Source organism: Clinocottus analis, unplaced genomic scaffold, assembly GCF_023055335.1.
Source record: "Clinocottus analis isolate CAN_PGR_092001 unplaced genomic scaffold, fCliAna1.0.p SCAF_9, whole genome shotgun sequence".
Taxonomy (NCBI): Eukaryota; Metazoa; Chordata; class Actinopteri; order Perciformes; family Cottidae; genus Clinocottus; species Clinocottus analis.
In genome coordinates, this window is record NW_027176251.1 from 6,903,374 (window position 1) to 7,041,407 (window position 138,034).

Genomic DNA, 138,034 nt, shown 5'->3' on the forward strand with positions numbered 1-138,034 from the left:
TTCACAATCTATAACCAGTCTTTCTCAGTTGGATGTTTTTGATGTCATCGCCGTTAAGAAACTGGGGAGACAGAACTGAAGGCAGACTGAAGTGGTGATGTAAGCAGAGGGTCTCTCACGGGACTTTTGGCTTTTTACTGTAAAGGAATAATTGTGTGAGGCTGACCGGAAGAAAGGAAGCCTTTTGGTCAGGCGCCAAAGAGGCAGCATGATAAGTCTCTCTGAGACGTCATAGAGCTTCACTCTCAAAACAAAGAAAGCAGTAAAAATGTTTTCCAATAAGGTCTGGCTGACTAGACGGGGAAATTGACTGGATATTAGCAAATTGTGAAAGTTCTTGTTCAGTTGTTACTCACTCCTGTTCATGATATCACCTGTCTGCTGTCTGCTACTGTCAGCCACATGCTAATTCAGGCTTATGAATTAGGCTGGTTTAATAGGGCCAGGGATTGCACCACAATAACGAAACAGGAAACCCTACCAATCAGACCACTTGTGTATGTAACACCAACAAAGGAAAATGGAAATCTCCCCCGCTCAAGTTCACAGCTTTGACCTTTACGACAGCTCACCTTGGTAAAGGTAACCTTTGTGTGTGGTCGTCTCTCCTTTACTCTCTTGAGTCATGGCTCCTTCGTAAAATGCTACCCTGATTACAGGAAATGAGAGTGAGCCTTTGGAGCAGACTTTAATTTAGTTGTATGATTGCCTCCTTAGTCAAGCAACTCTACCTGCAGACTCATCACTTAACGTCAAAGGGGAATGAGTCCTGCATCGCCACCTTGTGGAATATTCCTCTGGTGTTAAGGTTGAGGCGAATGCCAAACCCAAGGGGCCCGCTGTGGGAAACAAGCTTGTCAAAGATCACACGGAAACTGTAAGTCTTTAAGACTAGAATTCAGCGTTTTATTAAAAACAAGTAGTTTAAAAACATACATTGGAGCCAAGTAAAACTGTCATGTGTAATGCATAACACTGCACAATCCAACAGACATGGTTTTACACCCTGCTTTAAAATTAAACCTATTAAGACCAAAGCCAATACATTTCTTTTACTTGAAAATATCTAACCGGATAACTGAATTGATATGGAAATTTCATAAAAAAAACAACAACCAGACAACAAAATACAGAAAACAAGTCCAGTTTGCATTTTCTTTTTGTGTGTGTGTGCTGTTTCTGGTGATTTAATTTTTCATTTCCGAGACATCCACAGAGAGACAAATATGGGCTTTCTCAAAGCCGAGTCCTCTGATTGGCAGGGAGCTCATCCTGGTCGAGTCCCCACAAGAAGGTGCGGAGACGTGTCACTTCCTTTTGAAGCTCAGGGCCTGGGATTGGCTGGGAGAGGTCAAGGCGTGGAGTTTCATTTGGCAGGATGAGAGGAGGATGGTCCAGGAAGCTCTCAAAGATGTCTAAAAGATAGGAAAGAAAAAATAACAATTGATGAAATGGATAATTTCACTGGTTGGATTCTTACCTTAGTTAGTTGTATCAATATATGTATCACCTCCACTCAGCTCTGTGCCTGGCAGAGGGGCCCACGATGCTGGTGGGGCTCTGGTTGGACCCAGCTTGTAATGGGTGAGCAGGTGGTGCAACTGGGAAGGGCTTAATAAGACATGGTCCTCCTGTAAACTGGTCCAGGATGACTGGAAGACAAGAGGTCATAGTCAGTCAATACGGATAATTCCTAATCTTGAGCTGAGAACCTTTCTTCACATGTAGCTGTGTCACCTGGATAAGTCGAGTCTTGGGAATACACAAGAAGTTGACTGTGACTGACAATTTCTTCATGAACTCAGAGGCTATATCTCCCAATCCCGCCCCCTGCAGCCAGTCCAGAACAAGGTCCAAGTTTGTACGGATCTGGACCGCTCTGGACCACGAAAACAGTCCATCTACAGAGAGAGAAAGAACAGAAAGACAGAGAAATTAAAGAGCTTTGACCTTGAAAGCAAGACTATCAAACTTTTGAAAGAATAACACAATACTCCTTCTTAAAAAAGAAAAGTTTAATTCGCAAACAACAGAAGACTATTGCTCAATGTAATACACAACAGGGTTTTCATGCTCCAACCTTCATTGGTCTGAAAAGACAAGTAGCTTATTGTTCAAAACTAAAAATTGTAGTATGACTGGCATTGCTGATTAATATCATTAACCTGACTCTTGTCACTTGTGGCCACTCTGGCACTGTTCAGCAAACGTTACACACTTAGCCCGTGCTCTCTCACCTCTCTCCAGCAACGTATTGAGCAGGGAGGTGTTGGTGAAGAAGAAGAGATAGCCAAAGGTTTGGGAGGTGAGCGGTGGGGACAGACATGCCTCCCGTGACAGCGTCAGAGAACAACGGTACACTTCCACCAGTCCGGCAACTGTGGGTGGTAAGGCGGACACATCATCCACCTCTCCTTCACCCCCTTCTTTCTCCTCTGCCTCTGCACTCTGAGCTGCATCCTTCTTCTCTTCTCTGGAGAATGGGTTGGAGTCCAAGAGAGCCGGAAGGAGTGAGTACAGAGTCTTTGTGGACAGAAAGATGGGAAACATGAGTTAATTTGTTCAGTAAATGGAGTGAAGAAAAAGCATGTATTGCTGGAATGATGGTGGAGAGGTGGGGAGACATATTGAATTGGGATGGATTAACATGAAGATGATAGTTGTTTTCCGTTTGTCTGATTGTTGGTCAGTCTAACATTTTTATCCACATCAAAGTATTTTAACAAATACTGGGTTGGACTGCCACAAAACTTTGTACACACATTCATGGTCTATAGAGGATGGATCCTCCTGGCTTTGGTGATCCTCTTACATATCCTCCAGCTACACCATGACATTCATATTTCTGAATTTACTATTGATAGATTTGTATAAAATTTGGTGCAGATAATCACTTCTGTGTTCCTCTTACTTTTTTATAACGCTATCATCGGTCAAATGTCTTATTTGATGTTCATGACCAAATACATGCCAAACTAATTACCTCCCATAACCCCCAGGCGCACAGTGTCTCTACTTAGTAACTATTACTAAGTGTTAGCAAGCTAGCACGCTAAACTAAGACATTGACCATGATAAAAATATCTGATATCTGAAAATGCTGATAAAAAATTATAACTGCACGTTAGCATTTTTATTGTGAGCTTATTATCCCTTAGTGTGGCTGTGTGAATGTAGCCTCAGATCCATCAAAGTTTTTTAGTATGTAGTGTGTTTACAATGGAAAAGTGACAAAATTAAGTACACTGAAGTTTTACTCTGTTTACTAAATACAGTCAATTTTCAAGTGTGCTGTTGCTGCACACTATTCTCCCAGGGTGCAAAGCACAAAGGGAATTGAGGAGTTCCCGCAGCTGGAAAATATTAGAATGGGTGGTTAGACAGCTTCAGAAACATCTTGGAAAACAAAAAAAAATCTTGAGAAAGACATTTTGCTCTGTCTGTGATGTTTAGTTAGCCGTGGTATTCAAAAGTATTCCTGACGTCACACATATAAAACAGTAAAGTTGACTTTTTGTGTATATAAACTGCTAAAAGATTGTAGTGAAGATTAAAAGTAGTATTTGTATACTGCACCTTAGTGAGGTGATACACACACTGTTGGAAGGTGTGCATGATGACATCATCCAGCTGAGCCAGAGCTTCGGAGCAGGTGTCCATGTCAGCTGTCAAAACTGGATCCCCTAGGGCTTTAAAGAAAACATCAGAAAGAGACGTTAAAGATGTTGTACCCACTTTAATTTCTATTTCATTTGATTAAACTCTCATAGCTTCGAAAAGGTTCTTTTTTACTTGAATTAGTACTAGCCATCTTTTTTTAAATCACTCTCACCTTCAAACTCCCACTCTTTCTCCATGGTTTCAACTTTGACCTGGAAGAAGTTAAGGAGCTCTGTGGCATTTGACATCCAGAACATCAGGGGTCGAAGGTCAGAGGACAGTTTCTGGACATTCGGCGTGCTTATCTCACCTTCTTGCTCTGTGGAACTGGAGACATTAACGTAATCCCAAAGTTATGCTCGCTGTAAAATAGTTGCGAACACTTTCCTGTCAGTATTTTGTTTATGCTTTATCGAGAAACACAACATACTGTGAGTAAAAATAGACTTAAGTTATTATTACTAAACTATATTTGAGCCATTTTTCAACATCACTGTGTTACAATGCTTTCATCATACCACAAAAATGTACTGAAGACATAACAGCACAAGCACAAATGTATCATGAATCACTCAGCAGGAGATCTCTAAACAGAGGAAACAGGACGGAGAACAAAAATGTTCTTACTTTTGCGTGGGATGCTTATCCCCAAATTCCTTAATGTTATCCTGTAAAGAGAGTTGGAGACAGAAGAGAGGAGAGACATCTTGGGTTAGTGTGGGGGTGGAGGAGGGGGAGTGTAGTCTCGCCCTGCAGCCAGGACAATTACAGCACATTTTCCAGCAGGAGGGCAGTGACATCAGCTCATCCTTGCTTCTGTCCACAACGTAGCAGGCCACAACGAAGGGCTCATGTCTGTCTGCTGGTTTTTCTGTCTGACTGAATGCGACAATCTCAATCTGCCTTCCTGATGTTTTTCTGCCAAGTTTAAGTAAGAACTTGGTCATATTGTCATGCATTACTATTTCAAAAAACGAGTTGTACATGTTAGTTCAGTTGTTATGTGTTCAACACAATGAACTACCACTAAACCCCTGAGGTATTTTTTTCATTTTTCATAGATACCTCAACATGTAGCACATTTTGCATGCTGAGCTGTTCTTTCTTAGCCAAGCTCAGCGTGCTTCTATAAATGGCAAGGTCAGTCGGTTCACTACAGAAATATTTCAACTCTCAGATGAAGTGATGTTCATGGTTTGGAAAATGCCCAACCTTTAATCTCCACTAAGGTCAAAATTATAATGTGTGCAATACTTGCGTTTATGACCAAACACCTGCATAACTGTCTTTCCCATCGGTGTTTAGTATCAATTACCAAATGTTAAACTACGATGATGAAAATGACAAACATTATATCTGCTAACTCAGCATGTTAGCGTTGCCATTGTGAGCATTTATCAAGTCAAAGTTTAGTTTAAAGCACAGATGGGAAAAGACATGCAAGACAAGTGAATTGTTGTTGTCCTCGCAGTTCATGGTTGTCACCTATAACTCCCAGGCCACCAGGGTTCCCAACATATCATGTTTTTATTTTAGATATTGAGCTGTTGTTGTTTTTTACTTACCCAGACAATTTCTTTTATGTGATTGGCTGACTTGAGTAATATCTGTGGTGTGAGAGCAGGGTCCAAGTGTTTTGAGGCATGATCTATCATGATTGACAGGAGATAAGCAGGAGCCAAAGGCCCGCCTCCAGAGTCTGGAGAGGAATTTTTGGAGATTATCTCCTAAGAAATAATGAGGGATAAACATAACATATGTTAGCAAGCCCGTTTTTTATACCAGACAAATGGATAGTGAGTAAGAGCTTCTTCCTGCCTCACCTGTAAGAGAGCATCTGCGTGACGGGGATGAAACTTCAGAACTGCCTCCGTAGATCCAAGGTATTGCCTCAGAGCCTCTTGTCTGTCTACTAACCCTGAGGGGCAGCAGGGGGTGGAGGCATCAGCCTGCCATGGCAGAGTCAATGCCAGCGGTGGAGCTGGAGTCACGCGGGGGTCGCGATACAGGAAAAGGAAGTGGTTCCCCAAACCAATCACATCCCCAGGCTTTAGGACCGTCTCCCTGTAAAGGGCCACTCCGTTGTGTGTGACTGCACCTCCTCTGAAGGGTCGCATCAGAGCTACTGCAAAATAAAATCATATTAAGGGAGACAGCAATCGCACCATGAATGTATGTATGATATGAGTTAGTGACTCCTTGTACCTTGTCTGGTGGGCGCGTCGGGAACAGCTGAGTCTCTCCTGACCAACAAGTGTCTGGCCAAGAGGTCAGGAGCAGAGAGGAACGTGTCGACCTTCAGAGGTCTCTTCCCCTTCCTCTCTCGCTCTCTATCCTTCTCTCGCTCCCTCATTGTGGACTTTCTTCCAAACATATGTGTATGTCCCGCCATGATGTACAAAACAAAATCCTAAACAAAGTAAGCAAAGTCAGGGAGGTCTGTTGTCTGCTATCTTTTAAGTGTTACGGTTCATATCAATTTTTCATCTCCGAGATGTTAAGTTGAACAGAAGACAGTTGATAAGGTATGAAGTGTGTCACAGTTTGCTACAATGGAGACCAGTATGAGGTCATTGTGTGAGATGGAGTGATGTACACAGAGGAGTTTTACTTCGTTGGATACATTGTTGAGACATTGTGCTGCTCTGAGGGTGTTTTGTGAAGGATGCTGAATGGGAGCGGCTTGTAGAGGGATGGAAACCCTGATGGTATGTGGCGATTACGAACATGCAGGTATGATGTCATGAGCAGGGTGTGTGCACGTGTGTACGTCTGCACAAGTCCTCTTAAAAAATGCCTGTTAGCGTGCATCTGTGCACATCGGTGTGTATGCACCTTGCTATTAGGTAGACCACATAAATGTCTGTCTGTATGCCTGTGTTTACAAAACTTGTGTGTGTGTGGGTGTTGTTTGTGAGTGTTTGTGAGTGTTTGTGTGTGTGTGTGTGTGTGTGTGATATCATCTGTCGGCGTGTCTCGCCTTGCTCTGATCGTAACCCTGCAGCAACAGGAAGTAGGGTCGATCTGTGGGTGGAAGGATCAAACTTTGTGACATCACTTCCAGGTCACAGCTGGAATAATCCTTCTCATCCTCCGCAAGCTGGTTCGTCCATCCAACCTTTGCTTCCACTTTTGAGGCTCTGATCTGAAAAAAGGTTCAGACATGATGGTTAAAAACGCCACATGCACAATCTGAGTAATTCAGTTTTTTCATCACAACATCATCCTCGTTACCTCTCCTTGCTGTGGGTTGATCATGCTCACAATGTTCTTCCTGTCCTGCACTCCTCCATTGTTGTTGGTCCGGTTGCCTGACCCACGTGGGTCGTTACTGACATGGTTGCCTTGGCGACGGCGCAGACTCAGGTTCATGTCGCTGATGCTTCTCCTGAGCTCTGAGTTTCTTCCCCGGTGACCACGCTCGCTGTCCTCTGGGCCACCCCCGGATGACATCCTGCTCCGCCGCCAGCGCACACCTGTTGCCAAGACAATCAGAGGATCGGTCAGTCTGAGCTTGTGTCATGAACAAAGAAACCCGCCAATTGAGTCTCAAACATACCTTGACAGTTTTCTCCCTCTCTTTCACGCTCCTTCTCCCTCTCTTCTCTCTCATAGTCGTCCTTTCTTTGGATTTCAAAGCGCCGCTCAAATCCTTCCTTAGGCCGCCACATGTCTACTAACAACAAGGGACATTCCCATGGGGCAACGCTTCTCCGGCACTCTGTCTCCCATTTGATAGCTCCATCTGGCTGCTGGATGGGCTTTCCAATGACATCACACAACAGGAAGTCCTCTGGGCTGTGTTTCTGGAGAACTAGAAGGTAATGGAGGGAGGAAGAAGAGGGGGGTGATTTTTTTTCCATAAAACCACTGTTTATGTTTATATTAAGTAATTCCCTATTGGTTAAAAATATTTGAGCAAACAATTCCAAGTAATGAGTCGCAGCAGAGGTCCACATGAGAGAAAATTTCCCTCTATCATACCTGCGTCATCTGTCTCCTCCCTCTCCCTCTCAGTGTACCGGGTGATGACCTGGGCAATGAGCTGTCTGGCTGTAGAGTTAATGTTGGCCAGAAGCGAGCGATAGTTGGCCCCACTGGAAAGGGCATCCCCATAGATTTTGACCAGGCCCGGGGCAGAGGAAGAGGCAGGGGGTAAGTAGTGGTGGGAGGACGGGGCAGCTGAATGAGCCCAAACCTCTCTCTCCCTCTCCCCTACCGCCCGGTCCCGGTCACTGTTGGAGCGCCCTCGCAGGAAGAGATGGGAAAGGCGCTTTGTGCGGGACTGAGACACAGCAGGACGGGGCCTTAGGAAGGCTGGGGAAGGAGATGGGGATGGGGTAGGGGACGCCAGTGAGGAGGTGGAGTTATAAAGGGAAGAGGAAGGAGCAGAGGGCGCCTCGTGGAGGGAGGCTGCGTCAGAGCTGGTGGTCGACCTGGGAACAACAGAGGAGGGGAAGACAGATGGAGGAGAGAGGAAGGAGAAAGGAAGGGACAAGTCAGCTGTGAATTATGACGGACTAAACATGGACAAACAACAAGGACTAAAATAAAACAGGGAAGGGATACAGGGGTCAGAGGACAGTGGAAGTAAGATAAGATGACATCAACACATTAACTGTTAATTCAACAATCATGCAATGAACTAAGCAATAACTGGCATGAAAGTTGCAAAACACAGGAGATAAAAAAAGAGACTTCAGACTGACTTGACAGAGATAGCGCTCGGCCAACGACCCCCGAGCTTGGCAAAGTGTTTCCTGGGCGAGTTGATCCACAGACCCACTGGGAAATGAAGCTTTCTGAAGCGAGGACTGCCAGACCCCTCCATCTGACAGCGTGATAGATAAAATAAAGATATTAAGAACAAATATAGCATTTTTAACTCAATAATCTGACAATAAATAATACAAATAATGACAGAAAATGATAATGTACTGCAAAGGTCCCGTTTCCTCTTATCTACTTAATCTACCTCCACACTGTGAAGAATGTATCAGCAATGCCAGCATTGAAACAATATAACAATGGAATGATGTCACCATCAACAAATATCAACAGGATACCTCCAGCTGGATGTCAACATGGTGAAAAAAACAAGAGAAAGAAATTAACCAAGAACACTCCAATCAGCCGCTGAAAAGCATAGCGTGACTTTCCCATTCTCAAACAGGAAGCATCTTTAGTAGGACTCAGATCCAGCTGTCGTACTGACAGGGAAATACCCACTCCAAAGGTCATTCTTAGTGTTACTTCTATGTACATTAAAAAAACTAAATTAAGGATCACGTGATTGTTTTCAGCTCATGGTGGAATTTAGAGGCCTAAACAAAATCATTGGATCTTGCTGGAAAACTACTTTGAGGTGAATTTCTGAGAAGACTATTTGTTATATCTTGACTAGACAAGACACATGTGTCCACACCTACAATCTGCTGTTATACTCTCTTCAATGGTCTGGTGAAATATTTAGAAAGACATCAAATAAAAATGCTCAAAGAAGAAAACAGCAATAATTTAGTTGTTGGTTTTGTAATGCACTTACCCGCAGTTACTGCTGATCCTTCTATCGTGTCTTATGATGAATTTTCGCCACCAAAATGCAAATATACAGCTTAAAATAATGTAATAACCTTGTACGTTTTCCTTTCTCTGCGTTGAAATTCCATTTTCAAAAGGCGTTAACCTGTTACACATCTACATACACATTGCTACTTCTTAATAACCTTCAGTTAAATAATTTCTTGACTAAAATAACTGTTTTCTTTTGTTTTTCTCACTGGCGGGACACAATCTGCTCCCTCTCTCCCTCTGGCTCTCAGGCTTTCTGGGTCTATAGATAGAGAAACAGGCCCATTGTTCTAAGTGACAGAATTTCCTTCCTCAGCAGTGGACAACACCTATATCCTGAGAGAGAGAGAGAGAGAGAGAGAGAGAGAGAGAGAGAAATTGGTGGAGAGTGGGAGAAGGGTGAATTTGCACACACAAATATGAGCCTTTGAGACCATTGTTGGGATTAGTATACACTGCATTATACACCACAAAGCAATCTAGATATCTATCTTTTAGTTTGTCTGGATTAAACACAAAAATGGTGTCACTGAGTCAGCCTAAAAAAAGTTTAACGAATTTAAAGTGATTCTTAAAACCACAACAGATTCCCAAAAACGTGGCCATTTAAATCGGGTACTACTTTGTGATGTTTATGATTAGAACAAATATTGGGATGCATCACAGGAAGCGTTAGAGACACCTGTGATCTTTGACCTCCTCTTCAACAGGAAAATGGTGAAGAAAAGAGAAAGGAGACTGTCACTGTCTCCCACTTCAGGAGATAGATCCACAGAAATCTGTATCTCCACTGAATATCTTGTCGGTACAGGTCAACAACCTGTGTCCCATTTCAAAGGTTTTTCCGTTGTTTTGATGTTTTGAAGCGTCATTAAAGGAGAAGAGAATAGATTGCTTCAAGTTAAATGTGGAAAACATAAAGTGGCTGTAATATCAATACAACACAATACATTAGGTCAAACTGTAATCGGCCCCTTTGATATTACACGTGAAACCGGTTAAAGGGATACAATACTGTGAGTGATATTTTCAATCATGAAAAATACATACTTTAGCAATATAATTCAAAATTAAGACAGTAATGTAAGCTACATATTATCATAAAACATGGACTTTTACTAGAATCTGATTACTTTAATTGACTTTGACACAAAAATATGAAAGTTGCTGTACACATTTTGATATTTACACTTCAAAACCTTGTGAAATACTGCAAGCAACTCAAATTCAAACTGACCACAGCTGGAGTCCTCTTTAGAAAATAATTGTACTAATCTTAAATTCAGTACTCAATTTTGTCAGCCACCATCCAAATCTACAAGCCTATTCAATACTAAAAGTGGTGGGTAGAGTATTGGTTTTAGCTGATTTTAACTTGAACTCAGTAGGGTGAGGTCTATGTATCCAAAACCTACTGTATTTGTTTCAAAACATTTAACCATGAACAATGACTAAGATTATCCTACAACCATCAACATTATTAGTAGTTGTAGTTTTGAGTAGATTAATCTAACTGCTGAGGTGAGCCAGATCCATAGGAAATATCAAAAAGGCAACATTATATATTCCACTGCGCTTTGTGTGCGTTGCACTACATTTTTAAACCAAACTAATCTATTCACTATAAGTCAGGCTATTGATCGTTATTATGGTCATCATACGGCAATACAGTTTGATAAAACCCAATACTAGGAACCTGAAAACTGAAGTGACCGGTCGGCGTGCTAATGAGCTCATATCCCAGCATCCTTTGCGCGTCGACGAGGCAGGATTTCCGGAGTGCACCGAGGACACATCAAGAAACGGTCCAAGGTTAGCTGTTGTTAAATCCAAACCTTTGCGTGCTATTTGCAACTTTTACGTTTATATTTATCGGGCTGTCTGATGTATTACGCTCCTAAAACTCTTGAAACAACCTGCTGTTCTCAAATGGGTTGGCGAACAATAACCAGATAACCTATATTAACATGTTAGCAACGAGCTGTTAGCTAGCACTAGCTAACTGTCAATACTCTGTCACACTATGTTATACTTGTTTTATCAGTATCTGGTCGCTTCACGTGTCAAGGTTAGATGGTTATCCTTCGGTTTGGTGAACACATTGGCATCGATAAGAGCCGTAAATCAAGCTAAGCTAACCTAAACTTAACTTTGATCACAAAGCTATATTTAACCCAGCTAGCTAACATTGACCCTCGAGTTGAGGTGATACACTGATCTGAGATGAGGTCATATAACGTGTATTCTAAATCTGTGTTAGCTGTTAGTTAATCCTCCCTGCGCCTTGTTTCAGTATCATCTAGACGTGCAACTGCAGCTAACAAAGATGTCTGACACTATCGAGGAAAAGATCAAGAACTACAGGACGGCTCCCTTTGACGCCCGGTTCCCCAACACCAACCAGACCCGCAACTGTTTTCAGAACTACCTGGGTGAGGACAGATCGATACGTTGTGATCACTCTTTAGGAGACCTTGGATAGTGTGTCATCCGTTACATCTGTGATGGTTATTCCTGATTGTTTAGTTAAATATTTGATGTAGTGTACAGTAAACAGCTTCGTCTAAATTCGTCATTCTGTCGTTAATAATATTAAAGGTACAATTTAAATATGACCTCTACATGACATTCATAGTAGTAAAAAACAAACAAACCAGGAACCAATGCTCTGATAAAAATCCATCAATACAATATTTTCAAACCACATAATACAATTCATCCTTAAGGTTTGCAGTTAAAATATTGGCTAATTATATTCATTGCAATTAAGAAAAACATACAACATTGATTGCATTGTTTGTGCTCCTAATACTTTGTTAAAATTGTAATTGTCTGAAATGTATAACCGTGTCAGGGTATAATTGCAACTATAAAAACAGCTCCACAGTGTTGGGGTGGGATTACTTTCTGGCTCACATTGAAGCTTAAACATCTTGTTTATAAGATGAATGAAACCAAGACAAGCTTTGTCTGTCAGACTGGACATTTCCATGATGGTACTGACTTTCCTTCAATCTCAGTGGCTTCTTTTTTTTATGTTGTTTTTAGTGTCTGATAGAAACCTTGAAAACTTTGTTTTTGTTTTTTTGCCCCCAGACTTCCACAGGTGCAATAAGGCCCTGTCAGCCAAAGACCAGGATGTGGCGCCCTGTGACTGGTACCAGAGGGTCTACAAGAGCCTCTGTCCTATCAGCTGGGTAAGTTATAGGATTACAGTTATTATAGTTTTGTTGGTAATGTTTCCATGCACACACTTAATGTTGATGGTGCTGGATAGACAAAATTATTTCATGTAACTTGGATAGACTTATTGTTTTACTGCTTTGTGATGTTCTGTGCTGTGTGGTTGCCTTTTTCTGTCTGTGATTAACTGGTAATTGATTATTTGTTGGAGTTTGAGGTTCTTTGCGACATCTATTGAACTGCATGTGATATAGAATGCCTCCTCCTTTTTATATATTATAGTTATGACATGTTCTCACAGCTGTTGCATTAAAAAACTCTAAGGTAATCACCAAACCAGGTTTCTACCGAAGATTTTAGTTGCAATATCTGAGACTAATTTGATACAAACAGCATTCCCAAAACCAGGGCATCTCAAATCTCTGTTGGTGCTATATTCTAGGGATTGATCTGAAACTACTGGAGGTGTAAAAAGCCACAGTTCTGCTGATGCTTCAACTAATGTTAGAATGTTGTCGAATAAGGCTAATGGTTTCTCTAACATCTCCTGCAGGTTTCCAAATGGGACGACCAGATAGAGAATGGCAGTTTCCCAGGGAAGATCTGAAATCGGCACCCGTCATGGATCAGGACAGTCCCATCCTGGCCATTCTATTACCTGCAGCTCAGTAGTGTGCCGAAGGACGTCGTTGTTAATGATGCTACTGTTATTAACTTTAAATTGAAACATGCACATCTTTACATGTTGGGGTCTAAAGTTCTTCCCGCAATTGTAAACTATTCTTCAGTTTGTTTAATCAATAAATACTTAAATAATGAAAATGATGTGGTTCATAATAGTGTTTCAGTACTTTGTTATATTGAATTTATTTAATGAGTTTTTCTCCAAACCAGAAACCCTATTTCTGGAATTGGAAAAAGCCAGCCCTGTACCCGTAATGGCTGCTATTAAGTTTTTCAGTTTAACTGTGGTCACGCTGCATTACCCAACATATATGTCAGCTGTCTTGATTTTGTGGCCTCATCCTCTCTTCATCAAAGTATTCCAGATCATATTTACACTCACGATAAAGTGTCTATTTTGTCATCTCTGAATCACCTCCTCCCCATCACATCAGGTCTTTCAGCTCTAAAAAACTCAACACAACTGCAATGTTTTCCCAGTGGGTGGCAGTAGTGATAAAACCAGGTGGTTGTTTTGATGTAGTATTTAATTTTCACCACACTGTGGCGCAGTTCAACTGTGTCTGACCAAAACTGTTGTCTCTAACAGAAGAAGAAGAATTCAATTAATTTCATGGCACAAATAGTCTGAAAATGTACAAAATATTTACTACATGAATGGTGTGTATCATGATCAATGATTATTAGAAACAAAGGTTTAAACATATTTAACATGGTATTAAGGATTTTTATACAGCAGAAGCTTCTATAAAGTCATAAAAGATGCAGGAAACCATGACTTCTGAAAACAATAAAAACAATGCTAGGTTTTGCTGAATTACCAAAAATCACAAGATTCTGGTCGTTTTAGTTTATCATTCAGTACCTTGATTCAAAGTAGTAATATTACTAATAAAATCAGACAAACATCAAGTAATATTCAATATATTCATTAAGGTGGAGGGTTTAACACACTGCTGTCTGTTACATTTTCGGTCTCTGTGTATCTTTTACACATCTGTCAGACAAATAAATGTCAACTTGCTGCTTTGATCTTTACCAGAATTTCACAGTTTACTTCACGTCGCTAGAAGTGACAAGCAGAGGCTTGCTTTAATTGTGTTGTGTTAGAGTTTTGTATTACAGTCACAATATTGACACTTCCGTCTTCACGGCACAGTAATCTTCTTTTGATTATCGTCAGCAGTTCCCCTCAGCTATGCTGTAATACGTCCTGACACGCCGGAGAAGGTGTGTTCGTGTCGACTGAGTTCGTTTGGTCGAACTAATTCCCCTTTGGCCTCTGCTCGGTGCTGTTAGACTGTCATGGTGGCAACGTTTTATACACATATTACAAGTCAATGAAACACTGCACAATACGTAAAGCTATTTATGTAACTGAGGGAATTGTGAATGTCTCTCCAGAAATCAAAAGAAATTCATAATCAAATAATCACAGCTGTGTCGATGATGAAAAATGATGGCACCTCAAAAGCAGAAGGTGGCACTGCTGCACTAATGTACACGAGTATTTCCAGTAAACTGTGCTCACAGCGCTTCGTCTCCATGTCGACCCGGAACCAACACATTGTTATAAATACATGTTCAGAATGTGTAATCCGTCCCAAATTTACCAATTATACTTTGAATGTTTCATTGAACTAATAGGAAATGTGTAAACAGAGATAGAAACATTTAAAATATGTATATAATAATCAGACTCACCGCTTATTGCCATGTATGCTTTCACATATAAGAAGTAGTCCTGGTGGAAGGTGCATATGTTTGATGCATATTATTTGATGCATGTGCACAGCCATTTTGAACATGATGGTTTGAATATTTTGACTTAGGGAATACCATTTTCAAAATATATGTAGTGAAGTGTGAGAAAAGAAGGGTTTTCTTTCCTTAAATTTGAAGATACAAAACAGGAAATGTGTGAGGACTTTCTGGCTTTTGTCACTACTTCTTGTTTTTTTTAATCTTCAAAGAATAAACAAACACATTTAAACCTTTAGTGTGGTGCACTATAAGGAAAGAAAGGAGGAAACAGACTCTACTTATTGAGTACACGTTAAGTCTTTACAAACTTGAACAATACACATTTATATGATGGATTATATTGCCATATTTGACATGTTTTGCTTTTTTAGTGAAACCCTGGTGTCAATGACAGGCAACGGTGTTTTTTTTTAGCTCAGACTACAGGATGTGGTTTGTAATGGACTGTGTGTGTGTGTGTGTGTGTGTGTGTGTGTGTGTGTGTGTGTGTGTGTGTGTGTGTGTGTGTGTGTGTGTGTGTGCATGTGTGTGTGTGTGTAGGAGAGAGAAAGAAAGGATCTATCCATGTCCCCCTGTATCTGTGTTTGCTCTTTGCAGATGTCTTATAATTTGATTTGCTCAATCAGGCGAGGTCACTTAAGGGGATGCTGCGGGATCGGTTTCCCTGGCAATGGCTCACGAGATGCAGATGGGATGCTGAGACAGAGAGGTGGACTTTCAGAGGAATGAATGAGTACTGTTGCAAACTCTTGGTGCATTGAACCTGGCCATGGGCACCATGTGTCTCCCTCTGTGTTAGTTCCTCTTTTTTTGGGTTCTGCCGAGAGTGAATGACAGAAGTGTGGTTGCACAGAAGAGTATTACACACGGAAAGGGGAGGAGCCACACATACTTAATATATAACTTATCTTGTCAGAACTTCATATCGAGGCAGTATGTCAGTCTCCATGGTCAGTCATGTCAGTGCTGGAAAGTACAATTTTGAGCTACTTGTCGTTCCATTTTCTTCTTCATCAAACTTCTACTTTACTACAATTTAAAAAAAACAACACTATTATGCTTTTTCACTCCACTACATGAATGTGATGACTTTAGTTGTTTTGCAGAATCAGATTGAAAACACAAATTATAATGAACAAATAGATTATTCTTTCTTATTATGGATAAATATAATATTTTACTGCTTCAATAGGGAAATTCACAAACTGCCAGATAGTATATAAAAAAAGAAAGTAACTTCACTTTTACCAACTACAACATTAAGTATTGTACATCGGAAATATAAATAATTTGTATAATATTAATTATTGTGAAAAGACTATTCTGCTTGAGTACTTTTACGTGTACATTATGATGCTGAGAATTGAAAATAATGCATGACTTACTTTTAACAGAATACTTTTCTGTGGTATTACTGGTTCTACTTAAGTATAAGATGTGAGAACTTCTGCAACCACTGGTCATAGTTTAGTTATCTGTACCACAGTTTACATAATCAAAATGGTGAAATGTTAGAAAACATTCTCTAAGTGTTGCCCGACACCATCAGTGAGCTGCTATTGAGGCCGACTTGTGACTTTTTTCCCAACACACATAATTACTTCATAATTTATTCCTGCATATTTTCGAAGGTTTATGAATAATACTAGTCTGGGCTGAGAACACAGAGGTCATGTCCTCAACCTGGGAGCTAATTCCAGTTTTTGAACTCTACATTTCCACTGATACTTTGAGGCCAACTAAAAAAAAATGTTGTATCAATCTAAATCTTTATTTAATCTTTAGAAACCATAACACTATATTTTGGCTCAGTAGGAGCTTGGTAACATTGATAAAACAGTAAGAAAATTAAAAAATGTTTCAACCCGAAAACTTAGCCAGATGTTGCCAACTGGTTTCCAATGAAAGCAGCGGCTCCACACATCGAAACATCGGGCAAGTAAGTTAAGAGTCTGCAACACTGAAAGTTAGTCCCTTCAGGCCTCCCCAGAGCCACTCTCCTAAAAATCCTCACTATATATATATATATATATATATATATATATATATATATATATATATATATATATATATATAGTCACAATCTCCAGGGGTGTGTAGGGGCAGTAAGAAAACACAGAAAGATGTGTTCATATTTAACAATGTGTCACCAAAATCCAAGACCAAACTTAAGCGCTGAGCCTCTAATTAAAACTGTCAATGACGGTACATCTAAAAAAAAAACCAACAACAATTAAATAGGAACCCAACCTGCTCACCAAGTGAAGTGGATTTAAAAATGTCCCTGCTCACTGTGGACAACTTGTCGAATTCCAGCCCAGGATTTAGGTGGGCTGTGGAGATTAGACATACTTGATGGAGAATTATGAGGGCTCCCCATTTGTTTGCCACCCACTGAGCCGGTCTCATGATTTCTGCATGACAGGGCTTTGTATCTGGACTCCGTGCACATTGGCTTTTGTTCTCGCGCCCCGGTGGGCAGCCGACGGGTCAGCAGCAGCACAGAGACTTCTTTCACCGGCACCGTTTGTTCTCGCTCTCTACTCCGTACTGTAGGCTTACGCTCGCCCGAGCACGTCCCCCCTACTTCAGCTCAGAGGAAATGCATCCGCGCTGATGCCACAGACATTACGACACGACACGAGTAATAGCGAAGTGACTCGACTGCGTGGAACATTTTTTTGCATGCCCTTTTTTACGCACAGGGAAGCTTTCCTGTGCGTAAAGAGCGTATGGGGGAAAACCCATTAACGCTGAAACGTGCTGGTAAACTAGTACCACTTTCTATAAAAACACACAGATGGGAGGGAGGGCTGAACATCTGCGTGAGCATACACCATCTTCACAGGATTGATTTACTGGATACAAACGCTGACACAAATCCCACATAACGGTAAAAAAACAACAACAACATATTCTTAACGCCGATTAACTAATGCAGATTATTAATTTACCCCCAAAACATTCAAATGTTAGTATTGTCATTATAACATGACTAATTGGTAAAGTATAGCCTTCTGTACGTAATACAGCATGTTTTGAATAAAACCCCGTAGAGCATCATCGCAGCTCCATCGCTCATGTGGGTTATTGAAGTCTCTGCAGCTCATTGATTTGACATTTCATGTTCGTAAAAAAAAAAAATGTCAAAGCAAAATTCATTTAATTTAATGAGACAGAGGCGACGAACTGTTAAAACCAAGTAACTCCATGTGGTTGAGAGTAATTTGGTCATCTTTTTTTTTCTCGTTTGAGTTCATGATTAGAGAGAGCCGAAGAGGAGGGTGAATACGGAAGCAAAGGGAGGGGTTACTGTCACTTTGGGCACTGGCTCCTGTTGAATTCAGTGAGAGCAGAAAAGTTCTCCACTCTACCTGGCTTTCTATTAGGTCTGTGGTTTATGATCCTTACTGGTAGGAGCTATAGGACAGCTGCATAGATTCTTAACACATGTATTCATTATTGATGATCACATTGTTCTTGTGTTTGTTTGTATTCAGGTTTCTTTGAGACTGTTTGCACAGAGGTGTGTGCCTAAGGAAACCGAGAACGCTCTGTGTAAGTGCTTCTTCTGCAAACTGAAGAGTTCCTGTAGTCTTTCTTCATAATATCTTCTATCAAAGCAGCAAAGATGGAGCGAATGGAGGACGATAAGGTATATCACTGTTTCCTAATTCTATTGCATGTGTTGCTTATGTTGGTTCTGTTATTTTTCCCCAACTTATTTTAATATTTAAAACCTAAATGTGTGATACTGCTGTACAGTTTCTGCACATTACTATCAACTTCTCAGATACAAACACATTACTTTAAGCTGTATGTTATTATTCCCGTGGTCCCTGAGGAAGAGCGCCGGCTATTTCGCCATTGTTTGTTTCATTCTGAGTTCTTGTGAAAACAGTAACACCTCCTAATGAATAAGAGTGTGGTGTTACGAGTCACAGACTGACAACTCTGTATTTTTCCGTTCTGGCAAGAGCAGGAGATTGGGCGAGAGTACTGCAGGAGATGAGTAAGAGACAAGGAGGGAGACCAGTGGGTGGCAAGTTTGAACATGTGTGTTTTTAGTTTCGTGCTTTTATTTGTGGAGTCCAAAAAGTGGGACCAGGGAATAGGGACAACCAAAGGAGCTCTGAAAGAAGGGAAGCAAGGATTTACAACTTGCAAATGCACAAATATAGGACACACAATAGGTTGTAGTTTTGGTACACAGAGGATTTAAAGTCATTTAAAAGCATTAACTCTTTGGCATCATAACAAATATCTACAGTGACTTTGCCTGCTATCATGTGTCTTTGCAAACCATCCTTGTGGTTTATCTTTTGAAACATGCAGTCATTTCATTTTCATGGCTGTTACATGTGTGTTAATGTCTGTTAACTCACCAAACCACAATGAATACTATCCTATGTACTCCAAAAGGCCTCCAGCAAAACATAAGCACAACGTTATGCAAAAACTAATATCTTTCCTTTTGAATGTAACACATTGATAAAGAGAAAGGAAAGGTTCAACCAAATATAGTCAAACAAAGAGAGAAAGCCCTTTTATTTTCTAAAACAGGTGGAAAAAATATGTTTGGAGTAAAAGAGAGAGGAAGTGGCAAAGATTGCAAGATAGCGTGTCAAAGAAAAGATGTGTCAAGAGTCTTTCTCCTGAGTATTGAGAGAGGCGACAAACTGTTGAAACCAAGTGACTCCATGTGGTTTAGAGTACTTCGGTCAAATTTATATTTACTGTTAAAGGACAAATTGACCAAATATCAGTAAAGGAATAAGGAGAATAATTTCATGACGAGATCCATTAAGTAGCTGTTCTTGAGCTTTCTATCATACCACATGCTCTTCACAAGCAGAGTTTGAGTTGTGCACTTTCAAACATCCATATTTAAGGACTTTAAGTTCATTTGAGTAAATCTGAGTTGTTAGTATTGGTCTTATTGTTTGTTTGCGGTTACATATTGATCATAACTATTTTAGCAGAATTTAATAGAGTATGTTATAATTTAAACCAAAATGTGCAGTATCTTGTAGTGTGCAGCTGCACATATTGAGCAGGATTAATGTATATGCTTGGCTGCTGCTAGCAATTATGAAACATACATCACTAGTATTATGTTATTGTGCAACTATAATGCCTCACAACATCAGCAACCTCAGAGTCTGACGCATTAAATAATAAAGTGCACTCAGTCGGCCACTCCTTCGTTATAGTTGCTCTCGCAAGAGGGTTATCAATGCAATCGCTGTCTCTAAATCTTTTTCAACATAAGCACGTCTCTACTACAAGCACACACACACACACACACACACACACACACACACACACACACACACACACACAACCACGCACCCACATGCAGTTTCTCTTCATCAGATCCTCCCTAGTGCACCGCAGACAAACCTGGCATGTGAAACCCAGCAGGTTATCTGAGGTGGTCTTGTGCCAAATGTCAAACATGGCTTGCAATTAATTTGTAGTTACATGTTATTGATGTAAATGTTGGCTTCCGTTTTTTCTTCTTCAGAATTTCTATTTTAATCTTCATCATGCATTTGTATTATTTCCAGAACTTTACATTTCTCTTTCGCTGTCACTTTATCGTGTTGGCAGCACTTCCTGTGTGCCAAACTGTCAAGACACTCTGTCCGCCACATGAAGTTCACGAGACTGTAACAGCAGAACATTCAGCTAGTTTTAGTCCTTATTATGAGACAAGGCCATAATGTCCCTGAGAAACACACTGTGGCTTAATTTCAACTGATTATCACTATCTTACTATGGTGAAATATCTTCAAGTTACTCCTAACTTCCTCTTGTGTGTTGTATCATTCTGACCTGTGTTGGTAACCTGATGAAAGAACAGACAGTTTGTTTCAGGAGACTCCTTGACCTTCCCTTTGATCTTGGTTTTAGGTGGTTTTATGTGCTTTCATGACGTTGAGAGGAGTTTTATGTATATATCTGTATTTTATCTGTGCAGATGGTGATACCATGTCTGGTAAAACATTGGGACAAAGCACATTGTGCTTGTCTTTGTGTCTGCTTTCTAAATTGAGTGAGACTATAAATTGTGCAAAACAACTAATTATCTCGCAACATGAAGTTTGTGTTGAAACGGAGGGCGGGTTTTGAAAAGACAGGGTGATGACAAATGGATTCATTTTTTATTAATGAGTCAATTTGGACTTTGAGACTCAGGATTCAAACGTTCTCAGAAGGTTGGTGTATTAAAGTAAATGTAAAAGAGATGTATTTTGGTTTGTTGTTGAATCAGAGTGAAACTTCAACGGGGATTTAAACATAGAAAAGATTTGAAAGTGTGTTTCTCTCCTGTACACAACAACTTCAATGAATCAATTACTCTGTTCAATTGTGCTTGGTTGTATACTTTTACATTTTGCAAATTTTACTCCCCAGCATGCCCTGCTATGTTAGAGATTATATTGGCAGGTGTACTAGCTTGTTATTATGAGTTAAACCCACTTTAATTCCGAAACCAGCAGGGGGAAAAACACTCACAATAGGATTCAGTCTTATTCTCTCAGGGTGTCTTTAGCTACTTAGCTGAGAAATACCTCAGAGCTGTGCTGTGTTGTAACACCTAGCTTTTACAGCAGTGATGCGAGCTGCTAATGCAGAAAGCTGAAAACAAGGAGGGAGAGCAGAATTATAAAGGCTCATTGTGTGTGTTTTACCAGTGTCACTGTAAAACAACAAGAGCTTTGTAGAGCCAAGGGCAGGCCATGTGCACACACACACTGAGGGGTGATTGTCCATAAACTCCTTTCGCTCATTGTTTTAATCTTCCATATCTCTTGTGTCTTTTTCTCTCCCAACAGCCAAAGAAGAAGTTGACCTTTTACCTTCTCTACAGTGTTTCAACAGCAGTCATTGGCTCACTACAGTTTGGCTACAACACCGGGGTCATCAATGCACCCGAGCAGGTGTGTGTGTGTGTGTGTGTGTGTGTGTTTTTGATGAGACTTGTCATGGGTGTCGTTTTGTGTTAAAAGAGAGGGATCAATAATAGATCACTCATTTTTCAATATTGTAATAACCAAAACAACCATTTTGTTTGGCATCATTTTGAATACTTTTTAAATCTTTTTGTTCTGTATCTGTGGTTGTGCTAGGAGGCAGACATTAAATGTACGGTCCTTGAGATGTCTGCTGGTCTCATTTGTAACCACAGCGTTGCACGTTGGCAATGCTAAAAGCGACACTGCCCCCGTGTGGATTTGTCAGGAACTCAGGCATCAAGCACAAGCTCTGTCACATCTGTTAGACCTTAACATCAATTCAAAGAAGCAGTCACTTCTAATCCCACCATTCTTTTTTCCTGGTTTGACAGAAACTGCGCAGGTTTTTCCAAAATGTGTCGATGGAGCGGTACGGGGAGCCGTTCAGCCCGGGAGCCAACACCATGGTGTGGAGTTTTGCTGTTGCTATCTTCAGTGTTGGAGGCATGGCGGGGTCTTTCTCTGTTGGGGTGTTGGTCACCAAATTTGGCAGGTGAGAACATCAGGAATAGACACTGTGGTGCAGGACATAGTTTCATGTAAAATGACAGACCGCAAATCAGTCTGTTTAAGATTATTAATACATTTTTACAATGTGTGACTATTCAATTGGCAAAAACAATATTTGGCAACTTTGACAATTAATTCATTGTTTTAGTCATTTATCTATGTAGAATGTCAAATATGGGGATTTCAGTCGTTCAAATTTGAGGATTTTCTGCTTCTTTCTTTGGGAAATCTGATAGAAAATTGAATGAGAATGTTGTAAAAGCAGATTAATTAGTAATAAAAGTAATACATACTATTTAGACATGCCTTTTATAGTTGCTTCATTTTACTCACTCATGACCCTTCCTCCTGGTCTCTATTCAACAGGCGTAAGTCCATGTTGCTCTCCAATATCTTGGCTATAATCGGTGGGAGTCTCATGGGACTGTCGGCTTTGTGTGGATCTTTTGAGATGATTATTATCGGTCGCTTGATCATCGGAATGTTCTGCGGTCTGTGCACGGGACTGACGCCCATGTACGTGGGCGAGATCTCTCCCACTGCTGTCCGAGGAGCCTTCGGCACGCTGCACCAGCTGGGTGTTGTTATTGGCATCCTGGTGGCACAGGTATGATGATGTGATAATACAGCTGTGATTATATGATTGATGCTTTTTTTTTATATTCCATTGTGCAGAAGCTGTGGATTTCTGTAGAATAATGTGGACAAAAGATGTCAGCTAAGAATTTCATGCCCATTAAAATATAAACATTGCAACGCTCTAGTACAAGATGCTTTACTCACCTCACCAAATCTTTTTGGACATCTTGCCATCAATACAGCGGCATCAGTGACTGTTATTTTCTAATATAAAGTCCATTAATCAGCCAGTTGACCTACAGATCATCAGTAGACGAAACAGAATCATCATTCCTTTTTTTTTGTGAAAATATTTACAATATATCCTGTGGGGAAGAATATATACCTGACCATGAAAATACAAAACATATAACATGAGCATCCTTTCAGAATATCTTTTTAGCAAATAGAACATTTAATTGTAAGCAATCAAGTGGTAATAAGGTGAATATTCCATTTTCAATACAAACTAACACATGTTGCTTTGTTTCAACCTAATTTTTCAAAAGCACAGTAAAGTCAAATCTCTTACAAAGTTACATGACCGATCAATCAACTGCATATAAGGAAACTAGGAACAGACATATACTCTGCTAAAGACAAGATAACTGGAACAGTTAGCGAGGAGAACAAAGCATGAAGAAGAGCTCTGTCACTTGTTTTAGTTTCATTAAACTGAAACTCACCTGAGTCCATCATAAGTCTTTCCGTCCCTGTTATCTATTTGTTTTAGATCTTTGGTCTGGAGTCTATTCTGGGCTCTGACACCCTGTGGCCTGTGCTGCTGGCTCTCACCATCCTGCCGGCCATCCTGCAGTGCATCCTGCTGCCTTTCTGCCCTGAAAGCCCTCGCTACCTGTTCATTGTCCTCAACCAGGAAGAGGAGGCAAGAAAAGGTACGTTTTGAGACACTATACCAACAAGATGGCAACATTAGGTTTTAATGAGTCTGCCTCTAGAATTACTCTTGCATTTTTAATGATCTGTGGATTGAAGCATGGCCCTGTGATTTATAAAAGTTTTACCACATGATGTCCCCAGACCATTCCAGGTTTTCCTTACATAATTTTTGCACAATAATGTTCTTGCTTGCTCTCCATTCATCCATCTCTTCTTCTCTCTGTAGCGCTGGTGCGTCTGCGTGGCTGCGAGGACGTGAGCGATGATATTCAGGAGATGAAGGAAGAAGGGATGAAGATGGCTTTGGAGAAGAAAGTGTCCATACTCGAACTCTTCCGCTCCCCAAACTACCGTCAGCCAATCATCATCGCTATAATCCTCCAGCTCTCTCAGCAGCTGTCTGGCATCAACGCTGTGAGTAAACAGAGTCTCAAAATGAAGCTGACTGTTAGTGATATGATCATCAAGTGTCAGTCCATGTCATCTCATACATTAATATTTAATGGCGCATTCTCTGAAATTATAAAAATGTGTATGACAAGCACATGACGAGAGATGCTTCTTGGCTCCAGGCAGTGTTAGATTGAGTGGAATAATCTAAGCCACAAAGGGTCGACGGGAGTGGCAAATACAATTGAATTTGATAGGTATTTTGTTAATAAGGTCATTTCACCAGGCTAAATTTGTTAGAGTTCCCTCGGCTGACCTGTCAATCACAGTCAAGCTGCAGCAGCCTGCGGCTAAAAGCTGCAACATTGATTGAACTGACAGATATATTAACACTCATGACCTATCTCACCCACCACCCGATACTGTATTTCTGTCAGGTTGATGTTGACGGAGACCAAAGAGAGTGAATATTGGACTTACATTGCAAGGTGGATGTTAGGACAGATAAAATAAATGTTGCTCTGTGTCTTCTGGAGCAACTGTTTGCTAACACGTTAGCTTTATCAACCTGTGTTAAACAGTGTTGTGTTTAAAGCTTGTTAATTAATGCAGGTTGTAATGTAATTTAAGAATACACAATTTGTATTCACTAAAATGACTAGTTACTGATAAAAGTCTTCCTCTCCCTCCAGGTGTTTTACTACTCGACAGGTATATTTGACACAGCTGGTGTTACTCAACCCATTTACGCCACCATCGGAGCCGGAGTTGTCAACACTGTGTTTACTGTTATCTCTGTAAGTTTTTGACCCATTTGGCTTCTCAATACAAGGATTGATGCATATTTATTGGGTTATTAATTGCTATCTGTCTTGTTTTGACCCCAGCTCTTCCTGGTTGAACGGGCGGGGCGAAGGACGTTGCACCTGATTGGTCTGGCTGGAATGGCTTTCTTTGCCCTCATCATGACGATCTCCCTGTCTTTGGTGGTGAGTGATGTGATGTTTTTAAAAAAGGTCCCCTATTGCTCCTGTGTTACATATTGTCCTAACTCTCTTTATTTCTCTCTCTGAGCAGAAGACAACCCCGTCTCTAAGCTACCTGGCCATTGTGGCTGTGTTTGGCTTTGTTGCCAGTTTTGAGATGGGTCCAGGTCCAATCCCCTGGTTTATCGTGGCTGAGCTCTTCTCCCAGGGGCCCCGACCTGCTGCCATGGCCGTCTCTGGTCTCTCCAACTGGACCGCCAACTTCCTGGTGGGGCTGGGTTTCCCTAAACTGGAGGTATGGTCAACATTTACTTTACTCAAATCTTCAGCCGTGCGAGTAGCTTTGTCTCTAACAGACATGTCTCTCTCGTCTTCTCTCAGGAACTGTGTGGTCCTTACGTCTTCATCATCTTCATGATCTTCCTCATCCTGTTCTTCATCTTCACCTTCCTGAAAGTGCCCGAGACCAGAGGAAGGACCTTTGATGATATTGCTCAGGGATTCGCTTCCAGTGCAGGGAAATCCTCCATGGAGCCTGAGATGGGGACCGCTGGCCTCACAGAAGGCAAAGAACCGGCTCCCATGTCTCCCACAGACAAGGTTCCCATGGTGAATCTTCCTTAGAGAAGAGAAGAAAAACTCAGGGAACAATACAGACAACAGGTTTCAAACACATTGGCATTGTGAGGAGCTATATTTCATAACACACAAATGGGGAGAGAGCAGCTGTGTGTGTTTATAAAAACCAACTAAATACAGTGTTAAAGATTCCCCATTTACCAGTGATAAATTAATTGACAGAATTCCCTCTAATCCTGCTTTGAACAGGGGGCCAAACTTAACTGAATTACTAGTACTTAATATTTGTTGACATGCCCGCTGCCAGGTCAACGTATACTGCCAAATAAGAGGATCAACATATGTTGAGTGTTAAATCCCAGGTCTTCGGCTACCCCCAGTGTTAAAAGGTTGTGGGATTTGGAGGGGTTTATATATTAAGGTCAAGCTTAAAAGCTGGTTTTGGAGCCCAGTAGTTTGACCTAAAAAAAACTTGCTGACCAGTCTGCCTGCCTGCTATGCCTTGCTGCCAGGGCCAAGGAGCCATGTTTTCTTGAGAAGACAGAATATATATAGAGGTGTGACAGTAAGTACCTCTCCCTTTCAGGTGCACAACAAAGTGCTGACTATGGACTTAGAATACATATATTTAATCATGTAGAAGATAATAAATATGTCTTCTCATCCTGTAGCATTCCCTAAAAGAACAGGATGTTTGTGTGTTGTTTGAAGTCATATAAAAAATAGGGCAGTTGTGTAAATTAGTACTGTCTGCTTTAAGTATTTTGTTTGTATGATAACAAGATGTAGTTTGCACTACCAGGCCCTAAAAAGTCTCCTGTAGGCTTTCTGATCTAAAAAACACAACGTAATCTCTTGTGTTTTGTGATTTCATTGAAGAGTGCAGTCAGGATGTCGTAGTGCAGTCGTTTATGCAATTCAGCAGTTGGGTACAAAAACTCGGTTGGCTACTGGTTTTCTACTCAGCGTCTAACTGTGGCGTAGAAAACACAAAAACACATACATTACCACCACTTTTTGTGCATCAGTACAAAGCAGTAACTTCTGTCAATAAGAAGTTCTGTCAGTAACAATAAGTCATCATCTAAAATAGTGTTGCATCAAATCTAAAGTGCTTGTCAGTGTTAAAACAGACGTTTAAGACAGTGTTTCTCAACCTTTTTTCAAGGATGTATCCCCTGACCAGTGCAAAGCATGCTTGGTTAAAAAAAGAAGATAATAATAGATCGTAATACACAGTGCTGTGCCATCAGTGTCTGATTTAATATACAATATATAAAATTCAGCTCATGAACTTACACTTATGTTTTATTGAATATTTATTAAGTAACTATCCTGAAGGATTTTTAGATGGATGCTCATTTCAAATATGTTCAAACAAAATCTCCCGTACCTCCTGGAGTGCCTTCACGTACCGCCATTCGAGAACCACCGGTTCAAGAGATTCATTGAAACACAATCAAGTGTTCTGATAAATAACATTTATGTCAGTCTAAACAAGATATTAGCCATGGGATGTAACATAAAAACACTAAATGAATTGTATTTTAACGCACAAAAAAATTGTCTGAAATCATATGTATATATCGTAGAATCTCCAGTTACTGCTCATATACATGCTCATAAATGTTGTGTCAGTGTTTGTACAGTTGCATCTCCGTCTTGGCACACACTTTTAAGGAAGCACTTTTTAACGTTTGAATTTAGCAGCTTTTAACTTGCACTTTGGCAGTTGAAAACTTCTTCCCAATGTTTATTTTGTGTGTGGCTCTCTGTAAATATACTGGATGTGTTCGGATGTGTACGGTGTTTGGTTGTTATTCGTGCCTTATAGTACTATTTCATCTATGTTATATCCACAGATTTTCTTACACTGTTACTCTGCTGAATGTCACGAAGTTGCTCAACGGTTAGTGAGAAGGAGAGTGTTGAATGTGTGTGCGAGTCACTTAAGAGATAATAACCTTTACTGTTTTTCTATCGTCCAGTCCTCTGTTCCCCTGCGGTTAAAGTACGAATGACACTTGCTTTGAGAAACTAAAAAGGAAATAAAGTTGTCCATCTTTTAAGGGAATGATCGACTTGAATTATGAGCATAAACGGTCCGTAATGCTATGAGTCAAAGCAATGGATGTTTAATGTAATTGCGTGTGTGAGTGAAGGTGCGAGAGGTTTGTCTGATATTGTGTCTGGTTTCTACATCTGCACTGTGGCGACTCTGATCCCTTTTCTGCACCGCGGCAACTCCTCAGTCCGCTGTGCAGTTATACACTGTAGAGCTAACAAACCGTCTGAAACACTGAAATAAAGCCATGAGTTACAAAACAGACTTCAGTTCATCTCTTTGTCTGCTTCTGCTGAACATGTGAGTTTAAAAAGATGTTTTTATGGGTGTGATGACGTTTCAGGAGTGCCTGCTGAGGAGGAGTTATGAGGTCAGATTTCCTCTTTGGTCACACAGTTTCAAAAGCCAAACGAGAGGAACACACATGTAGAGACGCGAGAGAAATTTGACCTCAAAGAGGAATTCCCCTGAAAATGTACTTTAACATTGCCGCTCTAAAGAAAACATTCTTCTAAAATTACAGGTCTTTGCTTTTGTTTTACGAGTGCAGTCCTACGTGATCCATTTTTTTTAAAGTAAGATGGCTAAAAAGACCTTAGGGCTGCAATGAACAATTAGTTTGTTGTTGCTTTCTCCAACGATGTAAAATGTGGTCACAAGTTGTCAGAGTACATGATCACCTCTTTTTTAAATGTTTTTTTACTGTCACTGAAGACTGAAATAAGGAGAACATAATATAATTTGAGAAGCTGACACCAGGGATTTCTTTTGCCATTTTTGCTTAAAGATTTAAATAAGTTTATCAATTGACCAAAAGTTAACAATTAACTGATTAATCAATGAATGGTTACAGGTATTAAAAACACATTATATAAATAACACAGGGAAAAGGTTTTTGCTGAACAAACTGAAAACAAATTAAGAAGTTTTAATTCCCTGCTTAATGACTGCAGGGCCGCGATCCACCTCGCTGTGTCCTTTACCTCTCGGAGCAAAGAGCCCTGGGCACAGGGCCCCCGGCTGGCTGGGAATGGGGCCATCTAACTGTGTCAAGCCAATCGGCAACATCTCCCTGCAAGAGTCGACTGAAGTCTTCCTCAATGCAGTGAACTGGGGCATGAAAGCCCATCAACAAGCTGCAGTACTGAAGTCTGACCAGCGAGCGGCGTGCGTGAGCCGGAGGGGTCTTTGGCTACATCTGTTTGCCTGTGTGTGTGTGTGTGTGTGTGTGTGTGTGTGTCTGGATGAGCAATCATGTTAGGAGTGTGCCTGAGAGACAGAGAGGAGAGGAGGGGTGTGTAAAGGAAGAGGGAGGATGAAAAGCATCCATAAATGTGTCTAAATTATATTAATTTTCTATAAAAGGTAGAACTAAGAGAGATCAAGAGAAAAAAAAAGGAAAAAGAAGTTGGGCAATCTCACATGCCACAGCTTGAAAAATGCAAGTTAGCACAGCGTCCAGACGTGTGAGTGATGCCACAGTCTGCCAGCCGGCCTCGCTGAAATTTTGTGCTCGGCATTTTGAAGAGAGCTGGAACTGCTGTTGCTCGACGTGTCGAGACAGTTGTTTTAGAAACCAGACAAACTTGTTTATTCATTTTTCAACCTCCTTTTCCTTCTGTCACTCTCTCTTGTTGACTCTCTTTTGCTTTGTCTCTCTGTCTTTGTTTCTCTCAAATATATTAATAAAAAAAAAACCTCTCACACTTTCCTCCTCTCACCCCGTCTCTCTGACAACGGTGTTTTGTTTACTTCCTCTATTGGCAGTGTACTTATTGTATGGGCTGCTCTGTAAATATTTCCTTTCCTCAGCCATCCATCCCTCTAGCCTCCCTCTCTCTCTCCCTCTCTCTCTCCCTCTCTCAGATAAAGGGAGCAAACAGACTCCACCCCCTCTCTCACCCCCTCTCCCTCTCTCTCCCTAGCTCTGTCACACATACTCACTCTATCTCCTTCTTTCATGCTCTCTCCCTCCCTCTCTCTCTGTGTCAGTGTCATTTTGTAGTGGAGATGTGGAGTGTCTTTCTTTCTCTCTGTCTGTTTTTTCAGCCCAATTCAGCTGAGGAAGGTAGGAACTAAACTTTTACTTGCTTTTGAATTCATTGTTGCATTGCGTGTGTTTATGTGAGTCTAGCGGGACGCAGAGTTGCCACAGCGCGCCCATCATGTGCTCGTAAAGAGCCCACAAGTGAAGGATGGAGACTTGGTATGCGTCTGTAATAGCTCTCTAAGAATGTGGCTCTCTGGGAATGTTGGCCACTTTGAAAATGTGCGAAACTGTGGCAAGTAAGGGAAAGGCCGCAACAACACAAGAAAGCCTGATTAATCCTCAATTTTTGGGGCCTCACCTCCGGCTTAGGACCCCCTGAATAATTTCCATGTCCCCTCCTGCTCACACAGTCCTGTGTTCGTTCATGTGTTGTGTCTGAGTGCATCTGTATGTGTATATATGTATGAATATGCTCGTGAGGGCCACTGGCAGCAAATTAGATAATACTTTGTTGGCATGGATGTGCCAGGTGCGTGCTGTGGCCTATCAAGCTCCCACAACAAAAGAATATGGAAATGAGATGGGAGACAAATGCATATTAAGTTGCATAACCCATTTCTCTTTCACCAATAACCCCTGTGTCACTCATGAGGATGTGACAGCCAGAGACCCCTGCACTCTCTAATGCATTCTTATCAGTGCCGCTTGTCTCCAGTCTCCTCAATGAATGTGCTCTGCTCTTAACTCCACACTCTGTATAGGCCACATGGACATTGTGATGATCGTAAAAAGTGAAAAAGTGAGTGAAGCAGTCAGTCAGTAATCAAGCGAGAGAGACTAAGTGGCTGTCTGGAAAATCCAGTTAACCTGCTTTTAATTTGATTACTCAAACTGCCTTTGAATGTATGTGTGTGTATTCTGCTTCCTACATATAGCTTCCTGAGTTACAGCAGGCAGCACACAAATTACTTTCCAAGGGTTTCGCATGTTGGAAAGAGCTGCACCTGTTCACGCTCATCTCCCACCGACGCTAGTTTACTGCGAGGTGTGCGTCAGTAATAGACTATAACAGAGGTAACTTATATGTCAGCCTCACGTCACAGATTTGAGCTGCGTTTGTAACAGATGGCCTGGACTAAGATGAGACAGAATGATAGAGGGAGAGAGGCTGCAGCGTTACTGGCCTACTGACTCTGTTTGTGTAATTGAAATAGAGCTCTTCGTAATACAGTATTAACCCAATAGCATGGATGTCCATATAAATCCACATAAATTGAACCATCGAGTTATGTCACGAAGGTAGGATTTGACGTCCGCCCCGGGTTTGAGCACAGTAAATGACGTGTCTGTCTGGACTGACTAATATTAATGTCTGCTTTTCTCTTGTTTACTGTCTGTCTAATGCTTGTATACACTATACCAACCCATATTATTGTCTGCTTTCACACCACACACCATAAGGAAGTGTAATGTTAGGCCTTAATTCATTGCTGTGAAGAGAATGAAAGCTAGTTTTCTGCCTCTCTGCATGCAAACAAACAGCAGTGTGAGTGACAGGGTGTTTGATTTATCACTCTCAGTAGCTGACTGTGTAAGTGTTGACACGTTCGCCCACATGCATTGTTGATGTGAGGTACTGATGAGAAGCCACATGGCTGGCCTCTTAAATTATTGGATCTGTGTCGAGGATTGACTGTTCACTGTTCACATTGGATTAACACACCACAGTGAAGGGGGAGGTCTGTGCAGGAGGCACACCTGATGCCCCTCCAGCTCTTCCCCTCATGGATGAGTGGTAATGCTCACTCAGCTATATGCCTGTCCTGAAATTTACCTTCTATCACTAATGGAACTTACACTGAAACGGTTGTTGAATCTGCATTTGCCAAAAGGCAACAGGCTGCACAAACTGCAGACTAAAGGTTTGCCAGGGACAAAACTGATTAAAATGTGAATCACTTTCTCTGAGGAAAAAATAATAAATCCAATCCAGTGGAATGTAAATACTTTTTTAATATATATATATATATATATATATATATATATATATATATATATATATATATATATATATATATATATATATATATATATATATATATTAACATATTACATATTACTCATTGTAAAAGTGATTATCACCAAAGTGTACATTACACGTGACCTAGCTTTCATTAATCCGCCCAGCACCGCCAAGGGTGCCTGAGCCACATCAACTCTTTTGTGTTTAATGGGTGTAAAACCAGGAAGACTCACTGACCCCAGCAGTCAGCTCACACCCGGTGTTTCGGTTTAACGGGCGACCCTTTTGACTGGAGACCGAGGACCGCAAACAACCCGAGCGGTCGCGACCTCAGCCTCAGCTGGTTAACAGTTCAACATAAAAAAAAGAAGCAGTATTTAACATTCAGAACATTAATACAGCAGCAGACAACTACTATGCATGTAGAGATGTCGTGGAGTAATGTCGCAGAGGAGGAAGTCGCTGCGCGTGTCGTTATTAACCGAGCGTCTCCACAGCCGGGCCGCCGCGCGTGCTCTTCGTGCATGTCAGCGCACGTGAGCGAGCTTCACTGGTTGGCCAATGGCCCAACCACCGCGTTGCACCGCCAACCCTCTGGTTACCCCCAGGTAAGCCCTGCTTGGACGGTCGGCACTTTCCTCCTCTTTAGTTTAACAACTAAACAAAATAGTTCACATTCATATTTAAGAGAGGCACTCAAAATGCTCCCAAACTCGGATTTACACCTTTTCCACTGAATTACTGAAGGCTGGGAGACTAACATGGAATTAACTCGCCATCTGACCTCCATGGAAAGACAGCAAACAAGCCAACAAAAAGTTAAAATAACAAGGTAGAGGTAATAGATTACTGGGGCATCATTTTATTTTAACGATAATTTTACTGCCCAACACTGGTGGTGTCTTGAGGGCCCCTTGACATGTGTCAGATATCTATGAGTTATTAGCATTTCCCCTCTCACTAAACTTCGCAGATGGTTTCTCTGAAATATAAGTTTTTGTCCGAAAAATGTGAAAATTATCCAAAAGTGTAAGAAAATAACTACTATGCATAGATGCATCAGTTGTAATTATATAAGATTAACCATAGTCCAACTAAAACTGGCAGATAATTAGATAAATATTTGGAAGTTTAATAAAATCAGATATGGGTAGCATATATATATATATATATATATATATATATATATATATATATATATATATATATATATATATATATAGTATTTATAGATATAATGTAAACAAATAAACTGGCATAGTAAGCTGTGTATTTTACAGTTGAACTAAACCTATCAGCTCTTTCTGGTGGTCGTACTATATAATGGAGGAAATGACCTAAAATCAAGTTTTATTGGCTGACTGATCCTAATATATCTGCAGAAAAACTGAGAATGGTCAAAACATTGACTTGGCTAACTGTTCTAGTTATTATTAAGGATCTAATTAAAAATACCATTTTCTTCACATTGATTACTTTTACTTTGATAGCCGTAGTCCATTTAGTTAGATTTTTGAATGCCACTAATTACACGTATCACTTCAAAACCACCCGGCTGTGTACTTTCAGCCATGTTGACGTTCTCACTTTAAGGTCAAGTGGGACATCTTTCATGCCGTCACTTTATTCTGTTTTAAACCAGACATTAATTAGGCAGATTACTCTCCTTTATCCTGGCTGAAGTAAGCCATTTTTTCAGGACATGATGAATTAGAGATAAGCAAATAAATGGCATGCTTGTCACAGTGGGAGTGCAGCAGCGCGGATGCCACTAACAGCCCTAAAAAGCTTTCGTTTTTTGTCACTCTTGCCTGCATGTGTACCGAACTGCAGAAAGAGAGAATTAACATGATGGCGTGAAGTGGAGGAAGAAGCCTCCCCATCATTGACACTGCAACACTATACTGTGACCAGGCTTTATTTGTAGCTGTGTTTCTGCATGTCATTTTTAAAAGCAACATGATTTTCTGTCGCTGTTAAGAGCTTCTTAATTCCTCAAATGAATCACACAACTGCCATTTGAGTTACGGGAGGTTGAATCTGTCAGGCGTCTGCAAGCCAAGACTCTCTGCTTTGTCAGTGTCGACGCACACGGTGTCATCAATAACACGTCTGTGTTGACGAGCAACGAATTAAAGCCAAAATGTAATTGAAAGATGAACGTGTGGTATGGACCGTTGTGACAGAGGAATGTAGTTTGGCGTTTTGAATTTCACATTAGAGGCTGCACTTGGCAGTTTGCATGTTGGCTTCAACGAGACGGCATGAGAGCAAACTTTGATTGCTGAAGGCTTCACGACTCTGAAATGACACAATGAGAGTATAGTAAACCGATCTTCTCTCAGATTCACATTCCTTCTCCTTGGTGGCTGTTGAGGGTGGTGATGGGGATGAAAATATGTCTGTAGCAGGTTCTGTTTCTGATACATAAGAACTCAGTGCTGTGAAGGAGGCACTTTTCAAGGAATATACCTGAACAAGTTTAAACAATGGTTTGACAGTATTTTGGAAAGTATGCATGGTGTATATCATTTGTCCAATCAAGAAGTACTTAGGCACACAACGAGCTACAAAACAAACAAATGGTTGTTATGTTTATTTATTGTATGGATTAAACAAACAATACTGAGTTTTGGAGGGTGCCCCTTTCTATGACTTTTGAGGCGTAGCCTTTTGAAACAATGAGGTCAGACAACACGTCACGTGAGCTCGTTCTTTTCTAATATAACTCTGCCCAAACTTATGGTACGATGGCAAATAAGCATATTTCCAAAATTGTACAGTATGAATTATTCCTCTAAGATGCAGTTCCTCAGATGGTGACCGCAGTCAGAACGTCTTGTAATCAAGCATGAGAGTCAGTTGAGGTGTAACATCCTCCTACCTGTGCCTGTTGCTGCCTGTTCAGCGGCTCATTGCCGGTATTTGCTCTGTCATCTAACCGGGCTTAAGTGCTGTTTGTTGCAGCTGCACTTTCATTCAGCACCGCCAGACACTTTTTGATAACTCCCTTTGGCATGTGCATGCTTATTTCTGGAATCGCGTTAATCCCCCTCTTTCCTCACTCCTCCTCACTCCACCCTCCTGCTCCCTCTCCGTCTTGGCGTATCACTCTCCCGTTGTGGTTGTTTGTAATGATGGTTTGGTGTAGGCCTTGTCCTTGACTGACTGTCTGTGGGTGGGAGCATCTGGAGCGTATAAAGAATGGGTGGAGACGGGTGGATGAGTGGACAAAAGACAAAACTCGATCTGACCGCTGCTGAGAACGCTCTCAGTCCCTGTGGGAATTTCTGGTGGGAATGTGTGTGCGCATGTGTGTGTTCCTGTGAGCTCAGTGACACATGTGCACACTTTGCAGGTGCATTTACTTTGGTGTTAAGGTATTTCACACCCTCACACCCCTCTAACCTATGTTAATATTTACACCGAAACTTTTTGCTGGATTTCAGGGGGGCTCTATTGCCTGGAAAGTGTGCGGTAATGTAGCAGACATCCACCGTCAGAGAGGCGTGACATGAACAGCAGCACTACACTTGGCGCTGGAGAGTGTCGGTGCATGCATGACCACACAGAGAGGCAAAGTGTTGGCCAAAGAGAGGTGGATGGAGAGAGGGTCACTTAGCTGAAGTGAACACTCCAGCGGCAGGGGGGGACAGTCATAAACTAATGGAGGACACCTTTGCACAATAGAAAAGAGCATTTACACCCACACCACACACAGACAGAGAGGTAACGCATGAAAGAAGCACATTCAAATGCACAAACACAATCCTCTCATGCTCTTCTCATTCCTGTTTCATAATCCAGCCTTTTTTTATTCTTTTGTCTCCTCTTTTTTCTCTTCGGGTATCAAAGCATTCTGAAACAAAACAGCAGATTTGGCATCAATAATGGAGCATAGTGTATCTCCTTATTACGTACAGAGAAGCCTACCCTGCTGTCACTTTTTAGATGAATAATACACACATGCCGAGAGGGGGGAGATGAAAGGGACAAGGGACAAGATGGAGGTAGAAAAAGGGGGAAAGGTATGAAGTGGAGTGAATAAAAGACCAGAGTGGAGCAGGAAGACGTGAGAGACGGCGTGCATTAACACAGCACTCAGGTCCAGATTGTAGAGTCAGCACTTCTCCAAACTGTCAGGGACAAACTTTGAGTGTCTCGGCCCTCAGATGGACCAATAACAGAGATGCTGTCGCGCAGTTCTCTGAGAGTTAAATAAAGGGGCTTTTACTGCCGAGTGGACCTGCTCGCAAATGTCCCTCTCTTTTGTTCAACTTGGTCTCGCACACACACAAGAGCCGGTCGTGATGCCGAGCTCAAGCTAATCCTTAAAAGGTGTGTTACACAGCACTCAACGCTTATCTTAGGATGTCGAGGTGAATTATTCAACATACTAATGTCATGCAATGAGACACGCATGAAGCTCTTTGAACGTTGCTCCATATAATCCTCATGTACATGTCAGGTGTGTCATGGAAAAGAGCAACAACGTGAGGACCTGGGGTCCCCGAGGCCTCACGACAAGAAGCTAAATAGTAGAGGCATAAATATTAATGTCAAAATAGTTAGCTGTATATTATGTATGCATGACTCTGCCCCGAAGCTCGGGGTTAATTGAATTTGGAATGACACGTTCGCAGCATTTGTGTATCTGTGTGTGTGTGTGTGTGTGTGTGTGTGTGTGAGTGTTTCTTATCTGATATAAATAGGATTGTGCTTAATGAGGTCAGACTGTATGATGTATGTGTGTGTGAGTTTTTGTTTGTATATGTGAAGAGTATTTGCTATTTTTGACAAACGAAAGATTATTCATGACAAGAGACAGAGAACTTGGAAAGCTAGTCAATATGCCATTTCCATGTCATCACACACACACACACACTGACAGGTGTTGTTAATACACATAATTTATATTACTGGCTGGAGGCTAAATACCAGAAACACCTCTCTGTACAATGCATTGCAACTCCCTCCAAACTACATCCTCCAAAATGATCATGACGTTGAATCATCGCCTCTCCAGCAGGAGGACTGTTGTATTCGACAGCATTGGTTTCAGCGTGTTGTAGCTGATAAACTGGCAACCAAGTGTAATATTCTGTTTCAGATGTATCAAACAAAGCAGGATAAGTTGTGAAAACATTTAAACATCCTGTCTTGAATGGTGGAGTTAGTCTTCTCCCTGTTGCTGTTTTTATCCTAATCGTCTCCCCGCATCCAGCCGCCAAGTCCAGACAGACACTAAGTACTATAAACTATGTATTCCGATGCCTGTGGCTGCATGTAATCCTTACCTGTCACAGTCTTTTTGTATACTTTTCTGGATACAATTCAGATCACTCAAAAATCCTGTAGCGGAATTTAATAAGATTGACATTTAAGACAAGCTAGTGGGTGAAAACAGATAGACAGACTGGAGGGGAGGGGAGCTTGTCAAAGGAAAAAAAGAGAAGGGAAATGAAGGATGGAGGACAGATTTGCCGGATCTCCATCTGCGAGTATAATCCTTGAAAAAAAAATGTTTTACAGCATAGTCAGAGAACAGAGAGGTGGGGTGAATTTGTCAAAAACCACAAAATATATCAGTTTCTTGTTTTTTTGTTTGATTTATCAAGAAGACTGAGGGATTCAGTCTGAGTGCACAAGCCTGCACACCTGAGAAATAAGAAATTGAGCTCTCAGTGAATCACTGCTGTGGCGAGACAGAGTGCCTTTTCAAATCCCAGCCTGTGTGTGTGTGTGATGATGATTACGCAGATAATACTTTACTGTCGCTCTTTGTCTGCTTTTCACAGAGAGAAATAAAGCCTCCTTCCTCTTTGCTGATAGATTGTGTGACGCAAAAAGGAAACGAGAGCATAAAAATTGTATGACAACAATGAGAAGAATTATTTATTTGTAAACAGAGGCAGCTGCCTTCCTCAATTCTACGTGTACGTGTGTGTCAACAGCCCTTTACATGATTAGTGTTGTGCTTAATGAAATCAGGCGCTGCATACTTTCTCCCATTAACTCCATCTGTGCGAGCATCCAAACCTGAAGCCGGATGTATTTGCCACCTCTGTGTGCAAGAGAAGCTTTGGCCTGCGTTCAATCGGCAGCTCCTCAACAGAGAACCGGGCGCAGACTTTGCCAGACTGAAGGAACAGCAGCCACCACGGTTTTGGAATACTAATGGAAAATTCAAGGGCTTCAGTTTTGTGTGGGAAGCTGCCATGTGTCAGCACGCAGCACTCAGCATTAAAGTCACTTGGTTTGTGTGTGTGTGTGTGTGTGTGTGTGTGTGTGTGTGTGTGTGTGTGTGTGTGTGTGTGTGTGATCTTCTTGCCAGCTTGCTTTTTTAAAGCACTTAAACCTAAAAGCAAATTATGGGAAAATACACTCCAACGTGAAAGTCTATGCTCGTGCTTTCACTCTAAATCACTGGGAATGAGCAAATGTCTGTTAGTACCTGAAACAAAAGTGAAACCAACACTGAACGATGAAGCCCACCACAAATCGATGGAGGTCCCTTTGGGCCGAGCCACAATAAGCATCAGCTTGCTAAGTTTCAACAAAAAGTGACAGTAACCGTTATGGCCTTTTAAAGTTGGAAAATGTGACCTTTAATCACCGTGCCCCATCAGGTCAATCAGTTACATTTTTTAAACACCAGAACATTGTGCCAAACTGCATCATCACTCTGAATCAGTTATTAGGTTTGACAGATGCACACAGCTGGAGCACTCCCGGATTTTATTGCACAGGGGGGGGGAAATCAACCTGGACTTGTTCCTGAGCCAGTAAAAGGTTAAACGGCTGTTAACCCTAAAAACAGATCTTCACAAAGTGTGTCTCAACTTCAGCAGGACTGGAGCAGATCCAGGTTTTAGCTCTTGATAGCGTCACAGAATCACAGTCTGTGATTTAAGCCTGAAGAGAATATATCCGGATTTAACACTCTGTTCAGGTTTAAACTCTTGTAGCAGCGATCAACAGCATCACATTGAAAGCTGCAAATCTCGTTTGTCTGTTTTCTCACACTTTGTCCTTGTCTCTGCTTCCTTTCCTGTCAGTGATGCTGCTGGACACAACAGAGTCTACCTCAGAGCTGGGCTGGACCACCTATCCAGACACGGGGGTAAGCAGAGACCCCGTGCTCCCCAGCTGTCGGAGCATTAAAGCCGTCATGTCGGGGGCCAATCCAATGTGCTGCGCACATGTTACACATGGCTACGTTTTATGTGTTAGACTCACATTCCTTGTTGGGCTTTGTGGTGTAACTCTAATGAGGGATTGAACACAATAATGCATTTCATAGTATTTGACAAAAACTGTTGTATTACTGATGCAAAGGTAAACACACATTCAACATAATCTGATGATTAATCAATAAAATAATCAATTCATTGTGTCTGAAATATGGAGAATCCTATTGGACTGGAAGTCACCTCCCAGTTCCTCCATGTGGTTTAAGGACCTGGTGTTATTCCTGAAATTGGAGAAAATCAGGTTCTCGCTGCCGGGACACCCTGAGAAATAAAAATCCACTCGGGGTTCGATCATACGATACTTTAATGAATTGAAGACTCTCTCATTGGGTTCATGAACCAGTTCTGTGGCCTTGGACGATTTGATTTATTTATCTTGACGCTGGTGTGGCTCTCTCCCCTCCCTGAGTCTGGGGGAGAAGAGGAAGTAATAATAGCAATAATTTACAATTTCTAAAACTCACTACTTGTTTCTGTTTGTCTGTAATACCATCCCACCCCATATTTACTTACTTTGTCTAGACTTGAATTATTAATACTGTAATATTGGTTTGACTGGAGAGGCAGTGTGTTTTGTTCTGTGTTTGGGAATTTGGGGGCAGAACTTGAGTGGGGAACTTGCTTTTGAGAATAAACATTTTTTTTTTTTTTTTTAAAGGGAGAAGAAGGTGATATAGTACTGACATTGTAATTATTTTTTACTTAATTCCAGTCAGAAATATTCAGTTTAAAATAATTATGTTTTATAGATCAAAAATCAATGTTGAAAATAATTATTTAAAATTTCTTGGTAAAGTTTTGGTAGGGATTTAGTAAATAAAAAATATATGATGTTTGTTTATTAGTAGAGCTGCTTACTCTTAGTAGATGTTAGTCATTTTTTCATGGTCGTTCAAAGAAAATCTCTCACATCTCTGCTTGTAGATTCAAAGTGGTGCTTTGTGGAGGAACTCAGTTTTAAATATCTGTCGACAAAATCGTTTGACTTTTAGTTTCTGAATAATTTTGTGATCCGAGGACAGCCCTGTTTATTATGTTAGTCATGATGTAATATAATACAATGATGATGATGATGACAATTTAGTGTGCTTGGTATAATCAGAAAAAAGACTTGTAGATTAGGAATAACTATGTCTTTGTTTCTCAATCAATCATATTCATAATTGCTAGTATAACTAAATTACATATTTCCAAGCTGGGTTTTTTCAAAATAACATTTACCTTCATACTCTGCTCTGTAGATAGGTTGATTAGGCATACACATTCAAACTCTTAAAAGTCTGTTTAATAGAGACAGACGTTCACACAAAATCAAACATGACTTTCTGTCATTCCATTGATTGCAAAATCAATCAATCAAAAATAAACAGCAGGAATAAACAGCGGGCCTCCACTAAACAGTCTGCTTTTTTGTTGACATGTCAATTCTGCAGACAATTACGTTGCAGAAAGTTATAGCTCTCATATGAGGGATAAATGTTTCATTATGGGTTAAGGACAGGGTTATTATCTTGCAGGATGGCTGGCATCTGACATTGATTGGTGGAGCTTTTGGCACACACAGCCTGAGAATGAGCAAGGTCTCACCTTGCCTTCAAGACGCCCTTGAGGGATTAAATGCTTTTTCTTCTATTGGTCTCTTCTGTGTGTTTTCATCTGGGATGAGATTGCAGTGATTGAACCATAGATCTCCCAATCTTGAGCTGCTTTTTATTTAAGGTTGTCACAGCGCCTTGAGCTGTGTAAATATGTGCGTGTGTGTGTGTGTGTGTGCGTGTGTGTGTTAGTGTGTCTGTGTGTGTGTGTCTGTGTGTGCTTGCGTGACTGTGCTAGGGTCAGCTCCTGGGTCAGTTAAATCCGTTCATCTGTGAGTGATTGTGGCTCAGTTCTAATATGGCTCATAATTACACACACACACACACACACACACACACACACACGCACACACACACACACACACACACACACATCGGCTTCATTGTCCTCATCTCTGAGATTATCAGTCAAACTACATGTGAGAAAATGGGGCACAGAACTTGTACTTGTTACTGTGGAAGAAATTCCTAAGCCATTTACTCTACCAGTACAGAACAATATTATTCTTATCCAAAGTCCATCATGGACAATATGAGCAAAACATCTGATGTATAAATTTAGAGTATTATACAGTGCATTAAAATAAATCAAGTCATAACTCTTAACGCTACATTTATGAACGCTAGTCTTGGCAAACAAGTGAGCCGACAATTACAAACAGCTACCACCAGAATGTTGGCAGCTCCAAAAATACCAGATGAAAATACAGGAGTTTCAAAGCAACATCTGGCGAGCATACACTCTCTCACATGGAGCCTTTTATCACTTACATTAAAGTTTATCTGTCATTATCGCCCCAGTCTGGCCTCCATAATTGTACATGATGTTTGATTAATTAGGACCCTATGTGTGTTAGGACTCTGTGAACCACGATGGCAGTTGCTAATAGGAGCCCATCCATTTGTGTGTGTGTGTGTGTGCGTGTGTGTGTGTGCGTGTGTGTGTGTGTGTGGGAAGGGGGAGGGGGGTAAGTGGTAAGTGTGTGTGTGTGTGTGTGTATGCGCGTCAAGCATTTGCATGAGTTCTTTTTTTATGGTCTCTGGATGAGAAGTGGTTCTGAGATGGAGATATGGTTATTTGACCTGAGGCATCAAGCTGAGAGAAGTAGAAAGACAGACCAAAAGAGGGGGGAGAAACATGGAGTGTGTGTGTGTGTGTGTGTGTGTGTGTGTGTGTGTGTGTGTGTGTGTGTGTGTGTGTGTGTGTGTGTGTGTGTGTGTGCTTTTTTAACCCTTTCCTCACTTTTCTTTTCACATCCCATCTTTTCTTTTGCTGGAGGCTCTGTGGATATCCTTTTCTGTGCTCTCCTCCTGCTTCTTCTTGCTGTCTTTCCATTCTTTTAATGTACCGACAGACAGCCCCTCTGCTTCTTTGTCTCTGCCTCTCTCTCCCTCCTTTAATCTTTCCTCCCTTTGCCCTTCACAGTCCCAGAGCCACTGGGTCTCTGCTTCATATTCTTCCTTTTATCCCCCAACTCTCCACTCTGCCGCATATTTACCCTCAGTGTCAAACCAGCGGGCTCTCGACTTCTTACTCTGGTCTTTTTGCCCTCCCCGTATTTCACACACTATTCCTCTTGTGTGTGTTTGCTTTGCTTTGTGTGCGTGGGTGTGTGTGCGCAAATGCATATGTTGGGTGTCTGTGCGTGCCTTTCTCTGCTTCTACGTGTGTGTGTGTGTGTGTGTGTGTGTATTTGTATGTGTGTGTGTGTCTGAGGCCTCGCTCCTCCTAGTGCTCTGTCACCGGAGAGATTGCGTGGCTCTCTGGCATTTCGGTTCAAATTAAATCACCAAGATGAGTCGTTCCTATTTTTTTCTTCTTTCCAACGCTTCATCCACCCCTCCTCCCCAATCTGCCCCCTTTTTTTTCTTCATAAGGGAGGGAGAAAATAAGACTAGAATAGAGATGGGAGGGAAGATGTGGGGTGGGAGGGTGGAGGAGGTTGAGGTCAGGAAACAAATGAAAGCTGTGTTCTTTCACCAAGGTACGGAAGCAAACTGCACGCACACAGATACCAGCGGCTGCTCTCTCTACCTGAAAGTCTAAGACTTTTGCCACATGGCCGGGCTTTTGCAGCAGCCACCTCACACACATACACTCTGTTTACTACTCACCCACTTTTCTCTCCCCATCTGCATCCCTTCATTCCACCATGTGCTCTCTTGTCCCCTCTATTCCCCTCATCCCCATGCCTGACAGAGAGTGAATCACAGCCCGGGAGAAAGAAAACTGTCCTTTCACTCCATTAGACTGACAGCGCCTCAGACGCTTTCTATCTGCTCACTGATCTTATCATTATTCCAATTGGACCAAATATGAATGCACTCCCGCATGTGCGATGCTACAAAGGTTTTTGTTCATACTGGCTGTCAGAACCACAGAGAGAATAGACATGAGCATGCAGAGATACACGAACACGCACAAACACCGAAGCACACATACCAAATGTGCCCTGATAGGGTGTCAGGACCTTTTGTCCATTGCCATTGTTGCATTGAGAATACTGATGATGAGGCCTAATGCATAATTCCTCTGTGTTACAACAGAAAAGGCCCTGCTTGTCACTTAGGGCTACACAAGCTCAAAGCCGAGCCTTTTCATCCTTGGAGGCACAGTACTGTATAATTGGTGAAACTAAACCCCTCGCCTACATTTGCATTTTGACTCAGCTGACAGAGTCTCGTTCAGAGACGTGTCCCTGCACTGCTCGTGTTTTCTTTTTGAAGCTGCAAAACTCATGTCCCAATCCATTCGCACATCTACAAGTATTCAGATTCCCTGAAATATGACAAAAGCTGCCTGTTTTATTACACAACAGCTGCCACATGTCAGACACACGAGTCTGCCACCTGTCACATGTGAACAGTGATACACATGCAAATGCAGAATTATTGCAGGAGAAAAACAAACCACCTGTCACATTATGAAACTATGTTATTATAATACAGTATTATACTACTGTAACATATACCCTGTAGCACAGATGTGGACTCTCGCACCATAAACAGTAGACACATATAACCCAAATGATCTAAATGGTTAGATTCCAGTAGAAGAGAGGAAATATCTTTGTTTTTTGGTGGAAATATAATTATATTGATTATTGCAGTTTTGTCTGCAACACTTAAAAAGTTGTTTTGCTCTAAGTGAATGTTTTTAAGGGATTAAATTAACCAGTGGTTTTATAACCATTGATTACCTCATTAGACATAACGTCTATAAATAGGACATAGAGATGACCTAGTTCATTGGGGACAGTAAAAGAACAGCCTTACATTCACACATTCAATAACACTGTGTGTGTTATATCATAACAAATCAAATACTCTATTATACTTATCTCACGAAGAATAAAGATGTCAAACATCAGTGTGTGATGTTGGTAAAGGACAGGACCCACATGTCAGCAACACCGGCAGTATGTTCAATATTTATCCTGTGATCTTAAAGCTATAAGGACAACTCTTAAACGGGAACAATCCATAAACACAGCAATGTTTTTAAAGTTTACACAGGCTGGTACAGAGCTCTCTGCCTCAGATCATGTTTCTCTTTTACAAGGTTGGGTTTACACAAGCTCATAACATTGTTTCTGTCTCTCTCAGTGGGATGAGGTCAGTATCCTGGACGATCGGGGGAAGCTCATACGAACCTTCGAGGTCTGTAATGTCAACCAAAATCCCCGTATTCAAGACAACTGGTTGGCGACGCCATTCCTGCTCCGCCACTCTGCTCCACGGGTGTTTGTCACGCTGCGTTTCTCGGTGCGTGACTGCGCCAGCCTTCGATCACCGTCACCCACCTGCCGAGAGACACTCACCCTGTACTACAAGCAGGCCGACTCTCAGAGAGAGCTGGAGAGGACCTGGGCAGCTGAGGTGAGGCAAAATTGTTATTAGGAGCAAGTGGCACTTGTACACTAATAGCTTTATTTATGTAACAGATTCCCAGACAGAAGTTTGGATCACGTGCCATTAAATAGAAGCCGTGGACACGCTGTTATTTGCTTTACATGTCTTCAGCTATTTTACAGATGTTTTGCAAAACAGCTGCAGTTTGAATACAGATTATTGCAGTTCAGCAGACCCTCTTTCCCAGCTATGCACTTCACCAGAAAGACTCATAAAACAAAGTAAAATGCAATTTCTATTGATGTTGTGCTCATGTTACTCTAAAACTGCAAAACCCCCCATTATCTCTTGACAAGGAGTAATTGTATAATCATCCTGATTATTGTCGGGCTTGTCAAGAAAAGCTGTTGAGAATGAAACACTGGTGTGAAGCACATACTTGTTGAGAACTGTGGTTTACAAAATGCTAAAATGTGCCACTGTGGTCTCTTGAAATGTCACTTCAGTGCCACTAATTACATCTTTGAGGCATAAAATATACAACTGTGACCATTTTACACTCATTGCAGGAAGCTCGCTGAACCTCATGCGTTGTCAATGAAGAATGTCTTGAAGTGACTCACACTGACTGTCCAAAGATGTTTTATTTATTTATGCATTTAGTTGTTGTTTTTTCTGAGACATTTTGAGCTACCGAATCTGAATTGCCCGAGCTTCATGTGCAGTCGCAGTCACAGTGGGAGGGATGCAGTATTTGAATGCATTGCTACTTAGGGAAGTCAGATGCCTTTTCAAAATGTAAATCAAGGCCTGATGAGGAATCAGACGAGAGTCACAGAAGAGTCAGGAAGCACTGCAGCGCTGAAAGTCATCACAGGGACTTGAGCACGGACCCCCACTGGGAGCTGCATACATACAAGTCAACGTTTACTCTTCTCACCAAACCACTTCATATTATTCATGTGCCTGGGAAAAATGCAGCAAACTCTGAGCTTGACTTCCATCTTGTCATTTTACCTCTTCTTCAATTTGTTTCTTCTGATTTTACGGGTGCATTGCACGTTCAAAATGGGCCTGCTTGGACCGGGCTGCCGTTCAGTGTTGTAACATTTATTAGTGGTCCCCTCAATACACTACGCGGTGTACTCGTAACACGCTTTGATTAAATATGTCCCGTAAACATTTGTCCGTAGATCTCCGGTCTCTCTTTCTTTACCTGTTCTTGAATGTACTGTAATGACCGACAAAGAGCGAGATGAACACAGCATGCTGGTCAGCGGTGTAACAGTTAATATTATAACAAGCGACGAAGGCCGAGATTTACCCAGCATGCTGTTTGGTTAATTAACAGTTAATAGGGGTCCCCACTTAATACACTACACAGTGTGTACATAACGCACTACTAATAAATATGTCTTATGGCTCTAAAGAGGTCCACTCAACACTGCAATCCTCAGCAATATACCCGCCAAGTGTGACGAAGGGCTGTTGAGTAAATCGATAGACTTAAATGCAGAGACTGCTTCCACTTTAGTTAGATGCACTGTATATTTCCTCCTCCTGTTAACCAGCTCCTTTTAACGTCCATCATTTTCTTTTTGTTGACCTCTGACCTCTGTCCTTCACAGCCGTCCAACGGAGAGAAGGAGACCAGGGAGGGTTGGGTGAAGATCGACACCATCGCGGCTGATAAGAGTTTCTCTAAAGTGGAGCCCAGCTCACCTCACCAGTATCAACCCAACAGATACAGCCGAATCAACATCAAGACACGCAGCTTTGCCCCATTGACACGCAATGGGTAACCATCACTGTGCTTCACTTTGTTGCTCACGTTTTACTAACGTTATCACTCCCAAGGGACCAAATGTTTCCCATCTTAACATGTGGCCCTTGTTTTTAGATTCGTCCTGGCTGTCGTCGACAGTGGAGCTTGTGTTTCCCTCATGGGTGTGTCCATCTTCTATCGGCGCTGTCCGGCCACCAGCGTGCACTTGGCATCCTACCCGGCAACTCCCTCGGGGGCTGAGCCGACCGCCTTAGTTCCCCTGGGCGGGACATGTGTCCCCCACAGTAAAGCGCAGGGAGGCACGCCCCCTCGAATGCACTGCAATGCTGAAGGGGAGTGGATGGTTCCTGTGGGGGGATGCGTCTGTGATGAAGGCTATGAGCAGAACCTCAATGGATCTGCCTGCTTAGGTAAGTCAAAGAATACTGATACGCCTGATTCCTCTTCATGTTCATTTCGCTTTTCATGTAAAGTAGCTACATCAGCCTTCTTATAATGGTTTAAAAAGTATTCCAGGAATTTAGTAATGTGCCTCCATTAAGTTAGGTAACTCATGAGAGACACATCAATTACAAAATTATAAATATATTCAGTAGAAGCCAAGATATCAGTTACATTATAAAGACATTGGCTCCTACATTTCCCACCGTGCAACAAGGTTAACGCTCTGGTTTGTTAAAAGTTGTTCGTCTCTAAAGTCAACTGAGATTATTTTTTGAGACTTGACGAAGCTCAAAGTTAAAAGACATACAACCGTTTCAACAGGTGGAGTAGAGCTGGCACATTCTTTCAAAAACTTAAAGTATTAAATTTGTCCAAATAGTTTTTCCATCTTTGACGTTGAATCCAAAAGAAGAAGAATAGCTAGTGAGCTAGTGATGTTCTAAAGGAGTTTGACTTTCTGAATTGAAACTGTGACAGCCCTAATTAAAGTTTCCTGATCCTTTATTAGTGGCGTTCCCCTTTAATTGCATAATATAGTGACTCTGTTCCAGCTCATTCAAACTCAAATATCGTAACCTTCCTAAAATAATGGCCCAAGTATTTCTTTTTTTTTTTTTTTTTTACTCAGTCAAAATAAAATGACCTCAGTCAGACTCTTGACATCGGCCATTATACTACAGGGGTAGAATCGCATGATCTGTTCAACTGATGATGTCGTTTACCAGAAGTGGCCAGCATTGTGAGGAAATCGTTTAGGCAACAACATATTTTTAGGAAAGCGACGATATCCAAAAAATAAAAACTGGTTATCAACTTTTCGGCCACTCTTGACTTCCTGTCAGCTCTCTTCTTGGCATTTACTAAGATATGAAGCGTCTGGATCAATATTAGGAGGACCTGCTGTCATTCTGATACACAACCGTGTTTGATGTAGAGACCGGAGGGAAGCCAGGTTCGGGTTGAGATGAGAATAGGAGAGGCCGTATTGTATCCATGCAGTGAATTTTTTAGTGACGTAACATTTGCACATATTCTGTAATAAATTGAAAATAGTGAGTAAAATAGTGCTTTACAGGCATACCTTCAGGAATACAAAGCTGTTACATTGGTGATTTACTCCTAACTTTACTGCAGAGTAGAAGAGAGGAGAGGTTTTTGTTAGCAATTGCAAACGTGGTTAAAAACATTTTAACTTCTCAAAGTGTGTGAGTGAGTGGGAAAAGACTTTGAGAGATGTCCAGACGGACAGGAAGGAATATCAGGAGAGAGCAGGAGGAGGAGGGACAGGAAGAGAGGGAGAGAGCCACAGTGAGAGGGATGTGACACATTTAGGTCATGGCGATGTAAAGGCCACTCGTCTGTGAACAAGTGACAGAAACCGCAGGGGGAGAGAGGGGGAGTGGAGGGAAAACAGGGAGAGGTGGAGGGAGAGTGAAAGATAGGAGGATGCAAGTTAATGACTTAAAGAACTGAGCGGGCAAGAAACGTTGAGGTTGTGAAAACGAAAGAGTGGATGATTGTCTCTTTGTGTGAATAAGTAATTATGCTCAAGTGAATCTTGCTGCATTGCTCCGATGTGCTTTCCACATACGTCTGTGAAGGATTACACTTTACAACTGAAGCCCACCAGGAATTTCAATGGCCATAATTGCTCATCTCCTTTTGCACAGGGGCCCTCAAAGTCTAACTACCTCCAGCACAATTAATCCTCCAATCCTGCCAAGTCAGCTGTGAAATTTGTTCATGCTTACATCTGCCCTCGGTCCGCCACTTGTATTTGTCTGCATTTGATTGATATTTACTGACAAATCACCCCTCGACACAGCTCAGCTGCCGGAGCAAAGGCTCCCAGTGACCGTCTATGAATGATCTAACACATTGCTGCCCACGCTGCCCCGGCTTTTTGTTCCTACTCTGATTTGATTATGTTTTGTTGATCACTTCACTGACTAATGATGTGGACTGGCATCATTACATTGTTGTCCGCTCCGGCTCCCTGGGAATGTTGAGAAAAGGGGCAGATGGTTAACTGGCGACGCAGTCGTGAAGAATTATTAACAGTAGCCGATCCCTGTTCTCACCAGAAAGTGGAGCACTGAACTTTCTTAACTATCCAAACTTGTACATTTTGTTCTAGTTTGAATTAAGCACCAAGGACATTTAATAATAGCTCAAGGTGAGCAAAGGAAAGCACTGGACGTATGTATTGGTTGGATGCTGTAATTAAAGGCACAAAATGGTATTTTTTCTTCTGGCACCAGCATTATTAACACTTTTAAGAGAAAAATGAAACACGTTTGAGAGAAAAATTCAACCCTTTATCAAGAAGGAAACTGACACTGTTTTCCCCAACACGTGTGTCATTTTAACCTACATGGATTTAATTTAAGACATTACTGACCAAATACCCTGGAAAGATGTATTGTCTTGATTTTTCACTTATTTCATTAGGTTGTATTGGCTTTCTTGCTATTTCAGTAAATCACTAAAGGAAGAATTAATGTTTGATATCCATGTGAGAATAACACACCCAGCACATTGTGCTCCCTCAAGCAGAACAACTTTAAGGGACAAAATGTCTGAAGTCTGAAAACATCCAACTGAACTGAACCGAAAACATAAGAAATACACCAGTGCAGAAATGAACCATCATGTTTTTGTCTTCGCAAAACATTTTACATCATATTCGTAAAGCAATAACATTTGACGTGTTTGTCCAAAGAGACTTATGCTCAGCAGTGACGTAGCTCCAGAAATGACAGACAGTTTTTTTGGGGGCTTGGTTGCCTCAACAGAAACGTCTCACCAACTATCGGATTGGATTGTCATTCAGGATATTCATGGTCCCATGAGGATGAACCCTCATGACTTAGTTAATTCTCTGACTTTTCCTGTAGCGCCACCAGCAGGTCAAAGCTTTCCCTTATCAGAAAATTAAATATCTTAAATCTTACTGCATGAATTTGCACAAAAGACTTTACAAACGCTGACATTCTTGAACCATCAACTATACGATTGATGGGTTGTGATAAACTGACTTTGTACATTGGAGAAATAATCCCTGCATATTATTTATTGAGAAGAACACTCAATATCTTAAATGTACCTGAATCCTGATTGTTGTATGCTTATACTCAACGTCATGTTTTTGCAATGAAGCCCCGCCCACTTTGACCACTGAAAAGAACGCTGAAAAATTCCCATCGCTCATCGTAAGAAACTAATGGAGAAGGTTTTCAGAAATTTTATAACATGTAATTACAACTGTATTTTTTATTATGAGTTGTTTTATTATTTGTTTGCATTTTTAACTACACATTTTCATTGTATCTGTTTTGAAATGAAATTAATCATAAGAGCATAGGAGTCTTTTTTTGTTTAATCTATTACATGTGTGATCTATTACATGTGTGATGCCTGATTATTCAGATTATTCAGACTCGCCAAAACAAAACTACACCATATAGACTCATGATCAATTTAATAATCAACTGAAACATCAAACGCTTACTAAAACACAGCTGGCATGTTGGCAGACAGACATTTAAAAATCTTTCCTCAACCACTTATAAAGCTGTTTATCAGAAGCGAGTCTCGAAGAACATCTGGCTTCTATACAATCTCTGTGACATTCAAAGCTCAGTTTTTGGATAAAAATGCATCTTCAGTCTTCTGAATAATGATAAGGACAGCGGCAGACGACAAGCAGCAGCTGTCCGATGATTTCATCCTTTGACATTTGTATCCCACGAGGGAGACGGAGAGGCAGAGAAAACAAGCGGAAACACGACCGAGCATGAGACACAATTACACCTGTTCATCCAAACATGAAACCGTCCTTTAGTTTTGGGCTCGCCGAGTTGGCCTGAGCTGGCGGTACATCGTCCTCAGACAAGCTCCTTCCCTCTGTGCGATTCCTCTCGAACATTAAGCCACTGTCGAGGATTTGGGACAAGGATTAGTGCCGGATGCTCGAATGGGCTGCGAGTTTATTTGGACCCATGTTGATATTTTCCGTGGCATGCGACTGAAATATTCAACACGTCAGATTGTCATAATTTGTCACCCACAACGTTCGCTCTTAGCACGGACACATTCGCGCACTATCCTGAGGCTTGTTATGATGGAAAACAAGAACATTTGGCCAGGGGAGGAAGTACAAGTAAGAGCGCAAGCGTGATATTATTTTGTGTGTGATGACTGACTCTTCTCAAGTCCCAATAAGAAACGTTTCACCAAACAGCATGGAGATACTCCTCAAAGCAGACAGACGAGACCTTTATTACTTTTTCCTTTCAGAATACACAATTTTCAGCGTTTCTTTAATTGTTATCCACCACGATATATCAAGTAGATACTTATGAGCCATGTTGACATTCAGTTGCTTTTCCAGTCTATATCAATGAAGATCAAGCATCGAGCCAGACTTAGTTGAGAGAAAATATCAATGAGATGAAGTATGGACCGTTGGCTGGACGCTGTGGGAGAGTAACTCGATGATGACGACTGTCACAACAGTCAATTATTTTGTATGTTAGATAATAAGACCAAGTAGTGTAATGATGAGATTTTTTTAACGCATTTTTTTAATCATCCTTGTTTTAGCCAAAATGTCTTTGAATCCATGGCGAGCCAGGATGTTAGAAGAGCTTCAGGCTTGACTAGCACCACGTCTATTCACATTATATTTAACAATCTCTGTCATTTTTATTTCCAATATTGAATGCTGCAGGAATTACGTTTTATTGTAGGCCAATCCAGTAGTCCCTTGACAAAAAAACATTGGATTTTCTTCCACTGGATTTTGGTTCATTGCAGACATGATACTTAGACATATTGTTCAGGTAATCTTCACAAATGAACACCAGTTTTATGATTTGTTTCCCTGGGTAAATGAAGTCACTGGAAGTAAAAAGCTAATACACTAATTAGACATAAAAATAACTTTACCACAATTGCATAGCTTCACGTCACAAACACTAAGCTGAAGGTGGACTCGTGTTAATATTGTCTCATTGAGCCACTTGTTAGCTCACTTCCTTTTTTGAGACACTTAAAAGCTTCAAAATTCACAACTGTGGTATTTACTGGTGTATTTATGTTGTAAAATTCAACGTTAAAATGTCTTCAGCTTGTTTACACCACAGACCTTATTTGGGGCATTTCACCAAAAAATCTATCTTTGCAGAGATTTATAACGAGTTCAGCAATTTGTTTAGCTTAACTGTCGATTTCAGCAGAAAACTCTCTTAAAAAAAACACTGTCCATTATTTGCACAGCACCAAACAACAGACAGACACCATTAGAGATGAGTGCAGCATTTAGCAGCTAAATAGTCAAATATTTCCCTCATGAGACCAAAAACAGCTAAAAGAGAGGAAATATTGGATTTACAGAACACTAATCCTAATGATTAATAATGTTACTCCATACCTGCTAGACATGAGAATAAGCAATTTATTTATTAAAAACGAGAATAATGTCAAACCAGCCAGGAGCAGGACAAACACATGAAAGAAAAAGAAAGTCAATACACTGAAAATAAGCTCGCAAATGTGTATTGAGGCATAAGGTCTATATATACGCATACAATTACTGCTCCACTTCCAGTTTGTATTATTTGTGTCATTTTGTCCACATAGAGTTTCTTTCACATGGATGTTCGCCTTTCAAATACTTGTTGCCTCATTAAATTCAAGGGAACTTGCAATATCCAGTGTTGGAAATAACAAAATGTCTCTTTTTTTTTGTTGGGTTTGTAGGATATGTGCTGTGGAATTTATTATGATGCAGTATTGTTTTAATATGTGCAGGGCAGGGACTTGCTTTCTGTTTCAATAAAGCCCATCTACTGTTTTTAGCTACAGGATGGTTCATGATCTGTTAAGAGCTGCTTGTATATTGCTTGCTTTTACATATGCATGTGTGCTGATTGAGCTTTTATGGAAATCTAATCAAGTATTACAGCACATACTGAACAACAGAATGTAGAGAAACTAAAGGATGGAGAGGCGCAGAGGAGACATTTACAGTTGGAACCATGTGGGCTCATCTCTCCTGTTGTGTGGTCGCATCTGTGACCGAGCTTATGTGTGTTTGTGAGTCCGAGAGAGGGAGGGAGACGGAGATAGAGGAAGGGAGATGGAGGGAGTTAGAAGGAGAGAGAGAGAGAGAGATTATGCTGCGAGCCAAACGAGGGAATGAGCGCATGAAAGAGGGAGAAAAAGAGAAATTGGGTCAGCGATCTACGAACCAAAGTATTATGTTAACCTCAAATTACTCACCTCATTGCTTTTTCCTATTTCTGTTTATCTTCTCCGAAATTAATTTCAGTTTTCAATTGTACTCGTTTCTCTTAACAGGATTTAATTTAGTTTGCATGTAGCCTTTGCTAAAATAATCATTTCCCCCAAATCACTCTTTATCCATTTATCTATCTATCTCTTTTTTTGTGATTGTATTTTTATTATTTTTTTCATTTTGTTCTTTAATCGCCATGTCATCATCAAAAAATGTAGCTCTCAGTAGCTCTCCCAGTAGCTCTACAAATATGAAGTAGAGTAGCAAATTATGATTATTTTCATATCTATAGTTCTCAGAGCTGAGCATGACATCTTCAAAGTGCTTGTTTTTGCCCCAAACTCAAGCATATTTAGTTTAAGATGATATAAAACATAAAAAGGGGCAAAACCTCACATATGAGAAGCTGGAGCTAGTAGCTATAGATTTTGGCAAAAATAATTACTCAGTTTCATGTAGTTGCATGTTACATTTCTGTCAATGGAGAAATCTATTTAAATGACTGATCAGTTCAGTGAGGTGATTCATAAAAAATCTATTACTCATATATGTTATTGTGACTTTCATACACTACAATATTCATGGGTCAGTGGATCTTTATCACCAAACCTGGCTGTAACTGTACTTTCCAGAGTGTACTGATGGATGATGTAAAGGAATCTGTGTCTCTGCCATGGCCATGAATTGTCTACTTTCAGCTGGGCGATGGATGGCTGGGGCCGGCAGTGGGGGGATGGGGGTCGCACATCAGGCAAGAGGGCAGAGGACTTACACTCTCATTGGCTGCTGTAATCAGGTGGATGAAGATTGGGGGGGAGGGTTGTTGCCGGAGCTCGTAACGCCGATGAGAGGCTTTGTAGCAAAGTCATGTTTCGTGTCAGAGCTGTAAGAGAACACGTTTGGTAATGTGCCGCCGGGACATAAAAGATTGAAGAAGCAGGATTTTTCTCTCAACCTCTTTTCCTCTCTCTTTCCTCGTTTTTCAACCCATCATCTGTCGCTTATATACATAATCCCCTTGTTCATCCTACAACCGTCTTGGGCACATCCTTCTCTCTGTTCACTTCTTCCCCTCTTCTAGTTCCTTCTCCCTCTGTGATCTCTCAACATCCTTTTACTTCTCTCCATCTCCCTTTTTTTTTTTATCCTTTTCACACCTGTTTGAAAGTGAAGTCAGCTCTTTGAGACAAGTGAGAACACAGAAAGCCTTTTATCTGTTTATTCTTCACCCTCTTTCACTTCTTACCGTCTTATCTTCTTCTCCCACACACCATCTAGGATACACACGTGCATCCACTGACACATACAGTGTGTCAAATTGATAAATCTTCTTGACAAGGTTATGTAAACAAGGTGAGGGGTTCATTCCTGCTGACCATACAGAGCACACACTCACCCCTGCTATTCCACCCCCCTGTTTAAAATGATATATGGTATCTTTCTTACAGGCCGTTGCTCGGGTGTTATCAGCTGGGCCATTTACACACTCAAAGATACAACAAGGCACGGCTGTCTGTGAACACAAGCACTCTCTACATTTAGCTCACAGACAAAGGGAGCTCTTTTTGAACGATGCAACCTGTAGTTGACTCTGCTTTCGGCGTTCACACGGTGAAAATGGCAGCAGACCAACCTGGAGGCACAACCCTCAACGTTCTCCTGGTTCTGCCAGGACGAGCACGCGGAGCTTAGCAGCGTGAAGTGTGTTCTCTTGACCTCAGAGCTCAGCTGTCCTGCTTTTGACATTACTGCCACATTTCACAGATTTTCCACTGTAAAACACGTCAGTTCAGGATAATAACCTGCAGGTTCAAATGGTATGGCGTGTGTGTGTGTGTGTGTGTGGGGGGGGGGAGTTAGAGCTATGCATGCTTTAAACTTAAATGGATTTTATATTTTAATGGACTACATCACTTGCTTTGTGATTAATAATACATTTACTATTGCTGTACTAAGTTTCTACTCAATTTTATTTTTTTATTAGGGAACAATTAAACAATTAAATTATTCTACTGTGACAATAATGAGATTTGGTGAAAATATATTATTTAATTTGATAACAAATGTTCCTTTACAGCTTGAGAAAATCCCCCCACATCTGACAGGAATAGTTTGACATTTTAGGGGAAATGCTCATTTGCTTTTTATTGGAGCGTTAGGTCAGAAGATTTATTTTGCTCTCAAATCTATTCATTAACCGTGAGGCTATAAAGTCAGCAGTTGGTTAGCTTGGCTTAGCACAAAGTCTGAACACATGGGGAAAGCTGGCCTGGCCAAATTTAACCCAATCTACTTACTAGAACCTCTAAGCTCGGACAAAAAATAGTTTAAATGACACATAGGACCTGTTTCCAGTTTTAAAACACGAGAGTTACTTTAACTGCGAGAAAGCGAAGAAGTCCGTCCCTCAAAAATATGGTGCAAAGTCACTGTTGTTGTCATTTTGAACTTGAGTGTATCGTCTGGTTGATGAACTTTTGACTCAAAAGGAACCACAAGCCAAGATCAAATTGACACTTTACCTCAAACTAGTTTGTGTTATTTGAGATTTGAAAGGTTTATGTGGTTCTTGTGAGGTCAAAATAGTTTGAAATCAAATCAAGGATATGGAAAATATTTTGTTCATTTAATTGTTTCTTTTGTTAATCACAAGCCTCAACTAATTCCCATTCATTTATATCAGTCTGTGTTCTACACCTAATCAATTAATTTATGATCATTAACCTTAATACTAATAGTTGACAAAACAATTGTATCTCCAGGTCCACTTACTTGCTTGTTCCTGAGCTTTTGACCAGGATCTCGCGGCGTTTCCACTATCTATGCATCTTAAGATTAATATTAATTAATATTGTTTTTTATCTGCTGTTTCCAATGTAGTACATGTACTCTCAAGCTCTTACACTGATACTTCTGTATCAGTGTACTTTCTACAAATAGAACTATTGGCAGTTTTCAGTTTGGTTTGAATTTTACAAAACATTTCAATTTGTTCATCTATTTTTCAGACCCTAATGTATCACGGTTTGAAAACTATCATAGCTTTCGCTAAAAGAGATAATGTGTCTCAGTAATCAGTCAAATCAGTAGAAACAGTCTTATGCAGAAAACCTGCTGCCTTCTACTTGACACAGTACTGGACATCACGTACTCACAGGACGCGGGTTGCGCTGTAAATGATAGGTTCCAGAGAACAGTGGCGCTGTTGTCACATGTTGTGTGAAAAGCCCTTCAAAGTGAACACTTTATTTATTTGATGGTAAATTGAGAATGAAGCTCAAGCCTCCGTGTGTCTCTTGGTGTCCCTCTACAGCTTGTCCGGTGGGCTACTTCAAATCCGTTGCGGGCTCCATTCCCTGCTCGGTGTGTCCCTCCAACAGCAGAACCAGCCAAGAGGGATCGAGTGTGTGTGAATGTCGCAGCGGATTTTACCGGACAGCTAATGATGCCAACTCTTCTGCCTGCACAAGTGAGCTTTGTTGGTTTGTTTATGCCGCGCTCTCAGGGATGTGTTCAAGGGGCCTCATTGGTGATTGTCATCTACTCAGACTGTGAGAACAGAGATGCACAGAATACTTTTTTTTAAATCATAATATAATGGAAGTATAGAAAGCAGAAGAAAACTGTTAAGTATTTAGTTTCTCTGTTCACTTAAATTGTGTCCCGCCAAACTTTGTTTTATAACGTTTTTTCCAGTACTTAACTTGTTTAAATGTCTTTGCCAGGAAGCAGCTTCTTTTATATCTTAAACTTTTAAGCAGGTTTTTCCACCTAAGTGTCTGCCGCTTACATTATGGATGTCAAACCTCTACCCTTCTCTCTGTCTTTTCTCCAGCTCCCCCATCTGCTCCCATCTCTCTTTCCTGGGAGTATGAGAGCGCTGATGGTGGGGTGTCCTTAAGGTGGCGCCCCCCAGTGGACATGGGAGGCCGGAGCGAAGTGTCGTACGGAGTGGTTTGTCGCATCTGCCCTTCAGCCACCTTCAGCAACCCAGCGGCGTGCTCCTGGTGTGGAGAGGGCGTCACCTTCAGCCCCTCCCAGACGAACCTGAGACAGACCACGGTCACCCTCAACAATCTGCTGACCAGAGTCACTTATCTCATACAGGTACTGTGCAAATTAAAGGCACACAACTTCCTCCCGTATCACCTTGTAGATAGTAAAAAAAAAAACGCCTCCAGAGTTAGTTTTGCAGTCATATTGTTTGGACTGAATCAATGCTGAGAGTTGGATTTAAGAATCTATTGTAAATGTTTCAAAGATCCACAACCCTGTAATGTGTTCCCTTTCATTGAAATGAAATAAAGAAAAACAATCATTTATTTTGGACGAAAACAAAGTGTTTTACTAACTGATTGCTGATTTCTTGTAGCCATTATTCCATAAGCTCCAAATACAAAGTAACATATATTATTTAGCTTGGGCAAACTCTACTAAATCATAGCTTATTTCTTATTCATAATGGGCAGATATTTCCCATTTACTGGTGTGTTGACTGACCAACACAGCTGCATGTGTGAGGCTTTCTTTCTCAAACAAGCATGTCATAACAGTAAATAGAAACAAGGCTTTGTATTTCACGTCTGTGTGTTCTCCTTATTGACAGGTGCAAGCCATGAATGAGGTGTCAACTTTGAGTCCTTTTCCAGCTCGATACACAAGCATCAATTTCACTACGAGCCAGTCAGGTGAGCGCTGGACAGAGAGGATGAAAAAGATGAGATGAAAGAGAAGACATGCTCTGATGAGGATGTTTGTGTAGAAACCGCGCGCGTGTGTGCGTGTGTGTGCGTGCTTGTGTGTGTGTGTGTGTGTGTGTGTGTGTGTGTGTGTGTGTCGCTCTCTATCTTTCTTCTCTCTTTCTCTCTTTTTTTTTCTCTCTCTCTCTGCTCTTTAGACAGGAGGTTGCTCGAGGTTACAATATCCTGTCAGGTCCCATTATAGTCACTGTGGAGGAAGAAAGGGAGAAACGAGAGATTGGAAGACAAAGAGACAGACAGAAAAAGAGATGAAAGTAGACTAGTGGGAAGAAGGAGAGGAGAGGAGAGGAGAGGAGAGGAGAGTGGGCCATTGTGCAGACAAAGTACACTGCTCTGTGATTTTCCCAAAAATACTGATCAAGATTGACTAAAAGTCTCCTTAAATCTAAATGATCTAAAAAAAAAACCTTCTTGTGTCTACTCTCAAAGTATTAATTAAATGAAAGGAATGCGGAAAGTCCCCTCACTGGCATGCCGAGCCAGCACTGACTGTAACTAGATCCTGCATGGCGCTCCATTAAAAACTTCACTTTCATGCTCTACCAAATCTCTTCCACAAGTTCTTTAACATTGCCCCCTTGTGGTCACGATCACTTTAACACAACTCAACTGTTTTATTGTTGCAGGACGATGGGGTTAAATGATCGATCATCTCATCCCTCAGGGGAAACTTAACTGCAGCTCAAACATCAATCATCTGTTCTCTACCACAGTTCCCAGCACAGTTCCCATGATGCACCAGCTGAGCCGAGCACCAGACTCCATCACTCTCTCGTGGCCTCAGCCGGACAGGCCCAATGGAGACATCCTGGAGTACCAGCTTCGATACTATGATAAGGTAATAGTATAGTAAAAGTCCAAAACAGACGTGCCCAACGACTCACAGCAGGAGTCACCACATCCGTATTGTGTGTCCTTCAGGGTTCAGATGTGGACAGTGCAGCGAGCGTGTACAGTGAGACCAACACGGTGACCATCAACTCTCTGATCCCCGGTTCCATATACGCCTTCCAGATCAGAGCTCGAAACGAGCGTGGCTACGGCCCCTACAGCAACACCATCTACTTCACCACGCTGCCTCTGGGTACAACTCTCATATTCTGTCGTACCAGTGGCATCCATTTTAGTCAGAGTGCTCTAATGCAATTAACACACCGCTGAACTGGTGGGATGTACCATGTTATTGGGAGGAGGCTTTAATAATGTACAGAAAGCTATTATTTATTAAAGTAAGATGAAATGTCAGGACAGTATGTTTAACTAGTCAGTGGTAATACTTTTTTAATAATGTATTGCCTAATGATCTTAGGAAGATGGCAGAAATATAAAGTAGAAAAATAGTTTGTTAATGTACTGGTCATTGAATAGACGGTGACTTAAAAAGGTTAAAGTGAGATCATTATGTCCAATGCAATGCTAAAGTACTACAAGAAGTACTACTACGTTTGGTTACAAATGTTCACTGCAGAACACCTCTATACAAACTAACTCTTTCTTTTCCAATGATGCTCTTTAAAAAGTGATAACACCATCTTTTTTTTAAATAAAATATAATCTAAGTTCAATTTGAACTTCAAATTTGATTTCTCCAGAATAATCAAAATATCCATACGGCTTTCCAGGAAGTTATCAGATGACTTTACTCGTGAAGAAGTTCAAAATGAAGTTACATTTCTCATTGTGGGTTATATTTCTCAAAATGGCTGATTTTAGAGCGTATTCTAAAACAAAACATCTTCAGTTCCTGTAACTCCAGTGTTTTTAATTGTCTAGTTCTGGAAACAGCAAAATACTTAATATCAAGTTTGTCTCAATGACACAAGCTGATGGTTTTCTCACTTTCTCTCCCACAGAGGAACATTCCCAGCAGATCCAGAATCGACTGCCTCTGCTGGTCGGGTCCGTCATGGGTGGAGCAGCGTTTCTGCTGGTGGTGGCAGCGATTGTGGTTGTGGTGGTATTTCGTAGGTAGGTTGTCCATCCAGTCACATGATCAGGCATATTTTATATGCATAGGCAAATGTTTGTTTTTGAATCGCATCATGCATATGGTTTGCGTTTCCCTGGCAGAAAGAGGAGGGAGAGTCCTTACAGCGACAGACTCCAGAGGTACATCAGTAACCGAGGTGAGCGTCAGCACGTTTATCGCAATGCAATTTAGGTTTTTATGAATTCATTTTATGTTTAATTACAATTAGGTGAGCTGTTTGCTGTGTGCAAAATGGCACCAATTTTAACAATATTGTATATGATTTGGCATCATGACTAACAAAGTGAATTAGTTTAGTGTCTTTTTTGTTTTTGACATATATTTCAAACAATGAATGTTTTGGAAGTCTAATTCATTTCAAATAAAGTTTTTTTAATTTAATTTTATCGCCATGAGTTTAAATTTTTTTAAATACAGTGCTACACCTGTGTATCTTTCATAGTTTAGAATAACACAGTAACAGATCATCCCAAGCTTGTATCATGCAAATACATGTGTTTAAATGTGGATAATAAAGGGATGAAAAGACAGACTTACTTCTAAAAAAAATCCCTTTTAATTCCAGGTGGAGTTAAGTACTATGTGGACCCCTCCACTTATGATGACCCCAGCGAGGCCGTCAAAGAGTTTGCCCGTGAGATAGATCCCACTCATCTCAAAATTGAGGAGGTGATCGGTGCAGGTAGGCGTGATTCCCTCTTTTCTTTTAAACCGTATCGTAGCTCTGTGTGAAGTATCAACAGAGTGTAATCTGCTCCCCCTCCTCTCCATTCCAGCCCAGTTCGGGGAGGTTTCTCGGGGCCGTTACCGTCCGATGGGTCGCAGGGAGGTGCTGGTGGCTGTGAAGTCTATACGCTGGGGGGCGTCGGACAGAGAGAGGGGGCTGTTCCTCAGTGAAGCAGGGGTCATGGGACAGTTTGACCACCCCAACGTACTGAAGTTGGAGGGTGTCATCACTCATACCGCCCCAGAGAGGATCATCACAGAGTTCATGGAGAACGGGCCTCTGGACGCCTTCCTCAGGGTGAGAGAATAACACGTGTCCAGGGTTACCAGTCCACGGTACTGGTTACCACAGTGTTTTCTCTTTCACTGTAAACCAAAACGTCTCCGTCCCCTCTGCCGCTTCCAGGAGAACGAGGGCCAGTTCAGCGTCCTCCAGCTCATCGGGATGCTCAGAGGAGTTGGTGCGGGCATGCGTTACCTCGCTGAGAGAAACTTTGTCCACCGGGACCTGGCTGCGAGGAACGTGCTGGTCAACTCCAACCTGGTCTGTAAAGTGTCTGACTTTGGCCTGTCCCGACTCATGAGGGGCATGGACCACAACATACCTACATACACCGCCTCATTGGTACGTATTGGAGGATGCAATGGTTTTGAATGCTTTGAATGGATTTGTGCTTTTAGTGTAACATAACTCACTGTCTGTCTTTGTCCTCCATCAGGGCAGTAAGATTCCCGTCAGGTGGACGGCCCCAGAAGCCTTTCAGCATCGCAAGTTCAGCTCAGCGAGTGACGCCTGGAGCTTCGGCATCCTAATGTGGGAAGTGATGTCTTATGGAGAGCGTCCATACTGGGACATGAGTAATCAAGAAGTGAGTATGTAGGAGAAGGATGCCGGAGCAGAGGAAGTCAAAATCAATTAGTGATGGGAATGCACTCAAATCCTGTGCTTAAGTGCGAGTTTAACTGCTATAGTGGAATAACATGCCATTAAAAGTCACGAGGCGCCCTGGTGGCACCAACCACGAGCTGCAACGTCCACAGTTTGCGTCCAGCCGGAGACCTTTTGTGCATGTCGCTACCAACCCGTCTCTCCCCTCATTTTGTTATAGCTATTAAATAAAGACATAGAGAGACACAAACATATTGAAAAACGTTAAACTGTGGCATTCAATAGCAAAGAAGAAAGAAGTATTAAACAATGCAAAATGCTGTTTTTACTGTCACATTATATCTATTGCAGTGGTGCAGTTTACTGCTTTCATTTTGTTGTAGCGGATAATGTTCAAAGCCAATCAGGTAATGATTAAATAATAAAGTACGAAGTGACAAACAAAAAACATAAAAAATTGGCTTATGCTGCTTTTTGGCTTAACATATTTTATAACCAGTACCAGCGCATAAAAGCTGCACTTTAAATCACTTTGTGCTTTACCACATCCCCCTCTTGATTTAACAGAAACATTTAAGTGGCGACAAAATGCCAAGCAGCTGCAATTTGCATAATTTTCCCTTAGTCACTCTTTACAGGCCCTTAGTGGTCTGTGACCTTTTATGTAAGGCAATCACGCACGTCTCCTCACACCATCTGCCCGGCTTATGTCTGATGTCTCACTTGCTTTCTCTGCAGGTGATGAAGGCAGTAGCAGACCAGTATCGCCTCCCTGCCCCCCACAACTGCCCCTCTGCCCTCCACTCTCTGATGCTCCAGTGCTGGCAGACTGATCGCGGGGAACGGCCGGGCTTCGACTCGCTCCTCTCCTCCTTGGACCGGCTCATCAGGCACCCCGCCTCCCTCAAGGTGGAGCCAACTCGGTGAGACACCAGCTTCTGGCAATTGCTTAAGCAAAACATATCAGGGGCGGCCGGTGATGAACAATCTGCTACATTTATGGATTGTCACGCCCTCTTTATTGACATTTCCTTTTCTTTACAGAAGCTGCTCTCAGCCGCTGCTCAGCCCCACGCCCACAGACCTAACGGCAGTGGCAACGGTCAGTGATTGGCTGAAGGCTCTGAGGATGGAGCGATATCAGGATGAGTTTGATCAGGCAAACCTGGACACGTTGGACAGAGTCAGCATGCTCAGCATGGAGTGAGTATAGATGGTTATCACTCTCAGGTTCACAAGAGGACTGGTGACTGTGTGCTTTTATTTATTATTGAAGGTAATTTACATTTTATGTTTCTGCCGATCGTTCTCCAAGCATATTAAAAGTTTTAAATTGATTTTCTAAGCTTCAGGGAGCCTTTTGTTTCTGTTCAGGGTTATTTTCCTGGAAGGTAAAACTAAGATATAGTTTCTTATTGCAGCTTAAGGTTCACTTTCTCTCTCACTTTGTTTGGGTTTCATGACGGATGAGCAAACTCTATCTGTTTCCATGGTCAAGCAGGAACTTTCATGCTCAACAATCTGTATACTTTTACAAATTGAGTTAAAGCTAAGCTGAAATTTTTTCAACCTCGAAAATAGACACCGAACAAGAAAATTCTCAACACGGGGTCCACATATACTCTGTTTCTGAAGCTTTCAGAAACATCTTTCAGTGTTCCTCAGAGGACAGAAATGAACCGTTGTCATGTAACTGTCTGGATTTCATTCACATTCATTTAGTCATAAAGGGGATTGTAAACCCTGTCTCTGATCAATTGTGTTTTGGTTTTACTTTTCAAAGTAGTTTAATAGGTAAATGTGTTTAAAAAACACTAAACAAAGATATAAACATTATATTTGCTTCCATTTTTATTTAATTGAAATAAAATCATGTTTTGCTATTTAAACAAAAGACCCGTTTCTCTCAAATTTGAGTCACAAGTGTAAATGAGCACTTCATCTTTTCCAAAATAATCCATCCACCTGACATATCGAGTGTGGCATATCAAGATGCTGATTGAACAGCATGATTATAACTGATGATTGGCCCACTCTAAAAGGTGGCGAGAGAAAAAAAATCTATTCATCGATGGTCACACAGGATGCATCCAGGTTCTCATTTGTCCACTCAAGTCAAGAAGCCGGTTGTGAGTCGTGAGCTGCTGCGCTACACCTGGTCTGCGGTTGTAAAGCAAGTTGGACGTCCTGCTTGTGTAGTGTGATTAACATTTTAGAGTGGCCTCTTATGTGACCATGCCAAGGCACACTTGCGTGATAATCATGCTGTATAATCAGCATATTAATGTGCCACACCTGTCAGGTGGATGGGGGTATGTTGGGAAAGGAACACCGGATCTGAATACATTAGTGACCAACATTTTTTTTGAAATTAATATTTTGTGTGCAAAGGAAAATTCTAAGATCTTAAATTGGGAACAAAGAAAATAAATCATTGTTCACTGTGTTGTATATGCAAGCTTTAGGTCAAATCAGCTGCTGCAGGCTTATTATGTACGAACACATGCAAATCCCCCAGTGCCCTTTAGAATATCAGCTCAACAACAAGCCAAAATATTAAAATAAACTCTGCGCTTCATCTGCTGTCTTTTTCAGTGATGTCCAGAATCTCGGGGTGAACCTGCTGGGACACCAGAGGAAGATCGTCAGTGCCGCCCAGCAGCTCAGAGCCTATCTGACGCAGGGGCAGGTGGAGGTGTGAACTCCACCTTCAGCACAACCTGTGTCACGGACCTCTGTGGTTTTCACATTCCTCTCTGCTTGTTGTGTTTGGTTTCACTCATATTTGATGGAGCACATTTTAAGCCAAAACAAAAAGAGAATCAGCTTTTGTTTGAGGAGAAGCATTGAGTGCCACTCTGTAGACTCTTCTACACAACCGACACTACAGCCAGAGGGGTTACAAAGAAGACCGGACTTCCTGCCAGTATGAATAACAGGAGAGATGCACTATGGAGCTGCAGTCCAGGTCAAAGTGAGGTTTGGGAGTTGCTGAGGAGGAGAAGGAGGACTTTAAAAAACTCCTCAATGTTTTCCACTAGATTTCACTTTATTGTCGTCTGCCTTCTAGACTCCTCACCCATCTGCAATCCTACCTCTCCCACCTTCTCTTCCTCTACTGTCCCCCTATGAAACCTTTCAAATTCTCCACCCTTACTGAGTACAAAAAAACAATTTAAATGTTTTTTGTTAGCATACTTCCGTCCACACAAATAATTGCGTGAAGACAATCAAAGCCTTTTTCTAATATTTTTGAGTTGTTTGTAAAGTTGTATCACTTCCTTTTTTAAAACGCCAAATGCTAAAAATTATTAGCAAAAAATAAAACAGTGTACAAGCCAGCAGCCCATGGTTTGCCTTATAAGGTATTGCCATTTGTTCTTAGAAAAATGTACAGTTTGTTCAATTCTTCCAACTAAATGCTATAAACCACCACTCCAAAACCAGTACTGCAAACCTTAAGATTAGATAAGAATCACTGCCATAGAATCGTAAATAATCAAATAAAATTGAAAAAAAAAGAAATGCTTTTAAACACTGCAGGCCATGTTTCCCCTCCTTAAAAACATATCCAGGGTTTGAGAGCCCAGTTTGTAAAATTCTCACTCTCACTTGTGTGTCTCTCAGCGACAACGGAGCTCGTGTACTGTAATACGACAAACTTCACCTCAGCTGCAAAGACAAACATTCGTCTGGGGATGAAGACTGAAAAGAACTGCACCACCTTTATGTGTACATTTCTCACTTCACCTCTTTTCTTTTGGATCGCTAGATTAAAGACACTGAAGTCATTGAAGCTTTGTGAATGTGTGAAATGCGGAAGACGGATAAAATCGGATCTGATTTACACTTGAAGGAAGGAGGCGAAATGCTGTTTGTGTGTGTGTGTGTGTGTGTGTGTGTGTGTGTGTGTGTGTGCGTGTGCGTGTGCGCGTGTGTGTGTGTGTGTGTGTGTGTGTGTGTGAGAGAGAGAGAAAGAGAGTGAGAGAAGTGTGTCAGGCTACACACATTATTAGCTGTGTATGAGTGTTCACCAGTATTCCAGAAAATTGTGCAAAATTTGTAAAATAAATGATATGATTTTATTTAATATGCTATTTGCTATTTGCCTCTTTTGTGAGCTATCTCCTCTAATCAAAGCTTGTGTTTTACCAGCCACTCAAGTTCTTAAAAGAAAATGTTACGTACAAAGAGAACATCAAGAAAACAAGCTGTATTTTATGAGGTCAGCCTCATCACGGAGGGACAAAAGTTCTCACACTGACGAAAACGTTTGATACTTTAATTACATATCAATGACATCAATACGACTACAAGTCTACAACCACGCTGGCAGCTCAGCTGAGGTCGGATAAGATACTTAGACACAGTGGTGTTTTAAGCTAACTTCTAATGTGTGCATACTCACATGTTCACCATGACAAAGCTAACCTGGGGATGTTTAGCATGTATGATGTTCATCATTTTCACCCTCTTTGTTTAGCATTTCAGCACATAAAGTATGTCTGCAGCTGATGGTCTTTTCATTAAACTTGAAGATATTTAGTCAGAAAAGAAAGTACGAAGCGCAGAATTCAGCGTCAAATTCCATATATGTGAAAATGTACATGGCCATTAAAGCCAATTTCTTATTTCTTATTCAAAGTCAATCCAATAGCTCTCGAGATACTTTACTCAAAACTAAAAGTGTCAACCTCATGACAGCGGTTCAGGAAAAGTTAGAGGATTACCAAAGTCACGGGGCTCCATCCTGTGGCGACCATGAATGTCTGCCCAAAGGTTTATACCAATCCGTCCAATGATTGTTGAGACATTTCAGTCTAGACCACAGTTTCTATATTTTGCTTATCTAAGAAATGACAAAGTGGAGAGACTTGCATTAACATGTTGGTGTTGGAAGATTCTCTTTTTTTTAACAGACAATAATGTACATTTACTGTATTGTTTCAATAAACAGGTCCATGAAGTTAAAACCATAAAGTCATGCAATGCCATGTAGTTCAGCGAACATATCCGTCCATGCCACCTTGACGGAGAAGAAGTATATGTGAGAAAAACCTGAACTTAAAAGCCAATTTTTACTTTATTGCGGCTTCAAAATATATAGTGATATATTCACCTTGATGTGCTGATGTCACCTTCACCGTTTTAAAGAGTGAACTCCGCATATTTCAGGTTCCACAGATCAGCAGGTTTGAGTAAAATCTGAGTGTGAGATCTGCTGGGATCAGCAGGAGTCCAAGAACAGACACTGGTTTCCCACATGTCGCGCTGTCGCTGATATCACAGCAGATCTGGACTGATAGCGAGCCCGCTTACACATTATTCTGCCAGCCCGATGCGACTGGCACAGTGTTGTAATTTACTGCATCCAGCTGCAGAGCAGTAACTGCTGGTCCTTTTTTCAAAGGCATGTTGAACCTCACTTTATGTTGATGTTTCCAAACAGAAAATAGTCTGTGGTTGGAAGCAACAGAGTATATCTTCTAGTAGTATAGTACTACTTCAGTTCAGTGTCGAGGTACTTTTCAGAAACAAGTTGAAGAACAGGTTGAAATATTCCTATTAAACTAGCAAAGATTTTTATGTTAGTTTTTGGACTCAATTCCAGATTTAAATAAATAATCTGAATACTTATTTCACTACTAAGAATATCTATTGCTGAATTATAGAGAATATGAGAATTAATCATAAGGAATTTCTCATTAGATGAAATTGTGCAGAGAAAGAATAAAATGGCAGTATAAGTCACAGAATCCAATTAAATTTGATTTTTAATGTACAAAATGAAAGCTTGAGAAACATTCAGAGCATTGAACCTTTCGAAAGTTTAGTTAAAGTTTGTATCAGGATCAGCTTTATTGGCAATGTGTGTGAAACATACATGGTGTTTGACTTTAGTTACACGTTACTCTCACTGTACATATGTACATATAATATACAATAAACAAGATAAACATATAAAAGACATTAAAGACAACAGAGTAGAACACAGAAACTGAACATTAACATTTAACTAGTATGTACTGTATTTGAGAAATATAAATGATGGCTGTTAAAGCTTTGGTGTGTGATGCTTTTGTTGTAATACTGATTATTGAGCTCTATTGTGTTAAGTCACTCTGAACAGGAGCATCTGTTGACTGCATGTAGCGGTTTGTAATGATTGTTTGCTGTGGTGTCCCGACTCATATTAACAAAGTGTTGTGAAAGAACTGCTGGTACTTATGTCCAGAAACAGGAGACAGACAAAACCACAAAATCATGTTTTTATGGTGTTATTGTTTCTTTATAAAGACTTTAACAGAGTGGAAACCACCAGTCTTTATGACACTACTTAAAGATGGTGCCCTTCGTCTGGTAAACAGCTATTATCTCCACAATACTAAATGACAGCCGCATCGGCAACCATCATCAGGGCCTCCTACGGAGTCTCCCTAAACCCTGTTTAACCTGCGGCCGACCAGCCTGCTAGTCATGACCTATAAATGGTACAGCAAAACACCTGCAACACCACAACCCAAATAACCCGACACGTTGTACAAGTTGACTGATTCAGCAGTATACAAATAATTCACAATGTAAATTAAATCTGTCATTAGCCTTCTTCGCCAAATCCACTCTTACTGGAATGAATAATCATCAATTCTCCATACATGATCCAATGTAACAAGAGCTTTGTTTTCGGCCTTCAGAGGAAAAGTGACATGATGTTTCCAACCTCCAAATGATCATTATGTCTTACGTAACGTGACAATTACCGGGTTTGTGATCATTCCTGTTGACACATCAGTAGTACTCAACATGTTAAATCATTATGAATGAAACTAATTGGGTGTGCATGTTTGTTCAAACATGTTTTACCCAGAAGATTCTGGCCACTAGAACATCACACATATTGGACAATCATGCTTTAATCAGGTTTAAATGACAAACCCGCATTCAGACATACAAGCTTGCGATTTCCAAACAGGTTTGCTTGTGTTGACTGTCATGATGTTGCAGAATTTTCATAGTGGCCATGCAGGTTTTAGTGCTAGTTGGTGGAATGTAGACCAGCCCGGTGGTAATCGAGAGATATCCCGGTGATAAGGGACTGGCCCATTTTCACTTCACTTTCAAGGTGACAGAATGCAGCCAATGATTTCCGATCAGCATGATGAAGATGTTGCATTTTAAAGTGCAACTTTCCCTGTGGGATTCCTGACCCGCGGTGAAAGTCTACCTGCTCATTACCGCATCACTCTCTCTGTCTCACCTGTCTGCTGTTCACTCATCCTTCCTCTCCACCCATTCATTGTCAAGCCCTCCACATGTCTCCTCCCTCGTGGCTGGGGTCATATATAACAAGGGTGTCACCGGGACTTCACTTCTCCTCAGGGACATTTTACAGGTGTGGTTTCTACGTTTGACAGAGTGTTATGACTGAGGACCATCAGAAGCTGAGGAGTTGCACTTTTATTGTTTAAGGGTGAGATTGAGACACTTTTTTGCATTTTGTTTAGAAAACAGTACAATGGATACAATAATCCATGGTTGAGGTCTTAATTCATTGGTATGTTGTTGTTGTTTTATTCTCTGATTCTCTCTCTGTGTGTCCTCACCTCACATGTCATTCGTCTCTTCCAGTCAAACAACAGGTGTCGATGTCTCCGTCTCTGGCCAGATCTGCTCCGAGCGAGCTCAACCATTGGTGGAGCCAGCTGAGGTTTCGCCTTCAAAACAAGAAAGGATGGAACGAGATGTTGGATGAGACGTTTCTACTTCACACCAAATTGTACAAACATTTATAACAGATACCTTTTTCCACTGTTCCCAACAATAAGTGAGCTTATGTTCAAATTGATCCCATGAGGTGTTTTGCCTAAATTGTTTAAATACTGAACATGTTTTCTTCTGTCTATTTCCAGCATTAATGACATTCCTCTCTTCTATGCGGCTAAAAAGAACAATGTTGGTTGCATCAAGAAACTGCTGAGTTGTCCTTCCATTAACATCTTTGAGAGAGGTAAAGCTAAACTGTGACTAAGTTTATTTCAGAGTAGTTCAGTGTCTGTTGTAATTTGTAATCTGAAAAACTGTAATCTTGTCACTCAGGAGCTCTTGGTGAGACGGCGCTTCACGTTGCCGTGATGACTGATAACCTGGACGCTGCGGTGACTCTGATGGACGGAGCCCCTGAACTCATCAACGAGCCCATGACGTCCGAGCTCTTCCAAGGTTCAAACCCAACTCCCTGTCACAGAAACATACACACAGCATGCTATTTCATTCAACGTGTCCACAAGTGAACGTTTCAGCTCGATGGTTAGCAGCTAAGAAAAGACATTTATTGCAATTCTGAAGGTGGCAGATATGATAACTTATTACAGGACAGAAACTAAGCAGCAAAACTTGTGAGCTTTTTGGTGTCACTGATAGCAAATACTTTACAACAAACAACGTGTAAAAACAACAAATCTTCACACAGAGTAGCTGTTGGTCAACTTTTACTCCAGTCAAATCATTTTCTCACTTCATATGAGACAAAGTTGCAATACCTAAAATGTGAATTATTTCCAAAAGCATCTAACCAATACACAAAATAAGGGTCAGTATACAATTGTGAACTCTCAACTTTCAGTTTAAGAGATTAAAACATAAATTAATTTTAATGCAGACATGAGGTTGGGACATACGAAGAACTTACTGATGTACATTAATTATGTTTTATGCTACTTTATACTCATATTACACTACAATTCAAAGTAAAATACTGTAATTGTTATGCTTAGCGACAGCTTTAGTGCTGTAGTGTAGTATAGTTTCTGAAGTAAATTATTTTTTCCACCACAGCTAAGCACATTATTTATAGTGGATTGATGGACAGAGCTCTCCCTATACTGTCTCAGGTGTTACTCCTCTCCACATCGCTGTTGTGAATCAGAACATCAATCTGGTTCATCATCTGATCAGCCGTGGGGGAGACGTGGCTACACCTCGAGTCACCGGTCTGTACTTCAGGAAGCGGATCGGGGGACTCGTATACTACGGTCAGTCAGCATGCTTACAGGTAGAGGAGTAAAGGGGGTTGGAGCTACACGGACCCACATTGCCCATTTCAGAAAAAAAGATGGCAAAATGTGCATTTGGTCAACAGGTGAGCACATCCTGTCTTTTGCTGCGTGTGCCGGGAATGAGGACATTATCACCATGGTAATCGACGCCGGGGCCAGCACCAGGGTCCAGGACTACCGTGGTAGGAAACACCTCCTCTCGTAGGAGAGCTGGAGAAGAGTCCAGGATTATTTTACAACTGTCTGATATTGTGATTATTAATAGCTCTCTGTCCTCTCTTATTGTCTGCACTCTTTCTGCATCCTGCTGTTTTCTGGTTAGGTAACACCGTGCTTCACATATTGGTTCTGCAGCCCAACAAGACGATTGCGTGCCAGGCCATTGACCTGATTATGGCACGCGATGTGGAGCTGGACCAGTCAGTGCCACTCGACATGGTGCCCAACTACCGAGGCCTCACACCCTTTAAACTGGCTGCCAAAGAGGGAAACGTTGTTGTGAGTGATATGAAGCTTGAGGGGGGCTCACAGGGTGAAAACCCAACATGAAAGGTGGAGCAGATTATTTCGCTAATCCTTTCCTCGCTGCTGAGTTTCCCTGTGTTTTTCTCAGGCGTTTCAGCACCTGGTTAATAAAAGGCGTGTGGTCCAGTGGAGTTTGGGCCCGCTGACCTCTAACCTGTACGACCTGACGGAGATCGATTCATGGGCCGACAGCATGTCAGTGACGGAGCTCATTGTGGGCAGTCACCGGAAAGAGGTACAGTACGAGATGCAAAGTATTTTGATGAGAAAGAGCATTTTTGATGTAATGTGATGAAATTGAATTTGGTTTTGTTCTCCAGGCTAGAAGGATACTGGAAGTGACCCCTGTGAGGCAGCTGGTTAGTCTTAAGTGGAACCTGTATGGAAAGCATTACTTCAGGTACAGTTTCATATCCAAAGTCAGATATCTGAACAGCACACATTACCAGTCTGGTTTTTCAGTGTGTTGTTTTTTTCTCCGTTTGTTGTTGCATCAGACTGCTGCTGTTACTATATCTGCTGTACATCGCGACCTTCACACTGTGCTGTGCATATCGCCCCCTGAAGGACGCTCCGGAGAACTACACACAGTCAGAGATGGACAAAACCATCCGTGTCCAGAAAACCCTTCAGGTGTGTAAATGTACACGTGACACTTTAGATAAAACTATGATGTGTTTTTATGAATAGACACAACCATAAGCAGAGGAGGAATATAACTAAGTATATTTATTTTACAAGTGTTAAATATATTTTATATAAATTAATACATTTTAATGATAACTATTTTATTTTAAATTAAGAAATGTAAAATGTACACTTGAAGTATTGTTACACGTATAGGGCTACTTCAATGAAAGGTACAGTGTGCAGCATTTAGGGCAGACGTTTAATGGAATATTTTTAAGTATGCTTTATGTACTGTAGTTATCTGAAAATGTATTTTTTTTAATATATTAAACTTCTAAATGAGTTGTTTTTTTCCTACATACTGTTGTTGCATAAACATCTAGCGGCTAATGTTAATGATGAATAACAAAAACTGATGAACAACAAAAAAGACCCTTTAGCTCATCGTTGGACCATATCTGTTGTCATGTGTATTCTGTGCCTGTGTGAATGTAAAACTGTGCACCTGCATGTGACACACAGTCTAAAAATGTTATATGCTCTGTTTCCTCTCTCAGGAGAGTTATGTGACACATAAGGACAAACTGCGGCTGGCGGGCGAGATCATCACCATCCTGGGAGCTTTTGTCATTCTGTTGCTTGAGGTGAATTTATGAAACATGCTTCATCTTATTTACATACTCTATAAATATGTATATATTGCACTGCCACATCTTCCTGTACTACCTCTGCCAACAGATCCCTGATATACTGAGAGTGGGGGCAAAGCGTTATTTTGGCCAAACAGCACTGGGAGGCCCCTTCCATGTTATCCTGTGAGTAGAAAACACATCTTAGCAGAATAATATAGCACACTATCCTGAAAGATCCTTTAACCCGTCTGTTGTTGTTGTTGTTGTTGTTGTTGTTGTTTTGACCAGCATCAGCTATGCATGCCTGGTGGTGCTGCTGTGTGTGTTCAGAGCCTGCGAGGTGCAGGGGGAGTCCGTGGTTATGGCCGTGTGTTTAGTTCTCGGCTGGTGCAACGTCATGTTCTTCGCCCGAGGTTTTGAAATGCTCGGCCCGTATGTCATCATGATACAGAAGGTAGGACTCAGACACAGCGGTGCATGCTGTAAGAGCTTGTGAGTCATGAAGAAATCACTGTTTGTTCCACACACACACACACCTGTACCAACATTTTTTTGAAGCAGATGGAATCAGTTGTTGTTTTGGGTTTTGAGGTTCATCTATTTGTGTGGCAGACTGACCTACCATGTGTCTCATTTCCCCCTAGATTATATTTGGAGACCTGACCAAGTTTATGTGGCTGAGTTTCATTGTGCTCATTGGTTTTTCCACCTGTGAGTATATTCTGGGTGACATGTACAAGTGTTTAACCCCCTGCAAAGCTCGTAATATAAGAAGTTCTTGGATTGAGATGACTTTAATACTTCCCCATACTTTTTTTCAGCCCTGTGGATGGTGTATATGACTCAGGAGCCTGAGTCCATTCCTGCATATCGCTCCTTCCCAGTCACCCTCTTCTCCCAGTTTGAGCTCAGCGTAGGCCTCATAGATCTGCCTGTGGACCACACCATCGCTACTCCCCCGATCGTCCACGTGCTGCACTGTGCCTTCTCTGTGGTCTCCTACATCCTCCTGCTGAATCTACTGATAGCTATGATGAGTGACACACACTGGAGGGTCGCCCAGGAGAGAGACGAGCTCTGGAGGACTCAGGTATTCCACACGCAAACACACAGATATGGACATGTATCCAAGGACACAAACATAAACGCATAGAAACATCCCATCATGCATTAGTGTGCCATGTTTTACAGCTGTAATGGTGTTGTACAGGTGGTAGCCACAACATTGATGCTGGAGAGGAGGCTGCCCCGCTGCTTGTGGCCTCGACTTGGTGTGTGTGGGCTCAGCTATGGTCTGAGGGAACGCTGGTATCTTAGGTAAGACAATGCTGCAGGAACAGGATCAGAAACAGAAGAAGACTGTGTATGTGTACGTTGATGTTTTCAGATTTTGATTCAAATGTTTCTTAATCCAGATTGGTGCACAGAAATACAAGAGTCCCATCCACTTAAAACCACCAAGCAGAATGTTGTGGAAAAAGCTTCAAGAAAACTTGAATTATGAAACAATCAAAACAGTTTGAACTTTACAAAATATGTGGGACCCCATCAGTCATCATGAGAAGCTGAAAAATAAAAGACTTTCAAAGCCTTTAAACTCACCAAAACACGTGTTACATTAAATAGCAAAACAATTAAATAACAAATACACTATATTGCATCTGGATATGTTTTTTTAAAGACTTTTTTTAGCCTTTCTATTTTTGCTCAAAATAATCACACAGCGAGTCTTTCCACTGACCACAATCCAAGTCCTGTTGTGCTGTGAGTAAGAAACTCGACTCTCACTCTCACAGATCTATTATTATCACGCCTCCACATACGGACCACTTCAGCTTTAAACATGCTGTATTATGTGGTTTATCAAAAGGCATATTAGAGGCAGAGCACCAATTGTACATATTAGTGTACTATACATAGGTAGTATTGCTCATCCTGTGAACACAGTTGCAGAATGTCTTTTGTGGAGTTTTTTCATGTCTGAGAAAAAAAAAATGTGAGTATTTACGTGACAATGAAGGAAAATCCAACAGTAGACAATATTGAGCTGCGATATGGAAAATGTAGGTGTCTCAGGAGGCATGCAGGACACAACAAGTCAAGATATCTTTACTTCTGTTGCTTGACTTGTCTCTTCTGAGTTCTCCAACTTAAGGTTGTGCAAAACTAAATAACAAGAGTTTCCCTTTATACATCATGATAATAGTGTAAGTAGCGAGAGTATTTCCCTTGAAACAACTGCAATGTTTTTTTCACTCTTTGCAGGGTTGAGGACAGAAATGACCCAATGTTGCAAAAGATGCGACGTTACGTTAAGGCTTTCTCCAAAGATGAGGAAAAAGAGGGACTGGAGAAGACGGACACAACAAAAGGATCCATCTCAGGAACCCCCAAGCTCAGATCTAAAACCAACAGGAGGTCACTGGCCGGGTGGCAGATGCTCCGCCACAGCGCTTTCGGCCTGGAGATGGAGCCGGATGAGCCGGAGGAGGACCAGGACATTCAATACGTTTAGGAAGCGATTCTGCCTGAAGAGCAGTCTCCTCTCTCGGTCCTGAACATATGAACACGTAAGGTGTCGAACAAACTTGCACGACAAAGAGTTGGTAGACTCAATCTGCCTATATATATATTCAACTGTGCAATTATTCCTGCAGTATTATGCTAAAGAAGAGTGCGTTATTTTTATAGCAATATAAAACATGTGTAGCAGTAATATATATGCTAAGCTAAAATAAAGTGAAACATAGACATTCAACTTTTTGTGTAGCTGCATGAATGTTTTTATATGAGAATAAAACCTTGTTGAAACAAACTTACTGGCCTCATTTGTGGAAGTCAGACAGCAGTTAATAGAATCGTACAGTAAGAGAAACATAGCCTGAGAGACTAGTGCTTATAAGAACAACTGACATGTTAGAATACAAAATAGTTATTCATGATTAAAGTGGAAAAATATTGACTTGAAATGTTAAGCAGGAGTTGATGCTTGTTGATAGACGATTGCTTTGCTCTTTACTCTGTTAAAAAAGAGAGATACATATGCTGTCAGAGCTGCAGCTGACAGATGAAGAAGCTGACAAAATTGCAGGGAGATGTGAGCCAGTTCTTCTCCGGCGGGTTTCTGTTGCTGAGGATCCCACAATCATTCTCTGGTACATCTTCCCAGTAACTGTAAACAAAAAGAAAAGATTATTGACTATTACACTGTAATCACAGGATATTTTGCTTATTTGTTTTTAACGACACAGCGTCATGTCCTCTGTTTGTGTCAAGTCATTCATTTGTCTTGTGTGTTTCCCGTTTTATTTCGTTAACCTTTCGATTTAGATCACTTCACGTTGTGTCTTTGTGTGTTTTCCCCACGGTTTTGAACTGCACTGCTCCAATTAGTTTCACCTGGCCCTCGTTAGCCCTGCACTCACCAGACCTCCTGCTCACCTGCTCTCATTTCCCCAATCAGTCAAACACTAACAGCCCAGTTGTTTCCTAATTTGTCAGTTTGTCTTCGTGGAGTTTTGTTCATCTCTAATCTGCCAGCTTTTTGGACTCTTGGACTGGAAGCATTTTTGCTTTAATTACTTTGAATTTTTTTGTTATTACGTCTTTATGAAGCTCACGGTGTTCCCGTTTCTTTGATGACATTGTCGGAAGTGTGTCGATTTAAATTGTATATTTTTGCACTGAGATCATAGTTAGTGATGGTCAGAGGTGTTTCTAATGCTCTGCCCTCTAAAGGATGATAAGATAGTGTAGCTTATTAGTGCACTGCCGTAAGCTATGACCTCAATACTGAAATACACTTAATTAAAATTCAACATACTAAACATTATAAACTTTATAAAAATATAATCTATGGCTGAGCTATTTTGGTTTATACAGGAAATGAAGTGGCCACAGAGTATATTTGACAAATACCCCAAAAGCCCTTATGCAAATAAATGTGTCCCCTTTTCTAACACCTCTTACTCCTTACTGTCCAGACAAAACTGGCCCATATTTACATCTAACCCACACAAATCTGATATAGTCAAGAAAGAGATCCGAATGAGCTGCAGTTGAGATGATTAGTCGCTTGATCATTCATCACCTCTCTCCCAGCACAGTGTCGTCGACCCAGGTCCATGTGGCTCCTTTTCGCCTCAGCCCGATCCAGTATTCCATTTTCCCTTTCTCAATCAGAAAGTTCTAGAAGAGAGAGCGCCATTATTACATTTACCAAAAGATTTAGTGTGCAAATGATCACCGTTATTCATGGGCTGCTTTGTTATACGCCACGGAAAGAGATATAAGATCCACCTGAGCTTTCAGGCTGGTAACAACAGCCAGAGCTCCTCCTCTGGCGGTGCAGTTACTCTGGCTCTTGTCCCAGTTCAGCCTGTAGGTGGACAGGTAAAAACAGGACCGGCGGAAAAACAGCCACCCGGCAGGGCACCGCCCACAGTTCAGATCTGGCAGGAGACAGGGATCAGTGCAGAAAATTCTCCAGCAAGGAAAACCAAAGTTTACAGCTAATGAACCAGACCTTTCCTTCTTCCCTTCTTTATCAACCATTTTTCTTATTCCTTAGGTTTTTTATTTTTTTCATGTCTGTCATATTTACAAATAAGTTTTGTCAGAGGTCGCAATAAAGTTGATTGAAGTCAACTGACCATTTGTTTGAATTAAAATAAACTGTTCTCATTTCTCTAAAAAACAAGCACACAGACTAACTTCCTCCAGCGCCTTTAAAAAACAACTTGAGCAACTATAAAAGCAGAACTGTCACCAGACAATTGAAAATTGAGAAAATATAGTTAGTTTTTATTTTGATTTAGACACTTCTTTGGCTTGTGCAAGGTTTTCTACTCAGGACATCACACTCACGAGTGGGTAATATATCCAGGCACTCCTCCTGGCTGCACCTTTGAGCCAATGGAGCATCCCCCTTGTCGGCTGGAGCACTGTGCTCTCTCTCCAGGCACACTGTGGAACCAGTTTGGACTAGAAAGCAGAGCATGGTGGGAGGAGTTGTAAAGGGTAAACAGCAATGGCCACAGGGTGCAGCAGTGCTATCAGACACACTTTATGTCTTGTGTGGTTTTCTATTAGAACAGACGTGATCCTGACATATTTGTTTTATTTCTGCACTTGTAGTAAAACCTAAAAGTCCACTAATAGTCTGCTTTGGTGTGGTTTCGACGGTGCTGGCATTATCCAAGGCTGCAGATACTCACGTTTCATGCTGAGCAAAATGACGGCCACCAGCAGGACCAGGCAGATTATGGAGAGGAATAAACACGCAGCACGGTACGCACGCATGTTCCCCTCAGTCTGCTTGCCTGAAGGGGAAAAACATCCTTTGAGAGATATTTGATCATGAGCACAAACACAAACCACCGTCAAGGCTCGGGCCTACCTTTACCTTTACCCCCCTCCAGTTCAACAGATAACTCGGGTGACAAGTTTTTACTGGCTTCATCTTTTTTATCCTCGCCATAACTGCGACAAAATTTGATGTACATGAAGAAAAGTGCCCCGGTATTTGTGATGAAGCTTGTTTCCTCTGTCCTGCTTCGTCTGCTGACTCACGTCTGAGAGCAGTTTTAAGAAACAGCCCCCTCCCCTACCCATGGCACGTTGCCATAGCAACGTAACCATTGATTCCTAAGTTATTCATGACGCACAGAGCACAGCTTGTCCCTCAAACTCCAAAACTTTTCCAGTATCTCTCTTTGTCCAGTTTTGTTTTACAATTGCCAAGACTCCAAAACTCATACTTGTTGCAGAATTATTAAAACCAAAAACTTGTGTATCTATTGTCCAGGTCCAATGAACCTGTAGCACTTTGTCTGCTTTACACCCAGTTAGGAATCCTAAAACACACTTTTTGCAAAAAACTACACACGTTAATTTTCATTATTCTCATCATTCAAAATGTAAAGCCTGTGTGTGCAGTTGCTAAACATTTCCATTGAAATACCACACTCAATTATCACTCACATACACCCAGAATGCACCTGTGAAACTATCTCTAACCAATTTCCTCACTCAGAAATTAGAACTTGAGCACTCTAAAGTTCAACAATGAAGGCCAATTTTATGAAGAGTAATACAACGGTATTACAACATATTTTGCTTACAGTACAGTAAGCTCATGACATCTTCAGTTAAAGTAAATGTCTGATGCTGATATGAGTATTGAGAATAGTATTTTCCCCTGGCTCATAGTTTGTATTCAAGGCAATATAGAAAAAGAAATACAAATAAGTCTATAACCATGCAGTTACTGAGCACATCGGTGTGAAGTGGAAAGATATTATTTTGAAGAGTTTATTTGTTTTTGAATTGAAATTGTTTTTTTCTAGTATTTTCTTTTGCAAGAGATGTAGGCTGTTTAGTGTTTTTGTCTTTGTGTGTAGAGTTCTGACAAAGATGGCAATAGTTTTAGAACTTGTGTTTTAGCACTTGATAAAAACAAGTGTGTGAGAAAGCCACAGATACTGACCTGCAGACACTGTGCTCCAAAACAACAGATAGGATTTGTTTTTGAGTTCATTTCAGAGGATGTATGTCAGACAGTTCACGGACAGAGCACACAGTCACCATTGATACAGACACTTTAAATATGTGATTAAAGTGCAGGAATTTCTGTAACAAGTGATCACTTCAGAGATTCTTGCTGCCTCTTGAACCTAAAGAATATACATATATATTTTCCTTGTAAGCAAAGGGGAAACAAATAAATATACTACTACTACTACTACTACTACTACTACTACTACTACTACTACTACTACTACTACTACTACTACTACTACTAATAATAATAATAATAATAATAGTTTTTCACTATTGTGAAATATTTTTGCAAAATAGTTTAGGATTTTACTGTTTTTCTGAAATAATTTTAAATGAACCTTTGTATACATGGTATTTGTGAACGCTGTATTCAAAATGCACACCAATTTTCTTAATATCCCCATTTTTCTGTTCATATTATATATATTCCTAAACATATTATGAAGGATTTTGTAGGTGTTTGGCTTCCTAACAGGAGAAGAAAAGATGTTGAATCTCTAAAGCCGCCATAGTCTCTACAGAGTTAAACTATAATAAAGATTCTCACTATCAGGAACACGTTATAATTGATTTTAGTTGAGTCATAAACAATTGCTTATGTGGTTCAAAACATTGACAGATTTGCTTCTGCTTTTCTCTTTTCTTTATATTTAAAACAGTTTTCTTAGAAACACTCAAGTCATTCACAGTACAGTAACACGGATGATGAAAACACTTCCCTGAATACTCAGCAATGTTGGCAAGTTGATGTAAGCCTAAAATGTTTATATCTTAAGTTGACATTCAATGAGTTGATTATATGATAAAGCTGAAAACAACATGTGCAATCTCATGAAGACCTTTTATTTTTTTTGATAAAAGACAGGCAGGCCTGCTTAAATGCATGCTGAAAGATGTTGTCTTTGAGTGTTTCAGCTGTATATTAAATATACATTTAACATTGATTTTATTTATTTTAATTTTGTGATAAAAATGTACCTGTTTTTGCTTTAACTGGAGGGCCACTAAATCCAGCTTCTGAGTAGATATCGTCAGATGGAGTTAGTAGACTAGCGTAGTGATCTTGTTCTGCTTTCTCTAAAGTGAGAAAAAAACACAGACATATTATAACATCAACTATCCAAAATTAGCTCTTAAGTTTAAGTTTAAATCAATATATTTTTGTTTCTTTAAAGTTTTTTTTTAAATAAAACAAAAATAAAAACAAAAACAAAAATTTGGGAAAGGGTTAGGTAATTGGGTAATTGCATAACTTTTTAATACAATTTAATTCAAACCTTCAGTTTCGACCTTCAGCATCGGTTCACTTGCTACTTCATCTTTGCTTCTTTCCCCCTTTTCAGGAATCTCCTGCACCTTCATGGCTCCTTTATCTTCTTCGCTTCTTTCCCCCTCTTTGGGGACGTCCTGCATCTCCATGGCTTCTCTCTTTTGTTTCTCTAACTTTCGATTTGCTGGATAAGGTTTTCAGAGCCAGTTATTCAACGGCTGATTGAGTCATGTAACCTTTCAGTCACGCAGTCACCAATACTGATGAAATGTTTCAATATTTTAGTTTGAAAAAAATACAACCCACAAATTCTCTCAGACCTATAAGTGTCCAGCGAATATGACTCATCTAATTAGTAAAGACGGAACACTTCCCCATGAAGATTTCTTCTCTGTCTCCGCTTCCCCTGAACCACATGTTAAGTATAGTGGCTCTGGGAGGAGGTGTTTGAGTGTATGCATGGTGTCAATGTGCTTTTTGAGCATTATACTGTGTGACGTGGAATAAAAAACGCAAGACTTCTCTAAAAGTGCAAAATAAACTTTGAAAGAAAAGGTTCAAAATTAAGTTCATCCTTTTAGTAAGCCCTCCAAACCTACCTCCGCCCATTACCGGACACACAAAGAAAAACAGTTTCCCTTTGACATTTCTTTCATTTTCAGCAACAACCACATTGTTCTTTTACGTAATTTCACGTTGCTACAATACGGCAACCCTTTTGAGAAGACATTGACTCTGTACAAAATAATAAAAGTAATCGTGAAGTTTTTGCACTTTGCAACGACTCGCCGTCAGCTAAGTCAACTTTCCGCGTCACCCGTAAGGTTTCACAAAATCCCTATTAAGTACCCTTTACAACGTCGGATTTAAAAAATAAAAACATACACATACCCGTCCGAGCTTGTAGGAGTCTAACACAAGAATCCAAATCCATCCAGCCCAACTATTACCTTAAAGTTCCCAAAAAGGCAGAATTCTTTTTTTTAACACTGACTTACATTTCCCGGTTTGCTGTTATTAGACAGAACAGGCGGAAACTCCCGAAGAGAACGCATCCGGAATCAGGCCAGCACTTTCTTTTTCTGTGTTTGTTATTGCAGATCCTGGTTATTTAGGCCCTGTTTTTTCCAACAAAGATGTTATTAGTATGTGGGACATTGGTCAGGGTCTAAAGCACACATTTTAAACATGTCGGAAACCACTTGAAAAGCATTTTTGGCCAATCTTGTTTAGATTATGCAGGATATTTATAGTTATGGTGAAAATATGTTATAGTGATTTATTTGAAAATATACATATTTTTCACAACAAAAAAAAGAAAAATGTATAAATAATTTAAGGTTTGTACGACTACTTGAACATGGTGAACTTTGAGAAGCTGCTCCCTCAGGAGCATGGTCCCCAAAAGGTTAAGGTTCTTTTCCTACTGACGTCTAAAACCGCCGATGAGGCAGATGGAGACACTAAAACAGACAGATTGTAAAGTTGTGCATTTCCACTTTATTTCCCAGAAAAAGTTTGATATTAATTTACAAAAAAAAAAAATATTTGCATAAATACAGATGACTGAGAAAGATCATGAGAGCTCTTTACATCATTTTAATAATGTTGTTTTGAAATGCATTTGTTCTTTCTTTTCATCCTTCCTCTTTCACCAAGTAAGTAATCAACATAACTTGAACTGAACTTAAATGCATTACGCTGTTCCCGAAATACTGACAAAGGTTAACTTTACCGGCGCAAAGCCTTTCTTCCACCGTGTACTGTAGTTGCTTATCAAAACTAATATAGAGAATAATAATGGTGAGATGCATTGCAACAAACAGCCTTAACTCTCACTTTGTCTCCTCTCATTCTCTCTCTCCCTTTCCAGTCTTTTGTCCTGCGTCAGGCACCGTACACGCTCTCATTGCTGTATGTCATGTAGAGAAACAAGTCTTCTTCATGGTGCTCCTGGAACACAACAAAAAAAGACACAAATTAGTAATTCAGCACAACAAGTGTGTGAGAGTGCTTATCGGCTGACACAACTAAACTGACTCTATTGGCTAAACAAACTTACTATTTTATACGATAAATGCTTTTATCGGTTGGCTTCATTTGATTACTTGGGAATCTTGATTTATTTTCACATCCAAAAATGATTAAATATGTGCTGGCTTTATATATTCTTAGCCTTTATCAACATCAAAATACACACAAAAGAACAAACGTCCCGTTTAATTTTCAAAATGTGGCAATAAGTAGGTCCGATTTCTTCTTCTTTTTTTTCAATTTGCATGCGGTTACTGGCAGACTATACGTGAGATTAAAAAAGCAAAGAAACATCGCCGTATAAGCAGATCGGTTTAGCATCGAAGACGTTTCTGGTCAAGAGGGGAAACTTTGCATTTCTGCAGCTGCGGGCAAACACATTTAAATAGCAAAATATATTTGTACTGATCATGTGCGAGTAAACATGTGTCTGGATGGACGCAGTTACCTCATACACAGCTGAGAGAGGGGAACTGGATGGGGGAAGGGAGTTGTTGACGAAGAAGAAGAGTGCCTCCTCTGGTCTTAAAGACACACGCTGACGAATCATGAAGCACAACTGGCCCACTGAAAAGAAAAGAAAAAAGAAAGCAAGCGAGGGTCAGCAAGGGTCATTTCATAACCATCGAAACAAAACAAGCAAGTGTGTCATATGACCAGGTCACGAGTCAATCTTGAGACAGAAAAAAAAGCAGTTTTAAGAGAACTATAATCAGATTCAATCAGAAAGACAAAAAACATATGAATGACAATTTGCAAGGTGGAATTATAACATAAATTATGGCTCAGTTACATTCAGTGAACAATGACAGTGAGCTAACACGCACAATACCACTTTTATACCAAGTATACACAGTACATCAAAATATCTGGTGTAAAAAAAAAAAAGAATATCAGAGCAAGAGAAGAGGAAGGCCGATTAGTGTCAACCTCCATTTGCCAGCTGCATCACTACAGCGACTGACGGATCCATCTTCAGAAGTCAAAGTCAAAGACAGCTTTAATGTCAATTCTTCCACATGTGCAAACATACAGAAGATTTTAAAATATGTACCTGTTCCTCACCTGTCCAACATAAAGTGATTACAGATAATAAGAAAGTGCATAGGTTTTTGTTTTTTTTTTTAAAAGAACCGAGCAGTTGCCCTCACTTCCCACGTGATGAAGATGCTGGAGAGGCTGGTCTTGGCCCACCTCAGGCCGCAGGTGAAATCGTCGCTGGACCCTCTGCAATTTGCTTACCAGCCCCATGTGGGAGTGGACGACGCCATCATCTACCTGCTGCAACGAGCTCAGTCGCACCTGGATGGAACCGGTGTCTCTGTGAGAGTCACTTTCTTTGACTTCTCCAGTGCATTTAACACCATTCAACCATTGCTACTGAGTGAGAAGCTGCGGGGGGTGGGGGTAGACTCGTCCACCATCTCCTGGATCACTGACTACCTCACAGGCAGACCACAGTTTGTGAGAATGGGCCGTGTGTTGTCTGAAACGGTGGTCAGTGATGCTGGAGCCCCACAAGGTACTGTTCTGTCCCCCTTCCTGTTCACCCTGTACACAAATGACTTCCAGTACAACACGGGGTCATGCCATCTGCAGAAGTACTCTGATGACTCTGCAGTGGTCGGGTGTATTAGGGATGGACGGGAGGAGGAGTACAGGGCAGTGGCGAGTGACTTTGTGGAGTGGGCCGGCGAGAATCACCTGCTTCTGAACGTGAGCAAGACCAGAGAGATGGTGGTCGACTTCAGGAGGAAGACGACAGCTCCGAGACCTCTGAGCGTCCTGGGAGAGGACGTGGACATGGTGGAGGAGTACAAGTACCTGGGTGTCTCCATCGACAGCCGACTGAACTGGAAGGCCTACATCGACGCTGCCTACAAGAGAGGATGAGTCGACTCTTTTTCCTGAGGAAGCTTCGATCCTTCAATGTGTGCAGCAAGATGCTGGAGTTGTTTTATCAGTCGGTTGTGGACAGTGTCTTGCACTTCGCCATTGTCTGCTGGGGGAGCAGCATTGGAGCCGGTGACACCAACAAACTTAACAAGCTGGTTAAGAAAGCTGGCTCCATCATCGGCTGCAAGCAGGAGCATTTGGAACAGGTGGTGGAGAGGAGGGCACTAAAAAAACTATTGTCCATATTGGACAACTCGGACCACCCTCTCCACCAGCTCCTGCAGGGTCAGCGGAGCACTTTCTCAAAAAGAGTCATCACGCTCCGCTGCCACAAGGACCGCTACAGGAAAGCATTCCTGCCCACGGCAATAAGACTCTACAATAAATCCCTCGAGTCCAGATCCGGGGACTAATTTTCACTGTCCACTGTCTGTTTGCACTCTGTTTACATTTAATTTAATCTAACCCCCTGAATACACTGCATTTAATTTAATTTCCGTTTGCATTTAATTTAATCTCTGAATACACCGCAGTTATTTGTTATGTATATGTTTCTATGCATATATATATATATATATATATATATATATATATATATATATATATATATATATATGTGTATGTATGAGTATCATTTCATTTGCTTACATATATATATTTATTTCTTATTTTGTATATATCTGTTATCCCTGTTCCTGTTATTATTTATTTTATTTTATCTGTGTGTTTAGCTTAGTTTATTTCATTGGATGTCTGTAAGTGTGGGATGCTGCTACTATGACAAAAAAAATTCTCCTTGGAGATTAATAATAATACTTTTCATTCATTCATTTTCATTCATTCAGAACATTTAGTCAACATACATATCAAGACAACTATCAGTCTCTATTGTAGCAGCAGTAAAGACAGTAAGCTAAAAGAGGAAGGAGTGGGCGGGTGGGGTGAAACTTTAGCTTCCTGGCAGCATGGTGGGTGAGTCTTGGTTCAGATGCTGAATCAGCAGAAAGTTCGCTGGCCATTTAAACTTGAATTGGTCTCGTCCAAGTCGCAGCTGCCGAGCTTGTGTGGTTGCTCGATGGAAGAAGCTTTTTGAATGTGTTTTATGTTTTTCACCTGTTAAATCTGAGGGCACGAGGTATTTCTTCTTGTCCAGTTCAGGAGCTCGTGACCTCGTGGCCCTCTCCACAATGATCTGGTTAAAAAAAAAGTCAGTTGTCACTCGGAAGGGAAAAGAATGTGTTCATGTGCCAAAATCTAAACAACAACCAATTCATTCACACTACTATTACTATTACAGTTGAAATAATACAAATTAAAATTGAAACTTTTATTTGGGGGAACTAGCTTAGGAAAAAAGAAGTTAAGGTTACTTTTCTATTATCATTCATAACTTCCTAACCCAGTTTCGATTCAAGGTCACTCGGGGGAATGCAAGCAGTTTTTAACCAGATGTCATACTGACCGGTATCTTGTCAGGATGCTTGGCCCGAACTCTCTCTCCTTCTGCTCTCCTCACCTCTAGTGGGACTGAGCGCTGGTACTGACTGCCCATCTGAAAACACAGGGAAACAAACAACACAAGAAAAACATTAAGTCCACGAACAAAAGACGTATTTACCGAGCAGACAAAGGAGAAAGAGAACCGGCTGACTTTACCAACCAGTTGCTTTAGCCAACAAGAGATATTGATAAAGATCACAGTGTTGTTTATTGCGAGATGAGAGGTATGCCACTTTTAATCAAGTGTTTTGAGGATAGCTCATCCCTTTTTAAATCAGGTTGTTTCAAAGTTTTAAAGGAGTTATCATAAATCATAAATAAATTATGTCGTTGTTGATTGATTCAACAACAGTTACAGTACCATGGTGCATGACAGCTTAGTGGTATTTATGGATTGACGGGATGGTGTCATTAATGTGATGTAAGTGTGTGATGGGATTTGTGACTAGTCAATTAATCTGTCAATCGATCGTCATTAAAAAAATAAACCACATTAATTTTGATAATTGATTAAACACTTCAGTCAAGGTAAAACTAAAATAGCGAGAGAATTTTTTTAATTTTTTTTATCGTATTTCCAGCTTCTCAAATGAGAGTATTTTCTCCATCACGTCATTGTGAATTGAAGTCGAAATCGGAATTGGTCGAAAACAAACAACCACTCTCATCTGATTATTATATCAATAAATTGAAATAATATTGGATTTCCAGAAAATATACAGTATACAGTATATGAATATACAGTAGACATATTGACAAATATATAAATATTTGTCAATAAATTTGTCAAATATAGCGTTATTTAAGGATTTTCCCCTATTCCACACACTAGAAATAGGAGCTGTTTTAAACCACAGGTCTATTTCATGTCAACAACCTCAAATATACAGCCAGGATCATGAGCTGTGGGTGAAGTAAACAACAGTACCGACGGGTAACGAGGCGCAAACGATGAAAACATTCATGCGTGCCCCTACACACACACACACGCACGCACGCGCGTACACACACACACACACACACACACACACACACACACACACACACACACACACACACACACACATCCGACTTCTTGTACTGTACTGATCGTCGTGGTCACGACGTTCAGGTTGCATTGTTTTGAAGAGAGGCCACGGCCCACGTCACTTTTCACAACAACGTCAAAGATCAGCGGAGGTAACTTGCGTTCAATTTATAACTGGTTAAAAAAATGTCCAAACTAACAACACGAATCGTGAGGATTCATCTCTAAGTTCAAATTGCGTGAAGGGCGGCGTGTTTTTGTTTACTGTTTCCGAAATCAGCTGTTTACCTCGCTAGCTATCTTCGGGAATGCTCTGTGGTAGCAACAAGGCGTCACAGTTTACATACCTTTGACGCAGACAACAAATAGTTTCACTCAAAACGTGACACAATCCGGATTTACTCCACTTCCACGTGAAGTATCTCAAACTAATGCCTTGGGTAAAAAAAAAAATAGCGTTCAAATCTAGGGGAATACGTTCGATTTGCAAGATGTCGACGGGTCTCCTTACTCTGCTGAACGACAACAACAAATACTGCAACGTCCGCCCACTACATCTGTGACCAATCAGCGACGAGCACGTAGATTGACAGCGGAATGTGTCCATTCAGAGGAAAGCAAAGGCAAGTTTGAGGCGGAGCTTTCCTAAGAGGTGCTGATTTACAGTGATTTCATTGGATGAGTCATGCTGTCCGTCTATCCGTTTTTTCTGAATGAGGGTACAAATAACCAATAGCAGGTCCTGGAAAGGCTCAGGCCGAGGTTGGGGTCACGCCCACGGTCACGCCCCAGCCTGGCTACGTGCAATATCTGCACGTTTTCTTTCTTCTGTACAACTCTTGTCGACACATGTCAGAAAACACACCCCACTCACAGTAAAAACTCGCGTTGCACGTGCAACATTGCTGAGTACAATGTGTAACAGTTCTATTTACAAAAGACCAAAACAGTTTCTATGGTAAAGATAATAAGCCACTGTACACTCTTAATAAATGCACGTGTGTCAAAATATATTTAGTCCACCAATCTGAATTTATTGAAATGTCTTCACTGTCTCTGTACATTATCTTTTACATTTTGATCATGATCTATTTCAGCTCTGAAGCAGCCAACTTTACAATACATACACCTTACACTTAATTGTTAGATTCTCAGTAATATACACAAATAACACATTTTCAAAGCACAGAATTATTGGGGGAAACAAAGTGATTTCCCTATAAAAGACAAACAAACAAAGTATCCTAAAACAGTGTATTGATTTAATACAGCACACATAATGTGTGTAATGTACTGTAGATAACACTTAAGAGGGTCACAATGTCCTCAATGTCTTTCAGGCAGGCCTCAGCAGTTCACGGATTGCTCCAACAGCAATATATTGTACCACTGAGTGAAACAAGTGAGACCCAAAGCTACATGCATTCTTACAGCACCTCAGTTGCTGCACAATTGTGAACAATAGAATGCTCAATTTGGGGCACTAAATGTCCGTACTCCAGTTATCAGCAGTTTGTAGCAGATAATTGAGAGTCCTTTAAGGTGCATCCAGGACTCGCTTCGATTTAGTCGGAGCATCCGGTCAAACAGCAGCTGTGGCAGTTGTCAGTTTGAGGGCATCTTCCAGGTTGCGTTGCCGGACTCTCGAGTTGGTTATGGTTTCCAAATGTGACTGAGGCACCCATCCACGATGACGATCGGACAGTCTGGTCCCCTCTACCCAATCTGGGAGAAAAAATAGAATCCCCAAAAAATCAAATGAATGCTTATCACTAATAATACCCTGCTGCATATATTACATTGGTGAATCACACTTTCCACAAGGGAATGATGACAAATGTAGTGTGATGATCTTACGGTCACTGCTCTGTTGGTGCACGAGAATGATATCAGCTTTTTCCAACGACAGCTCATCGGGCTGCTGGGAAACAATAGCTCGGATACACTGCATCTGTTTAAAATCTGTAAGGGCAAAAGAGGACAGAAGTTAGACCTACAATCATAAAGAAGCATCGATCAATAACGCCAACCATGTAATGCTCGGATTGTAAAAACTGTTCTTTGGTTAGTGCATTGACTTTATTGAAGTCATGTCATTCCAACCAGGTAATTGAAGACACCTGTGTGGGTATACTCGGTCTTTATCACATTCCATGCAGTGATGGTAAACAAAGTCAGAACATATTAGAAATTCTAAACCTGGAGTACTATAAGTAGTAATACACGGGACTCTCCAACGCACTGGCACTCAGTTATGGTGCACTGAACCCAAAAGATTAATTTTGCTTCTAATAGAAGTTCACTGCATTTTGAATTGTGTACTATGAGCACTATATTTTTCTTTTTTGCCATGTGCTATGTGTGCACAATTTCAAAAGTTGACCCAAAATTGTACCGTGTCACCATTTTTCCGAAAAACTCTTCAATACTTTCAGTGGGCAGTGTTGACATGCCATGTGACCACTTGATAATTTTTAAACTTGAACACCTGTCCTCATTGCACTTTAATGTTTATTATGCGAGGAATGCATCAGGAGGAGTGAATAAGGCAAGGATTTCAACAGCTTAGCATTTTGCAATGTCTAAAACTGATGGCACACTTCACCTTGTGCGGCAGAAAAATCTATTTCAGGATGCGGCCAGGAAACGGCGGATATCCAACGTAGCTTGTCGCTCCTAAAGAAAGAAAAAGAAAAAGGACAAGTTTATTATCTGCAACATTTTCCACCTTGTGACTTCACAAATGGCTCACAGTCCTTCCCTGCTATACAGTCTCTGTCTCTTACTGTGTTTCATTCCGTAGCAGCAGGGTTCTGTTTGTCATGTGCAGCCGGAACAGGTTCTTCTGCAAGGAGTGAAGTTTGACACGGCAGTTCTCGGCACGCAGGTCTGATACAGGACAGTGGTCTATTACTGTAAACCGTCCCCCTCTGGAAGCGGAGGAAGCACAAACAAGAAATGAGATGGCGGAAGGAAAGACTGTGATAAGATTGAAGGGATGATAGAGGTCTGCGGATATGAGGAAAACAGGATGTAGGAAATGGTAAGGGATTATTGAAACATGTTGGTTGACTCACTCTTTTTGTAGTGAAAGTAGCAAGTAGTCATTGAATAGGTGCAAATAAACATTCCTCTCAGTTTCCTTTAGAGAGAAATCCATCAGTTCGGTGACCGGCCCTTCCCGCACCAGCCTCCGAGACTGACTGATCAGTGGAAGAGTCTGTAACAACACAAACACATATTATTTTTTATATATCATAATATGTTACAAATGTGCAAAATCAAATGTCAAATAATTGTCCAATGCAATTAATCAATCATCAATCTGTTTTTAAAATAAAGCTCAGTTATTTTCTTAGCTTTTAATTACTGTTTGAATGAAATTAGTCATATTATGATCATTTCATCACAATGTGAGCCCATTGATTTTGTCCCCAGAAGCCATCGCTTACCCTGCATTCAAAGTCCACCTTGGCACTGAGAAAGACCAGCGACTCAATGCTTTTCATCTGAGTGATGCTGTCGTTACTCTCTTGAATCAGCTGAAGGAGCAATACATGAAATAAAAAGATAAGTTTGTCACCAAGGGGATCTAGATAGCCAAGAGATTTGTCAACTATATTATAATATTGCTATCTGTTCATGTCAAGTGTAAAGAGGATGTTACTGTACCTTCTCCAGAAGTTTTAAAGATTTGATGGCTTGAGTCGCCTCTGTAGTACCAGGAGTGGTTCTCTTCACAATGTTCTGGACAGAAACAACGTGTTAAAGTGTTAAAGTGAGATAGACAAATGTTGTGAACCATCAAGCTTTGCCGTTTCAGAAATTCACACACAAAAACACACACCTGGACCAGCAGTTTAATCCTTGTTATCCTCTGGAAGGGAAGGACGAGAAAGGAACGGAGAGGAAGCCTCTGACAAACAGGACTCCTCTCTAATTTCTCCACAATTCGCCTGAACCCTGCATTCTCATTCCTGAAGGAAAAAGATCAATTGAATCCATAGAAAGATAAAAAGAAACGATAGCTGAACAGAAAAGCTTGACTGAGTGGCTTACATGAGTCTCTGGAAGGTGGCGTCCTGATAGGACTGGTTGGTGAGGTAGGGGACATAAACCATTTTGAACCGCTGACAGTGCCGAGCGATGATATCACACACGGTGAAGTTTATAATGTCAGTTTCCACCCGTTCCTCCAACTTTGATAGAAAACTGAAACAAAAATCAACAATCTCACCTTATTTCTCCAACAGATTTGTGTAATGGTACCTGAATCACTTCATGCATGTTTTATGTGTGTAAATGTGGACGTCTCTGACCTGTGGCTGATGGCACGAACATCAGCAAGCCGCGAAAACAGCCAGTTCCTGTCCTGAGTAGTCAACAGCGCCCCCAGCTGTTTGGACTTTACAAAGTGTTCAACAACAATGTCCAAACTCCGGCAGTAGGAGGCTTCTGAGGTCACCACCTCAAATCTCACCTAGAAAAAATAAGTGAAAGAAAAGATGAACACACTGAGTCAGCTACAACAAGAGCTGCTACACAGTCAAGTATAACAACAAAGCTACTGTGTTGCCAGTTACTTACAAGTGCAGGGCTGTGACTAAGTAAGATTTCACAATGGGTGTAATTTACGGCACCAACAGTTCGAGAGAAACACAACATGCTTACACAATCACAATTTATGGGAGGAGACACTCGTCCGCCAATAAAAGGTGGATCAATAGCCGGGTTATTCTGGGATGTGGCAACACTGAATTTTTCATACGATTTTATTGGTTTGGTATGCGAGTTCAAAACTGTGAAAAGCTGATTCATGAGAGTTGTGTGTCTTTTCACAGAAGTCCGCCTGGTCATTCTGGTGTAAGTGGTAAATACGCATAAATTGAATCTCTAAAACTAGGGCAGATTGAGAGGAAAACTAATTTTAAAGTCATCAGATCAGTGAAAGATGAATTTATTGTTTCAGAGATTCACTTGCCAAAGTTGAATTTCGGGTAACCAGAATGTTTTGGAGGGTCATTTCACATCAGCAGCTTCTCTAATGTTTCATTCATTTTCCCAACTGTTGAGGTGAGAATGTTGTGCAACTTTGCCGAAAATGAAACAGAAATCATGTCACTGATTCTTGCACTGCTGCTTAATATTTACTGTTGCATGTGTATTAGCTGCTCTAATAATAAATCCCAACCTAATCAAGATCAAAGTCATTCACTGAAGCTGGACGAGAAAGTAAATTGAAGTGAGAGCTAAGCATTGTGTATTTTATTTCTCGGATTATTCTCCTGAATGTCCCTGAAGTGTCAATGCGTGCTCCTAAGAAATGCAAATGCATGATTTAGTTGGAAATCATTGACTGAAGTTTCTATCTTCATCCTCCTATCTGTATGAAAAATGTCTTCCATCAAACGGTGACGAGACTCTCATTAGTACAATAAGCCAGCGAGTTACCTCCTGTAGCCGCCTCTCGTCCTCTGTGAGCTCCTCCAGCTCCGTGCTGTTCCGGACCCCCGGCAGCTCCCGCCACAGCGTGGACGACTGTGTGAAGGAGATGGAGAGACGTGGGGAAGAAGGCCTGCCTTCACTCTTGGGGGGCTCAGGGAGAGGCAAGCTTTTGATACTGGTGATGGAGCCCGTGTGGGACAAGGAGTGAGGGTGTGGGAACTCAGGGAGGGGAGGAAGCGGTCTGCATGCAGGAGGGGGTGAGGGAGCAGGAGACGGGGCAGGGTCCTCGTTCACAGAGATGCCATCGGAGCGAGCCTGACGCAGGATCTCAAAGTCCTGGGCGGCCTCGCTGTACTGCTGGTAGAGCTGGGCGGCATCTAAAAAAAAAGACAAATTGAGACAAGGAAAGACAGCAGAGGAGAGATGATTGAACCAGACAGGCAGCAAAGGAAAGAGTGGAGAGACAGAAAAACAGGACCAGTGTGAGCCGAGAGGAGCTGTTTGCATTTGACATTCCTTTTACACGTACTTGTCGGAATGCAAAGTTGCAGCAGCAGCTGTTTTTGTCTCAAGTTAGGAGATATGAATACTTGCAGAAACCTGTCTCTGGCTTGCACAGACATGTAATACATATACAAACACACACGCACACACACGCCAAAAGTGAACTTCCTTCTCATTGGTTTGTTTCATTTCAAGTCTGAGGAAATATTTTCAGAGTAACAGATAACCAAGAGCATGTATTAACTCGGAGATGAATCACACACACTGAAGGGAAATGCTCAACTGCGTCATGCTTTTCCCGACCACAGCCTGATTTTATCAGAGGACACGCAACTGTGTTGCACAAATGGGCTTTTCTGATAAACCATGTTTAGGTTTACTATAAATCAAATGTCTCAATGTTCAGAAAAAAAGAGAAACAAGTCAAATAGAATATAAATGATTTTTTAAATATACTTTTTGGGTCAAAATAGGCATTATTAAAGTCATCACGTTCGACATGTGGATAAAGAGTTTCAGCTGCATGACCTGAATTAAAACACAAATAAAAGGAGGAAAAGGTACTCACTGAAAAACCTTGAATTCCTTTTGCGTCTGTCAATTGTGTCCAAAACATTCCTACAGTGCCAAGAAAGAGTCACAAGAACAACAATGTATTTATTAACCTGGTTGGGAGACAGTTGACTAAACTGTATAAACTGCACTTTAGCGTGCAACATGTGTATTGAATCAACAGAAATAGTGTTGTGCTAAGTGATTCAAAATATCTGACAGAAAAACGTTTTACTTCCAAATACTAAATAGAGTTTACAACAGTCTGTCACATAAAACTGAACTCCAAACAATTAATCTGACACTTCTTGACCAACACTGCCTTTTAACGTGCATGTGATTTGTTTCACTCACCTCAGCTCTACTTCTCCCCAGCTTTTGCTTTTATCATCCTCATCGTCATCTGAAATAAAAAAGTATCCATTCGTGGAAACATTATACAACAGCATACTTGCTCTGTATTTAAATGAAGTGGCTATGAACTCCAGTGGCAGATTAGACGAATGAGAGAAAACACAAACAAATAAATAGGTAATGAATAATTGTTAGTTAGTTAGTAACCCTGCTCCAACAAGCATTACAGAAAAGATTAATCGGTTTCCAAAAAGTGTGCTTCTCTTGTTATGTCTCAAAGCAGAATCATCTGGAGTCTTTCAGCGCATGCTTCTTGCTTTCTCTGACTTTCCCCAACTCCACCTCTCTCCACCCACTACCTGAGCTCCACAACACTGTGACGCAGTTTGATGTAATGTGATCAGATTAGCAGACTGATGATGTCTATTAGATGTCATCCTTCGAATTTGGGTTCTGTGATTAATTTGACGAAAATCATGAACTCCCAAGAAATGAGTAGAAGATTCCCTCTGATTAAAGTTGTCTGTCGGAAAGAAAACATGAAATGTTGCCTTCATCTAAAAAGGTTATTTCCTCTAAAAGGCAGTTTTTATTTTATTTTTTATCCTGCTTGATTAGAAACTAGACAGAAGCAGTCTATGCCTCCCTCCTCCATCTTCTTTTTTTACCTGTTGTGGAGAATATTCTGGTTCTGCGATCCCTTCCAACACTTCCTTCTTCTTCTACAAGCTCTCCATTCCTTCTTTCAGTGGTTTTACGGATCCCCCTTCTTCGTAATCGAGCCTCAGGACCCAAATCTCGGAAGCTGCAGCTGCTCGTCAGAGTCCCCCCTGCTACTTTCTTTTCTGCAAACACCTGTCCCTCTCTGGCGTCTACCTCGTGTCCCTCTCCCAGCTCCTCCACTGTACCCTTCTCCTCAGGCTCCTCTCCCTGCCTTTCCTCTTCACTCTCATCATTTTTGTCTTTTAGCTCCTGGCCACCCTCTCCCTCTCTGGAGGGACCGAGGTCAGACTCAGTTTCATAATTCAGAATGGGGCAGCTGTTCGGCTTGTACAGCGTGTTGCTCACAGATAAATACATCTCTACCTCCTTCTCCTTTTTTACTTCTTTTTCCATTTCTGATGATTTAACCTCTTCACCTTCGTCCCTATGTTTTTCCTCTACAGCTGCCTCCTTTAACAGACCAGACGGCTCAGGCTCTGTGTCCAAAATGTGATCCTCCTTCCCTCCTGTGTCTAACAGTGCGTCGGCATGAGTGTATGTAGGTGTGTCACCACCATGCATAGCTGTGAACTGGTCAGCATGCATGTCATTCTGGCTCTGCCCCATACCTCTCAGTCCCTCCACCTCCAACGGTTCTTCCTCCTCCAGCTCAGAGTGCGTTTTGTGCATTGTCAACTTAACAACAGGCACCTCGCCAGTCAGTTGCGCATCCTCCTCCTGTTTGTCATCCTCGATCTCTGTCTTGCACTGGTCGACCTCTTGGTTTCTTCTGCCCTCTGCATTTGGTTCATCCACAGCATTTTCCTCTGAACGTCCCAAAATCTCCCGCACTACATCTTTGGCCCATTTGAGGTGGGGGGCTTGGGAATGCCGTTTGGGCTCTTCGGACATGCTCCACGCCCCGCTCATTCGAATCCGAATGGCCTCCACCTCCTCTGGACTCATTGCTCCGGTGTTAATTGCTTCCATGATGGGTTGAATTTGTTCCAAATTCACCTGAGAACAAACGTCCTCATAAGGATTCCTCAGGACTGGCGTAGCCTGCTCCCTCTCTCCATCTCTATTTTTCTCTCTCCACTGTGTGAGAACTTGTTCAGTCTGCGAGTCTCTTTTAATCGTCCCTATTTCGGCATGTGGGTTCTCAACTTTGCTCCTCATGCCTACTGACGGCGCTCTGTGTCTGACATCCTCTTCAGCTGATTCTCCTGCGGCTGGCCTTTCCTCCGTGTCACACTCACTCTTGCTCTCTGTGTCCTGGATGTTGACGATCGGGTGTTCATAATTCCGACTCGGATCACGATGAGGTTGCTGTGGGGCCTCATCGCTGCAATGATCACTACTTTCCGTGTTTGAGTTGTCTCTTCCCACACCTCCCATTGAATCACCTTGTGACAGTGACGTTTGCCCAATCACACAGAAGACATACTTCGGCTGCTTCTCCCTGTCCTCCTCATTAACCGCCTGCTCCTTTCCCCTCTCCTCGTCTCCCTCGCACCTCTTGGCGGCGACAGGTTCCAAGAATTCTGGACAGTCCTCAAACTCCTCCTCGTCGTCTCCACCGCTGGATAGGGTAACAAAAGCTTCCTCTCCCGACAGCATTGTTTCTCTCTCTTGCCTCCCCCCTGTCTCACATCCTCCTTTGTTCTCAGAGCAGCCCAAATAACTGTTTTCACCCTTTTCCTCTTCGTCACTGTCCTCTGTATCATCCGTCATACTCTCTCCCTCTGCGTCCCTCAGCCAATTTCCCTCTATCCATTCATCACTGTCAGACAGATGTTCTCTCCCTCCCTTATCTACTTCTCTCCACACTTCATCCACCTCCTCTCCATCTACACTTACACCCTTTGTCTCCTTCTCAATGTCTCCCCTGTGCTCATTTCTTCCTTCTTGTCTTGTCCTGTAACTGCTTTGGTCCAAGTACTTCTCATCTGGTTCCTCTTTTACTCGCCGCCCCTCTCTTTCCCACTCAGCCTGTGACTCCATACTCCTCTCTTGTTCGCTCCTCCTCTCATTCCCCCTTGCGTGTCTCTCTCTGTTGACAAACCCGTCTTTACTATTCTTGCCCCTCTGTGGCTCTAACCACATCCTTCTCTGCTCCGTCATCTCACCCCTCTCTCTCTCTTGCCTCTCACTTCTTTTCGTCTCCCTTTGACTTTGAGCAGCTTTATTTCTCTGTTCTTCAACTTCTCTGTCACTTTCAGCAGTGCTTTCTCTCTCCGATACTCTCTCTTCATGACTATCTCTGCCTCTTCGAGAGCTCATCTCTCCGTCCATGTCGCTACTCCACTCTCCGCTGCTCTGGACTCGTGGCGGCGCCCTCGGAGCTGTCTCATTTTGTGATAGGCTGCCCTCTGTCTTATCGTCCCACCTTAGATCAACTGCTCTTTCCTTCTCTTTCCTACCTGTCCTCTGCTCATACTGTCTGTATCTGTCTTCTTCTCTCCTGTGATATTTCGAATCTGTCACATTTTCCTTCAATCTGTCTCCCTCTCTTACAGCTTGCCGATCCACATCCCTGTATCTCACCCCATCTTTCTCCCCTCCCTTCCTCCTGGAGACATCCACTTCTCTGTCCCCATCTCTATATCTCGGCCTGTCCCCTTCCCTGTATAATTGTCCACCTGGATCTTTCTCCCTCAGTGTTTTGCCCGTATCGTCCCCCTCACTTCTGCTGTGTTGATATGTCAACTCCTGCCTCTCTTTATATCTCCCTCTTTCCCTCTTCCGCTCTCTCTCGTCACTGTCTCCTTCACTCCGGGTGTCCCTCCTTCCTACTCTACTTTGAGTCATTTCTTTGTCTTTCTGGTCGGGGTAAATGTCTCTTGGATTGCGAGGCGAAGGCACCCGGGCCTCCCTCTGTCCTATGTTTGGCCTTGACTTCTCTCTCTTTCTCCCTGCATCCCTCTCTCTTCTGTCCCTTGAATCACCCCTTTCTCTCATCCTGTCTTGTAAAACAACATCAGACTCGAGATATCTTTTTCCCTTTCGTGACTTCTCATCTTCTACAGTGTTTTTTCCCTCTTCCTTTCCCCAACTTCTCATATCATCTCTTTCCCTCTCTCTGTACCTCTCTCTCTGATGTGCCCTCTCTCTTTCTCTTTCCCAGTCATCTAGCTCTACTCTTTTCAGTCCATCTCTCTGCCTTCTATCTCTCCTCTCCTCATCCTCCTTGGCGGTGGATGACTTTTCCTTACCACGATCTGCGCTGCGTTTTCTTGTCCTTGGAAATGTGCCACCTTTCTTCGTCGCCCTTTCTACCTCTCTCACAGTCTCCTTCTCTAGATGTGACAGCCCGTTCCTGCTTCTGTCATCTCTCTGCCTCCTTTCTCTCTCCCTCCACTCTCTTTCTCCCTCTCTTGGTCGGGCTGCAGGCGCTCGGTCTCTTTCATAATATCGATCACGTGGGTCCATATCTTTGTTTCTGGCTTTTTCCCTCTTTTTCTCTGTTTCTCTCTCGCTCCTCCGGTCTTCCTCTCGCTTACTGTCTCTCTCTCGCTCCGACTGGGCAGTCATTGCTGGCCTGGGACTTGGATCCCGTGAGGTTTTTCCACCTGGCTGAAGCTTGCTGTTTGATATGTTTATATTAGATAAAGTGTCAAAGAGGCTCCAGCTGGGCCTTTTGGTCCCCATTGTATCATAATTTGGAGAACCTAAAAGAAAGCAATGGTCCACATGATCAATTTAGAAATCCAGCATTAAGAGTCAAACTATTTTTGGGGACAAAACACTGAAATGCAGGTCAAATTAAGCCATATGGAGCGGTCTGCAACCTTTTACATATTAAGTTAATGTCACAGAGTTGAGAGTGAATACTCACAAACTAATTTCCTCTGACGTTCCTACTACCTGATAGCTGCAACAATGCTGCGTCTTCAGTCTGTTATTGACTTATTTTGTCAAATGCACTACATTGCAGCCTTTACACTTTAGAGCCAAAGGCTATGTGATATTCAAAGCCAGTGGTTGGATAATAACTTTACAGTAGCAGAGCATGCCAGAGAAAAAGTGACACCCTCTTACAGTTTTCTAAGAATGCAGCACAGACTTGCAAAAAGTACAGAGAAGTCTTTGAGAAAGTGAGGGCCTGTGACACATAGGCACGACATGTAACATGTAAACCATAACTACGCTGCATTTAAATCTTCACAAACTAGAAGCAATTTACAGAACAAGTGTTCATCTAAGTCTATGAAAAAAGAAATAGTGAAACAACTCACCTGAATGTTGTATCCTGGGGATATCTGTGTCTACCCGTGGGGTCCAGCACAGCTCAAAAGCATGGGATTGCACAACACACAATGATTAATTCCCTGTTTTCACAATGTCTAGCTGACATAGCAAAAGTCCTCCATTTTCAAATCAATCAAAACTCTCAATGCTTCAGCTCTTGTGACAAAAGTAATGTTTACGCCTGAGCTCTCCTTGTTTTTCCTCGCTTGCTGCCTCTCTCTCTGTCTCGCCCCACCTCCCCTCCTTTCTCAAATTCCCAAACAAGTTTCAACAGATTGACACTTATCTTTCCCCTCCTCCTTCTCTCTGTCTTGTCCTCCCTGTGGCTGTTGCTGTTAAGGCAGATCTCTAATAAATCAAGAAAAAGTCTGTTGACCCTGTGCACTACTTAAGTCCCCTCTAAAGCCAATGTGGTCGACTGTGTGGGCCCCCCCTGGCAAAATAAAGCACACAACTCTCTCCGCTCTCCTCTCTTCTGCCTCATTCCTTTCTCCCGAAACACAGGAAGTACACCTCCTTGGTGTCTTTGTCTTAGAGCAGTGATTGGTTGATATGGAGTCGCTGGGTGTGTCTGCACAACACACACAGCCAGGTAAGGGAAGGTTTGAGGTAACACAAGGGAGAGTGGGGGAGGGGAGACAGAAAGTGAGAATTAAGGGCACACACACAGTTTGGTGGAAAGCTCACTGAGGCCTAAAAAAACTCCCCTACATTCCCATGAGAAGTAATAAGGAGGAGGAAGAAAGGAATATCCAAACTGTTTAAGATGATTGAAAAAGGAAGAAGCAATCACAGAGGAGGACACAAAGGGAGGGGCATTTTACAAGTGTGATCTGTGAATGATTTATTTTGATGACTGCTTAACCACCTTGATTGAGTGCTGATGCGATCTAAACCTTTGGAACGCCACCACTCTGTCATCCACATTACCAAATACAGACAATGTTACTGCTTCTTTGTTTTGTTGCACTCCTCACATTTTACTTCACTTTACTTTCACTCACTTAATTATACATTTCCCGACTCTCTTATTCAGATTACACTCAAATGAATTTAAAATCTCAAGTTGCAAGCGTATTAGGTACCGTTTACTAAAACTATATCATGTCAAATAAAACACTCCCGCACAATTATTCAGGTCATTAAATTACATGGTAATTTGCAGACTTTGTGGTTTGTGGTGTTGTTGAATTGTATTGCAATGTATACGTCCATTTGTATCAATGAGGGCATTAGTTTGAGCTCGGTCTACCAAATGGACGGGCAATAGTTAAACATTTTTGAAAAAACATATTGTACATATATTATCTACATCTGCGTTCCCTGCTCAGGAATGAAGCGGCTAAAGCCTTCTGAAAATTTAAACATTTGTTGCTTATTTTATCTATGTGCTTTAACAAGGGACTTGCAAACATAATGTGGTTTTTTATTTGTAAATACCAATATGCCAATATACCAATGATGGCTGCTGAGCGGTAAAAACAAATGAACAAACTAATCACCCTTCAATGGATTTCTTTTCAACTGTTTCCTCTTGAGCAGACTGTTAAAAGCATTAAGCAAACACACAGGCTACTGACGAACGTTAATCATCTTTAATCTTATCATTTTAAATACTTATTTTAATGTATTCAAGCTGGGTAATGATAAGAAGAATGTCCCATTGTTTCAGAGAAATCAATCTGATCAGATGCTTAACAGGTGATTTAGAATGATGAGGCACAAATAAATGTATAGAAAATGAGCTTTGGTCATCATGTGCTGTGGCTGCAATTGAAACAGTGAACTGTATATACTTTTATTACTTTGTTCGCATACCCTAAAATGTAATTCAGATTCAAAATATGCTACCTACATGGTTATATGAGAATATTAATATAACAATAGACCTTTCCTTTGATATTGAAAACAGAAGTATACTTGTACTCTAGTACAAGTATTAACTTCCTAAATATTTGATTAAAATGCTGTTTCAGTGACAGCAGATGCCATCATAGCCAGGTAATTTGTTATACAAAAATAAAACGAATGCAATGTTACATAACAAACCAGCAATAAATCACACAATGATTGTGATTGTTTTGCTTTTGTTAAGAAGTCTTTTGAGAGGTTTTGAATCAACTTTATGATCATTTTGGAGGCTAGTTTAGTGTTGTCTAGTTGACATTTAGAGAAAAGGGAAATTAAATCACAACTGTATAAAGTCATGGATCACAAAATTATGTACTTTATTTATTTTGGTCCTTAAAGGAAGTGAAGATAAAAGAGTAATAAATTGGCCAAGATGCAATAAATGAATAAATATAATTAATTAAATCAAAGAAATCAAAATCAAACAACAATGTTGTAAAAAAAGAAAACACAAACTTGTAATAATAATAATAATAATAATAATAATAATAATAATAACACTTCAAGGGACCAAAAGCCAACCTTTCTTTTTGAAGACATGTTGGTTAGTCTCATAATCGGCGGTGCTGATAAATTCTATTGCATTATATCATGACAAAGAACTAAGTGATAGTTTTTGGAGTTCTTCACTCAGTTATGAATCTAATGTGAGTTCAGAAATGCGTTTTTTTTTTTTAATAATCTCACTTAATAAAATATTGTACTTGATCTGGAGAGGCATATCATTCACTCATTAAATAACGTGTAGTGGTTTCGTGTGCAGCGTTGAAAGAAGCACACAGAGGAAACTGCAGACATCTTCTTCTTTGGTGTTTATTGGCGGCTGGCAAACAACGAATTTGCATTACCGCCACCAACTGGTCTGGAGGGTGGACCGAGACGTCTCGTACATCGTTAAATACAAAATTAATGTAATTAAAACACGAGCTCTCATGTTCTCAATAGTACACGTCAGTGTAAGATACCGATATAGTGTTTATAACTTTCACTTTCATCATGTTTTTCTACTATTTAATATGTGTGCAATTTATTTCAGAGTGTTCAAATCTAAGTCTTGCTGTAACTAATTCATATTTCCTGTTCCTTCCCTGCACTTCCATCGGTCCATGAGTGTGTTTTTGTCTGTGTGTGTGTGTGTGTGTGTGTGTGTGTGTGTGTGTGTGTGTGTGCGTGCGTGCGTGCGTGTATGTGTGTGTGCGCGTGGTGGGGTGGGAGGGGGGAGGCTGTAGCTCATTGGTCGCGCTTCATGTGGAGGGTCACGTGCCCGCGTGTGTTTAGTTTCACTTCCGCACTCCGTCTCTGCCTGTAGCTCGTTAGCCTCTTGGATGCCACTTCACAAAATTTGAGGAAAAGTGTTTTTTTTTAAACACGGACAGGAAAAGCGTGCAGCTAACGACGTTCATTTAAAAACCCCAAGTACACGACGGCGTACTTTTGTGTATTTGCGTAACAAAAATGCTTTATTAAGTGAACCAGGAAGCGACGTTAGCGCGACGAAGCTCAGTACACAACGGGCTACACGTTAAAACATCTGTTAAACTGTGACTAACAAAGACGCTCCCCGTACTTATTTACTGTAGAAGAAGTCATGAAGGTAGGTGCACAATGCAGCCTAAAGTTAAACTCTCTCCCCAGAGGGGTATTTGTAGCTGACTGCTTCTTTTAGAAAAGTTATTTCCTCATGCTCAGATGAACAGACATTTCGCATGCACTCACTTTAATATATGTGATGTCACTACTTCCGATTATATTATTGTTGATGTATTGATATAATAATGTACTGTAGCCTACGCTTTAAATAGTTTTCCTCTAAGAAATGTACAGCTGGTTTCTTCCTAGTTGTGTTGGATCTGATGAATGAGCATGCGTCCCACCATGTGCGTTATAATTATTGCATATAGGAGTGGGATACAATCAGCTCTTGTTTTATGTAATACATGCACGACATAATCAAACAGGTTGTTCGTTTTTCAGTGAATTAAACACCTGACAAATAAAGGTAATTTTTCACATTGAGTCAAGAATCATAGAAATCGAATATTTCCATCAATTCCTGCTCTTTGAGATGTCAACAGGATTATTGCTCCTGATTTTTTTCATTTCAGATTTAGCATTCATAATTGTGTTAAGTTAAGTTATTCAGTTTAATAACATATTTGACAAATAAAAGCAGAACTTTTAATTTAAAAATGATATCAAAATAGTTGCCTGTCAATTGACTGAGTAATTGACTTCTCCTTTCAACTCTAAAAGTATATTTTTCTGTTGTTTAAACTCCATTGAACAAATCTGATGGTAACATTCAACATCATCTCTCTTTATATATTTACATTTTGTCCAACCTTCATTTCTAATGAGTTATAAGTAAAATGTTTGAGAATTTAATTGAATGTAATATGTTTTTTTAAATTTAAAAAAAAAACTTTTGTGCCAACTTTTGTGCCAGGTGGTCAACAGTCACAGTGGAGGGTCCTTCCTGGTGTGGACCCTGGTGGTTCAGCTGGTTCTGTGTGGGAGTGGGGTCTACACCGCTAACAGCACCAAAAGCTGTATATTGTTAAACGAGTCGGAATCAGAACGCAAAGTCCTCAATCAACTCGAACCACTTGTCCATAAGAAGTAAGAAGTGTCTCGGTTGTTTACCTGCATATTTGTCATTATCAAAATGACGTCAGATTGTTTTTGGATTACTTGTTATACTCTCTGTCCAAAATCTGCTCTAATTAAATACACAAACAACTGTGTCGGAAGCCTTTTGCCTGATTGTTCTTTATCATGCAGTGTCTCACATTTGATTAATCATTTACTGGGATTTGTTCTCATGTTGGCAGCTTCACAGCAGAGACCACGATCGGATCTGATAGTTACACATATGTGTTCCAGCTGTGTGGGGATGCAGGAGGTGTTCCCGGAGCCGGGGTTATTCAGTACGAAAGCAAGAAAACAGAAACTCAACCAATAGTGATTGGCAGGTTTAATGCAACCGAGGCCATTAAAGGAAGTAAGTTTCTGCAGAATAAAAGACACATGCCCAAATTTACTCTTTGTGTTTGAATGTTAACCATCGATTGGAATCTTAGGTTGGAGCATTGCATTGTGTCTTGTGACAAACTATGAGCTTAATGAGCCCAAAAATGCTGTAGAATTGTTAACTGTCTTGAATTTGATCTGAACAAGAGAGTAAAACATTTTATGAAGTGCTTTAGATCAGTATTGTGTCTGCATTGTCTATTTTGACACGTAACTGTTCTTCCAGGTGACTGGGTGATGTTGATCTACAAAAATGGCGACAGATATGATGGCCACTGTTCAAAGGAAATGAGGAGAGCCATGATCATGATCTCTTGCAACAAGAAAGTGGATGTGGTAAAAGAAACATGGATTTGGGGGAAATAAATGCTAACTTGCTCATGGCTTTATTGTCAAATACTCTGAGAAACTTTTCAGTTTAACTTTGAAGCAGGAAGGGGCCGAGACTTTTAACCTGGTGTGGAGGTGTGGTTTACCTCTTTGCTGGATATGATGATTGCTTGATCACAAAAAGCAAAATGATATTTTTTTTCTTTGTAATTATGGGCATAGAATGAACAAATAAATAATTTTGCCTAATCATAGTTTACATTCAGACATGGCGTTATTATAAATACTATTTTATACAATAACATATTTTATTGAAGTATATGTTGATTAAAGTGTAAACAATAGGCCTACTTTAATAGTAGCCTATAACGTTTTTTAAAACACTAATGTCTAATGTGTAGTAGCCTATTTACTAACTTATAGTTATATGTAGTTGCTTACATTTATCTACCATGCTGGTAACTTTAAAACTTCATCTTTTTTATGTTAGCGTGGTAAAATGGCTCAGCTTTCATCAGATTCTGTGATGTCTGGTTAGTTTATGTAAGCACCAGCGTTGGTTATCCCGGTTTAATCTAACATGTAGCTTTCAATTTACTTTGTGAATGACATTTATATTTACCGGGATCTTGTTGTGTCTGTTTAGGGATATAGTAATAATTCTAAAAATCTTATTAGAATTTCCAGGGAGCTTCATGACTACGGCCTCGCAGGGTTCAAACCAAAAATGGCAACATGTTAAAACATTTTCTTTCTTGGGGCAGGTTGTTTCAGGTACCAGATGACATATGATTCAGGAAGGCATCTTTGAGAAACGTATCCACAAACTCAATTTGTGTCGATTAAAATTAGTATTGGAGTCATCTTTTTTTTGAGGGAGCGCTGCTGCAGTTTATTGAAATAAATGTGTTTATAAAAGTCTCTGTGTTTTTCACACAGTGCAATGCCGGTCTCAACATAACCTGATGTTTCTCCTGTGTGACATGTCATCCTGTTGTCTCCTTTTCTTAGTGCGTGTTGCCTTGTATTTACCGTTGTTTCTCACCTTTGTCTCACTCCCAGGGCCAGATGAAGGTGATGCGTGAGGAACGGCAGAGGGTGCAGGACTGTTTCTACCTGTTTGAGCTGGATTCCAGTGCTATGTGTGAAGTTATTGAGTCCCAGATCAGTGCTGGCTCCATAATACTCATCATGTGCGTAAATACAGTCTGTCATGACACAAACGCCCTTAACATTAAAACACACATACATGATTAGTGATGAAAGACCTTGTCTTCTTCCAGTGGTTTCTGTCTTCTGGCTGTTTATCTCATTGGAGGTTTCCTCTATCAACGACTGATCGTTGGAGCCAAAGGGATGGAACAATTCCCAAATTATGCTTTTTGGGTGGAAGTTGGCAATATGTCAGCGGTAAGCCTGCATTTAATACATACCGTCATTAAAACATGTCATATGGCTTTTGTTTTTATCATTCATAACATACTCAACCCCCCCTCCCTCCCTCCCTCTTACAGGATGGATGTGACTTTGTGTGTCGGTCACAAAATCGGGAGGATGGCCGTGCTTACAGGGGAGTGGCCACAGAACCTTTAGAAGAAGAGCCAGAGGAGAGAGATGACCACTTACTACCTATGTGACCTCAATACGTCAGAAATTGGACAGAAATGTTCACTGTGTGATACAGTTTACTCTTTCACAAGCGTCAGGTTGCTGTTAGACACAAGTCTTGTGTTTCCTGTGCTAGTTTAGGTTAGGACCTGTCGACACTTTGCGTGTATTCCAGACTTGTGCCTAGAGCAACGACTGTGTGATCTGGTTGTCTCTTGCGGGCGTGTAACTCACAGGGCTGACAGACTGGTCTCATCTTTCTACCCAACGTATTTCATTCAGCTGTTTGATGTCAAACAAATGAGAGATTTATCCAATATTACAAAGTGACAAAGAATGACTTTTCTTTCATGTAAATCTGGCACTAAAGACAGAAGTTAGGAAGTTGGATTTCTACCTGATTTAAACATAATGGCACATTGCTCATCTTTTTTCCTGCTTAGTTCGTGGTTGATGATGGCTTGAAGTTGTTACAGAAATCTGTTTTTCATGGTCCTGGTTGTACACTGACAGTTGCAAGTTACGAAACACAAGTGCTTTTCCTTGTGTAATTTGGCTTTAATCAGTTTTGTGTGTATTAAAAGTGAAATATGTAATATGAGAATGTAACTGTATAATTATTAGTTTTGTATGCTTACAGCCTTGCTACTCAAATATGAATAGCAATTGGATTTCTGACAAGGCATTTTCCTTTCTCACACTTCATGGGGAAGAAAAATAATGCTTCCTGAATGAAATCTGATCTTGACAGTTATATATTACATGTTTATCTGAAAGGTCAAGAATGCTGTAAAATGAATGTGCTGAACTTAAAAATGTGGTGTCCAAAACAAAGCATCCAACTAAAATTCACAGTATTATGCTATTCAAAATTCATGATATATAAGGTATGTACTTGTATTTCCATAGAATAAATTAACATTCACAGAAAAAGCCAAATATTCATGATCACACAACTATTTAACAATGCATATTATAGTCAGTAAATCTGGTTTGGATGCCTACATTATACAACAGACCCGATAACTGACCACACCAACGTTATATGAGAAGATAAAGATTCAGACCACTTCATGCCTAATGCTTTGCTTCTTTAGGAGGATAGAGCTGCAATGAAATAACTTCATTTTCTATACACCTATATCAATATAGTTTGCTTGTAATAATGTTACAGCTCTTAAGGATATGAATAATGATGGTAGTAATATTTTTAGACATTTTAATTGATTAATACTAAGGAACACAGCAGGATCTTCTTTCAGTTAGGGCTCTAGTTTCTATATTATTGTCAGTGTGAGCACTTGTGTTTTTTTCCCATTTTTTTACTTTTTTGTTTATTAAGTTGGCATTTATTTGCTAGGTCAGGGAATGATCCTCTAGATTAATATACAGTAACAACTTGTTTGTTTCAGAAGGATTTCAAGCTACCAATGTCTTTGTTTCTTTTCAGATTCCATAAACAAATAAAGTAGTTTATGTATATCCATTGTAGTGGTGAAATTAGTAGACACCTACGTGCACTCGCCTTACATTAATGAATGTACAATGTTTTAATAAAAACATATAATGCACAACTAATTATATTTAAACTACCGTTATGGTTAAGATCTTGTTTGCTAATGTTGAGTGGCTTTTGAACATACTATGTACTATATGAAAGTTTAAAAAAAAACTCGCTCGAACTGTGTTTTTTTTATGATTCTCAAACCAAGTCTAAAAATTCAAAAATGTAAGTTTTAAAGTCTAAAAGTTAAAAGTTAGCTTGTGCATGGGATAGGAACACGCCGATGCTGCAGGTGGCGGTGTCGGGCTGAAAGCGTGATTTCCGGTGAGTTTGTCTTAGACGAAGAAGACGAAGAAGATGAAGAAGAAGAAAGAGACTAGTAAGGGGCGGGGTTTCGTTGGAGGCAAAAACCCTGAAAGGGTTTATCGTTGTTAGCGGTTCAAATCAAGATCGCAATATAAACTCGAGAGCATTTAAGTGTGAAAAGGACAGAATACCAACGAGAGGTAAACACATAAGCACGCCGAAGATCACTGGACGTTAACTTCTCGTGAGGAAGACCGCCACGTAGATCTGCCTGCAGTAAACAGCTAGCCTCGTTAGTTAGTTAGCATATCTAGCTCATGCTGCATCTTTTCTACTCGGAAGTTAAGTTTTAGGACGAAACTAACTACTTTTCCACCCACACTCAGTACTTCTGCACTCGGCCTTTTTTTTCTGAGCCCGATTTTAAACGTTAATGTATTCTAGTTTGTGTTTGTCAGAGTTTAGCTCAGAGAGTTAGACACAGATGACGAGCTTCTTTCTAGTGTTTTATAGCTTTACTCCATGTTCATTCTTGCATTTATCCAACATGTTGACAAGTGCTCCGCTCATGTAAATGCCTTAAAGCATTTGATGTGCACTGGAAGTTTAACAATTACATGAGACAGGCTCACGAGTAAAGTTAGGAATTGAAAACTGCAGAGGTGTCGAGAGCTGTGATTTATGGGTCCAAAAGAAGGATGTTGAAATTGTCCTTTTGTTAAACGTGTTTGATATACATTTTAAACTTACCGAGTTGACACCGAGTTTGCTTGTAATTCTAACTAAAAATGTAAGATTTCACATGTGCATCGTGTAGCTCCGGTAAAGAGTGCAAAGTGCATATTCAACAAGTCTTCATGCTCGACAAGACATTTCCAGTTATTTTGCTATAGTCTATTGTGTGTGCTACTGGTCACAACTGCTTTTGATGAGTGGCTTCTGTGTTTTGAACAGCAAACATGGATGCAGGTGAAGACCAGAACACGGGCACCACCAATGGAAATCCTCAGCCAAGTGGGAACTCTCGTGCTCCCCAGATTGCCCACATGTCTCTATACGAGAGACAGGCTGTACAGGTGTGCATAAACCACTGCATGGATGTGATAAAATTATCTTAAATTTGTAAATCTATTTAAATATAAAGATTTGCATATGAGACACCATGTATGTGTGTGTGTTTTTAAGGCCCTCCAAGCACTGCAAAGACAGCCAAATGCAGCTCAGTACTTCCAGCAGCTGATGCTGCAGCAGCAGATCAACAGTGCCCAACTCCACAACTTGGCTGCCGTGCAACAGGTAACTGAAATTATAACGGCCCCTACAGGCAGTCAGTACAAAAACATGATCGGAATCATTAAACCCCACCCCCTTTCATGTCTCTCCTTAAACCAGGCTGCTACACTTGCAGCTAGTCGACAGTCCAGTACGCCAAGTAACAGCATGTCCCAGGCAACCACCACTGTAAGTTTTGTTGTAAGTTGTTTATATTACGATTTACACCGCTGGATTTTGAAAAATAGTAAGGTAAGTTTGATAAAAAATTCACAATTTTCTTTTCCTCCCAGGTCAACTTAAGCACCACATCTGCAGGAGGTGCCATGACCAATCCCCGTCCCCACGGGACAGCCACCTCCACAACCACAGCGCTCAACCAGTCGGTGCTGCTCGGTGGAGGCTCTGCAGGACCGGGGCAGATGTACCTTAGGGTGAGTTAAAAAGTATTGTTATTGTGTATTGGGCTCGTCTGTGTCACAGATTTGTATGTTAACATAATTCAACCTTTATTCTACTCATTGAATTGATGTTTAACAGATTAATTTTTTTGTTGGTATTTTCTGCTTCTAATAACTACAGTCATGCGTTCTACAACATTTTCTCAGGAACAAACGTAAACACTTGAGATAAAACGTATATAAACTCCATCAACAAAAAATTGATGCAGCAATACAGCAAACTCATTTGGAAGTGCTTTTGAAAATTAGCATGGAACACTTTGTTCACATTATTAATCTTAAAGTATTCCATTTAGTTATAGGGAGTCACAAACTGTAATACTATCTATTTACGACTTGACCATCTGTCTTGCTCCTCACATAGGTCAACCGCTCTCTTAGGGCTCCTCTAGCCTCTCAGCTCATCTTCATGCCTGGTGGTACAACAACAGCTACTGTAGCAGTTGCCCAGACACAGCCCCAGCAGCAGCAGCAGCAGCATGAAGTCACTCCTACCGCTGCCGGTGCTCAGTCTGACAATGATCAGGTTTGAGTGACATTAACGTTACATCATAATGTGGAGTCTGATCTTTTTAAGTCTTACGGTCTTAACTATATGTACACCAAGCACATTCATGCTACTTTTCGCAAATGTGTTTCCCACAACCTCCTCCTTTTCATATCTTTATAGGTGCAGAATCTGGCCCTCCATTGCACTTCCACTCCCAGAGCAGTTGCTGTCAAGTCTGAGATTCCGGAGAGAAAAGATGTTGCCGGCTTTTCTCTTGGTCAGCAGCAGCAGACTTTTGCTCAGACGGCTCAGCAGCAGCAAGTGCAACCACAACAACAGCAGCAGCAGCAGCAGCAGCAGCAACAGCAGCAGATAGCCAAACCCAACTTTACTCAGCACTCCTCTGCCAACACCATGGCTTTAAAGACGGGTACTCCTGCTGCTTCAGTAGCACCTTCCTCCACCTCCTCTCAAGCACTCCCTCTCTCCCAACTCCTCCTGTCTTCTTCTGCTTCCCCTGTGATCCTGGTGCCCACCTCAAATGTTACAACCACCACCCAGGGCTACTCCATTGGCTCAGTGACCCAAAAAGCCAACGTTAACACGCAGACTCTGGTGGTGCAGCCCCTCCAGCAGGCCAGCACTACTACAGAAAAAGGACCTGTGCCAATCCAGCCCAAGACGGCTCAAGGACACCGTTTACCTGTGCAGCTGCCTCCTCGACACCCAACTCACATTCTCCCAGCACCACCTAGCAACAGCCAGCACAACAGTCCCCACATCCCCGTGCAGCTAGTGGGAGCCCGGCAGGGCTTAACAGGAAACCCACATGCTGTGGCTCTAGCACAGGCAAGAAGCAGCACGGCCCAGGAAGGTACAGCTGGTGGGAATGTTAACAACAATGCTATGGTAAGACCGATCAATGAAAGGACGTACTTAGCGGCACTAATACATCTTGATAAATACAAGGAATTGTAACAGTTTGTCCCCGTATACCATTAGATTAAGCCGGCCATTGGCTCTCTGAAGAGAAAATCGGACTGTGATGCTCCACATGAGATGGTGACGCAATCTTCAAACCCTGCACCCATGAAAGATTCTGCACCGTCCTTATCCCCTGCCCCTACAAAGGACCCTGGTATGTCTGTGTCATCTCTGAAACCCAGCATAGATTTGTAGCAGCGATACTTCTGTTTGAAAGCTCTTTATTTCCCCTGTTTCTTTTGATCCTGACTAGCTCCTCCTGTTGCAGCTGCATTCTCATCTCCTCCCACACTGTCGTTGCCTCTTCCCTTGTCAAGAGTCGGGCATGGGGACAAAGACAGAGCGCCTGTTCCCCAGGCAGTGGTCAAACCTCAAGTGCTCACCCACCTCATAGAGGGCTTCGTCATCCAGGAAGGAGCTGAGCCTTTCCCCGTCAGTGTGCACTGCTGTGATAACATAGATTTCAATCAACTTTCTTATTTGAAGTACACTGGCTTTACACTTTTTCATGTGAATAAGTTCCTTACTGTCTTGTGTTTGATGCGACAGGTTGCTGGACTCCTCAAAGACAGAGATTTTGCCCTGGTTGGTCGCTCAGAGAATGGACCTCCGTGTAAGTGGTTTAATATCTCTCATTTCTTAAAGATAAAGTATGATACCATGAGTCTGTGCGCATTAATATTCTCCATGCAACATAGTTTTACCCGTACCTTTTCTTCTTCAGTGTTAAAATGTGAATATTGTGGAAGCCTCGCACCAGCCAGCCAGTTCAGAGGATCAAAGCGGTTCTGTTCAAATACTTGTGCAAAGAGGTACGATTTACTATTACAAATAAGTGTATCGAGGGAAATGCTACGATACTATACCAAGTATAAAGATCTATGAATGTCTTTTGAGTTTTGACTCTTGGATCTGCAGGTATAACGTGAGCTGCAGCCAACACTTCAAGACCAGCAGAGGGAGGAGTGGTGCAGGGCTGGCGCCGCCTCCAGCAACCAATGAGATCGCTGTTAGGCGAAGAGGCCCCTCTCGCAGGAGCAGTTCTAATATCACTTGTAATAAAATGTCAAGCAGACATCTACCTGTTAAGGTAAGATGTGTAGTTTAAAGGATGAGACTGCTGTTACATCCTGATGCTCAGTAATGTCTAGAATTACACTGCTCAGCCGTTTCAAGATGAAACATTATAATCTGTCTTTATACGTATTGCATCTTTTTAAAGCAGCGCTAATTAGCCAAGTGTTGAGAGTCGGACTAACACATTGGTTGGTTTTGGGCTTTTCATGGAATTTGTTGATAGTAGGACCGTATTTCTAAAAATGGCATCCTAATGCGTTTGTACCTCCACTCTTTTGGACAAAGTGTCACTCGGAGTCCAGTCGCTCGGAGGATGTATCCAGCGACGGGGAAGAAGAGGACGACCTCTCACTGTCCCCAAGCTCCTCACACTCCTGCTCCAGAGCTGAGCTCGGTGCTCCTCCGTCTGACAGCTTAGCTCCCGGTAGCCTCCCACTAGAAGGTGCTAGCTTCCTCTCAGCAACTCCTGGCCAGTGGAGTGTGGAGGAAGTCTGCCGGTTTATCTCTTCACTTCAAGGTTGGTGTTAAGCGCTACGACAACTCTAAGCCATCGCTATGCCTCCTGCTTTACTCTTGTACTAATTCTGTCTTCCTGTCGGGTGGTGCCCAGGCTGTGAAGAGTTGGCAGCCCAGTTTTTGTCACAGGAAATTGACGGACAGGCTCTGATGCTCCTGCGAGAGGACCATCTCATCTCCACAATGAATATCAAGCTGGGTCCCGCTCTCAAGATCTGTGCCTCCATCAACACCCTGCGTGAGTGACTCAGTGAGTTCCTAACAGAGCATCAGGATCACTTTCTCATCGATGACTCCTCACTGGAATCAACACGTGGACCTGCGTCTTTTAGTTCAAAGTTAAAAAGACTTCTATGAGGACCGTGAGGATGTTTTTTTTTGGTTTTTTTTACAAAACAATTGTGCACCATCAGTCATGTGAAGACATGAGGATGGACAGTTTACTTTCTGGACAGTGAATGTACAAAAACATGTTCTGTGTATACCATGTAGTGTGAGCGGCGAGCATGGACAGTCTGTATCCTGCCGCTGTGTGTAGAAACCTTCTGTGTGTAAACTCAGCCGGCAGTAATCGGTGCTCGGTCTTTTAATTAGGACAGTTCACCTGTCGGGTAAAAGAAATGTTGCCTTCTTGCTGTATTTCAAACGGTGCTTTAACTTTACTGATATGATATGGAGCGACGTCCTCATCAGTTCATTTCATTGATATATTTTCAATCTTTTTTTTAGTCGTTGTATATTTACTGTAGATGTTCAATCTAGGCTCCGATCACATCAAGTAAAAGACACTAAAAACGTCTGGTAATTTCATTAGTTCATTTTACTAGTTCTCAAAAGTTTAGTTTTGTATCTTTTCCATTTTTTACTACAATCAAAATTATTTTTTCATGGATATGATATAGTTTTAGTAGCTTTAATCAACTTAACTACCTGAAAATAGGTATTCCTCGTAGTTTGCTCTGTCAAAGGCCGAGTGGAAGTGCGTGTACATGTGTGCAGTACTATCAATAAACAATACCTGTTACTGAACTTTTCTTTGTGTATGCTTTACAATGCCATTTTAAAAATTAAAATGATTGTTTTTGAATTTGCACATTTTTATTCACAATTAAATTTGTGAAACAGTTTTAGGTCATTTCTTGCTCGCAGATGTTCATGTGAGCTGAGCTTATATAAAAGACAGTGAGTAAAAATAACAAATACATTGATAAGTCCTTCATTTCCACAACTTCCAAATATAGAACCACACAAAATGGGGTAATGCCATATATTAATCTGTTAATATACATGTGCTTTTACAAGATCTGTAAAGTGTCATAAGTTGAAAGTATCGACTACAAGTTCAGGATGTAGCGACGAGACTTTCAAATTTACATTTCTAAAAGAATACTACGACTTAATGACTGCTTGTATTTCCCTCACTCAACCTTAATGATTTGGGTATTTACACATATTTATGAGGTCTTACTTATATTAAAATGAATGGTTCCCAGAAGTTAACTCATTTCACATACAGTTTTTCTTGTTTCTCAACCTGAAGTCGGAAAATCCATAATAAAAAGTTAAGGAACGATTTCAGTGCCCAAAGCGCTCATAAACACAGTTTGGATCACTTATTTTGCACCCGAGAGATATTGTTTGTTGAAGTGCACTAATTGGGCTACAATTGGGGAGAATAGTGCAATTTATTTTGCTGATAGAAAACTGATCAGAAAACAGTGTAGCTGTTGGCATCCCCGTATCCTGCTTCCTGCAGGTACTTCTCAATGTTAACTGTCCCCGACACCTTAAAGACTTTGTCAGAGGCGTTTTTCTCTGCTGAGAGGATCTTGCGGCTCACTTCCGCCAGAGAGGGTCGATCTTGATCTTTCCACTGGCAGCAACCCTTAATGACTGAGTACCTGAGAGTGTCACAGCACACGTGTTAGAGGGAAGCGGCAGCACTTCAGGTTTTGTGTTGTGTGTAGAGCTTTGTTGATACTTACAGCGTGTTGGAACAGTTTGAAGGTTTTTTCAGACTTTTCCCTCGTTGATGAAACTGCAGCAGCTCATTAACTGAGATTTCTGCAAACGGAGCTTCACCTGTTGTATGTAGGAGGGGCGATTTGGTTTCAAACTATATGTACTTTTTCATTGTGTGTATACATACATATATATATATATATATATATATATATATATATATATATATATATATATATATATATATACATATATATATATCTATATATATATATATATATATAATTAAAATAATTTCTCTCACTTAAAGTGAGAGATTGTTTTTGGCTTATCTATCATTTATGACTCAAATCCAACTTACCCAGGGTTGCCATTTCATACAGTAAAATGCCCAACGACCAACTACAGAAGAGCACACAGAGACAAATGGTGGTTACGATCTTCCATTCAGTAAATGCTCTGAATAATATACTCAATATTTCAATATACTCAAAAATGAACTCACATGTCGCTGCTCTGACTGGCAGGTTTCTTGACTAGCAGCTCGGGTGCCTGCCATTTCTTCATACCGGGATCCTCTCTCTGCGTGGCCCCCTGGTTCTTCCTTGTGTAGACGCCATGCAGGCCCCAAAGCTTGGCAGTGGACTCCTTGGTGACCAGTACGCTGCGCGCACGAATGTTTCCGTGGAGAAGGTCTTTGTTGTGAAGGAACTCCTGATTGCGCAATAAGATAATCTCAAGATTATAAGCACAAACCTGTGCAACTTATTTCAGTCCTGTTGTTACTGTTGACATGAAGTAAATATGTACACAAGCCTTCCTGAAACCTCAGAAACTGTTTTTAGAGCGTCTCTTTTTTTTTATTATGACAAGTGATCTCCTGATTTTATGTGTCCACCATGAGGTTCACATTTGTAGTTTTGTGGGAAAAGCCACAAAAAAAGTAAAACCAAGACCTTCCCATCAGCCTCAGCAATACTGTGTAATGTTCACAGTATTGCTATCACGTCTAACTAAGGTAGTGAACATTACATGCACATGGTTAGCCTGCTAACAACAGCAACAAGCATGATGCTGAGACAGGTCAGGACAGTGTCAATGACTTGAAAGTCCAATTTGTGGTGTAAAAAGGTGAATAAGTTCATTAGCATACTGACCAGTGCTGAGGCCACCTGCTTGGCCATGGTAAAGATTCGCCTCTCAGTCATCTCACATGGAGGATCCACCTGCTCCTGAAATACAAAACAAAACACCAAGAGGAGTTTAAATGTTGGTTTCTTTTTGCTTTTGCATAAAATACAGTGTATTGTTTGATGTTTGAAGTGAGGTAACACAATAATCATACCTCTCTGCATCGCCACAGGAAGCTGAGCAGGTCCCTGTTCTCCAGCTCCTCCACAACTGTAACCAGAGGAGCTCGAAGTGAGACAACCCCAAGAAGCTCTGGCAGGAAGGGATGTGGCCCCAGCTGGGCCAGGAAGGATGCAAATTCAAGGAAGCTGTGTCTTTCTGAGGCATTAGCAGTGTCTGTGACGGGCAAGAATGAGAGCGAGAGGAGAGTTAAAGAGGAACCCTGCTGTTACAGGAACCATTCCTGAAAATCAACTCAGGCAATTAGGCGCTTCCATGAAAACCATCTCACCCTTTAGGACTCGCAGCACCACATTCCTGTTCTCCATTCGGGCCCTGTAGAGGGACACGGTGGTGTCGGACCGCAGGGAGAAGGCAACAGGCAGAGGGGTGACCAGTTTGAAGGACTCAGGCAGCCTCTGACGGGGCAACTCCCTGGGCTGGACGATGGGAGTGAAACTGGGCTTGGTGGGCTGCGGTGGGGAGCTGGATGGGAGGCTTTGTGGGAGGGAGAGTGTGGCCACAGGCCTGGAGAGGGGTTTGGAAAGGTACTCGCTAGGGGGGTTGAAGGTGGAGTAGGTACTGGGCGTGTCCAGAGCGATGCTCTCATGCTCCAGTACATTGATACCTGGAGGAGCTATGGATGGGGAGTTAAGGAGAGATAGAGAGGGAGATAAGTGCTAAGATTTACATGAAAAGCAGGTAAATAGAACTATTGTCCTATCCTAACATTATCCGTATCATCTCCTTGCTTTGAATGTTTACAAATGAAGGCATAATTACTCCATAACTGATTGACACTGTATTTCCAAACATTGATTTTAAGAATATGTAAAAGTGATCAAAAATGAATATAACAATTCAAATTGTTTTGCCCCAAAGCTGCAACCTAAAAAGTAAAATGTAGCCAAATACAAGTTAGTATGAAATCATGTCTCAATTTATGTATATAAAAAGTTTTAAAAAATGTGAACTTGAATGGTTTTATAATAATATTTTGAGTAATTATCATTATCATATATTTGTAATTTTCCTTGTTTTTTGTGATCCTGGCAGTCGTATATTTTGTTAAATTGAAACATTCTACAATGAACTCTAGGAACAGTTTAAAAGACACAAATGAACAAAACTGTCTGCTTAAACTAAACAAAATTAAGCTGTAATCGTTACCATATCACTTTGAAAATACAAAATCACACATATGGAATCAGCCTGTTGTTTGCTGACAGTGTAGATTACATGTCTGTTTTGTGATATTATGATCTGTGATTTATTTTGCAGTGTCTTACCATCGATGCCATGCAGCACTCTCCTGGAGACCGGCTTTGAGGCCCGCGGACGGATGCGATCGACTTTCTCCGGACAATAGCGCAGCAGGAGAATGAAGACCAGAGTGACCAGGAAGCTGGCCAGCAGCAAGATGGGCACAACAATCACCTCCTGCTCGTACACGCGGATCACTGCGAACAGGACGGACACAAGGAAACACCAGTCGCTCAGTAAGTCGGAAGCAGTGATCTCAAACGTGGGTCTGTGCAGTCTGTGCCGGTGTGTCCTCTGTTCATGTGTCGTGACGAGGCCTCCAACGGGTAGAGCTGAGAAGAAAACTTACCACAAATAGTATCTCCAGACTGACATTCGACGTCTGATGCTGAAGACATTCTGTCAAATAGAAAAGAAAAGACCATTTCTTTAATTCACTTTTGTCCATTTCTCACACACAGTTCACACAGTCATACATTATATTCAGTAGGTTTGTGGCCCTTCTTGTAAACAACACATAAAGAGGCCGTGCTTTGTCTCTGGGGCTGAATCTGTGAAGAGTAACATGACTCTTGTCCCAGAAGGTGTCTCATGATCAAACACGTAACTGAGAACAAGAGCTTCAGATGTTGTATCACTGTGTCTGAGGTTTCTTCCTGTCTGGTAATCAGAATCAAGACTTTTACACCTCATCGAATTGTTCTGTCTTCTTTTGTCACACAATACTTCAATGACTCTCAAATTGAGAAAACTTTATGCGGCACATCTAGATTGAGAGCAGCTTTAACTGCAGTGTACACGGACAGACCCACAGGGGCATTCCTCAACCACATGACAATCCTTTCACATCAGAACCGAGATCTCTAAACCAGTTCATCTGCATTGTTTAACTCATAATTGTTGGTGCTGTACTACACACCCAAAGGGTAAATGTTAAAGAGACTCTGGCTTGCACGCTTAAAACTGATAGAATATGTCTCAAACATAGCAGAAAGACAGTAACCAGAGTGAGACACACAGTCCTGTATTATATTGATATTATGCCGAGACAATACATTACATACATAACATGAATTTAGAAAACGGTGTGATAGAAAAGACATGTAGTGTAAAAAATATCTTACTTCAGCTATTTCAGTTTTGTCTTATTTCCCAAAAATAAAAGGTTGAATCCTGTTGTTGCGCGTTCATGTTTCCCTCCTTCACACACTCAGACACTTGTCATGCATCCTCTCGGCTGAATGTGTTGTTCAGGTTCAGATCTTCATTGTGTTGTTTTTCTCAGGCGATTTGTCCGACTCAGGGGATCAATGCGCTGCTCTCTGTTTGTCTATGCTACACCTTGTGTGTGTTTTCTTAACTCCACCCTCCTTACCTGAAGCTTCTCCCTCTTCTCTTCTCGTTACCTCTTCCTTCTTCCTCCTCTTTGCCAATGATATCAGGTTTATGGAAATCTGCAGTCTCACCCTGCCGTTCCTTTTAGAGTTTGCTCGACCACATTCTGTCATTAGCTGTTTCTTTAAAACAAATGTCAGCTACTTCTGGCCCTGCCTGTCTCCTCTTTGTTTGGGGAAACTGGTTTGTAGGCCCTTTGTTATGCATGTTTTGCCTCCATAACACTGGAACTTGTATGACGAGCCTCACCAGCTCTGGAGTATTTAGTCAACAATGACATATTGCTTTACTATCCAAGGACAGGCATTAAATGTAGATAAATAACCCTGCATCGTGAACAATATATGAATAGTATACTGCCAATTTAGATAATGCATTATTGCAGTGGTGGAAGAAGTAGTTGAATACTTACTTTACTGAAGCAAAAGTACCAATACAACAATGTTACATTAACAGTTCACCGGTAAACGTCCCACAAAAAATAGTAATGAAATATTGCTTTAGTATTAATTCAACAGAAAATGGCTCATATATCATCGAATATTACAATATGTGATTGTTAATAGTGATGCACAGATGTTTTGCAGAGGACACACAAAAAAGATTTGGGAACCACAAGTTGAATATTAAAATAATGCATTGTTTTATAAGAGTATCATGTCTTATTTTAATGCAAGATGCTAATGCGAAAATAAACTACTGGCTGCCCAATAAATATAGTAGAATAAAAAGGACAAGACTCACCTCTAAAAGTAAGTAGCATGACATGGACATATTCAAATGCCTTTACCTCAAACTTGTACAAGTCAGTACTTGATTAAATGTACTTGGTATCCAATTCTGCATTATTACAACATGTTACAGTTATCATGGGACACAATTTAATATAATCAAAAAAAGAATTGAAAAGGCTTCAGTGTAAATATTTGAACTTAAACGGTATGTTTCTTATTAGGAGAAATCAAATCAAAGCGCATATCTCTCACAAAAACATATGCTTATTTAAATTAAATTCACAGAAAAACAAAAACATTTTCAACTGCCTCTCTAATCTTTTCTTGTATTTAATGACGCTGCATATTCCTTTTATTTTTTAAACTTAATAATTTCACCATATAAAAACTATCCAGATAAAGACTTTTCCTCTTTTCTTTTTCATACCAGTATAAAATAAATGTAAATACAATTCCCATACCTAGAAGAGAAAGAAAAGGAAGAAATACATATAATCAAGGGTGTAAATATCAGACAAACAGCAGCAGATTAGTGTTATTGTAGTGATTAGTAGGTAGACAGCTACTGCACACCTTTTTTTAACCAACATGGACCTTTGTGATGTATTATTGATCTGATTTCTGTACAATCTGTTATTATGCAATAGTTGAGCGGACTGACAATTTAAAAATGTAAGCTCTATGAAAAACCTTATATGACACATTGGATTTGATGAATGATATTTATTTCATCACAAAGGTTTTATCCAACTATCAATCATCTATACCCACATCCCGTTTATTTAGTAAGAGGGTGGCGCGCTCTCATCGAGCATGAGGACGGTTCCACCCACACAGCTCCTCATTCTACCACAGTGCAAACATTAACAGCCGTAAACAAACAACCATAAGCACACATTTATATATTCAGAATGGTTTAACTGCTTGATTTATTAGTGCAGCTGAGGCTGATATGGGATCATCATGACCCGATGATGGTGCTCGATCAAAAGTTAAAGGGTTACCAGTCATGACAATTCATCCTGAAGGAGACATGAATGTCATACAACATACAACCTAGTGGCACCGAAGCAACCGCCAGGGGATCACATTAATTAAGATTCATCCTCTAGGAACCATGAACGCTGATGACCGTCCCACCACACATAGAGACAATACACATGATTAAAAGGTGTGACATCATGCAACAAACACACAATTGGCTCCTTTTTTATTAATTAACCTTTTTATTTTCATTAGAAAACATAACAAGATTATTACCTGGAAGCTGTCAATGTTCTTTTTAAAAGGCACATGATTAACAGTACATTGGCAATATAATTGGCATTATATTGCCATTTGTTAGTAAGGCCTATTCAAAAAACACTGCTTGCTTTCAAAGGGGACAGCAAATATGACATTTTCAGAATTAAAAAAGACGTCATTACAATATGAACCTTTGAGCAGCTCTTTATCTCACAGCTTCGCAGTTGATTTGTTCGGCTGAGGTCCGAGCCACTTCTCCCCTGCAACAGAGAACAAAATGAGATTGGTCAGAAATCTCAGCTTGTATGCGTTTGTCTTTGTGAATGACAACAGTCTTCTCACCTATGCAGTGAGCCATGAGCTCAAATCTGTCAGATCCAAAAAACATCTCTGGCTTTCCGTTTACGTGACACACCACAAGTGGGAATCCAAAAGCCTGGGAAGACGCAATAGGATATAATTTGTTTTACATTGTAATGGCTTGTCTCTCTTGCCTGAATCTACAGGGAAAACTGAAGGACAACTGACCCCATGACCAAGTGCATTCTGTGTGGCACTTTTCAGCTTGTCCTTGATCTCTTTTGAGTTGGACAGCTCCAGCACTTCTTTAATCTCGCTGCCAGACAGTCCTGCTTTTATTGCTGCCTGCACAAACAAAGAAATGTGACCAACCGTATTTCTTAATCTCGTCAAACACAACCAGGCTGGATACGCTAGTACCTCAGACAATGACGCAGGTTCTGTGATGTCTTTGTCCTCCAGCCAGATCCTCCGCCACAGCTCCCGGGACACCTGCTCCACCTGCTTGTCTCCACCCTTCTCCCTCTCTTGTACTGCTGTCACAAATCGCATTGCAGACAAGGAGCCTAAGAAAAAAAACAGAATAACACTTGTATTATTAGTGATTTGATCCAAAACGGGTTTAATCAAAACATATCACAACACTGATCCCATCAGATCTTATGTGTCGGTACCTTTTTGGAACATGGCCTCAAAGGGGTCAGATGGAGCCTTCAAGGGAACATCAAAATACTTTGACAAGCGATCCAGGTCCTTGGTCATGTACATGAATTTGTTTGGAACCAGACCAGGGGGCTTGTTTCCTGTCGTGAAAAAGAAACATAGTATGAAATATAACAGTACCGACACTGTCCACACACAGATAAGAGTAAAGGTCCTGTATTCAAAATGTTACTCAAGTAGAAGTACAAGTATTAGCATCAGAATATGTCCAAAAGTACTCATTGTTATTGGATTAAAAGAATTGATGCATTAATGCGTTTTCCTAATGTTGTAGCTGGTAAAGGTGGTGATAACTTTAATAACTTTATATAGAGGGATAAAAGTGTTAAGTAGCAGAATATGGGCACACTCAAGTAAAATGAGCCTCAATTGCAATTCTGAATGCAGATCTGAATGAAGACAGATCCTTAATTTTGTAAAGTAAAATTACAACACAGTCTTTTCAAGCTGACCTCTGCCATGCACATGTGTATGGCCTTGATATTTTACTGTACAGTTTTGGAGAAAATTGAATTCAAATTCAGCTTAAATCAAATAATGGAGGATTAAATAATTTAAGGATCTGTTTTTATAGCCGTTTGAATATTAGAAATTGTGACATTATGAATATCATTATGTCATTGAAGCTGAATTTGAAGTCACTTTTCTCAAAAACTGGACAGTAAAATCTCAAGGCCATACATATGGACAGAGCTGGGGTCAGTCTGAGCAAGACCTTACTTTACAAATGTAAGGATCTGTTTTTATAACTGTTTGAATATTGGAAATTGTGAAATTATGAATATAATTAAATAATTCAAGCTGAATTTGAAAAAACTGTACAGTAAAATCTCATACCATACAAATGTGCATGGCAGAGATCAGCATGAGCAAGGCTGCATTGAGAGTTTACTTTACAAATGTAAAGATCTGTTTTTATAGCAGTTTAAGCTGAATTTGAAGTCACTTTTCTCCAAAACTGTACAGTAAAAGCTCAAGGCCATGTACATGTGCATAGCAGAGGTCCAACTGAACAGGATTGCGTTGTGATTTTACTTTACACATTTAAGGATCTGTTTATATAGCAGTTTGAAAATTGGAAATTGTGAATTTATGAATATCATTATGTCATTGAAGCTGACTTTGAAGTCACTTTTCTCCAAAACTGTACAGTAAAATCTCAAAATCTCTCTAAGGATCTGTTTTTATAGCAGTTTGAATATTGGGATATTGGGAAATTACGTTTGAATGCTTTTTGTGCTATCAACGCCACCGTAGACCACTATACCGTAACACCAGGAATAGACGGTCATTAATATTCACTTGACCGCAGTGCCAAAAGCTGTAGTTTCGGACAGTAATTGAGTAAAGGTACTCTACTGACCTGACCCTTGCATGACACCACCCAGAAAAGCAGGACGCAACTTGAGCTCTATATTCCACACATGTCTGTAGCGGCACATTACCTAGAAACACAAACAATGAAGCAGACTTCATTTAAAAAGACAAAATATCTGTCTGTGTTATTAAAGCTGACATCCAGAAGACACACACCTCAAAGCCAAGCCAGGAGTACGGAGACACCACATCGTAGAACAGCTCGACCACTTTCTTGGACGTCATCTTCAGGTCTGCAGCGGCTTGTTACTCTTACTTTTAATGGAAGAGACACTGTTTATTTAGTTCACCTTAACGCGGATCGTCTCCTGCGATTACAGTGTGTCAAAGTTCAACTGAGAGGACGTCGTGAACTCAGTGCTGCCCCCTTATGAAGCGACTCGATCACCTGTATTTTCTTCTATTCCGCCTGTTTTCTTCTTCGTTGAATTTAACATTGGTTAGCGACGCACCATGTTGGCTCATTACCGCCACCCACTGGATTGCAGTGTGGAGCCGCGTTGAAACGCGTTTCCTCAATGCAATCCATAATTCTTGTTTCTTTGAGTAGTTTTCCCTATTAAAATCACAACCTCCATTGTTACGTTGAACTGTCTTGTGTAATTGTCTATCTATTCTTTTCACTTAGTGCACGAGCAATAAAAGGAAAGAAAGAAAGAAGTAGATTATTAAATTACTATACATTTTCGAGATGTATTCCCAAGAATTAAGTACAATTTTGAAGTACTGCTTCTTATTGTTTATCTATGTATTTCGAATATTCAACTGCATTTATGTTTACATACATCTTGCTAGAGCTAACATATTTATACATTAGTAATAATAATTGTCATTGTTAATGTCTATATTGCTGATGATAGATTCTTCCCACAACCAATGAAGTAAAACTGTGATTGTGATTTTTTTTTTTTTAATGAAAACACACAAGTGTCCTTTTCTGGTATTTTTATATCTTCAACATTTCACTGATATACAATGTGAAGCTTTTTATTAATGTAGTATGTTACTGCTATGACAAGCAGTAAAATACTTATATTCTCAGAAATACTATGTACTTTTACACTCTATTTACATTTAAGCCAACTTGCAAGATGATAATGTAGTAACCGGCTACCAATGTTTATATGTAATATTACTGTTTACAATCTACAAATTAATATTTCCTTCTATGTCTCTTCTTGAGGGCTTGCTTGATCTTTGTGCTCAGCCGTTCCCAAACTGTCAGCGGACAGATGTCCTGGAGATTTGTCACTTAAAAACAAAAGAGAAAAAAAACACATTTATTTCAAGTTCAAATCGTATAGAAGATAAACTTCTCAGAAGCCTTACCCCTCTCCGTCTTTATCTGTCTGTAAAGGAAGTTAAGAGGAACATTAGCTCAAACCTTTCAATCAGTACTTATTCAGTCAAGCGCTTCAATCTCATCGTGCGTTTCTACCTTCGGCTTCTGTGATGCACTGCCACCCATCTTCCTGGGTACCCCAAGAGTCTCGAATGAGTGACTCCGCACTCTAATGGCTCTCTAATGACAGCAATTTAGAGGGAAAATGGGAAAGTGAAAATAATAAAGTCAAGTATGGGAGAGTACTTCTAAACCTTGAGACATTTACCTTAAAGTTTTCAATGAATCCTCCAGTCCCCTCAGATGCACCCCGAGTACCCTCAGAAGATGGGAGCGCAGACAGTGATGGATCCCCCATCATGCACTGGGAACGGGTGGAGAGTTCAGCCTGTAGGCTCTCAAGAAGCAACGAACGAGTGCGGAGCTTTATAAGGAGAAGAGGGACAGAGAGAAATCAGAGTTTGTATATTTACGAAGGACGAGAATAAATCAAAATAGTCTTCCTCTACCTCTAGTCTGCTGAATCGTTGAGCCTTATAGCAGGAAATCTCTGCATTGATGAGTTTGGTTAGAAGGAATTCTCTCAGAAGAGAAGACTGAAAGACAGGAAAGAGGAAACTAAGACTCCTCAATAATTCATTTGTACTCTGCACTCAGGCAAGGACAGGTGGAATAAAAAGTGTTCTGGGAACCTATATATGCAGCTAAAGTGACAAAAAAAGTATAACCAAAGAAGACAGCAAACTGAATCAAATCATTTCAATAAGTTGTCGGTTGTAGTAAAACAATTGTAGTGAAATCTATGGAAAACAACCCCCCCCAAAAAGTTATAAATCTTTGAATAACATTTTGATGTCTATTTGTAAAGTGTGTATTGGTCAAATGATGCAGAAATTTTAAAGTTTGGCTGTGACTGTGACATATATTTCTTGACGTATTTAGAGAAATAAGAACAGCTTGTTGCTCTTTAGCATGGTCTCTTACATCTGTAAAGATGGGAGGATCTGGAAGTACAGGACCAAAGGGGGGAACATCCTCTCTGGCTGTGACGGACACCTGTGAAGAGGAGAAAATAATATTAGAGTGATAACAGATATATCAATATAAGTGTGTATTTCTACTGATTCAAATAACAAAACATTGCAGCACACAAAAGCTGAGCTCGTCTAAACACTGAGTCACCGTGGTCCGTTCAACAAAGAGCAGCAAAACGTTTTTAGTCAAAATTGCAAATCTAAGATATCTTTTTTGTTGGTTTATGTTAAACAAAGAAATATGAGATGACATGCTGAATTATTTTGAACCCTCAAATAGCAATATTAGTATCAAATAAAAAAGAATACGGTACAAATACTCTACAAAGTACAATATGTGTCTTAACAAAAGTGTCAATCTGTTGAACAAGATGTTACTAAACCTGTATTGATCGGGATGAAAGATTCACCTATTTCTCACTCACCTGGTACGCAGCTTTACCGGTCTCCTCTGGATCCTGAGTCCTCCGGACCACCAGGAAACAGTGCAGGAAGTGAGACTTGATGACATCAGATAGAAACGGGGTTTGGCCCTCCTGGTACACCAAAGCTACAATGTCATTGCCAATGTGTCTTTTTCTCTGTAACTGTAGAAAGAAAAAGAAACGTGTGTCAGCATCTGTTTTCCAACTGGTCCCAGACGTCCAGTGAGAAACTGAACCCTCAGGGTGATACGGGGACTGACCTGCTGCGGGTCGCCCTCTGTGAAAGGCAGTTTAGTTGCGACATGGAACATGATTTCTCTTCCATGAAAGGAAGTGAAGACGGCTTCACTTCCTGTCTGACCATGACACACATCCAGTCCTCCTCTGAACCTGAGAAAACAGAGTGTGGAGAAAGCAATCATGTGATGTGAAACGTTGAATGTGTCATTCGTACGGCTAAACAGCGTCAACATGGGGCACTTTACCCGATGAAGCCTTGCAGTTGAACCGTCTCGCCCAAAATGGAAAGGAGCTCTTTAAACTCTTCACTTTCCTCAGTGTTACTAAGTATGTCTTCCTCTGTGAACTAGAGACAGATGGATGTTGTTTGAGTGGGCATGGTAATGATATGGTGCCTCATTTCTATGAATGCAAGACATTTTCTGCATCATTTCTTACCTGCCCCTTCTTTTGGTACAAAATGCCAAACTTGAAATTAGGAGACACTCTGTGTTCATCAAATGTTGTTATGAGTTCTGGCGCCTGATGAGAGAAAGAGAGAGAGAGAGAGAGAGAGAGAGAGAGAGAGAGAGAGAGAGAGAGAGAGAGGGGGAGAGAGAGAGAGAGAGAGAGAGAGGGAGAGAGAGAGAGGGAGAAGAGCTTTGAGAGGATTTGAAGTAAGTGGCCATATATTTTTGAGTTATTGATGATTTTGGAGCATCACCTTGAGGTAGCTGACGACTTCAAACTTTGAGACACTCACTCTGTCACAGAGCATCTAGGTGGAATCGGAGTCATTTTACACACTTTGATACTATGTTTACCAAGCACTGAAGTACAATTCTGGGGGACTTTGCTTAAGTATTTCGGTTTTATGTCACTTTATACCTCCATTTTACAATGTGTTATTTTGAGTCCATTTATTTGACTGCTGTAGTTATTGGTGACATTGTAGATTATCTTTTCACACACCAATTGTACATACTAAACATATCACTTCATAAAATACAACAAACTGTCATAAATTTAACAAATAGTGTTTAAAGTAGTTAAACACCAACTCGACCAGCTCTGACAATAAAAATACTACATTCATGTTAATGCATCAATAGAAATATGTCTAGCAACACAAAATATAACAATAAAACACTGAAAGGAAACATGACAACTTTTACTCACTTGGGTATTTTTGTGATAATATTCATGTACTTAGTCTTACGGTGTATACATATTTCCTAAAATGAAATAAGTAGTTTGATACCTTTGCTAATTCCACAGCAGATGGGATGTTGGGGAAAAGAGAGACGGAGAAAACTGCGTGCAGAGAGCACTCCTTCATTCTGTAACAACAAAAACAATCTCTGCATTATCGTTCGTCATGCAAAATTGCTCGGGTCGAACAGTTGCTATATACAGAGATATTTAAATGAAAATTGGTGCAACACAAAATGAAGTGAAAGTAAGGAATGATGCTCTGGGAAACGCAGCATGGATTATACAAACATTGTCTCATAGTTGACTATAAGGGCTTGAGATTGCAACCTTAGTATCACCCGCAGCTTGCTCTCGTCTTCCTCCAAACACACGGAGAGAACCAGAGGCCCCAACGATGGATCCACTGCTGTAAATGAGTGATGGTACTGAAGGGAACAAAAGACGATAAAACACAAGTCCAGCGAAGATACATTCCCCCGAGACTTGAGATAAAGTCTGCTTACTCGTGAGCTGAAGAACTCGTGGTAGATTTTGGCCTCCCCGTCTCGCTCCATGATGTCATAGCTCTCTGGATCGAGGCCGTGATGGGAGGATGTGGGACTCACATCTGCAAGCCTCTCCAGAGGGGGGTCTATCCAGTAGCCCCCAAGCTTTGGGGAGAGGATGAGCGGCAGGTCTCCACCTATCGTCAGAAGCTGAGACTAAAATAGACACAAAGGAGCAGCTGATGATGATGGGAGTCTGTCGTTTCTGTTGTTTGGGGAAACAAATGTCATGACGTTCACAGAAACGTTGGTGGCAACCCACTCAAATGGGATCAAACCTGCAGAGTCAACTCTGTGTGTTTTTTACTTCTCAGGTTGAAGACTAACCTTCAGAGGAAGAGGGAATTCACACCGCTGCTCATCGATCCTGCTGCCCTGATGGACAAGAGGAGTATTGATAAGATGATAAGAAACTTCTCTGAACGCACGAACTACGCAAGATCAATCGTGCTGTAACTCACCTGCAGCTTTTCAATGATTTCAAACAGCTCTGTGTCCTGATATGAACAACAGGCAACAGATGTCAGACACAGACAGAGAGAAACGGAAGGACAAACGTGGGGGAAGAAGAGGAACATGACGAAAGGTTCAATTGCGAATGGAAACTTCGAAGAGATGCTGGATATTTAAATACATTATATTTAATTAAAAAAGGGGGGACGGTGCACGTTGAAATGATAATGATGTTACCCTCTGGTTGCTGCTGGAAGAGACGAATGGCGGTCTGCCACTGCGAGGAGAGTCCAGGATGTCCAGTATGTTGTCCTCAGCAGATTCAGGTCTACAGCAACAGGTTAGTTAACTACGCAGTTCACCACTTCTCATTCAATTCTTATTTTGTACAATAAAGGTTGAACTTGAGACAGCTGCTGATGTTTAATGCCAAAATAAAAGCTCACCTCGTCTCATCCCCACATGTGAATCTGTCCACACTGTAAACAAGGAAGTGAGAATACTCGGAATAGAATACGGATCATCTTACATAGACAAGATTAACTTTATCTAAAGAATTATGTAATTTATCATTCAGTACATGTAGCTACTCAATTGACTTGAAAATATACGTGGTAATTTGAGACTACTCACCCTCCATATGCCCCGAAAGTGAAACTTCTCTTTCTGGAGAAAGACATGTCATTCCTCTTTTCTCTCTCCATTGCTTTGGTGTCACTGTGGATGTTTGTACATGCCAGTTTGCGACCGAGTCAATCAGGTCTGGCTCAGGTTGAATTAATTCACTCTATCATTCTGTCACTCCTCCTTCTCTCTGCCCCCTGCCTCTCACTCATTTAAGCTTCCCTTTCCCCCCTCTGTCCTGCTGTCAGCCAGAAACTCAGCGTTAACCCGCTCATGGTCACACAGGTGTAGTAGCTGCCATGAACCATAGAACGGACACGGTCTGGCGGCTTCATGCCATCGATCCTCCTGCTCTAATAAACACACATGGTGGTTTCTCAGCCTGACTGAACTTAAAGATAGACTAGTAAATAAATCAATCAATGGGGGAGACATTTTCTCCCGGACCTGTTACCCTTTGAGTCAGTAAGGATCATCAATTATTGACAGCACACACAGTGAGTGTGAGGAGATAGACAGCAGGGGAGGGTGAAGTGTATGAGCGAGAGAGAGAGAGAGAGAGAGAGAGAGAGAGAGAGAGAGGAGGTGTGAACATTTAAATGGTGTTCCACATGATACATACTACATTTACTAACATTACAGTTTACACTTAGATCGTACAGTGAATCAAATGTGAACAGCTGTGAGATGATTAATGGGACAGGAAAGACGAAAAACACCAACTATATATTTTGGACTGCGAGTCTCAGATTTATACGTTTTTTATGAATATGAGAGGATTTGATTGGTGTCAACTATGGGCTCTTCAACCGTGGAGCCTTTTAAAAGTCTCCTGAAGTTGGCAGTGACTACCAGCGCCACCATAGAGTTACAGAGAAATGGACTGTTTGTGATGCACTTTTAAAAGGTAAGACGTTCAAAGAAAGAGATTTTATATTATCTGCAAAACTGATTGGATAACGGTACACAATAAGTGTGAAGAAAGATATTTTTGTGACACATCCCTATTGATTTAGAGTACATATTTGAGACTTCTAAACATTAACCAAAATGTAACATATGGTTGAATTATTCTAGGTTTTGTTACTTGACTATTACCTGTATATATCAGCACATTAATGATTGATGGACATGGGAGAGGGAAGTTGGAGGACCTTGTCAGATTGAAAACACAAGGTAGATTTAAAATAGGCCAGCAATTTTGAAAAATCAATATTACTAGACTACTGTTTTACATAAATAATTACACAACACATGTATACTATTACTCTATTATGCGCGTCAGTATTGCTGCAGGTTAAGAGGCCTGAGTTAACCTTAGTGAGATTGAAAACAGAGAGGTGCAGCAGAAGTGGTCGCTGTTGGAGCACCTTGGCCTAACCTAACTTGGCAATATATATGTAACACACACACACACACACACACACACACACACACACACACACACACACACACACATATATATATATATATATATATATATATATATATATATATATATATATATATATATATATATATATATATATATATATATATATATTATCATTGCATGTATGCATACTGCTGTGATGCTTTATGTCAGGAGTGCTCGGGTGATATTTATTTCAACCAGAGGCCCACCATAGTTCTTCGACACGTTTTGTTGATTGCAATCTGCAACCTTACCACTAGATGCCACTAAATCTCCCTATTTAGCCTAAAATATGTCAACAAGGTAACTAACCCTTAAATATATGAACATTTTACTTAAAAAAAAAAAAAAAATAGTATGTATCTAAATACGTATGTTGTTGCTATATGTGAATATTGTAAATTGATTAATTTATTGGCTATGAATGAGCAACAATCACAAACATCTGTCTCTGTTTCTACCGATTCCTACCAATATCTACGCATGCAAATTTCCCGTTGTGCACAACCTGAAGCTATCTGAAGTCTATATGAATCTTGTGACAATCAAGAATTTTGAACTTCATTTGACGCGACTCTCTCTTTATACGGCTCTGCCTGGCACTATCTGAAGTCTACTTCAATCACGTGACGAATGAGATTTTTGAACTGTTGACACACCCCCTCTCTAGGAATCCAGATGATTGGATACATGACACGTCACTCAAAATGTATTCTGCCCTCATTGGTCAGAATCGAATTCAACGACTTTTGTAGTTGCTCTGCTTGCTGCGCTGAGACCCCGCGGAAGTCGGTTGGTCGAAGGAGGACGGGATGTTGTTAACTTGTCTGAAATAGTGTTAAACACCAAAACATTGCTGGACGGTTTTTTATTCGGTTACAGAAACAGAAGAACGGTGAGAATTATGTTTCGAAGGAATTGCATTTCGCCACTTTATTGCGAGAAAAAAGGTAAAATCGGAGGTGCGCTCGCTCAGTTAACCTACATAGGTTAGCTAGCTTAGCTTTGTGAATTAGCCATCTAACCTACGTTTATCGTTAACTGTCAGAATAGCGTAATTTGTATCGTGACGTTTTGGCAACATATCTAATCTTATAGAACTCTACATTAAGTTCCTGTCTTTGCCAACTCCTCAGTGAGCTGTTCACGTGTGACGTTATATACATCCACACTGGGGGTGACTGTAAGAGAAACGTTGTATAGCGTATGTACATTCAAAGTTAGGTTAATTAATAACTTATTTGTGACGATGAGCGAACGAATGAAGTTAAGTCATACTGTATAGTAATTTAGCGACATGTCCGATTGAGATTGAGCATCAGTAAAACGTGCAACCATGTCGTCTCATTGCTATCTGAAGCAATGTATTGGACATATCGCACAGTGACGTTATGCGTATTATTGAGGCGCTGGGGCTGTTTCTTTTGATTGTCAGATTAATTTCCGCCTTATTATTATGGAGGTTCATGTGTCTCTGTATCTTTTCCTGTGACCAGTCTGTGGAGCATAATGTTGGAGTGCGGCATGCTGAAGCGAGACATCCTGGCTCTTCGGAAACGGACTGCCATACTGTGCAAACAGCTAGTGGTGGATGAGCTGCTCATTCAGTGCTTACGGGCAGACGACATCCTAACCGAAAGCATGGCAGAGGATATCATGGTATTTGAACACACTGATGATATCGTCTCAGTTAGAAATCTGAGCACAAGCACAACATGTCAACAGATGTTCAACTGTAACTTGTGTTATCTACTTACAACTTGAATGTTAAAGACACCTGATTCAATTACTGTCAATAGATTGAAAAGGTTAAAGGTTTGGGTCAAGTGTGGGCCCATGAGTGAAACATGAGTTTCCCAACCTTGGACTAAGAACCTGTAATGGGTCCCATGAAACACTTGTGCGGTCAAAAGATGATGATGGAGAAAGCTTCTTTTGCTGTTTTTCTTTTGTAAAACACCAGACGCTGTTACTTCTTTAGACTGTCAACCATATTTGTAATGACCCCAAATCACTCTTTGTCCTAAATGCTTCACATTCATGTCCACACAAAGACCCTTTGATAAGAGGTCACAGATATGTAAAGAGGTTACTAGTCAATCCATTGGGATCCACAACCTTTAATGCAAGAGGTTGAATTTTGGAGGAGTTTGAAGTTTATTCTCACATGTGTAAAGTTACAAAAATGCCAACATAATAGATTGCCAAAGACAATGCCCTCAGTTTTGAAATGCTTATGCATGTGATTCACCCTGGCTGACGTTACTCGTCATCAGGTGTCCCATTTTGAGTTTCTTGTTCAATGCATGTTAATTTATTGTTATGACAGATTTTAATGATGTTTAACTGTGTTATTGGCGGGCAATGGTTGGAAAATAAAATGTCATGATATTCGAGATGTAAACATTTTTCTATTAGATTTTATCTTTGAATGACGTTTAGTTCTCTCGTCTGATCTCCTCTACTTAAGGCTCAGCCAACCACTCATAAACGAAGCTTCCGTCTAACACTGCTCTTACCAAAGCGGGGACCAAGAGCCTTTAGCAGCTTCTGTTCAGCTCTGCAAGAAACTGACCAGCAGCACCTGTACGAACTGCTCACACAATCACCAGAAAAAGATGGCAAAGAGACACCGGCAGAGGTGAGTTAGCACTTCATCACACACAACACAAAGTATACACAACTGATTCTTACCGTTCTTTGCTTGTTTTGTGCTGTATTCAGCTTGAGGAAGAGCCAGTCATCCAGACGGAAAAGAATAGAAAGGTGAGCAGGGCGCTTATCATTCCTTAACCAGAATTTTTAATCATGACGTTTTTTACAAGACTAAGACAGTACAAAAGCTAATGTCTAGAGAACTTTGTATGTTAGGTCTTTTTATGAGATTTCCTAATTGTCAGCTCAAGTATATATGCTTACAGATTGAAGAATAATGGTATGCTCCAGTAACACAGTCTTCCTCAGACATCCTCAGTAGACAGAGAAGATGAGAGTGAGGGAAGTAGCACCTCATCATGCCCTGTCCACCCTCGGATAACTGTCTACACTCAGAGTCACCATTCAGACGATTGGTCCCAGTCAGGGAGGAAGACAGGGAGACAGGGGACGAAGAAAAGAGGAAGAGCTAAGCAGACAGATGTGAGACTCACAAACCACATCCAACTTATGTTGGACAACCATATAGTCTGCTAGTAGGTAGTCACACAGCAGGCAGGAGGTTGCCTGAGTTATGTAAGAAGTGCAGTTGTTGTTTTCCCAAAACGCTGCTGCCCGAGCAAAAACAAAAGCCATCATTATCTGTCTTCTTTTCTTTGTGTTAAGCAGCTAATGTTTTGTCTTTAAGAGTTTGAGCATGAATTTTTAATTTCAGAGGTTTGTGGACTCTCCTCTCCCACTTCCCACCCAAGAAGTAATTGCTGCCAAGAGAGCAAGGACACATGGTGAGTGGTGTTGCAGTGTGGCCTGCATTCAGGTTAAAAAATGTTCACCTGTGTCCGATGTTGCGGTCATTGTCAATATTTTTCTGTTTCTGTGGAGACGGGGTGGTGTAAAAAAAAAAAAAAACTAGACAGGTGATTGACTTTGAAAGTATAGAAGCTCTGTTGCCTCTGTTACCTACGGGCGCCACGCCCTAAGCGTGACTCATTCACAGCATTTGCGTACAAAGCTTTTTGTAGTAGGAGCGCACGATTATGTAAAAATGTCATCAGCAACGTTACTTGTAACAAGCCGAGTTTGTGCTCACTTGTTTCTGTGTTTGTGTGTGCAGCAGAGTCCATGGAGTTCAGTCTGGATGCAGACAGTCCCATCAACACTCCTGTGCTTCCTTGCACTCCCGACTTTTATCTCTCACACTGCCAGCAGGTAAAATGCTTCTCTTCGCCACGTCAGCTCAACAGGTTTGCAGTAACCTAACTGGCAGTAACCTCAGTTATGTTTTACCTGTGATCTTTTGAGAAATACTTGTCCTCAGTGTTACACCACCTATATAAGTCCTTTATAGAGCACTCGATGCAAAGCTGCATACAATATGATTGCACGTTGTATTTATTTAGAGTAATGGAATGTGTACCAGTATGGTGTTCAAGCCCTTTTATAGAGACATTTCCTCACCATGTTTTTTTGTTTTTCTCTCTCTTGCACTCCAGTCTTACAGAATGAATTCATCCCCGCGTGGCTTTGCTCTGGTGATTAGTAACGTGACCTTTGATCTTTGTGCTGCGCCTGACCTTGACCCTAGGAAGGGAGGTGAAGTGGATGATGAGGTCCTCAGGAAGGTCTTCACTGAGCTGGACTACTTGGTTACAGTCCACAGAGACCTCACTGCTCAGGTAACTCACACTGGCGCAGGCTCATTATGTATTTACAGGATGTAATTTGAAACGTGAAAACCATTCATCTTTTTTTGGTAACAAAGCTGGAAAAGGAAGTGATAAAATGGACAAGAACAACCTTTTGACCGTAACTGATGTCTAGAAAGTGTTTGCCAAGTTTGTTACGCTCAGTTTCCATTTTAAGTGTGGTAATGTTATCGCTGAGCAAACACACTTTATACTTTAGTCAGTCTGCTGGTATTTTGGCAAAGCAAAAGAAACGATATAGTTCAAACCCAGAATGATGTATGTAACCAAATGATTCTGTTCCCAACCTGTTCAGTATTTTTTTTTAAAAGCAACAACCTGTGTTAACCACAATTTGGCTAATTCTTTATTCTTTGAGTAGGGCATGAGGACGTGCATTGAGAACTTTTGTCGACGACCAGACCAACAAACAATGGACAGCTGTGTGGTGTGTCTGCTCTCCCATGGAGTGGAAGGAGCTATTTATGGTACAGACGGACAGCTCCTGCAGGTGTTTTTGTTTTTAGTATTTTTCTGAATTTATATATATGATATCATTTTAGGGTAAAGATGCAACCCGTTTCCAGACGTGTAACTTTGTCACTTTTTCAATTTCAGCTGGACTGGGTGTTTGAGTCCTTTGACAATGCGCACTGCCCCCTGCTACAAAACAAGCCAAAGATGTTTTTTATCCAGGCCTGCAGAGGAGGTAAGGCTCTCGTCTGATTCTATACACCCTTCTAGCATTACTCCTCTAGGCGACGTGAGTGACAGACATATTCATCACACAGCTCCAGATGTTGTTGATTGTGTCATAATGCGCCATATTTCAGTGTTCTCAGGGAATCATTAGCAATAATAGTTCATCAATATGTAATTAATCTTTGACTTAACCAGGATCCCAACTAATTATTAGTCTGTCCTCGTGATGGAGGTTATGGTGTACGCCCCTGACAAATCCTCAGACCCCTCAGGAGCATTCCTAATTACTGTCTCGCACTCTCTTGCTCCACCACAGAGCCAACTGCAGGTGTGCTGCAGACCGGCCATTATATATGGAGGGCCACTGCCTCTGCAAATATCCGAAGTGCAAACCTATTACAATGATGGTTTTTAGTATTATTACCGATCATTACCAGTGACCAACAGATCTCTCCCAAATATAGCCAATTCAGTGTTAGTTAGTTTTACATGTATGTTCACTTTGTGCACTTAACAGAGGGTCAAGTACGAGTGAAGACTAATGAAACATCAATTTAACGTTTGTCAAGAATGTAGTAAGTGAAACAGAGTCAGAGTCCAAACACCACAAAACCAAGGCAAGTATGAGACGAGAGAAAATGAATCTCTCAAGACCAAACAAAAATGTAAAATGAAAACTGTTTGCTAAATTGAAACTTTCTTATCTTCCAGAGGAGATGGACTGTGGAGTGGAGCAGATCGATGGGCCAGCGAGGACCTGCTCACCGAGCTGCGAACAGCGGGATGCCGGGAGGGAAGGACAAGGGGACGCAAACTCCAGACAAAGAGCAGACATGGGTCGGCCCAGGATCAAACTGCCGCAGCGGTCTGACATGATCTGTGGCTTTGCATCGCTCAAAGGTCAGAGAATTTGTAAGTCTGTCCCTTTTGCTACTCTGTGGTGGATTTATGTATGAAGTCTGTGTTTATCATCAGAAGTTTAAAGAGTCTTAATGAAGAATACAGTATGTGGGAGAAAGTTGCAGTAGGGAAAATATTTTTTACCAGGTTATTTACTGAAGCAACGTTTCAACCATAAAAAAAAAACAATCAGTTTGTTGGCTAATAATTATTTCCTCTGCTGATGCTGTCTTGCATCTGAACCCAGCTGTGGCTTAATATGCACTTGTTTGGTGACCGCACATCCTGAGTCTGATAATGTTAAACCGAGTGCTCTTTTAAGGACAAATGTGTCTGTTAATATTGCTGTTGATAAAGTATCCCTGAAGTTCTTCATCCATTTCGGCCTGAGTGAGCCTCAACAGTTCTTCTACAACAACTGTCACAATTTCAGATGTAAATGTTGTTTTATGACTCATAGTTTCTATTTCTAGTATTGAACATACCAAACACCACCTAAATTATCATTTCATCTAAATCCTTTTAGTATTATTATTATTATTATTATTATTATTATTATTATTATTATTATTATTAAGCCTTTGTTTTTTATCTCTTCCTCTTCAAGGCACAGCAGCCATGCGGAACACCAAGAGAGGATCCTGGTTTATCCAGGAACTTAACGCAACACTGCGCCTCCGTGCCAGAGATACACACCTTGCAGACATCATGGTGCAGGTAAAGTGTTGTATACCCGCGCAGTACATACGTGTACTGCATGCACTGTGTAAAATATGCGTTCTTATTTGGCAAACCTTTTGGGCATAACTTTTTTCTCCTGTCTGTCTCCAGATCAACGGTCATATTAAGGAGCGGGAGGGTTACGCTCCTGGCACCGCCCACCATCGCTGCAAAGAGATGTCGGAGTTCACCAGCTCATTGTGCAAAGACCTTTACCTTTTCCCAAAGTACCAGTCGCAGTATTGATGCATGCAACTGTGTTCATGCACACACACACACACACAGAACATTCTTTGCATTGAAGCCCCTAAATAAGCTACACAACAGTTCATTCCACTCCAATTACTGCGACACACTAACACATTCCTCCTTTACAACTTCACGTCCAAAGAGAAGATTTGTTCATTCATATTTTCTGTGTAAATACTGGTTCTTCAGACATAAAAAAAAAACACACACACACATACACGTGTATACACTCACACACATCTTGGGAAGGAGCAAGCTTATGTTAATCTACATGTACTCTGAATTAGCATACAATTTACTCATGCATCTGTGTGTCTGCATCTATGCCAGTTAGAAGGTTTAGTTGATAATCCTTTTTAGTAAAAGACAGAATTATATTTTGTTTTTTTCTTACTGCACAGCTACTTTGAGGTTTTACTCTCTCTTTTTAAGATGTATTTTGTACACTGATCTATTTTTTTGGATTTATTTTATATGAAATAGTTTTTATAAGGATTTTTAAGCCCGTTCTCTTTATTTGTATATAATGTTTGTTATAAATTGTGACCATTTCATGTTTTTCATACAGTGACAGGCAGGGGGCAGCACAGAGACAAATGCGTTTCATGGTCTCTCTTTCATTCCCATATTTCCAGTTCAGATTCAGACTGCTTTTATTTTAGGTATAGTTCGCTACAGTAATAATGAAACTGTAATTCTCTGCAGCAGGTTTTGATCTGCTGTCATTGCTATGTTTCTCTATAAAGAGTGGGGAAACCTATAGGGCAGCTTCAAAACAATACCTTGAATTGTTTGTCTTTTTATTTTTTTCAGCATTTTGTTTGTGGATGTCCAATCAGGAAAAGCTTTTTTACTTTTAATTTCATAAAGGGCACCCCCACTGTAAATTTCACATAATAGCAACTGTGTTACTTTAGATCTGTCCCTGTCAGGCTAGTGTGCTGCCAGGGGTATTTGGTGCTTCTTCTGTGTTCATACACATACTTTGTGAACTCTGACCTTTGTGCTAACGCTGACTTATCATAGTGTGTCTCCCTGTGGGTGGGAGTAGCACATTTAGTTAGTCCACTTACAGTTTACGTGGTATCTTACTGTATCTAGTTCAGTAAATATAAGACACGTATGTATGTCTTTTATAAGCAATATGCATATTTTCAACAGCCTGTGCCATATGAAGATGATCAATCAGATGATTTTATGACCATAGAGCTTTCTCAGTATATGTTACCTCTTTGGCGCACATCCATACAGATAAATCCTTTTCTCACAGCTGTGTGAGCGTTGATGTTTCCCAGAAAAGCCCTGATCAGACTAACTTGTGTTTTGTTACAACAGTGTTGTAGTGGAGAAAACAGAGTGTGTGATCGAAACAGTATTGATTGTTACCATCTGTGTGCTTTTAAGCTGTGTGTGTGTGTGAGGTTGTCACAACTGGCTCAAAAGCATGGGGTAGCGTGTTCCCTGGTTTGGAAGTTGCTCACTCTTATCCTTTTGTTTTTGGTAATTATTTCAACACAAACATTAGAGTATTATA

The 138,034-nt window shown here is 40.9% G+C and overlaps 14 protein-coding genes across 22 annotated transcripts in view; 7 read left to right on the plus strand and 7 right to left on the minus strand.

The window, feature by feature from the left end:
• Positions 1-907: 907 nt before the first annotated feature.
• Positions 908-9,470, minus strand: rasip1 (Ras interacting protein 1). Its single transcript, XM_068570830.1, has 16 exons — positions 9,206-9,470; positions 8,370-8,491; positions 7,645-8,096; positions 7,220-7,474; positions 6,895-7,136; positions 6,641-6,805; positions 5,866-6,070; positions 5,484-5,785; positions 5,226-5,387; positions 4,288-4,328; positions 3,833-3,987; positions 3,577-3,689; positions 2,238-2,523; positions 1,738-1,901; positions 1,511-1,652; positions 908-1,415 (listed from the first exon to the last, which is right to left on the minus strand). The coding sequence occupies exons 2-16, from the start codon at positions 8,489-8,491 to the stop codon at positions 1,237-1,239; spliced, it is 2,985 nt and encodes a 994-aa protein (XP_068426931.1). The 5' UTR covers positions 9,206-9,470; the 3' UTR covers positions 908-1,236.
• Positions 9,471-10,980: 1,510 nt separating this feature from the next.
• Positions 10,981-13,236, plus strand: cox6b2 (cytochrome c oxidase subunit 6B2). Its single transcript, XM_068570075.1, has 4 exons — positions 10,981-11,043; positions 11,525-11,663; positions 12,328-12,428; positions 12,968-13,236. Exons 2-4 carry the CDS (start codon positions 11,558-11,560, stop codon positions 13,019-13,021), a joined length of 261 nt encoding a protein of 86 aa, XP_068426176.1. The 5' UTR covers positions 10,981-11,043; positions 11,525-11,557; the 3' UTR covers positions 13,022-13,236.
• Positions 13,237-18,208: 4,972 nt separating this feature from the next.
• Positions 18,209-28,192, plus strand: slc2a3b (solute carrier family 2 member 3b). Its single transcript, XM_068569649.1, has 11 exons — positions 18,209-18,275; positions 18,363-18,517; positions 21,705-21,809; positions 22,217-22,377; positions 22,761-23,001; positions 23,746-23,908; positions 24,139-24,326; positions 24,995-25,099; positions 25,190-25,291; positions 25,380-25,583; positions 25,670-28,192. Exons 2-11 carry the CDS (start codon positions 18,494-18,496, stop codon positions 25,910-25,912), a joined length of 1,536 nt encoding a protein of 511 aa, XP_068425750.1. The 5' UTR covers positions 18,209-18,275; positions 18,363-18,493; the 3' UTR covers positions 25,913-28,192.
• A 1,728-nt stretch (positions 28,193-29,920) lies between these two features.
• ephb6 (eph receptor B6) lies at positions 29,921-65,590 on the plus strand. 2 transcript variants are annotated; one of them, XM_068570275.1, is made up of 19 exons: positions 29,921-30,000; positions 39,004-39,068; positions 44,400-44,672; positions 46,274-46,443; positions 46,546-46,841; positions 56,490-56,645; positions 57,012-57,283; positions 57,783-57,864; positions 58,650-58,774; positions 58,858-59,020; positions 59,790-59,904; positions 60,007-60,062; positions 60,492-60,608; positions 60,703-60,950; positions 61,059-61,277; positions 61,372-61,521; positions 62,280-62,464; positions 62,586-62,744; positions 64,137-65,590. In XM_068570275.1, exons 1-19 carry the CDS (start codon positions 29,943-29,945, stop codon positions 64,240-64,242), a joined length of 3,015 nt encoding a protein of 1,004 aa, XP_068426376.1. In that variant the 5' UTR covers positions 29,921-29,942; the 3' UTR covers positions 64,243-65,590. The 2 variants fall into 2 exon arrangements, with proteins under 2 accessions (XP_068426376.1, XP_068426377.1); XM_068570276.1 differs by lacking the exon at positions 29,921-30,000 and adding an exon at positions 32,433-32,553.
• Positions 65,591-69,187: 3,597 nt separating this feature from the next.
• trpv6 (transient receptor potential cation channel, subfamily V, member 6) lies at positions 69,188-75,089 on the plus strand. Its single transcript, XM_068570277.1, has 16 exons — positions 69,188-69,318; positions 69,452-69,549; positions 69,639-69,761; positions 70,433-70,573; positions 70,681-70,779; positions 70,920-71,095; positions 71,211-71,357; positions 71,443-71,522; positions 71,620-71,755; positions 72,310-72,396; positions 72,491-72,567; positions 72,673-72,838; positions 73,029-73,095; positions 73,206-73,474; positions 73,595-73,701; positions 74,650-75,089. The coding sequence occupies exons 1-16, from the start codon at positions 69,188-69,190 to the stop codon at positions 74,897-74,899; spliced, it is 2,154 nt and encodes a 717-aa protein (XP_068426378.1). The 3' UTR covers positions 74,900-75,089.
• A 54-nt stretch (positions 75,090-75,143) lies between these two features.
• si:dkey-26c10.5 (uncharacterized protein LOC563797 homolog) lies at positions 75,144-80,544 on the minus strand. 3 transcript variants are annotated; one of them, XM_068570278.1, is made up of 7 exons: positions 80,223-80,544; positions 79,924-80,022; positions 77,601-77,705; positions 77,251-77,367; positions 76,684-76,835; positions 76,475-76,572; positions 75,144-75,556 (listed from the first exon to the last, which is right to left on the minus strand). In XM_068570278.1, the coding sequence occupies exons 1-7, from the start codon at positions 80,362-80,364 to the stop codon at positions 75,433-75,435; spliced, it is 837 nt and encodes a 278-aa protein (XP_068426379.1). In that variant the 5' UTR covers positions 80,365-80,544; the 3' UTR covers positions 75,144-75,432. The 3 variants fall into 3 exon arrangements, with proteins under 3 accessions (XP_068426379.1, XP_068426382.1, XP_068426381.1); XM_068570281.1 differs by lacking the exons at positions 79,924-80,022; positions 80,223-80,544 and adding an exon at positions 77,789-77,975; XM_068570280.1 differs by lacking the exons at positions 79,924-80,022; positions 80,223-80,544 and adding an exon at positions 77,783-77,975.
• A 1,148-nt stretch (positions 80,545-81,692) lies between these two features.
• Positions 81,693-87,225, minus strand: zgc:92606 (uncharacterized protein LOC100000242 homolog). The gene is made up of 5 exons (XM_068570282.1): positions 87,020-87,225; positions 85,608-85,697; positions 85,259-85,337; positions 82,698-82,816; positions 81,693-82,168 (listed from the first exon to the last, which is right to left on the minus strand). Exons 2-5 carry the CDS (start codon positions 85,695-85,697, stop codon positions 82,103-82,105), a joined length of 354 nt encoding a protein of 117 aa, XP_068426383.1. The 5' UTR covers positions 87,020-87,225; the 3' UTR covers positions 81,693-82,102.
• A 470-nt stretch (positions 87,226-87,695) lies between these two features.
• arhgef5 (Rho guanine nucleotide exchange factor (GEF) 5) lies at positions 87,696-98,615 on the minus strand. Of its 2 annotated transcripts, none has more exons than XM_068570419.1 (15): positions 98,468-98,615; positions 94,859-97,900; positions 93,528-93,576; positions 93,190-93,239; positions 92,124-92,494; positions 90,992-91,152; positions 90,732-90,884; positions 90,520-90,649; positions 90,345-90,419; positions 90,125-90,214; positions 89,750-89,892; positions 89,459-89,602; positions 89,278-89,348; positions 88,530-88,634; positions 87,696-88,397 (listed from the first exon to the last, which is right to left on the minus strand). In XM_068570419.1, exons 2-15 carry the CDS (start codon positions 97,878-97,880, stop codon positions 88,255-88,257), a joined length of 4,707 nt encoding a protein of 1,568 aa, XP_068426520.1. In that variant the 5' UTR covers positions 97,881-97,900; positions 98,468-98,615; the 3' UTR covers positions 87,696-88,254. The 2 variants fall into 2 exon arrangements, with proteins under 2 accessions (XP_068426520.1, XP_068426519.1); XM_068570418.1 differs by having other exon boundaries at positions 94,196-97,900.
• Positions 98,616-101,692: 3,077 nt separating this feature from the next.
• On the plus strand, positions 101,693-105,963 carry m6pr (mannose-6-phosphate receptor (cation dependent)). Its single transcript, XM_068568926.1, has 7 exons — positions 101,693-101,985; positions 102,838-103,010; positions 103,223-103,392; positions 103,648-103,757; positions 104,814-104,944; positions 105,035-105,161; positions 105,266-105,963. Exons 1-7 carry the CDS (start codon positions 101,980-101,982, stop codon positions 105,386-105,388), a joined length of 840 nt encoding a protein of 279 aa, XP_068425027.1. The 5' UTR covers positions 101,693-101,979; the 3' UTR covers positions 105,389-105,963.
• Positions 105,964-107,248: 1,285 nt separating this feature from the next.
• Positions 107,249-112,998, plus strand: phc1 (polyhomeotic homolog 1). 2 transcript variants are annotated; one of them, XM_068569637.1, is made up of 14 exons: positions 107,249-107,369; positions 108,124-108,245; positions 108,355-108,465; positions 108,562-108,630; positions 108,735-108,875; positions 109,267-109,428; positions 109,573-110,301; positions 110,395-110,530; positions 110,630-110,808; positions 110,926-110,989; positions 111,101-111,188; positions 111,295-111,466; positions 111,739-111,970; positions 112,064-112,998. In XM_068569637.1, exons 2-14 carry the CDS (start codon positions 108,129-108,131, stop codon positions 112,213-112,215), a joined length of 2,352 nt encoding a protein of 783 aa, XP_068425738.1. In that variant the 5' UTR covers positions 107,249-107,369; positions 108,124-108,128; the 3' UTR covers positions 112,216-112,998. The 2 variants fall into 2 exon arrangements, with proteins under 2 accessions (XP_068425738.1, XP_068425739.1); XM_068569638.1 differs by having other exon boundaries at positions 110,645-110,808.
• A 77-nt stretch (positions 112,999-113,075) lies between these two features.
• styk1b (serine/threonine/tyrosine kinase 1b) lies at positions 113,076-117,866 on the minus strand. Its single transcript, XM_068570651.1, has 10 exons — positions 117,669-117,866; positions 116,894-116,943; positions 116,571-116,741; positions 115,574-115,918; positions 115,277-115,458; positions 115,089-115,163; positions 114,437-114,645; positions 114,293-114,333; positions 113,955-114,051; positions 113,076-113,870 (listed from the first exon to the last, which is right to left on the minus strand). Exons 2-10 carry the CDS (start codon positions 116,940-116,942, stop codon positions 113,678-113,680), a joined length of 1,362 nt encoding a protein of 453 aa, XP_068426752.1. The 5' UTR covers position 116,943; positions 117,669-117,866; the 3' UTR covers positions 113,076-113,677.
• Positions 117,867-119,703: 1,837 nt separating this feature from the next.
• Positions 119,704-122,682, minus strand: gstk1 (glutathione S-transferase kappa 1). Its single transcript, XM_068569977.1, has 7 exons — positions 122,475-122,682; positions 122,305-122,386; positions 120,893-121,021; positions 120,639-120,784; positions 120,447-120,563; positions 120,261-120,354; positions 119,704-120,178 (listed from the first exon to the last, which is right to left on the minus strand). Exons 1-7 carry the CDS (start codon positions 122,541-122,543, stop codon positions 120,129-120,131), a joined length of 687 nt encoding a protein of 228 aa, XP_068426078.1. The 5' UTR covers positions 122,544-122,682; the 3' UTR covers positions 119,704-120,128.
• Positions 122,683-123,301: 619 nt separating this feature from the next.
• rap1gapl (RAP1 GTPase activating protein-like) lies at positions 123,302-128,255 on the minus strand. Its single transcript, XM_068570564.1, has 19 exons — positions 128,185-128,255; positions 127,998-128,030; positions 127,789-127,879; positions 127,560-127,595; positions 127,426-127,473; positions 127,057-127,254; positions 126,881-126,978; positions 126,600-126,678; positions 126,063-126,116; positions 125,798-125,881; positions 125,605-125,705; positions 125,380-125,509; positions 125,120-125,281; positions 124,645-124,716; positions 124,170-124,256; positions 123,929-124,084; positions 123,757-123,840; positions 123,648-123,667; positions 123,302-123,569 (listed from the first exon to the last, which is right to left on the minus strand). The coding sequence occupies exons 1-19, from the start codon at positions 128,253-128,255 to the stop codon at positions 123,485-123,487; spliced, it is 1,689 nt and encodes a 562-aa protein (XP_068426665.1). The 3' UTR covers positions 123,302-123,484.
• A 2,107-nt stretch (positions 128,256-130,362) lies between these two features.
• casp2 (caspase 2, apoptosis-related cysteine peptidase) overlaps positions 130,363-138,034 on the plus strand; it is a 7,816-nt gene continuing 144 nt past the window's right edge. Inside the window, exons 1-13 of one of the 4 annotated variants that reach the window (XM_068570686.1) lie at positions 130,363-130,484; positions 131,086-131,248; positions 132,060-132,230; positions 132,314-132,355; positions 132,554-132,727; positions 132,960-133,029; positions 133,359-133,453; positions 133,738-133,920; positions 134,312-134,440; positions 134,548-134,638; positions 135,343-135,543; positions 136,139-136,248; positions 136,363-138,034. The exon at positions 136,363-138,034 is cut by the window's right edge and continues 144 nt beyond it. In XM_068570686.1, the coding sequence (XP_068426787.1) occupies positions 131,099-131,248; positions 132,060-132,230; positions 132,314-132,355; positions 132,554-132,727; positions 132,960-133,029; positions 133,359-133,453; positions 133,738-133,920; positions 134,312-134,440; positions 134,548-134,638; positions 135,343-135,543; positions 136,139-136,248; positions 136,363-136,497 (1,551 nt within the window). In that variant the 5' untranslated portion in view covers positions 130,363-130,484; positions 131,086-131,098 and the 3' untranslated portion in view covers positions 136,498-138,034. The remainder of the gene's footprint in view (positions 130,485-131,085; positions 131,249-132,059; positions 132,231-132,313; positions 132,356-132,553; positions 132,728-132,959; positions 133,030-133,358; positions 133,454-133,737; positions 133,921-134,311; positions 134,441-134,547; positions 134,639-135,342; positions 135,544-136,138; positions 136,249-136,362) is intronic. The other 3 variants (XM_068570687.1, XM_068570688.1, XM_068570689.1) reach the window with 3 other exon arrangements.

Excerpts from the sequence above, each read along its gene's own strand:
- rasip1 (XM_068570830.1), bottom strand. The coding sequence starts at position 8,491 with ATGGAGGGGTCTGGCAGTCCTCGCTTCAGAAAGCTTCATTTCCCAGTG. Across the intron at positions 3,690-3,832 it reads GAAAGAGTGGGAGTTTGAAG|CCCTAGGGGATCCAGTTTTG; the intron begins GTGAGAGTGATT and ends TTTTCTTTAAAG. Across the intron at positions 1,416-1,510 it reads AGGCACAGAGCTGAGTGGAG|ACATCTTTGAGAGCTTCCTG; the intron begins GTGATACATATA and ends CCTATCTTTTAG.
- cox6b2 (XM_068570075.1), top strand. The coding sequence starts at position 11,558 with ATGTCTGACACTATCGAGGAAAAGATCAAGAACTACAGGACGGCTCCC. Across the intron at positions 11,664-12,327 it reads CTGTTTTCAGAACTACCTGG|ACTTCCACAGGTGCAATAAG; the intron begins GTGAGGACAGAT and ends TTTTGCCCCCAG. Across the intron at positions 12,429-12,967 it reads GCCTCTGTCCTATCAGCTGG|GTTTCCAAATGGGACGACCA; the intron begins GTAAGTTATAGG and ends CATCTCCTGCAG.
- slc2a3b (XM_068569649.1), top strand. The coding sequence starts at position 18,494 with ATGGAGCGAATGGAGGACGATAAG. Across the intron at positions 22,378-22,760 it reads TTGGTCACCAAATTTGGCAG|GCGTAAGTCCATGTTGCTCT; the intron begins GTGAGAACATCA and ends TCTATTCAACAG. Across the intron at positions 25,584-25,669 it reads TGGGTTTCCCTAAACTGGAG|GAACTGTGTGGTCCTTACGT; the intron begins GTATGGTCAACA and ends GTCTTCTCTCAG.
- ephb6 (XM_068570275.1), top strand. The coding sequence starts at position 29,943 with ATGTGGAGTGTCTTTCTTTCTCTCTGTCTGTTTTTTCAGCCCAATTCA. Across the intron at positions 39,069-44,399 it reads CCACCTATCCAGACACGGGG|TGGGATGAGGTCAGTATCCT; the intron begins GTAAGCAGAGAC and ends TGTCTCTCTCAG. Across the intron at positions 60,063-60,491 it reads GAGGTACATCAGTAACCGAG|GTGGAGTTAAGTACTATGTG; the intron begins GTGAGCGTCAGC and ends TTTTAATTCCAG.
- trpv6 (XM_068570277.1), top strand. The coding sequence starts at position 69,188 with ATGTCTCCGTCTCTGGCCAGATCTGCTCCGAGCGAGCTCAACCATTGG. Across the intron at positions 73,096-73,205 it reads GCTCATTGGTTTTTCCACCT|CCCTGTGGATGGTGTATATG; the intron begins GTGAGTATATTC and ends ACTTTTTTTCAG. Across the intron at positions 73,475-73,594 it reads ACGAGCTCTGGAGGACTCAG|GTGGTAGCCACAACATTGAT; the intron begins GTATTCCACACG and ends GGTGTTGTACAG.
- si:dkey-26c10.5 (XM_068570278.1), bottom strand. The coding sequence starts at position 80,364 with ATGGAGATGCAGGACGTCCCCAAAGAGGGGGAAAGAAGCGAAGAAGAT. Across the intron at positions 77,368-77,600 it reads CATTTTGCTCAGCATGAAAC|TCCAAACTGGTTCCACAGTG; the intron begins GTGAGTATCTGC and ends TCTGCTTTCTAG. Across the intron at positions 76,573-76,683 it reads TTACCAGCCTGAAAGCTCAG|AACTTTCTGATTGAGAAAGG; the intron begins GTGGATCTTATA and ends TCTCTCTTCTAG.
- zgc:92606 (XM_068570282.1), bottom strand. The coding sequence starts at position 85,697 with ATGGGCAGTCAGTACCAGCGCTCAGTCCCACTAGAGGTGAGGAGAGCA. Across the intron at positions 85,338-85,607 it reads AGCATCCTGACAAGATACCG|ATCATTGTGGAGAGGGCCAC; the intron begins GTCAGTATGACA and ends TTTTTTAACCAG. Across the intron at positions 82,817-85,258 it reads CGTGCCCTCAGATTTAACAG|TGGGCCAGTTGTGCTTCATG; the intron begins GTGAAAAACATA and ends TTTTCTTTTCAG.
- arhgef5 (XM_068570418.1), bottom strand. The coding sequence starts at position 97,880 with ATGGGGACCAAAAGGCCCAGCTGGAGCCTCTTTGACACTTTATCTAAT. Across the intron at positions 93,240-93,527 it reads TGGGGAGAAGTAGAGCTGAG|GAATGTTTTGGACACAATTG; the intron begins GTGAGTGAAACA and ends TTGGCACTGTAG. Across the intron at positions 88,635-89,277 it reads AGATTTTTCTGCCGCACAAG|ATTTTAAACAGATGCAGTGT; the intron begins GTGAAGTGTGCC and ends TTGCCCTTACAG.
- m6pr (XM_068568926.1), top strand. Across the intron at positions 104,945-105,034 it reads GGCTCCATAATACTCATCAT|TGGTTTCTGTCTTCTGGCTG; the intron begins GTGCGTAAATAC and ends GTCTTCTTCCAG. Across the intron at positions 105,162-105,265 it reads AAGTTGGCAATATGTCAGCG|GATGGATGTGACTTTGTGTG; the intron begins GTAAGCCTGCAT and ends TCCCTCTTACAG.
- phc1 (XM_068569637.1), top strand. The coding sequence starts at position 108,129 with ATGGATGCAGGTGAAGACCAGAACACGGGCACCACCAATGGAAATCCT. Across the intron at positions 108,246-108,354 it reads ACGAGAGACAGGCTGTACAG|GCCCTCCAAGCACTGCAAAG; the intron begins GTGTGCATAAAC and ends TGTGTTTTTAAG. Across the intron at positions 108,631-108,734 it reads TGTCCCAGGCAACCACCACT|GTCAACTTAAGCACCACATC; the intron begins GTAAGTTTTGTT and ends TTTTCCTCCCAG.
- styk1b (XM_068570651.1), bottom strand. The coding sequence starts at position 116,942 with ATGTCTTCAGCATCAGACGTCGAATGTCAGTCTGGAGATACTATTTGT. Across the intron at positions 115,919-116,570 it reads AGTGCTGCATGGCATCGATG|CTCCTCCAGGTATCAATGTA; the intron begins GTAAGACACTGC and ends CCCCATCCATAG. Across the intron at positions 114,646-115,088 it reads AGCAGGTGGCCTCAGCACTG|GAGTTCCTTCACAACAAAGA; the intron begins GTCAGTATGCTA and ends TTGCGCAATCAG.
- gstk1 (XM_068569977.1), bottom strand. The coding sequence starts at position 122,543 with ATGACGTCCAAGAAAGTGGTCGAGCTGTTCTACGATGTGGTGTCTCCG. Across the intron at positions 120,785-120,892 it reads TGAGGCCATGTTCCAAAAAG|GCTCCTTGTCTGCAATGCGA; the intron begins GTACCGACACAT and ends TTTTTTTCTTAG. Across the intron at positions 120,564-120,638 it reads AACCTGCGTCATTGTCTGAG|GCAGCAATAAAAGCAGGACT; the intron begins GTACTAGCGTAT and ends TTGTTTGTGCAG.
- rap1gapl (XM_068570564.1), bottom strand. The coding sequence starts at position 128,255 with ATGGAGAGAGAAAAGAGGAATGACATGTCTTTCTCCAGAAAGAGAAGT. Across the intron at positions 127,474-127,559 it reads AAATCATTGAAAAGCTGCAG|GGCAGCAGGATCGATGAGCA; the intron begins GTGAGTTACAGC and ends CTTGTCCATCAG. Across the intron at positions 125,510-125,604 it reads CAACTGCAAGGCTTCATCGG|GTTCAGAGGAGGACTGGATG; the intron begins GTAAAGTGCCCC and ends CTGTTTTCTCAG.